This window comes from Lonchura striata, chromosome 2 (genome assembly GCF_050655825.1).
Source record: "Lonchura striata isolate lonStrDom1 chromosome 2, ASM5065582v1, whole genome shotgun sequence".
Lineage (NCBI taxonomy): Eukaryota > Metazoa > Chordata > Aves > Passeriformes > Estrildidae > Lonchura > Lonchura striata.
In genome coordinates, this window is record NC_140704.1 from 14,477,056 (window position 1) to 14,621,234 (window position 144,179).

Below are 144,179 nucleotides of genomic sequence, written 5' to 3' on the forward strand. Positions count from 1 at the left end.
AGGGGTTAAACCACAACACAATATTTGTTGTTAACTTCTATTTCTGTGTGACACTATAAGTTCACTCATGAAAAATCACTTTATCAGGAAAGACAATAATAAATTTCTCTTTGCAAGCATTCTGTGTCTCCAGAATTCCCTAAACACCATTAAAGCCTTTCTTTGCAACCCATGTTAATTAATATTAATTATACATTAATAAGAATACTCTGTGGCAGACAGCAATTCTAGACAGACCATAGACAGATCAAATCATACCTTTAATTGTGTTTTAAAACATGCAAAGTGTAAATTCTATACAATGCTTTTGAAGTTGAGAGGGCTAGGAGGATGTTACAGTGGTCTCTGTCCTCCCTAAGAGAGATGAGAGAACTCACTGACAGGAAACCACCAGACAAATACATACTCAGAGCTCAAGGAAAGTGTCTTTTCAGCTCCATGTTAATTACCCTCCCTCCTCACACACACACTGCTTCTTTATGGACAAAGAGACCAGTGTGGCTGAGCACATTTCAGGTACATACAGGTTTTTTGCCAAGAAGCACCAAAGTCTGGAGACATCAAAGCCTAAGAGAGGCATCTGCACCTGGGACTGCTGCCACCAGAGTGAGAGAAGGCCACCTCTAAAGAGACTTGAGGAATAAACCAGCAAAAAGCCCTTGTTGAGGCTGGCAGGCAGAACTGGCAGCCTGTGATGCTGGAATTCTGAGCTGCAGAGCCTTCTGGTGCCCAGGAGATAAGGGCAGGTGCTGAGCCTGCCAGAAAAGGCAGGATGCAGGGTCTGAGGGTTTGTACGGAGCAATCACGTGCACACAGCTGTAGCTGAACTACACTACCTATGGCCAAGAAATTGCCAGGCACCACCTGAAACTCAGTCTCCTCTGATGAACAAGATATCTTCTTCAGACAGTATTCAGGACAAGGATTCAGGGTGTGGGGAGTTATTTGGAACAGAGGGATGAGCTATGGAAGGGTGCCTGTAGCCACTGGGGCACCTTTGAGGCTCTGCAGAGAAGAATTTTCTCCCCCATCATGAAATGCCATGCAAGCAGCTGAGCACTCGGACCTTGCTGACATTTTTCCCACTGGCTTCTCATGCTAATACATTTTAATTTAGCAGAGTACACTGATTTTGCTATTTTAACCCTCCAGTTTTCTTTGTGTCTTTTTTTTTTTTTTTTTCAAGGAAGATATTAGGTTAATGCAAAATATTGTAGTAAGGAAATCAAGAGCTTTCTTTTCTGTCCACAGTTCTGGCACAACCTCCCTCCATGCCATCAGCATTGTCTCAGGGCTCTCACCCTCACAGTGCCCATAAAAGATTGTAATGCTTCCACAATTGGTGGAACTTTCTGGTTACATTTGACCAGCCCTATATAAATAGCAGGAATTTTAAGAGCAAGAAACCCCTCTATAAGCCATATGGCATTTATATTAATATATTAATAAATTCCCCCCTAATTGCAACAGATGCTCAAGTCAGTAGTTTCACCATACAATGCAATGCACTGTTATGTCCTTTTCTGTTGGCAAGAATAAGCCAGATGCTTTTCCACAACATACTGGCAGAAATATGGTGCTATACAGCCAGAAAAAGCAAACTTTACCTTAGCTACAGATGAACATCTACAGAACAGCTTTTTCAGTCTTGCTTCCTTAAAACTGATTAATTTTGACAGAGGATTTTCCTACCGATGTCTATCCAGATGATCAATATTGTTGGAGCTGAGATGGCTACATCAAGTATATGAAATTTCCCTGATGTTACAGTTATATTTTTCTTATTTCTTCCTGTAATACCATTAGACAAAGGAAAAAATTAGTAATTTTAATTTTTCCTCCATTAACTACTTTTTTTCTTATTTATCTTCTCTATTCACTCTCATTAAGCTTTATTCTCATTTTCTCAGAGAGCAAAGAGTGCTAACCTGCTTTCCTACTTCACTCATTAAATATAATTTTAATTATTTTTACTTCACCCATACCTGTTAGTTCTCTAAAGTTCTCTTCCAGCTGCATAAATTAGCACCTCACTATTCTAATAATTCTCTGTTGCAAATACCACCACCTAATTTTGGCATTTGAGTCTTTGCTCTTTGATCCTCTAATTGGCATCTACTGCTGAATTCCTGTGGGGCTACAGACCTCCCAGTAATTCACATTACCAACTCTTACCTGACCATATTTCACAAATTGAAGACTGAAGACTGCGTGGCCACCAAGTGTTATGCCAGCATCCCAGGATCCCTGGGTGCAGGTTCCCACCCCGCTGCTGGCGCTGGCATTGCCACTTGTGCACCCACACAGTCAGCCAGGCCACAGCTGCTCTTTCAGCTCTTTGTGCCTGTTTTGGGAGCTAAATTTTCTGCCCGATCGTGCCAAGGGAGGCAGCAAGGAGATGAGCAGAGAGGGAGAAAGGCAGGACTGCCTTTCCTGCACACAGGGCACACAGGAGGACTCACAGCAAGTATGAAACTGCCATCTGGGTAAGTGCAAAAACCACACAGTGACGGGAGGAAATGTGCATTTAGATTCTCTCCAGCTACCACTTTTCTGTTTTAATCACAATCACAGTTTCATGTGGGCAGTGCATTGCCCTGGTGGGGAGGGGGGTGCTGTTTGCTTCACGGAACTGCTGAACTTCTCCAGGCCCTCATATCAGCCAAGAGCAGAGCACACGATGAGCAAGGGCAGGTTTTGCAATCCCCAGTCACCAGTTTCATCAGGAGTTTGTCTGGAGTGGAGGAGGGAAAGCCGTTAACGAATGGGCCTAAAAATAAATGCAAGGGTTTCCTGGCATTGTTTTCTGGTCCTCTGTATTCCCCCTATGAAAGAAAAAGAACAGTGGGATTCAAACTGCATTTTAGCTTGTTGTTAGAATTCAGATCCCAAGAAAATATATGATAGGACTCAGAAACAAAAGCAGGTCTTAGATGATGACCTTCACTTCTGTTGTCCCTGGGGTTTGTAAAAGAGAAAGGAAATCACCCATCATTACCAACACCCCTTCAAATTACTAGATACAAGCTTAGGTATCCAAATACCATACACTTAGAGGACTTTCTTTCCTCCAAAAGCTAGACCATTTTTATAGAAGAAACTAGTACATTACATTTAACATCTTAAACTTTTCCATGTCAGAGAATATAATGAAAGCTCTAATTTTTTCTTTCAGTATATTTAGGGAACCTGTCAGAAATTCTCCCACATCTGCAGCAGCCAAATATACAACTTTCCTAGCTATGTATCTATCTATGTCACAGGAGAGGCTTAAAAAAGAAGCAGCAATATTGATCTTTCAGAAATCTATACAAAAACTATTTAGGTTCATCTGTCTTGGATACCATAATTATAGGGCACAGCTTTGTCTGGCTGTTAGGTTCCTCAAAACAAGTTGAAAAGTAGTAGTTTGAGTATTTATTTTCTCTTTTGGAGTACCTCATTGCAATTGTCCTAAAGATAAAAAATCTACAAGTTTTCCTAATGGCTTTCAAAAGCAAAAATGCCCATTTTTAGTGGGAGGGCTGTACAAGATGTATATAACAGGCAAACTCCACTGGAGTCTGGATGTCTGTTGTGCTGATGCAGCAGTGTATGAGTTTTCTCACTTGCCCTTCTGGTGCCCTCGCCCAGCTGCTGTGGGGGAGTGAGCCAGGGCCTGTGTGAAGCTGAGCTACCTACCAAGGTTAAACTAAAACAACTTATTTCACTTTTTTTCTGTCCTAGTGAGTCTTAACTTCATGTTACGGAGCCTAAGAACCCCCAGCTTATTGTTGGTAGACCTCATAAGAACTTCAATACACAGAAAAAAAGTAAAATTTTATTTAACTCACACAGTTATACTCACAAAGATATTTGCTTGACTAAAGTTTTCCAGTGTGGGGAACAAGAGCCAGCTTAACTGGCATGATTTGCTGCAGGGATGGCTCCTCTCCTGGTTTGATGTTTGTCAGATGCTTGTCCTGGTCCTCTGCTCCTGCAACATCAACAGCTGCTTCAGCTGTTTCCCCCAGTGCTTTCAGGCATTTTGCTACCCCTTGCACATCTGCTGGCATCCTGAATCCTTTTGACCTGAGTAAGCAAGTCTCCATCACCACCCTGACTTCTGCGAGACAGGAATTACAGATCCCAGAGCCACCTGCTACTCTTCCATCCCTTATTTCCTACCCATCGAGTCACACTACTCTTGTTTGTTAGGGGCCAGAGTGCTTTGAATACAAGACAAAGATGTTATCAGCATTATTTCTGTGTACATATCCTGTTTCAGTCCTTTTTTCTTCTGGGTCCTGCCCTCCTTGTGACTTCTCCATGACCTTACCACTTGCTCTGTGAGAGTGCCTCTGGTTATTGTGCTTCTAAGCTTAGATGCTTTCCTGTTATTGCTTTACCTTGATCTGCTGCGTGTGTTCCCAGCAGACAAACAAGTGGAAAAAGGCTGAAGCTGTAGTCAAAATGCATTAATTTGGAAGTATAGCATATCTCTCTGAGGGACAGGGGAATGAAAAAGATCTCAAAACCAAGGCAGTGGATTATATAATAGAAAATATGTCCACAGCTTCCCATTTTTCTTCTGATGCAGTTTAACATGACAGTTCAGCTTACAGAGATGGTCTGGATGCTGTTCTTCACCACTCTGACCAATGAGCACTAGCTCAGGAAAGTGGCTAAATATTATATAAACTATTATCAGAGACAGCTTTGTAAAATATTCACATACAGACCCAGGGCTGCCCCTGTTTGTTTGAATTTTACCTCTCCATCTGACAGATGTCTGTCAAAGCCTGTGCTCTGCTGAGGGCAGAGTGTTCCTGGCTGGCTGGTGAAGCTGGAGCATCATCAGTGGAGGCAGAAGACAGTGAGGAGCCAGCCAGGCCAGGAGGCAGCTGCCATCACCTGCACTGATGCAGAGAGCAGCCACCAGCTCAAATCCCTTCTCCAGCTCCTGTTCATCTCCAGATAATACAATTACTTGATCAAGACCCAGATTCATCAAAGACAAACTTGATCTCTGAATCATGACGTGATCTTGGGACAATGAAATTTTTACAGTCGGATGAAACGCACAACAGGAGCTTTTACAGGAGCTGGGAACAGAACATTTTTGGATGCTGAGAAATGACACTCTTCTTCCTGAAAAAAGATAAGCCTCAAGTCTGATTCATAGAATAAAAATAAACATTATACATTAATATAAAATTGACCATTTTCAATAAAGCTATGAATATAATTTAAAATAGGAATGGACTACCATGATAATTTGTTTTGGTCTCCTACAAGGTATTAAATATATGAATTCCCTGAATTCTTGATTTAAAAAAACAGTTTGACAATATTTATTACAAGCCTGTTACTAATTATCCTCCTTAATAATAAACTGTCCTTTTATCAGTGAAAATTAAAATAAAATATTGTCATTCTACAGTGAATGTAGTATGGTATTACATTAGTTCATTTTCTTATAAAATGTTGAATTTACAGGTCAAAATTCATATCAAATTGCAAATATGTAAATAGAGATTTTCACTGTTCTGACAGGCTTTAGAAATAATCAAATACACAAAATGTTGGCATCATTGAAAACCTGTATAGAAACCTGGTTTGTATCCAAAGTAAATTAATCTCTTTCCAAAATGCATTCTAAATAAGAATTGATTTGGTAACATTTTAAAATTGTATTATCAAGAAAGCCAAGTCTAAACATACCATTTTAACTTGATTTGCCATTTCTCATTATCATTTTACTATTTATTTTGTCCCATTTTTCAATTGAATGACTTAAGTATTGCCCTTGAGATGCTCCTATTTATAGCATATCTTAGAATTTATTAGGTTCACAAAAATTCAGTCAATGATGTTGACCTTTACAAGAAAGAATCACTCAGACTTCTTAATTCCATTTCACTGCATTGCAGTGGTAGCTATCTTTCTCCATTTTATCTATATTTTACCTATTTATTTCACTATCCTAAGGTTCCCTCAAGCAGGGGGACATTTTCAAGCTTCAATTTTTCATAGCCTCTTTATTAAATGCAAATTTCCTCTTTTTGTACTTTTCCTTTTCACTGAAAACATAGGACAGCAGACAAAAAATCACTAATATTTAAGAAAAAAATGTTGGTTAGTGAGGTGTTGTAAGGTATGTTCTGCAAAGACAGAGAAGCCCTTCTTTCCACAAAAGCATGGGCAAGTCCAGACCAGATTAAACTGAAGAGTGACCATGGGCATCTTACAGTAATGTGGCTTTTCTGCTTCAAAATTAATAGTAGGACCACTAAGACTAGGAATACTAGCACACAAGGGGGGAAAAAAAGCCAAAACAATCATGCAAAACTGAATTAACTCAGTAGACTACCAAGAGGTTAAATAAAATGTCTGCACAGGGAAGAACATACATCACGGAAAAGCTTCAGCATACCAAGTAGATAATGGGACTGCGGACTCACGGAAAATAAGGTGATGGCAGGTTAATTAACCACATTTCATGTAACCCTAGAAAGATCACAAAAGGGGAAGAGTCTCAGAAATGGTAGTAAAAAAATCTATATTTTAACTTTCAAAGTTGGAATTGGCAGGGATTTTGTTTGCAGTAGCTGTCACTAACTGCTGACTGTTTCATGCTGGGGTTCAGAAGTATGTGCCCAGTGAGAAATGCCTCAGCACATTGGTTCTTTTAGAAACTCAAGAGGAGCTAGAAGGATGACAAACCTAGACAGAATCATGATATTTACTCAACTAGAGCCAAAAACAAAAGCACCAGCTCCAGTGCAATGACACACAGAGGAGGCAGGTATTTATCAGGGCCATAAAGTGATTTTGTCACACCTAAGGGTCAGCAAAGTTCATACTTACAATCTTTCTTCTCGCTTTTTTATGATTATGAAAAAAGTGGCAAAGTATCTTCCTCTTTGCAAATATATTCCTTTTCTACCTCACAAGCCATCTCTGCCACCCAAAGTCACCCCAGGATCCTGGCTGCCAGGAGAGCCAGCAGAGCAGACGAGGACCCCAGCCCCTCTGAAGCATCACAAGGCAAATGAAGTGATGCCCAGATTGAGCCTCTGGAAAACTCTCCTCCTCTTAATCTTGGAAAGTCAAATTTACCAGTTTACAGCATGTACTTGCAGATAAATGGATGTTCCCTAACAGACTCTGCAGGGACTTGTAACCCATACAGTGTGTGGTGCTGAAGAGAAATCCCACAGCTCCAGTGACTGCAGCTACAGTATCCAGTGTCTGCCTGGTAATAGCAGCTCAGTTCTATCCCTACAAGATAGGGATGAAAGATAGAGACCATTTCATTTTGTAAGGCACAGATTAAAACAGAAATCTGCAATAATAAAATTGTGACAGAAAACTACAAGGCAGGGTTTTTCCAGTAAGGCCAGCATGCTCTCAGCTGTTCTGGTGAGACATGTCTGTCCCTGTCTATCACCTTTGCCATGCTTGAAAAACCTCCTTCTTTTCTGTCAGAATTTTCCAGTGACAGTATTCTCTGTGACAAGTCACATGGCAATGTGAAAAACTAGATGATCCTTTCCATTCCTCCTTGATGTTTCCATGAATCGCATATTTATTGGATCCCTCTGCTACTTTTCCCAGGAGGAGTATTTTAGTGTGGGAAGGGTGAAAATAAAAGAAGGGTGAGATTTGTCATCACACAGAAAAAAAACTCTGGAGCGTGCTATTTATGGGACACATCTACCTGCTCACTGACCTTACTTTCTCTGCACATTTATATATCCATTAGAATTTATTAACTATGAATACATTAGGCTCCAGGTGCATAACGTAGTGTCTAGAAAATGTATTTTAATAAAATATCCCAACAGCATGTCCAGATAATGCCTGCAATGTCCCCATATGTCTCACTACACAGATCACACAACTTAGTGTGCCCTGGTAATATATGAGCTGAAATGGTATCATCAGCTACACTCATTACCATTTAAGATAGGACAAAAAGGCAAGGTCCTATTAAGTGGTTTTTTGTTTCTAACTGTTCTATTTGATACTTAAGAGCATAATATTTTAATTAAGGGGGTTGTTTTCCCATTATGTAAATAATTTTGAAGCAACTTTCCTCCTGGTTGCTTAAGCAGGTTCATTACAATGCAATGCAATTTACCCAGCTGGACAGGTCTGCAGGTGGCCAGAAACCCATTAGAGAGGTATCTACCTACTACAGGGGAAACTAATATTCAGGAGACAGGAAATCTCACAGGGACTTGGATTTTGCCAGGCATTAACATAGTTGACTGGGTAGCAGGTGGCTGGAAGCATAAATTTCCCTGTAACTTATTTATTAGGTCTCCCTTGCCTCCCTTCTTCTAGAATTATGATATGCTCTTGGCATTGATAAACCCTAGCAAGGGCACACTTTAAAGAAACAAGTAGCAAAGTCTTGATAAATATTTTTTATCTATTTGACCTGAGCTATTTGAACCAAACTGGAGTCTTTTTCTTTTCTTTTCTGAGGAGAAAATAAAATATTCCTATGATGCAAACCTCCCAATTTAGAAATAATTTATAACTGCCTGTCTTCCTGAATAGAATAAGAGTCAAAGTGGAATTAGATTCTTCTGTCACAGTTCCAAACCTCCTTTCGGCCAACTCTCTGCCTGGAAAGCTTTCCATCAGCTTTTATTCCCCTACACTATAATCTGGTTTTCCTCTCTGTTTTTTCCCCTCTCCATATTTCCATTATGTTTTCTCTACCACTAAAGCTTTAGTCCCTCTGCTCATTCCCGTGGAAATTATTTGAGCTACAAAGTTTGGTTTTCACTTACCATATGCCTGTGTAGTGTTTAGATGTTTCAGTTCCCTGGTGCCCCCAAGGAGCTCATGTGAAGTTCATGCTTCCACGGAGGGCTCATCGTCACACTCCCCAGCTCTAAAGAGGTTTACTTCTGTGTAAACCAGAACACAGAAAAGAACATTTTCCATTCATTCTGGCAGAAAAAGCATAGACAATTCTCTCACGAGTGCTTTGGGAATAGTTATTCAAATTGCCTAGAATATTCTGAAAATTTCAGCATGAATCCACGAGGTCTGTATGACCGCACTGCATGGCTCACAGAGCTGCTTGTGAAGCAGCGCTCACAACACCTTCAGTTTCACAGCACACTCACCTGTTCTGCTACAGCATAGCAGAAACTTGCATTTAGAATTTTTTTCATGGTTCATTCAAGGCAATCTCATATTTCCCCTTCAGCTCCATGACCACATGTGCCACTTGTGGATGGCTGTAGATTTGTACAGATGTAATGAAGCTGCCTCAATCCTCCCTGCTCCATGTGCCACACATGCCCCATGTCACAGTCTGACACACCACCAACTCTTGTACTGCACAAAGAGGCCCTGGAGGGGCACAGGAGTATATGGACAGCTATGGTATCCATCTTTCAAGACCAAAAGTTTTTGGAAAAAGCATTGCCTTATGCATACTGAAGAAATAATTCTCCCTGCTAACACCCACACAGGTTTTCCTGGAACTCACAGTCTCCGAGTAGGCAACAGATCCAGAAAGTTGATATAGTTACTGTAAGTGGTTTGGAGAATGGAAGTAGGTCTTACATCTGCTTCTAAGAAATTTCATTAATAAGTAAACATATCCATAAATATTCTGAATAGAACAGGGGCAAGAAAGACATACATTTCATCCACTTAGCAACAGGAAAGCAAGAAAGGATTTCTTTTCATAGGCTTTTCCTGTAAATTATATGGGAGAGCTGCATAAATCTTCTTTGACCCAGTTTAGCTATACACTATGTTTTCCTGTTAAAATATTCATATAAAATTAAGTATCCACTAGGCAGACAGACAGGAGCAGAGACCATGGAGGTGTAGCAGGCTGTCAGAGAAACAGACTCCTTCTCACAATACAAATTACAAAAATCTCTAAAGTGGTCAATGTAAATTGAATCTCTTCAAAACTGGCTTTAATGTATTGTCATTTCATTTGTCCTTTCTCCCAAATCATTCCAACTTTTCTCTGTTATAGCTGGCACAGAGGAAACTAATCATTACAGTACCACACACCATTACTAGACAAATCCTGCTGGCTTCATTAACACACATCTCATCTTAATGACAGTCTAAGTCCCTTAAAATAAGGCTTTAAATAATAAACTCAACCACAAATATACCACAATTGCAATAAATTCATATAAGACAGTCAGACACTATGGCAGTAAGAGGTTAGATGGCTAGGAAGATACACTCTCAAAGCCACTTGAAACACAATTGCAAAGGAAAACCTTTCAGCGGTATTTTCCCTTTATAGAAAGCAATGCACTGTTCCTTCAACACCTTCAGTTCCTGCCTTCCCTCAAAGTGAAAGAGAAAAGGTCCACTTTGCAATCTCTTGGCCCTAAAGAAAGAATTTGCATCAACCTCAGGAATTCCTGGGTTTGGCCCCAAAACATTTTCTTCATTGGTGTCCTGGACTTTTATGGTACAACCACTAGCCTGGGGGTGTATAAGTTTCTTAGGAATTACCCTTCTACCCACATACCTGCCTATGAGCATTCCTGATCAGCTCCAAGGTAAGCAAATGCCATAACATCCTCCACAGCAAGTGGGCACCTACCCTGAAAAAAACAGATGCAGTTAACTCCAAATCATCAAGACACCAATTCCAAATGGAACCAAGCCTCAGGCACATCAGATACATCCAAAGGAGTGTTTGATGTTGTCTGGTCCCAGAGCACTTTGTTCCACATACAGGAGCCTTACATCAACCTACATAAGAGAGCAAGCTCCCTACTTAAACAAAGGAAAAAGCATTTCATTCATGTTCTCTACACAGGTCTGCAGAGGTACTCAGTCCCTGCAGTGACTGCAGAATCCTGTGCACCTAATTTCAGCAGTGTTAATTCCCCCTGCCAAGCCTAAACACATGGTTTTTCACTGCCTAAATAATGATGGTAGGTGATCAGAGTCTGGCTTAATACCACGTAAAAGTCCTTGGAGGTGAATCATTCCCAAAAATGTATTCAGTTTAATTTCCTGGTAGGAAAAGTGACTGCTCATGATGACCCTTTGTGAAGTGGTTGCAAGCTATACATTTTACTTGTTTCTTCTCTAATGTTTGGTCTTAATTTTTCTACATCTTTCCATGCTTTCTCCTTGCCCCCTCCCCACTTTGTATTTAGGCACAGAATATTGTATTGTATTGTATTTAGGCACAGAAGTATTGTTTACTATCTCATTAAGCTCATCTGAGAACAATCACAAGCTCCATTAGACCACACTGGCAATATATGGCTTTAATTATTTTTTCATAGAAGATTCTCACACTGGAGTAGAGTAATAGAGTGTTTGTGACATCTTGCTACAAATTCTTACATGGGAGTGTATGCAGTGGGAACAGGGCCTGGGGAGGGCTAATGGAGAGGCAGAAGAAGGCAGAACTGTTCTTTGGGGGTTCTCTAAGGAGAAGGATCTTGGTGAAATATTTCCATACGCTACACATTCTAAAAGTACTTCCATCTTTAACATCACATGGTCAGAATTACAGATTCATCGCGCACTAAAATCTAAATCAGGTCACTAGTCACTTGTTAAGATGATAGCCATGCTTTTATTAAAACTTTTAAGCAATTTTGATCTGATAGATTTTCATAATACTTGATCTCTAAACCATATTCCGCTATTCCTGTATTTGCTGTTCAACCTACCTTACAGCACAGTAAAAAGTCCTACCATCTGGCATAAGAATCAAAATCTTGCAATTTAGAACATAATTCTAAGCTTTCTTGGTATGTTTTTTTGGCAAAGCCTTTGTCCCAAAGTATGAATTCTCCTTACAAGCTAGAAAATATTTCCTATGATATTTACAGCCAGAAAAGCTTTGGTACAAAGTGTCTCTTTTCACCAATTCATGCTGCTTCTAAAAGCAGGGGAAAATTGGCCTCAACATCCTAAATACTCTTGGCTTTCACTTCATCAAGACTTTTCTGTTGCAACATTCAATACTGTCAATATGAGAATTTTTGTGCTGGCAAGACAGTTTTCTTCTTTCAAGGGATCATAAAATAGCATTATGCATTTATTCAAATCCTACATAGTAGAGGTTATTCCACTGCCAAGGTTGTCAAGGTCTAAATCTTGGCCTCCCTTTTTCATCTCCAGGATATTTGCCATTACTTCATCTCCAAAGAACTATTTCTTTTCTCCAATCTCCCCTAAACACACCTAAAGAAAAGCCTTGAATCCTCCAATAAGTCAGTGTAAGAGCCTACAAACAGCCTGTGAATACTCCCCAGAGAAGCCAGCAGAGTCCACGTGGAGACTCCAGCTGGGATGAGGACAGCCACAACTGGTTCTCCTGCAGGCAAGAGGCTGCTGCCCATAGAGGGGTAGGGCAGCTTTGCAGGGGTCTGAGAAAAGCTGTATGGAAAAACTCTTTAGTCCTTCAGCTTCCTCGCAGTTTCATGATATTTTTCAAACCACCTGGCTAGGGCCTGTGACTTGGCAGGCACTACTGACCTTCTGGCAATTTAATGAGACCCATTGTTTCAGTTCCAGACTCCACTTCTTTAAAACAAATAGCTGGTGCATAGTGAGTGTATAAATACGCACAGAACTCCAGAAATTTCCAGCCTTGCAATTCCATTGTTCTGCTGTGATCTCTGGCTCTCAGGGGCCTTTAGCCCTTGTCAGTAAAATCCTGATGGTGAGGAACAGATAACTTAATTACCTTGAAATTGAAGTTTCAGCCTTAGTGTTACCTAGCAATGCGTGCATCGAAAGCATTATGCTTTAAAAGCCATCTGAAAGCATGGGAAGGTTGCCAACTATTCAAGTATTGTCATAGTTCTGATTTTCTCCAGCTCCCCTGATAGGCACTCAGAAATGGGACCAGCTTTCCATGGAGGAAAGACAGCTGGAATAAAGACAACTCCATTTAACTCCTGAAAACTTTCAAAGCAAAGAATTGTACTTGGCCTCACTGTTGTCATGTGGGTGCCCTCACTTCTCACTGGGGAAGAAGTGCCTCCCTCCACTCTTGGCTGCCTGGAGCAGGCAGATTCCTATTGAGTCAGCTCAACAGAAGCCCTACAACCACAACTTTTTTAACTGGAAGCTTTGTCAGCATGTCTCTGCCAGGCCCACAAGATTGCCATAGTGAAAATATTTGGTTTATTGTGGATTTCTGCCTCCTGGTCCTCACTGGGAAAGCTTGATTTCAAGGTAAAGAGAAGCCCAGGAAGCCATGGAAGACTTTGGGAGATTCACTCTGATTCATCTTTTCCTCATCACTTCTTAGATTACCTGTCTGTCCAGGCCTGTTACCTCTCTCCAGATGAATTCCTGATGATGGACGAAGGGCTGGCTATCATCTTGTCTGAGGTGCTCTACTCACTGCTTGGCTGTATAGGCCTTTGCTACTTTTGCAGACTTTGGGGCAGGACCTGTCATTTCATGCTGGAGCTGCTCTGACAGGCACTGGTCCAAGATGAAGGCTGCTAAGCTCTACCATGATAAAAATAAATAAATGAGACTCTGGGCAGTCTTTGTCCCCCTTCACATTTACAGACCTCAGAAAATTTTCACCATACAATTTCATCTATGTATATTTGCCCATCAGAGAAACTTGTCACACAAATGTGACTGGTGACTACTAGGGAGCTCATTCTCAGAGATTTTGTGTTCTTCTCCTTGGAAAAGTTCTACATTTTAGCATGGTGCACTGTCTTCCCTGGAAGTATCTTCAGAGCTAGACAGAATAAAAAAGGAAGTGAAGAAACACTGAAATCAAGCAATGTGGAAGGTCAGAGAAGAGTGTAAATAACCATATAAACATTTACCTCTCCCAGCCTATCCCAGGATGGAGCAGTTCCCCTCTTCAAAGTAATGACCAAGCTCCTCTGCACAACCCTTTTGTCATTCTCCCTTCCTTCCAGTGCTGCTAACAGTTCTACAGATGATACCTTAAAGAATCTGCTCATTTGAGCTAAAGCTCTGTGTTTGTACTGAAACACAGAAGTAGCTCATTAACTCCTCTTAGATAAATTGTTTAGACTTACTAATTCTCTCCTTTCCTCCCCTTACGTGTTCAGCCTATTGTTTATAGCTGGCATTCCAGGCTGTGTGTGATGAAAATGCTGATGTGTTTCCTGAGTTACAGACTCAAGCTTTATCTCATCTGTCATTTAGGAAACTGGCTGCATTATCATTTTATACTGCTGTGTGCAATGTTTATTTTCCCCCATTATTAACATTGTATAGGAGGAAGTGCCCAGCCCCATCAGCTGGTAGCTGTATTGTGCATACCATACAGAAATACATGCAAAATAAAAGGGAATACATAGTGTAAAGTTTGGGGAAATTTGTGAGCACACATAGTTTACAAATTCTCTGTGATATTTGGGACAGCCTCTGGGTGACAGTGTCTGTGTGTATTTATATCCTTCACACACTATCTTGATGCAGATTTTGCTGGTATCCTCTGCTGGGTTTAAGTTCCATTTTTCAATCAAAATCGACAGGACGTGATAAAAAAAAAAAAACTCCTGACCTTTGTACAGACCTAAAAATATCACCTATGCATGAGAAGTCCTCCTAGAAATAACTCCTTCCCAGGTTTTCCTCTGTTTGAATTCCAGGGAGACATCACTAAGCAGTGACTCACCCAGGATCATGAAAGCAGCAAAGGCGACCCAGGCTGCATGTGAGTCTCTGACTAGATATTCTGGTCAATAACAAACTAATTGAAAAAGTCAAAGACAAGCCCATGATTTAGAGAAGCTACATTTAAGAGAAAAAGAATCCTGAATTTCTGATGGGATTTTGACTTAAATCCAAAGAATGCACAAGTGGTTAGTAAAAAGAGGCACATGCTTATTAATTTGTCTACAAGAGATATCTCTAGGGCTAGTTCAAGTGAATTGATTTTTCAATCAATTTTTGCAAAGCCTGTTTAACTTTTTGCTTTAACTACTGAAAGCAGTAAGTATTGGGAGAAAAAAAAAGTATTTATTCTAATATTAAAAAGAGGAAGAGCATAGGTTGTAGGGGTCAAAAGCAACTGAATTAAAAGATAACATCACTGTGAAGATGTAAAATTGCCTATTTTGGGCTTTTTACTGCATATGAGGACAGCGTCTAAATCTGCAACATTCTCACATGTGGTCATCACCATAATTATTTTGAGTTACTGTTTTTATCAAGTGGGCTCATTGCATGCACACAGTGGATTGTCCTAGGCTTCTGAAGAATTCCAAAAATAAGATTATCATACCCTCTTAATGTCAGACAGTTCAACTCTTCCTAGGGATTCTATCAAGTGCTCTTCTTGAACCAATTTTCTTTTCAGAAGAATAAGCAGTCTAATAATAAGCATTCTACTAAAAATATATTCCTTCCAAATTTCACCTACAATGATACATTACCCAGAAAATTAGTTAACAGTTCAATCTCTTTCAAAATGGTTTATCTACACTTGCTTATACTGACCTTTGTTTGTAAAGAATAATCTCTCCAAAATAACTTACATTTACCTAAACTGGAACAAAGAGTCCTGACAAAAATACATCCTGTCAAAATCCAGCTTGAACTTAGACTTGCTGCTCAGGTCTTCTTCCTTCCCTCTCCACACCCAGCAGTATTTTTTTCTCTAATTCAAATGGTTTCAATTCCATTTAATATTCTCTTTCTAAACACCTCACTTCCTCATTAATTCCCAGAACAATGTGTGGTTTCAAATGTTTACCTTGTGGTCATCCACAAAGCTCACATAAGCAGTGCCAGAGCTACATAAAAATATCCATGGATTAGCTGTCGGAGACTTGGGCCGAGTGGATTCAATTTTCTGAATTTTCAGACTTTTCATAATAACCTTGGCAAGGTTCAAACCACCTTGGAGCTGCTGACTTTCTACCAAATTTCTCAGCTCTCCAGACATACTTTTCTTACACCACTTAAAATTAGTCACTCACTAGAACACCCATCTCAAGGTATTTGCTGTAGTTATTTTGGGATCAATAAAAACAGGCATACTGGAAGAGCTACAGACTAAACCAAAATAGTTTAGAGATGAAGTGTTTAAACTGCTTTTCTCGTTCTGAGCATGGTGTCTCCTGCAGGGGCCCTGGAGGCGAAGCCTGTGCAGTACCAAAACAGGATCTGAGTCTATATTAGACTCGCACTATATCCAGCTGCAGCACAGGGACATTCAGTCCATTTGCTTTAAGCCAAATCTCTCTTCTTCCCTTTCAGGGACTGTCACAGCATAGATGTGCTGTATTCCTCCAGCTCATTGTGGTTGTGATGTGATCTAGTGGCTGTAATAACCTCGTGCAAGCTGCAGGTGATGTTTAAACTGTGATATCTTTCTGTAAGCTGAAGGAGCTATTTCAGTGCTCTCCCCTCCCTTGGCTCTCCTTCCTCCATCCCTTTTCCAGCCCTGGAGCCAGCAGCACCAGGGTCTGCCTCCCAGGACTGCGGTGTCTTACCGGGGCAGGATGTGGGACATCCCTCCCGTGCAGCACAGGCGAACCGGCTCAGCAATCTGCTCCACATGCGGAACACTAGATGGCACACAACAACCGCTGTACTGCTGCTTTTTTGGTTTGGAAGCCAAAAATTTGTTTCAAAGCATCAGCCTGGAATGTGGCTAAAAGTACCGAGCAAAACATGAGCCTAAGTACACTGTTAAACTCCACTGGGCAGATAACCTTTCCAATAAAATTTCACCCCTCTTGCTCTGTTAGAGTTGTTTTTCTATTTAGAGCTCTGCCTAACTTGGCAGCCTCGGAAAGTAAACAGATACTTTATTTAGTGGCTTGTTGACAGGCAAGGGGATGCTCATTTTGGTTCAGTGTGAAATAACAGACTGGCATGCAAAGTAAAGCCCACTTGGCCCGGCAAGCTCCACAGTTCAAAATATAACTGCTGGGACAAGACTCAAGTGATATAATTACCTATCACAGGGATTTTGTTAAAGGAGCAGTGCTTCACTTTGCAAGTAAAGCAAGTACTCACTTTCACTCTTTACACAGCTATAAGTATTTTTTTCCCTGTCCCAAGGGATCTAGAAGCCCAGAAACAGAAATTCTGCTATTACAACTTTATACACTTTATTGGATCTGTGCTTACTGTGGGTCTGTTTTAATTCTGGGAGGAGTGGAAAACCAAAGGAAAGCATTTACAGGAGGAATCTTCACACTTCATTTCCAAAATACTGAAGCAATCAGTTCCTAATGCTACTTCACAAATTCAACAAGCATAAAGTGATGAAGGGTCTGGAGCAAATCTTATGAGGAGTGGCTGAGGGAACTGGGGATGTTTAACCTGGAGAAAAGGAGGCTCATAGGGGACCTTACCAAACTCTGCAACTGTCTTAAAAGAGGATGTAGCCAGATTTGGGTTGACTCTTCTTCCAAGTAACAAGTAACAGGACAAGAGGAAATGGCCTCAATTTGCACCAATTACCTCAATTTGAATTTGAGGTTCAAATTGGATATTAGGAAAAATACCTTGAAAAGAATAGTCAAGCATTGGAACAGGCTGCTGAGGCGAGTGCTTGAGTCACCATCCCTGGAGGTATTTACAAAATGCATAGATGTGGCACTTAGGGACATGGTTTTGTGGTGGACTTGGCAGTGCTGGGTTAATGGCTGGATTTGTTGATCTTAGAGGTCTTTCCTATCCTAAATGATTCTATGATCCTATGACTCAAACTTCTGTGAATGTGTGACATTACTATTTAACTGAAAAAATGTGAACTTTCAATTTCCTCCCTACTGCTAGTAATTGGCACGGCTTCTTTGGCAAAGAGAACCATGCCCATGATTACACAACTGAGGTTCCATCCTAAACTCACTGAAGCAGGAAGCTTGCCAGTTTACTGGCAGAAGGGTGTAAATCCTTCCTTGCCTGTCTCAATGATCTGACATGGGGGTGGGAAGGGGAGACTTGACTCTGAAGGTGGCTGGGAAGAGACCTAGGGGCCCCCTCGGTGAGGATTTTTCTGAGAAAGCAACCTCAAGCTCTAGAATCAAGACCAGTGTAAAGCACCCACCAGGTTAAGAGATGACTCGTGCAGGGAGAAAGGACATTCAGTGCTAACCAGAGCCTCTGCCAGATATGACTGTTGGGGTTTTTTTTCTACTTTCATTTCTGTTCAAGTATTTCTGCATGTTCTGCATTTCATGGTGTTTTTTCCAACTATATAAATAATTGTTTTATTTGTTTTTAACTTGCTCCTGTTTGTGTCAAGAATAACTTCTGAGTAACTGGTATAACTTTATAGTATCCCAGTCCTCCATGATGGCCATCCTAAAAAAAGAGAGTTCTAGATACTTCTCCCCTGCTTCTCCTCTTTGCCACATATAACAAGGTGTATTTCCACATAGTTTCAGGGACCAGTTTGAGGTGGAAAAAATAGATGCCTTGTGAGAAGAATTTATGCCTGGAAGTATCATTAACCTAGAAAATTCTTCAGCATTAAGTAAAAAAGAGAGGAGGAAGTACAGATAAATTCATGGGCTTTTTAAGGGATATGTAATAGAATTATTAGTATCTTATTTTTCAGTTTCAAGTTAAATTCCTGTCCTACCAAACATTGTTTGAGCTAAGTGATACCTATTTCAAGGATGCCATGGTAAGCAAACTGATGAAAAAACCCTGAACTCTGTGAATTCACATTCTGGCCTACAGGAAATACTCTTCCACAAATACTGTTGCAAAGCTGTGGGCATACTGACAGTTTGCTGTAAGATCTGCATATAACTAATGGAAGCATATAAATAATTCTCTCATTTTTTATAAATACTCATTTTTTTAATGCTACTTGGAACTGTAGTTGCTAATTTTGTATTTGTTGCTTGAAACGCCTTTTTAACATCATCACATCATTAATCACATCAAATTAATGAAGAGTGATTGCAAGCTTCCAAACAGCATGGGAACGCTTGAAGACACCTGTCTCATACACAAGGACAGACAGTGAGAAGGAACTTCAGGGACAAGGATCCTCTGCCTGGGACCAGTTGAATGCTGATCCACTAATCAGAGACACACTAATACCTGCACCTGATGTTGACCTGTTCCAGTTGTACTGGACCGATGGGAAGTGACTGAGACATTACTTCTCAAAGGCATTCCTTGACAAAGGCATTGAGGTCTCTGAGCCAAAATCCTACCAGCCTGTCTGAAAATGCCCTTGGGGTTTTCTTGCATCTGTAGCACATACACACCTAAGTATTTCTCACTAACATTCTATGGTAAATCTTGAAAATTGATAGTAGGAACTTAGTAGAGCATATTTTAATAAAACTAGAGATAAATTGAATGTTCATATTTTAACTAACATTTTTTCTCTAAACATATGGTATTATTCTACTCTACATTTTGTTCTATCTACTGTACAACAAAAAGTAAAAAATGTGAGTTGATCACAGTCCAGAGGAAAAAAGAGCAGATTGGAAACAGAAGCAGTGTGATCTAGGCTGTACACTGGCAACAGACTTCAGGCTGTAAATTGCAAGCAGTAAAAGAACATGCAAAAGCTGGTTGTGGTGGATTCCTCATCAGCTGAGGCTTTCAAGCAAAAAGTGAAAAGCTCTCTGAAAGATATGCTTTATTCAAATAGGCATTTATGCAAGGCTTGTGTTATGTAGGAGATCATCTAGTTTGATCTTAAGGATCCCTTATGGCTTTACAGTCTATGAATAAAGAGCCTCTTTCACTATAAGAGACTCAGCATTTCAGCTACTTTGGACCCAACGTGGTGTAAGCAGGACTGCTACAAAGCACGAATTGTGTCAGATACTTCTAATGCTGTGAAGGCCCCTGCAGAACACAATGGGGGACAAGTGTGTGAAAGAAGTCCTTTCAGTGCCTCATCAGGTCAGTTGTTTGAGCACAAAGCTGGGCTGAGTAAAGAATTACAGTATCTTACTTCTCACATTATGAATCTCTTTTCACTGACATATCCACAGACCCATTAAATTTGATCTTATGGCCACACAAACATGAAGTCTTCAGTGATTGGTGAGAGGTGTACACGTCTTCTGTGTTGCCATTTTATGTGATCATTACTGTTTGGAGAGAAAAAGAGCAATTCAGAACAGAATTAAACATGGTGTATGAGAAAATATTTCACACTCAAACACTCAGAAAACTGACTTCTTTTAAAAAAGATAAAATAGAAATACTGACAGGTTGTCCACTCTGAATTCCAAATTAGAGACAATTTGCTCCACTATTAGAAGCTATCAGTAATAGGGTCTAGACAATGGAAGAACTGGGTTATAAAAAGGGATTACATCTGACAAACAAAGACACACTGTTTCTTACTATAAAAAAGAAAACCATTTCATGGATATAATCAGCAACAACTTGATTTTAGGAAGCCTTTGAAACAGGAACTGAGATATGTTACATGGTATTTGGCTTGAAGAAACCCCAGAAGCTCAACTGTAGCTTCTGCAGTAATTTTGGCTGATGCGCAGAAATGCATAAACAAGCTCTTCCCCAGCTACTTCAGATATTACAAGGAACATAACCATGACACCACAGAGCTCATCTCCAGTTAACCACAGAGCCTTCCCAGCCTTCCTAGATGCCTACTGCAAACCTTTCCATGTTTCATTTGGCCATTGCTAGAGAGCCATCAGTAACTAAGCTAATTTCTACTGGAAGCCAGTTCAGATCATTTTTCATTTAACACCAGTTACAGCAGTAAGCAAAAGACAGGCATACTCATAGTAGCTGGTGAAGGAAACCAAAATAATTCTGAGTAAAATAATTATGAGGTGAAAGAAAGAACAGTACACATCAAACAGGAAAATTGTTATAAGTCTTATTTTAAGTATTTGTTAAAGATATAAAGAGGGATAAACACTACATTTTGAAAGGAAAATTATACTGATTTAGAACGGGTTGCATATCTCCAGTTCATATAAAACACCAGCTATTTCTGGAATGTAAAAAATATTTCAAGCAGAAATATTTACTCCCACAATCCACTCTCAGAACTCAAGTTCTTGTCTTGTTTACTGGAGTAAACTTCAGTTCAAAGGTTACTACTCGATGTCCTTCAAAAGTAAGCATATTATACACATCCTTTTTGGTTTAGGCTAGCTTCATGGGGGTTTGTGTTTCTCCTGCTCATTAACTAGGGATAAAGGCCAAAGTCCTCAGTTCAGCCAGGCAGAAGCTAGGAAGAAGCAGAAGAGGAATGAACCCAGTTCAGGCTGGATTTTAAGCATGTACATTCTTTCTCTCTCCACCACATCTTTTTCCCCTCTTGCCAAGAGTGCCACACCATTTCATGAGTAAGAGCTTCCTTTCTGTTTCTGCATCCTCATTTCCTGCTGCTTCCATCCTGTAAGTCTCCCTCAGGATTTTCTAAATTTTTCCGCTCAGGCTGGGAGAATGCACTGAACTGATGAAGGAGGAACTGATGTGCAAGAAAAATAGAAAAGAAAAAGAGAAAGAGATGTGAAGATATGGAAAAAGGGAAGAAAATATGTCCCTCTGTATGCCAAGGCTCTAAGGTGGGTTTAATGAGTAACTAAGAAGTACAACTGTGAGTGCTGGCCTTGAGAAGCCTTCATTAGATATAATTTCATGTCTTAAAAAGAGATAATTTTATAGTATGGCTGCATTTCCAACACTGTGTGTATTTCTGATCCCTCAGTGAATAAAATGAATGCCTAATGTACTAAAATTCATGTAACACTGCCTCAGAAAGCAATACAGAGATTGCTACTGGTCTCATACCTTCATCTCAGCAGTGCAGACTTCATATAATTTCAAATACATTCCCTAAGTAAGTTATAGGGTTGAGATATTCCAGTTATAATTTTTAAAAATAGAAAGCCAATGTTTTTTGCACATGAGAAAATAAATGTCCAAAACGAAAATAAAGTGTCCCCAAGCAGTTTTCTGTATAGCTTCTGTACATAAGTCCCATAACAAGACAACAAACATAGGTTTGGGGCTTGTTTTGCATGGTCCTGTAATCATCTGGTTTGCAAAAGCTTCTCATTTTCCTAGAAAGGGACTTAGAGGCCAAACCACAAACATATTCAAGAGCCAACCATTTTCAGAGAAGTTACTTGAAAAAATTAAGGGGAAGGGCAGTTTCTTCTCTCCTCAAAGATCAGATTAGTCAGGCAGACAAGTCCATTCTGGTAAGGATGCCTGAACATGCACCAGCAACTTGTGTACCTGATGCTGGGCTGGGGAAGACTCTCTGAAACCACTGAGATTCTCTTTTACCAGCTAAGAGGCACTTCTGCCACTTTTTAGAACAGGACAAAGACATTGAATGGGAAAGATGAAGCAGATGGGTGATTTTCATCAGCAATTAAGTCTCCCAGAGCTCCAGATCAAACCCCTGAACACCCAGGATGGTGCTACCTGCACACTCAGTGGATACAAGGTGAAGCTGGGTCTCTTGGCACAGATCTTACTCTGCAGCCAGGTAAGTGGCTCTGCAGAGCTCTCCAGGCACTGGAATTCCACAGTCCTATGTCTCCAGGGTTCATCTTTACACACCCAATTGCAGATCAGAGCTTCAGTCTACAGATCTCTCAGGGCATGGGTGAACATTTCCCTTCAGTCTTATTTTTCTGTCTGTAGACTTCCATCATACAAATGACACCAATATCAAATTTGTTTCTTCCTAAAGAACTTCAATCATGATTCTTGGGTCACCTTTTCCATTCTTCTAATGCATTCTTCTATCCGCAGAATTCCACAGAACTTTATAAATGATGAGACAAAGGAGTTTTATTTCTGGAGTTTAGTCCACAAAGCATTAAACCTTGGAGGTTTTTTCCTTGTATTTGTCCAAAAATACATTTTTGCTCTGGTTTTAGTTATTCTTGAGTCTAGTAAAAAGTCTTGGATACTTCTGACAAATTCCTCTCCTTCCTTATGTCAGTGTCCTTTGAATACTTTGTCATGGTTTGACGCTGGCACAATGCCAGTGCCCCCATGAAAATGTGATCCCTCCCTTGAATGCTGTGAAGTGGAATCTAGAACAGAGCTAAGCAGGCCCAACTTGTAGAGGTTAATCCTCCTCCTCCATTTGCTAACCAAATTCTGCATATTTAGATTGTTTAATTTTCTTACATAGATTGGAAAAAAAAAAACTTAGCAGAGAGATAGAAATTTCCTCAGAAAATTAAGTGCCTATAAAAATGTGCAGAGGAGAGAAATCTGCTAAATGCCCTCACAGACACAAAGGCTCCAAAATCAGCTGAGGACGTGGTAAGCAGCAGAAAATGTATCCGGAAGCAAGTCTACAGGAAGAGTGAATATTTTATTGCTCAATAGCAGAAGAGGCTTCAGTAAGACCTTGTACACTAAAAAACTAAGAATGATCATAGTACAGCAACCTGATCTGTTTTGTGTGTCCAGCAATGACCAATAACCTTGGGAAGAACCATAGCAGGCAGGCACTGTCACCTCCCTCAAAGTCCTGCTCCAGAGCCATCTGGCCTAGGGTCACAGTTCCTGCTCCTGCTCCTGCCAGGGAAAGGATGCTGGCAAGTTCCAGCAAGCTGATACCTCCACCACAAATTTTATGAAGGGTCAGAAAAGTGAAACTCTGCTTACAAGCCCCATTAAAATTATTATTTAAGCTAAAACCATCCCAAGGTCACACTAAAAGATAGTAAAAGATAGTATCTCCTATCTCCATGCTTGGTGCCATAGCCAAAGATAAGACAGAGCTATTTATAACATCATTTCTGCAACCAAGTTTTGTCAAAAAAAAAATCTGCATTCTTGAATGTGAAATGGTCTGTCTGGAATATCTCTTACTTGGCAGATCTTCAGCAGAGCAGGAGTTTCTGAGGAAGCCCAGCAGATGTTACAGCCCTGAGATCAGGTACAGCTCTGAGCTGGGAGACAGACAGGTCCAGCAACTTCTGGCTCACAAAAATGTTTTCAGACTAAGCTGGAGGGGGGCGGGGGGGGGGGGGGGGGAATGCTTCTTTTTTTTTAATATAGATGCATTGCAAATGGAAAGTCTTCATTTTAATGTGTTGCAGTAAACTCAGTTGATGCTCAGCCCTGAAGTACATTTCTCCATTACTGGACTCAATTTAGTGCAGCAATGAATAAGAATACTAGAGTTTCAGGTCTGTTGGTACTATTTCAATTTTCTTTCATAGTTTTATTAGAAAACTATGGGAGAAACATGATTCCTTTCTTCTTGGTCAAGAAAACAAGAGACAGAAGGACAGACCATGCCAGCTGTGCCTTTTCCCTATTCTCTAGTAGAAGATTAGTGTTTTTGTATACTAAACTCAAGTGCTTTTAATTCTCTTCAAAAAGCTGCTGCCTTTTTTCCCTAATTATTTGTGTGTGACAAAGGACAAAGTCTGACCTGTTTTAATGAAATCCTGTTTTAAAAATATTTTAGCAATATTTTGTGGGAAAAGAAATCATAATGTAACCACTCTTTTAACAGTCTTAAAATGAGACAATCCCACATGAAGCAACGCTGCCCTGCCTTGCAGAATCATTACCCAGAGGAAAAGCACACCACACCTATTGTACAGTTTATATCTTCAGAGGCCTCTGCCAGGACCTTCAGGGTGTTATTTTCTCTCACTGTTCTATAGAACTGAGGAACACAAAAAATAAGAACCTAGTTCTAGGTTATGAAAACAGAAACTCAAAACACAATAAAACACAGAATAATCTATTTAAGGTAGTAGAAGAAAATTGGGTTTGTCATGTGAAATAGAATTGTTCTAAAGCATTCACATTTCTCTTTTTCTTTTCTTTATACAGGAATTATGTCAAATACATACTCTGACTAAGATATCAAATCTCACAAGGGACTCTAGATTTAGGAGTTCAGAATAAAATGAACCCATCATTTGCAAAAAGAGCTGCACAGGATATATTGCAAAAATCAAAACTATCCTTGATTTTGACTAATTTCCCTTTTTAGTATTGCAATTTAGGTGAGTCTATGAGGCCAATGGACTATAGATTAACAGGTTTACCAAACTATTACAACCAAACTGGTAATTACTAATGGTCATCCCTTCTGAAGAAAGTTCATGGACTTGTAAAAGACCTAATGAAAATTGTCCACACAGTAGAAATGTGAAGGAAAAAGCCTGGACGTCTGTCAGGGAGGAAACCACAAGATTTACACTTTAATAGATCCACTGGTTACAATGGAGATGTGGATGAGGACAACAGCTGGAATCAGAGCTGACAACACCACAGTTTCCATGGAGTTTCCACCACATCCTATTATTTATTCAGAAGCTATTTTCCAGGAAAACAGCCAGCCAGCTCGTGAAAGTGTTTTCAATAAAATAATTTTCAAAGGATGGTGGAACAATAGAAGAAGCAGACCAGAGAACAGGTGGCCAGGCTTTTCTTTTGGGTTACCCAATTTGCATGTTTGAATAATAATTTCAAATGGGTGGTACTATATTAGAAAGCGGTATACATGCAGTATCTCAATTTTGCACAGCCAAATTACATTTTTACACTACTGGCTCATTTTTTAGCCCAGTTAACATGGAAACATGAAAGTTTTTTCATCTCATCACTAGAAGCAGGTCTATCTATGTGTGTCCCAGAGTGTTTGGACCCCATTAGTGGATTTCTAGCAAATGCAGAAAGAGATGAGATGTGAATATTTTTGGTTGCCGGATGAATATTTTTAACAGAAGAATGTATTTTCAACTGGAATTGGCCAGCAGCACCAGTAGCCAAAAGTACTGCAGCAGCTGAGCATCTGGAAAAACACTCAAGGACAGGCACAATGTTTAGAGCAGCAGCAAGGCTGACAGCAGCAGCCTGGGATGAGGGTTTGTGGGGTGGCTGACCTGGGGTGGGACTTGGGGCACCAGTAGAAAAAGGGTTGTGAAACAAAAAGCTTTGGCAGCTACCATGGGACATTTCCTCGCTGAGATATCTCAAGCCATGGGGCCTAATATGAAGCAAATGGCATAAGCCCAGGGCTGCTGAGCCATGCCAGCAGCACAGCACCATCCTTCATGCTGTCAGGAACAGGGTGCAGCAGCCATAAGTACTGCAGTCTGCATGCTGCTGCCCAGACACCCCACAGGAGAAGGGAAGGACAGTTTAGCTGGAAAATAATTTTTGATACCAAATTCAAATACTGCCATAGGTCATTTAAAAAGCAAGTAAACCATAAAGATACAAGCACTTAGCAGAAGGGGCTTCACTAGTTTCTCATGAGCCCACGTGTTCACTAAGGCTCATGTTTTCCCCAGAAAAGTCATGAGCAGCAGTGGCATCTCAGGGTCATACAGCAGCATAAGTTAGAGCAATTACCTATCCAAAATCAAGAGTGACAAATCTTACCTATTTCTAGAACAAATAGGTACACCAGTGGGGGTATGAACCATGGGAACTTAAATGCTAATAAGAAACTTGTTCTCTTCTCAGAGAATATAGTATTAACACTGCTAAAGAAATCAAAAGCAGAATTATTTTTGTCCTGAATTTAGCCCATACAATTTAGCCTATAAAGTTTTAAGAAATCAGTAAATATCTACTTCATATAGATGATTTATTTAAATTTACTCAATCAGTATAAATACCAGACAGTATAGAGAATTACCACTCTGATGCAGTTTAAAAAAAAAGATTTTTAGTGCAGGAGATAAAAACCTTTATAAATCACATACATATGTATATGCATCTATGTGTATGCAAATATATGTACCGACATAAATAGATCAAGATTCAGATTCCACTTACACAATAATTAATCCACCTCTTTTCCCTCACTTCAAGAAATGTAATCATATAAATTTTTTTCTTTTATTTACCAGTACTGGAAAAAAAAAGAAACTGACAGCAGTTGACATCTAAAATTTAAGGAGCCAGAGACCAAAATTCACATTCTTTGCTCAGCCAGGAAAGCACTGTATCATTGAGGGGACCCTCTATCACTGGATATAAACCTAAGGATATGAAACCCTAAATATATTCCACAAGAGTGCCATGCGAGTAAACTGTCAATGAACTCCTATATGGAATTAACTGCATATTGTGTAGTTGGTGGATGAGATTTCCTCTGTCATACAGCAAGGGATTTTCTTTTAGACACGACTGGGATTTTCTTCTAGACATTAATTACCCCATAACTCATTATTTCTTTTACTAGGTGATTCAATGACTTATGTGAAAAGAAAAAATTATTTTAAATTACCTAATAAAAATATTTTAAAATTTAAATTAAATTTCCTGTATCCCAGGAAGAAAGTTTATTTCCGTAAATACCAAAATGCTCTTAAGACAGTAAATCCAGTAAGATAAAGAGAGTAAGGTGATACAAGTAGTTCAGTATATGGATTTATCAGTGCTGTGTCATCTGGTTTTACTTCAACAACTGAATAAGAGCAAAGGACAAACCTTCTCCTGCGGTGAAGTGTCACAAGTCTGCACCTTTTCCCACAAGTGACTCAAGTTCCTGTTTGAACTTAGAAGTCATGGCTGAGAGTATGACTAAAGCAAAAATGTCCAGACAACAAGAATGCCAACCTTCATTTTCACTTCAGTCCCATCCTTTCCCAACCAAAAATAAAAATGCCTCCAAACAAAAATTATGCCACTTGTATTCAGTTTACCTCCAGTAAAAGGATGAGGCGCAGCAGATAAAACTGTTACATAAATATCCAAGGTCTGCCTGGTATAATTAAATTTTAAATAAGGAAGAACAATCAAGTCACTTGAAAGCCTTAAGTATGTTGTATAAATAACCTGCAATGCTATCCAGAATCAGCTGAGCTGTAAGAATCATCTGCCCCAACCATGAGTCAGCTTGAGTCAGTTCACTGTACTTTTATGGTACTTTCAAAGGCAGAAAATACATGTCCCAGCAGCATGAAAGAAAGCTCTGAAATGTGAAACAAGTATTTGGTGGGAAGGTGTTCTCTATATAAGATGGTAGTGAAATTAGTGGAATAAATAAAATGCCAGTATACTTAACATTTCTGTCTCTTTATTTTTAGCCCAAACAGAGGACTGAAATCAAAGCATGAAATGAAAAGCAAATCATGTGCTCTTAAAGGCCAAACAATTTTAAACTCTCTGTGAACTACTCCTTCTGCACAGCAATTTTCCAACTGTGCAAAGCATCTCTATGGCAATATGGATTCAGTAAACAGGGAATGCTTCCAGCTGTTTGCATCCCTCCCACTCCCAGAATGCATAACATCCTGGCTGGTAGAAGTTATATTTGTGTTTAAACATGATAAGGCTGATTTACATTAGAGGAATGTTTCTGATCAATCATTTGTGCTGAATAGCCAGTGACTAAGTGGAAATGTTTCACAGAGAAGAACTGAGTAAGAAGTTTATAAAACCTCAGGACGTGGTTGCAGCTTCTAATCTACTTAGCAGAGAGCTCACAACTTCCTGCGGCTGCCTGCACGGGGCACGCACACATTTCTCCCAGTGCTCAGATCCATTATCCGTAACTGGGGAACAGAAAAGGGAGGGAGGGCTCTCCACACCCCACTTTGCCCATGGAAAGTTAAGTGCCAAGTACAAACTGGTTGTTACAGTCAAGGGAGAGAGATGCAAGACTTCTCAGGCACTAATCTTCAGGCAGCATGAACCATTGTGTCCACTGCCTGGAATCTAAGGAGCTGCCTCTGGCTGGGACAGACCTTGGGGAAGGTTTGGTGCTGGCTGCTTGCAGGATGGATCATGGATTGGGTTTCTTTGTCAAGCTCTCAGTAGCAATGGGGCCAGTGGAGCTGTGGAAACCAGCAGAGGTGAAGAGCTGCTTTTACTTTAGCAAGCTGAGAATCCACGGGCCTGAGTACAGCAGATGTGTTCTTGAGGACGCCTTGCAGAATAGTTTTATAGTCCACAAATAGATATTTACATCAGTATAACATGTCTGCTTTGATATGGGAAAAATAATAAAAGAAATTAAATTAAAATACAGTGTTAGTCTTTTATGATGCTTTCATAAAGAAAAAAAATAAAAGGAGGGGATTTTGGACAAAAATGCCACTTTTATTTTTTAAAGACTTATGCTGTCAAAAGATAAACAAAATGGATATGTTTCAAAGCTAATTTAATATATACTATTAATCATGGCTTTTAAACTTAATCTGTCAGATCTGCTTAGACAATGACATTAGATAGCACAGACCAATTTTAATTTGGATTTACATGTCATCTCACAGCTATGTCACCTAAGTTAATTATTTAAATTGAACAGCATCTTCTTTTTATTTTACAGCTTTTTACAAATCTCAGTTCTAAGAAATTTATTAATATGACTTCAGCAACGTCCCCATAAACCTAAAAAAAATAGTATGTAAGTATTACTGCCTTCAGTCAAGGCCAAATTTCTGTTTATAACCTCATTTTGCCTATTATACAGCTTTACTATATTAATGCATCAATCAGGCTGAAGCATCTAAGAAAAAAATTTTCCTGAAGTTCTGTGTTTTCCTTTGGAAAGTAAAAACAGATATGCCATTGTCAATAGTTTAAAACTAAGATACAAAAAAAGAAGTTAAAATAATTTCTGCAACTCCCCATCCTCAGGGCAAAGGTCTTAAAGCCATTAGAGACATCCCTGGCCTTTCTTACGACAGCTTTGTAAATCAGGCTACTTAATGAGACTGGATACATATATCTGATATAAACTAGAATTTGACATTTTCCAAAACTTTGTTCATAGCACGCAGACTCCAATCTGAAAGTAGCTTGGTGGATTTTTCTTGGAACCTGCAGGTTCATTTTCAGAGGACATTGTGTGCCTCAACAGCTCTTGGAATTAATCTTTTCTGAATGGGAATCAGGGACAGATCAGTGCAGCAGGAATGTGTAAGCAGGAGGGTGTATGTGCCACTGGCAAAAGGAACAGCCCAGAGCCCACACTGCAGACCAGAAAAAGAGGACTGTTCAAAGCAGGTGAGGAAATCTGAAGGATCACAGATGAAAACGGGGAGAATAAAAGGGAAGGACAGGGAAAGATGGAGGGTGGATCATATATGGTACAAGATTTTTTGTGATACAGACACCAGACAAGCAAAGAGAATTAAAATTTATGTTTACTAGTCTGAAGACAGTTTAATTTTAGCTAAACCTCAGCTACAGCAGAAAGCAATGCCACATAGTCAAGTATGTGGTTACAGAAAATACCACAGATCCTGGGTAAGCTGTGAGGCAAAAGGCTGAAAGCCAAATGCCTTTCTATCCTCTGAGCAATGGGACATCCAGGATGGCCTACTTGTGCATCAGAATAATTGTAACTTTAAAATACATTTTTAACCTGTACTAGAGTGATCAATTTACCTCCTTGCAACGTTCAACCTTGTTCTTTTTGAGCTTTTCTCAAAATTGTTTGTGAATCTCTCTGTTGTATGTAAGTTCATCAACAATTATCTTCTCATTTTCATTCCTTGTTGGTTCATTACCCCCGTCTAAAATAAGAACTTTGTGTTTTTAAATTCTTTGGCCAGAATTTACTGCCAAGGATACTAGCAAACTACAATATTCCCTACCTGATGATGAATTTCATTTAAGAGCCTGAACCTGTAGACTGAGAAACTCTATTCTTTGTTTGATGAGGCCTGTGAGATACACAGATTATTGCTGCAAAATAACTGCAACTGCTGTCAGAATCATAAAGAAGGCAAGAAAAGCTGGGTGAATAGACAACAGGAAGTCAGAATTGCTTTGTATTAGACTCTGCTTAGATGACAAGGTAGTGGGATAAATCAATATTCAAGCAAAATTGCTATTAAGGTCTAGACTTGATCTCTTAAGAAAAAGAATATTGATGACAGTTGTTCTAGAAAGATGACATCATATGGGGATCATTGAGAGTGCACAAGTGAGATTCTGGCTGTAAATCTCTGGCATCTTCATCCAAACATCATTACTGCCAAAGCATTTTAGATATAAACCATAAAAAAAAAAAAAAAACAACAAAAAAAACCCACAAACAAAAAAAAAACCCTTTTTAAAAAAGTCAATGAAATTATTTGAAGAAACACAGTCATGAAAATAACTTCAGGTGTGTAGTAATGGGGAGGATAAATTGGGAGTTTCAAAACAATCTCAGTATAGGACTCTTCTACTTGACAGAAATGGTATTAGAAAAAAATATTCTGTCTTTTTTGCCATTGTTTTCTACTAGAACAGCCAACCACCTCATACAATAGTCATTCCATTTGTCCAAATCTCTTTTCCCAGTGGTACCATTACTATTTATTTACTTCAGACTATTTTTGTGGTTTTTTCTTGCCTACTAGTCTTGCTTAAAATGTTCTGTTCTCCACATATCTCCTCTTTCCCCTATATATCAATGAACATTAAATCTGTCCTTATTCCTTCTCTCATGACAGACTCTCAGTACTAGCAGACTGCTACCATCTCCAAATATTTCTGCAGCTTAGACCAAAATCCTCCTTTCTCATTTCTATCCTTCTACTCCTCTGTAAAAGTTTAAATTTCAGTAATTTTTATGCACTAACAACTACTGCATTGAGCTTAAAATGTTGCAGGATGTCCCTCTGGGCAAAACTGAAGCTGAAGAATTCTTCAAGGAAAGCTCTTGCAATCGTCCTTGCTCATTTCTTTGGGGACAGTGGAATTCATTTTTCCCCTGAATGAGCATGAGCTGCTTGTCTAAACAGTGGGAATCCCCTGAGAAGGAGGGAACAGAATATGCAGGCACGTGATCTCAGAGTCTCACAGAATAAAAGCAGCACATGGTAAGAATTAATAACTGCTGAATCTCAGAAACTTACTGTGCATTCAGAATTACCATCCTTTGGGGATATTTTTAATCTCCCAAAGGCATTTTTCCTTGGGTAATTAAACACTAAAATATCTTCAAGCCTGAAGTTTTAAGATCTAGTTCTCTAGAAAACACTATTCATTTCAAGCAACAAAAGGAGCTGGTGCAGAAGTTCTCTGCCCTGTGTTATCATGAGTATGAGTGCTTGAACATAAATCTCAAAGACTTTAGTCTCTTCACTTAACTCCTGCTCACTTCTTTACTTTGGAACATAGGAGCAACTTGTAGTTCATGCCCAAGGATGAAAAAGGATTCCTGCCTTGCTTATTGAGGATCAAAATATCTTATAGAATTTCTGCATAAAACAAACCCTCTTCACAATGACATAGGAGTCCCACAAAAGTGCCTTGGAAGATTTAAGTCCATGTGGCAAATGAGAAGGAATGTGTATGCTAATGGCAGCAGGGATTTTAACAGCAACAGCTCAGCCTACCCAAACATACACACAAGAGGGAAGAGCAGCTCTTCAGCTGAAGGAAGTGCAGAAAATGAGTCAGAGGAAGCATCAGAAGGCACAGTGCAGCTGTAACAAAAGCTGTCCCCCAGTCCCTCTGCTCCAGCAGCCTGCTCTGTGCCAGCAAGGGCAGAGTCCCACCAGAAGGGCCATGGTGACCTCCCCTTTCTTCTTTCCTGACAGCCACAAGTTGCTTTTTAAATGCTGGTGAGCTGAAGGAAGGGCTTGGTGGACTCTGACCTTTTCAGGCTCATGTTAAACACAGGACTGTCGATTGAACAAAGCAGAGATCTAAGCACTGATCATAAACCAGGTGTTAATATATCAGCTCTATTGCACCTAAGTGCTGCACATTGCTCCCATGAACAGCAGGCAGACAATCCTTCAAAGCAAACCTTTGCCCACAGGATACAATCTCTGGCAATCTCCTGGCTGAACATTTGTGACTCACTTCACTCCTTGTGTGGAGCAGGAGAACATGGCTCCAGTGTAAACACAGCATTCCATACCATGGGCACACTGTACAGGTCTGACAGGCTGCCTCCAGAGAAGTGCTGCTCATTCCTCATGAGGAGCCAAATAGTGGCTGTTATCTAAAGCAATGACACAACCGTTTAGCACCATCACTTCCTGTACTAAGTGACCCTTCTAATAATACTTTCTCTATGAATCTTGTGTCCAAGCCCTAACATCTCCTCATCCTCCACACTGGAAGCCAGAGCCCAGTGCTGACCAGTTGCCAGTGAGGTCTCAGTGCTCACTGTGCCCCTTGGTGACTGCACAGCTGCTTCTGGAATAAAACAGCGGCTGAAGCTGCTGCTGCTGCTCTGCTCCAAGGTCAGGCCAGGAAAACTGGGTGCTCCCGCAGCCAGCTCAGCCCAGGTGGCTGCAGTCTGATGTGTTCCCAGGAGACCTGCTTTCTTTTGCTGGCTTCATTGCTATCCTTGGGAAAATGACTTTGACTTCCTCTTTTCTCTCCCACCCTTTATCTATCTAGTAGAGTAGAAGCATTTTGAAGAGGCAGGGAAGGAAAAGAAGAGGGGTGGAAAGGGAAAGTACTCTGCTGTCAGTAACAAAGTTTGTTGGGGAAGTGGAGCAGTACAGATAAATTATCGCTCCCTGGGGCAGAGGTGAGCAAGATACCTAGCACACTATAAAGAAGTAAAGGTAGAAGTTTTAGTGGCTGGTGAGATTACAAAGTTGCCTAATGGGTGCCCTGATGGGAGGCATTTGCATTTGGGTATTAATGCGCAAACCATGCACATTAAAACACATCCTGTGTTTCTTATCACTGAGGCCCCAGTTGAAAAATATCTCCCTCTAAACCCTTTGCAAGGTGCAGGAGTGAAGAAGATGCTGGAGAACAGGCTGACAGCTCCCTGGCTGTGTGGGCTTTAGTAAGTCAGAGTTCAGCAGCTTGGCAGCAACATGTGGCAAACGGGAAACTGCAGCCAAGGAAATACCCTGATAACTGGTTAGGAGATGCTGCAGTTTCTCCTACCAACCAGTTCCTGCTTCTCTGGAGGCAGTGGCTCCTGAGGTACCCAAGTGGCCCCCTCACTCCAGAGGTTCCCAGCCAGGCACTGGGAGGGATTGCAATAGAGATGCCTGGCACAGGGATATTCAGCTCCAGCCCTGGAGCTGCAGCTGGGCACCCCCAATTTACACATCTGGCTTCTTTACAAAAGCAGCACTGGACACATCAAAACCTGGTTTGGGATTTGTGTTTGTGTAAAAGTTATAAAATCTGTATCTGCAAGATAAGAATTAACCAAACACTTCCCAGCTTCCCACTCAGTCCATGAAAACCCATCTTTTCTTGAGCCCTCCTGTGCAAAACTGCTCACTCACTCTCCCAGATGTCATGTACACTGCAGTACAGAAACACTACATTAAACATTTTGACATCACCTATAATTGTGTCTACTGGCTCAGATACCTCCAGCTCTTTTTTTTTTTTTTCTTTTTTCTGGCATCTTTAGTACTTCACAAGTGTTGGAAAATAACTCATGATTTTCATACCCATCTGTGCTCTCCAAAGGAGACCAGAAAGCAGCCAAATAATTCAGTGGATTTTTTTTTCAGCCATTTTGTGAGACTTTTTCCTGTTGATTTCCTATTGCACAGCACAGCCAGCCACTGGCTACTTGACACAATAAGATCTGAGCAGAGCATTGGGTAGCATTTGAACCAGTCTGTTGAGCAGTTTTATTTAGTCTTCAGAGCCAAATTGATCTCAGTAGCACATTTTTCCACCACTTCTTTGAAGTACAGTATAGTGGACAGCTGCTCACTATTTGCATATTTTGGCAAAATCACAGAATATTCTGAGTTAGAAGAAACCCACAAGGATCATCGAGTCCATCTTTTAAGTGAATGGCCCATACAAGGATCAAAATCCACAACCTTGTCATAATTAGCACCAGATGTGCTTTTTCTCCCTGCAATAAAGAAGCAGAGAAGAATACCTTGCATAAAACTAATTTTTATCGCCCAGTACTCAAGTTCCCCACATTTTTTTGCAGACCACTATCCCTCCGGCATTTGCTTTTACTTTGCATTAATTTTTACAATTTTTAAAACTTTGGCTTTCTGATGGCTTTCATTTTTCCTGGCACTATTAATATTACATATTAATTTACCTGTTGAAACATATAGTCCCTGCTGTCCTTATCTCTGAGTGTCAAAGTTGTTTAACTACCATTTCATTTATCCAGTGCTTGCTTTTGATGGGGCTGCTTGGAGCAGTAGTCTGTCATTTCAGTCTCATTTTCCAACACCACTAAAACAGTTTTGCAATTACAGCTGTACCAGCACTAAAAGCTTCTGCTAAAACAGCTGTTAGGAGACTGCGCCCTAAACCACTGCACTGCCCAAGTGGAACACGGGGTTGAATCACAGGCCACACTTGAGTAAACTAGAAACATCATTCCTTTCTTATTCCAAAATGCAGCTAGAAAGCAAGCAGGGGAAAAGTGATTAAAATTATAAACAAGTCGCAGCACTGCTGGTTAAGTTAACCATACAAAACCAAGAACTGACTCAAGCTCCAGTAGCCACACATAAAGACAGTGCTTAGAGCTCTGAGCTGTGAGTTGATAGCTTGTTTCCCAACACCTTACCTTCAATAAGGTGTCGAAAGGCACGCTTTTTCATTTTATTTTTTTTAATCGGTAATTTCCCAAGTACTTATTTTAAGGGGCACTTTAAAATACCAAGAGCATGCTCCTAACACCAGCAGGCTCCGGCCGAGGTATTTGGGGAAAGCGACTTTTTAGCTCGGAGCGAGTGTAGCACCGGACAAACGCACTCATCACTCAGTGACTTCCACTGCTCTTGGCAGCAGCTGCCAGCAAGAGGGGCAGGGATCCCCTCGGCCCAGATTCCGCGCTGTGACCGCGCGTGGAACCAGGCAGGGAGCGGAGCAGGGGAAGAGCTCTGGAAAAGGGCTGGGGTCGAACAGCCTTTCCGCACCGCCGGGAGCGAGCGGACCGCGGGGCAGCCCCAGCCCGTCCCCGCCCACCGGCCCAGCCCGGGGCCGGCCGAGCCGCCGGCAAACCCCGCCAAATAAGGCGCTGGCGGGCGGCACGGATGGAAGCGGGAGGGAAGCGGGCACCGAGCCCTGCCTCAGGCACGGCTCTCCCGTCCCTGCCGCCGCGCCGCAGACGCCTCCCCGGCCCGCTTGACGGCAGCGGGGAGGAATGTGTTTCCGGGGCGGGCAGCGCGGAGCGCGGACCTCCCCTCCCCTCCCCCGCGGGCCGGGCTCCCGCAGCAGCTCCGAGCAGGCGGCGGCGGGCAGCCAGCGAGGAGCGAGCCCGGGCGTCCCGCCGCGCCCAGCCCTGCCCAGCCCAGCCCCGGACGCCGCCGCAGCGAGCCGGGCGGGCCGGAGCGCGCCCGCTGCCCGGAGCCATGGCCGAGGTAACGGGAGGACGGGCGGGGCTCGCAGCCGGCCGGGAGCGAGATGAGCGGTGCCTGCGGCCGCCCCGGGGCTCGGCGCTTCGGGCGGGCTCCGGCGGGCGGCGCGGGGCTGCGGGCGCCGCTTCCCGCGCCGGGAGCCGCCGCCGCCCCGTGTGCGGTGCCTCGGCGCCGGCCCGGGCGGAGGAGGGGGCGCCGCCTCCCGCCGTGCCCGCCCGGCGCTGTGGGCGGGAAGGTGCCGGGCCCAGCCTGCGGCTTCCTGTGGCGGCGGGACGGCGGCCGCGGGCTTCCCGTGCCGCCGGGGCCGGCCAGGCCTTTGTCCGCCCGGGGCCGGCCCTGCCCCGGCGGCGGGGCGGCAGCGCTCTACCCCGGGCGGCGCCGGAGCCCCGTGCCTGTGCCGTGCCCCGTGCCGGCCGCCGCCTCCCGCCGGCGGTGCCCGGGACGGGGGCAGCGCTCGGCTGGGAAAGTTTCGGGCGGCTTCCCGGGAGTCGGGCGAGGGCGGGCGTCCGCAGGGGGAAGGTGCCTCCCGCGGGAAGCGGGCGCCGGAGTTACGGGAATGGGAACGAAAGGAGTGAGGCAGTGCGGGAACTCGAGTACCCGGGGGATTGTCCCGCACATACCTGCAGAAAGCGAGCGCTGAGAGCGGCGTGTGCGCGGTTTGAATGACGGGATGGTCGCAGTGCAGCCTTTGGCTGCTCGAGCCGTCCAGCTGGCTCTGAGCCTCTGTAGCCTGCTATAAACTCGTGTCGGGATGGAGTGGGAATGTGAGGCCTCTATGCCATGTCCCACATGGGGATTTCTGAAAACTCTTACAGCAGTAGTGCAATGCTTTGTCTCCTATTATTGCCTTCAGTTACTGGTTGTTGGAAGGAAACATGGAGCAATGAGAAATTCATTCTGACTCACAGGCCCATGTCAGATGTGTTTATGTTATGGAATAAGTATCTGTCTGCCTGTTAAACTCATTAGGTAGCTTTTGTGACTGTTTATGAAAAGAAGTTGATGAGCGTTCATGTTTGCGTCTTCATTTGTCCTTGATAGAATACAACAGTCCATTCATGCCAGCACATGTGCACATAGCTGTTGGGTGAAAATGTTGATTTTTCTGGTAGATTTGCCATCACCGCTACAGTTCTATTCTTGCCAAGATACACAAACCTTTAGGAGTAACGATTGTCTCCATTTAGATTAGTAGAACCACTCACAATCAATGCTCCTTGTGTGCTGAGGTGTTGATATTAAGCAGGACGTTATGTATGTGGAAACAGATTTAAATAACTTGTACTCCTGGCACACAGATCATTTGGTAGGTGATGGTGGCAGTGTGAGAAAAGTTTTGAGAAATGAGGCAGCTTGGTAGCAGTGAGGGGATTTTGTTGTTCTTGGTTGTTTGTATGGGCCTTTTTAAAGTAGTATTATACTACTAAAAAGATGTAAATTAGACTAAATTAAACAAGACTAAGAGTAGCAAAGACATTCATTGTCCACATCCGTCCCAGCGATGAAACCGATGATTCATTCTCCTGTCACAAAAAAATATTACTTGCCTCTGGGTAATGATTAAGTAGCATTTTGCAAGCTCACCTAAGGCTCTATTTATAAGGATTGCAAAAACAGTGAGCCATTGGCAATAGATTGGCAAGACAAGACAAGTTTAAGATGTGAACACCTTCAACTTTTGTCCTTTTCAGAGATGTTTCAGCTGAAAGGTTAAAAGCTGACAGGCATGCATAATCTTACCTTAACCAAAGTTGGAGCTGCTAAGTGCTGTATCTGTTTGCCAGCCACATGATAAATGAACCATATTTATTTAAAAATGAAATGTCAGCAGTTACAACTCCGCTGTTCTCTGTGGGTGCAGCCAGGGAGCTCATTCTGCTCTCTCTGTTCAGTTGTCTGATCTGTACCATGTCCCCAGTAATGCCCACCCTTGTAAAGGACTGATTTGGAGGGATGCTTGTTGCTCTAAGAATGTGCATGAATTTTTGATGGGAGTGCAGAATTTTAGTGTTTTGTCTTGAGTATTTTAAATTACTCAAGCGGTTAGCCTTACACCGCTTCCTTTGGGAAGTGATTCCCAAAGCTGAAAAAAAACTGTCTGAGAACTTTTCCTGCTGTTCTTTCTTCCTGATTCGTGATTTCATTCCTCTCTCTAAACCATCCTCTCTCTACCTCTCATTGGGTAGTTCTGCTGTAGTTCAGATATTAAAAAAGCTTGTTTGCTGTAGCAGCAGCTCAGGAAGTAGATAACTGGGGTAGCAGAAAGGCGAACTTGGGGAGAGCCGTGCACACATGGGGTGGGCACATGCTGTGGTCTCCCTTGCCCTGAATATAATTCCCTTGCTGCTGCTGGTATGAGTGCCCGTCAGTTGTTTGTAAATAGTTGTCATGCCTGCCTTTCCACCCAGTCTCGATTTAGCTGAGTGATGTGATGCACACTTAGCCAGCTTCTCATCAGTCTGCTGCAGGCTTCGTGCTTGGCTGTGGCTCTTGGTACTGAGACAGGGTACTGCAGCTGTGATTGCTCAGCAGGCTGTTAAGTACTTTGTCTTGATGGGACCCTTTTGGTAAGTAAAGGCTCTAGTTCTGCATGAGGCTCCCTTCCCTTCTAGTGGACAGCCTTGCAGGGTCCCTGTTGCTCCTCTCTTGCACATGGTCCGAGGCCTGAGTGTCTTTAGTGTGGACCTGCTCATGGTGCAGGTGCAGCCTTTGCTTGTGTCCCTGTCACTGCTGCACAGGAGGTGGATGTGTGACTGTGCTACTTTCTCTGGTAGTTCTCTTCACGTGGTGTGGAGAGTGGATATGTGGAGGAAGGCTGGATGGAGCTTGCTGGCCATTGGTATACCTGATCTTTCTCTTCCTCCTCATTCCTTTCCGAGTGTGTTTTGTACCCCTTCCATGTAAGACAGACTGTTGTAATCAGTGAGGCATTGCTCAAATGAAGTTAAATCAGTATTAATCACTGGCTTTAAGATTGCTCATGCCACTTCATGTGGCACTTGGAAAAGACATTGACTAGATAGATCCAGAAAAGACAGAATCCATATTTAACAATAGCAAAGCCTATTCTGCCTCCTTTGCTTTTCTAAAATGTCAAGTGATTTATTTTTTCCAACTTTTTTTTTAGGATGGCCAAGCCTTTTGGCATCTGTTTAATTCTTAGGAGCTGCCGTCAGTCCTCTTGAGAGGGAATCCTTGTTGGGAGTGCCTTTTTTCTTCTTATTTTTCTTTGCCTTTTAAGCTGCTTCTATTGGTAGTGCTCATGAAGCAATTAAATAAATTTAATCAATCTTAAAAATATAATTAAGGCAATGTGTAGTTAGATTTATTTTGGAAGTGTCATTAAAAAGTACTTGTCAGTATGTGTACTATTCCCCTATGACTAGATTTTTAAGTCAGCTGCTATATTCTGTGCCTGGTAGAAAATTTCCGGTCTACCAGCAGCAGAAAACTCAAGAGTTCAGTCTGTGTTTTCCTGCCTCTCTTCTCCCATGTATCTTTATATTGCTGATTCTACAAATTGTTTCACTCGCCCCACTTGCCTTGCTTTGAAGTCACCTTCTAATAGCAGTTCTCACTGCCACTTCTGATGTTTCTGGTTCCATACTCAAGGTGTTTCAGGCTTCTGCTCCGGTGTAGGTGTGCAGGGATATTTTTTAGACAAACACATCTCAGAGCTGTACATGACAATAAGTTTTTGTTGTAGGGGAGAGTTAGCAGTTTTTTTCTGAAGAGGATGTTTGTTTGTTTTCCAAAGGGGAGGGAGTATCACAGATTTGAGAACAAATGAATAGATGAAAAAAATTCTGCACCTCTGTCTCCTGGACAGATACTGGCAATATCTATATGTGATTTAATGGTCCTTTTGTGTCAGAAAATTAAAATCTGTTAGATAGTCGTAATGCTGCTGAATATTGTTATTTATGGTGGCAGATATGTTCTCCTTTTTACTGTGTAGTTCCTCATTGCTCTGCCCTGTGGTGTATTGTGTTGACAACTTTCTAAAAAGGATGGTATTTCTTGTCATGTGGTAACCAGAGGGGACCACAGTATTGACCAGTATCTGTCAGTCGTTGTGGTTATGGCATTTCTGGGCTAGCCTACAAAGCCATTTTTGTGTTTACCCACAAATGGGACGACATATTCTATTTCTTCTTTTTTTTTTTAATAATTTGTTCTGAATAGGTGTGGTCCAGTAACCTAAACTCCTAAAACTGTAAGTCAGAATAAATTTATAAGACCTTTTCTCTGAACTTTTTTCTCTCCCACCATGTGGATTATTAGTGTAAGAACCAGTAAAAAGTATATACGGCTTCATTGTAAGAAATTGTCATGTGCTTTAGCTGTGTGACTTTATAGCCCAATTTAAGACACATGTAAGCTTGCTGGACAGCTTCTGTTGGGAATGTTATGCAGAAAATGAAAATTCTAACTTTTCTGAACAAAAAATGAGACACTAGGCAGCTCTTTATACATCACTAAATAATATGATTGCCTTTTTCAGTACTGAAGGTGCTCTCTTTAGTAGAATGTTGTTATTTAACATCATGTATTTTTGTAATAACCACCTTCTATTACTTTTCTATTCATAAACTAATCAGAGTGGTTAGTGGACTTCCTAGGCTATTGTATTTTCTCATTAATGGATTGGATATGTTCAGAAAGATGGTAAAGTCTCAAATCTATAACAAAATTTGCACATAATCAAGCACATGGTAGGGGAATTAGCCTGATGAGACTATAATATTAATGTGTTTTTTTGAAAAAGGTGATAGAATTCCTACTTGTAATCATCTTTAGGGTGTCACTGAGCAGAAGCTCTTTAATATTTTGGTGATTATTTTTTTTGGTGTATCTTTCTCATTCCTCTTTACTGTCGGCTGCAAAATGGCTTATGAAGCATGCTTTCTGTCTTAAAAGTAGTTTCATGTGTTTCATTTTTTCCTTTTTCAACAGCAGCAACAAAATACCATTAGTATTCTTGTGGTTTTATTAGAGGGGAAGGTTTTGAGTAACAAAGCTGAGGCTGGAATCTCAACTTTGTTATTGCTTGTAAGAGCTGAGACGTTTCTGGTCTTTTCTCACCATCCTTTTAATTCCTTTCTATCACAGAAAAATGTTTTGCAAATCTTTTTTAAATTAATGCAGTTCTCACATTTTGTCAGCAAATCATTAGACTATAAGAATCACTTTCTCAAAAATTCTAATCTGTAAGATCATGCTTAAGTGCAGATTCCTCTTTATAATGGTAATAAAATGCAACACATACCTAACACCAGTCCTAGCTTTGACTTACTTAGTTTTAACTTCTGCTCTTGGTACATTCTAGTGCAAAAGCAGGAAGAAGGGCTGTTGTTTGTATGAATTCTTGTTGTTTTAAACTACAAATTTCCCTGTAGTATTTATACTACAAGGAAGTACCTGTATTTAATTTTCTGTTATAGCTATTAACTTTTTTTTTTTTTAATTTTGTATATGTGCAAGTAAAATAACATTTTTTATATGGAAGCTGAACAGAAAAAGAGAAATGTTTCTTTTATCCTTTGTGGCAGACTGAAAAACAGTAATTATATATTGGGCTGAACTGTAACACTGAACTTACCCTCATTCAAACATGACTGATCTGTGGTTATTTAAAAGAGAAGAAAATTAATTGTATCAGATTAATTTAGAAGGAGTCAGTATTTCACTTAGGAAATGATGATGAGTCAAAAGTGGTATCTTGTATATCAGTGCATACTTGGGCTCTGGAAAACAAACCTGAGACTGGGATGTGTAGTTTGACATACACTTGCCCTTGAAATAAATATTGAAATAAGGATGTGCCCATTTGGAAAGGGGGATAAGTTGTCATTCTGGTGTTTCTTAGTTTTCTTTGGTGGAATTGTAGTTTAATGTGTGTTAACATGTGCTTACCTTGGGCAGTGGTACCAAAAGTCACATCTTCTCCTTGTGCAGGAAGATGCTTCTGATCTTTCCTCATGTGCTCTGGGTCCTTGTAGGCTGGCAAGACCTGCTGGGAATGATCTTCCACAAAGCAGAGGAGCAGTGAGCAGTGGGGTAACCAGAGCATCCAGGAGCATCCTGGGGACCATAGGAGGTCATATGAAGGACCTGGCATTCTAGTAGCTTGGCCAGCATGCTCCACAAATTCATCTGCTTAAGTATTAAATTGGCAACACCAGCTCTGCCTAGATCCTCAGCTGTCTGGTGTTCAGATCTTAGGTGAAGAGGTTTTGTATAAAGATGAGTACAACTAAAAGGAAGGCCTGTTTCTGAACTGGAAATAAATATGAAAGAACATAATCTTTTTGATGTTAAATCAAAGCATTCTCCCAGGTGTCAAAAGATGACACATTTTAGTAGTTGGTTATTAATAAATTTGGAATAAATTTTGTATCAGGATGGCTTCTGATATTGCTAACACATCTTTGAGAATGGAGCGGCTGAAGGTTTTGTGCTTGTCCAGTCAGCAAGTGAAATGCTCCCTCTTCTGTTAATGAAAAGGAGAAATGAGGAAATCTGTGCTATCATCATCCGCAAGGTTGGCTAGGGTAAGCGTGGTTGGTGTGCTGCCAGTGAATTCTGGCTGGGCTTTTTTCTTATTACACTGATGTTTTATTTTCTTGTGTATTAGGAAATTAGTTTTAGTGGGTTTAGGATAAAGTCAATAATTACTTTCTCAGAGTTTCCTTCTGTGCTTTTGCAGGGTTGTATTTAGTGTGTGTTATTGTGCTGACTTTGTGGCGCCAGGTGGAGATTGTCCCAAAGCTGCAAGGCATGACATAGCCCATCTGCATAAAATAAAAGGCTTGGCAGTTTTTGAATTATCAATTTGCTGATTTTGTGGCAGAATAGATTAAAAATCTGTCTTTCAGTTACATATGACTATAACTTAGGTGCATTTCCAAAACACCTGAAAGTGTAACATTTTAGAAAGTAACACTTGTTCTTTGTTTTTACTGTGCGGTTAAAAAGTGGGGAGTGATTTTTTTTTGTTGTTGTTTTTGTAACTTCTATGGAAATAAAAATCAGTGTGAGAAATTAATATACAAGAACTTCAGTGTAATTTTTCCTGGGTGTGGACTTCAGCATAAAAAAGGAAACAGCAAATTTCCTTTTTTGGAAGAACATGCTGAACATGCCAGCTATAGGTTGTTAAAAACACATAATCAATAAACAGCAACAAACATTTTTTTCTATGTATGTGTTCTCTCCCTCCACTACATGTGTTGTTTACATAACTTTTCAAAACTAGACTAAAATGTTACACAGCCATGTTACAGATATCTCCTTTCAGTAAAAAACTCAACTTCAGCTTTAAGGGGTAACTATACTGTAAGATTTTTGCCAGCATTTTTACCATTGCCAGTTGTCCAGTTTGGATAGTAATAAAAGAGTTTGCCCAGGTACTGCCTCTTTTTGGTGCGTAATTCACAATGCAGTTTCATTTTCTGAATGAAGAATATCTGTATTAAGTATGATCAACATTTGCTTGTAGCTGGAAGCAATTTTAATGCTGTGTCTTTGCAGAGTTAAAAAAAAAAAAACCTCACTCTTTTGTGATAACTCAAACTTTGCAGCAGACAATTGGTTTTCAAATTTACCTGAATTTCATATTTTGAAAAATGTTCTAGTGGCTTTTGAGCCATGAATTCAACTAAAATTGTGTTTAATTTTCATAGGAATGTGGTTCTGCAGCAATTTATACAAGTGCTAGGTCTCACCTGTCCCTCCTGCCTGTAGCTGCGCAGTTTTGCCATCCTACTTGCATCAGCTGTGGAAGTTATAGGGCTGTACATTGAGTTATTGAAATAACTGTTCTGGCTGAAAAATAGCTTGGTCAAAAATTAATTTTTAGTTAGTTCAGTTGTTGCAGCTGGGAGACCACATGCCTTGTGAAGGGCACGCTTCAGAGCTGGGGAGGAAGGGGAAAACGTGCAACTCATAGTGAGAGCGTGTGGCACTGTGGCAGTCCAGAGATAAGTTGGCATAAACTGCTGTGGAGCCTCACAGCATCTGCTTGTGCCTACTTCAGTGCTCTTCTGACTTGAGTAATCCATCTTAACTTGCTAGATCAGGTGAGAAATCACTCAGCAAGGTGTTACTGCTCAGCTTGTTCCACTGGCTCAGCTAAGAGGCAGAAGTATCGTCCATAGTTGGCACCAGAGAGATGCAGGGTGCAAAGTGGGGAATTTGAGGGTCTGGAGAAATTGAGCTGGCTCCTGGGTTCTGCAGTAGCAGACTGGTAGATGTACTTGGCTACTATGAGAAACTTCATCTTTTATTGTCTTTTGCAGTGCTCTTAGAAACAGCTTGTGGACTCCAGGCTTAAAATTCTGCTCTGGAAAGCAGCAGAAGTGTATGAATAGGCAGATTGTTCAGGCCAGGACTGCTTTTTATGAAGTACTCTGTGATGAGCTTGGGTGGTTTTGGTTTTGATTTTTTTATTAAAAAGTCTTTTAAGGTTGAAGTTATTTTTTTTTCCTAAGATTGATGAGCTTTTTGCAAGTGCTCAGATTTGCATCAAAATCTGGATAAAGTCCACTGTTTGTGTCAGTTTGTGCTTCTGCCTATCCTGTCATCACTGCCGTTGAATTAATAATCATCATTAGTTACATACACAAAAATATATAACATATGTATGAAAAATTAAATATATATAGAATTAAATTATATTCAGAATTACATAGATACAAATTTATAAGGCTGTATGTAGTTCTGTGGGATGACCAGTTTATTTTTTCTACATGATCATTTTTATGGACACTGGCATTAAAAGAATGTTGAGGACGAGAGTTGTTTCAGTACAAGTCTCATTCTAAATTGTGTTTAAATAGTGAATCTTTTTAAAAACTTGATGCTAAATATTTGAATATTATCTGTAAATATTATTTTATGTTATTGCTATTCAAATTCTGAACTAAAATATGAACAAATAACAAACTAAAATCCTTCAGTATTTTGTTCTTTGCTTCTGTTAATTTTTTTGGCCAACTAATTTATTCTGACAACCTGTAAAAATAAAATTAGAATAGTTCCCCAAACTTGCTGGCTGTGTTGCAGAGGATTTTTAAATAATTCATCCAAGATCAGTTTAGGATGGTTGGCCTGTGACAACCTGAATTTGGGCTGGTTTAGCAGCAGAGAGCCCAGTGTAATTTTGAAGGGTAGTCTGTCTGACAGCCACCTGCCCCTTCTTTGAAGCTGTTTCCTCAGCACTCCTCTGTCCATGTGCAGGTCTGGTTTTCACTGAGGCTTACAGAAAGTAGTTTTTGACACAGAGGGGAAAGGGATAGCCCAAGGTCCAAGTGGAGCTGGCTTGGGATGGAGGTGGGGGAGGTCCCCGAGTGGTAGTGCAGGGTCAGAGGTTGCTCTTGTGGCGATGCTGCAGCACTGCTGATTCTTTCAGCTACAGTTTGCTTTCATCTGGGTTTTTTTGGCTGCTGAAACTGTACCCTGAGTGTTAATGATAGCTCCTGGTGGGTGAACTCTGCCATGTAACGACAGAAGAGTTTCCGCTGAGTTTTCTCTTTGTGGTGTGCCAGCTGCTGCCTTCCTGCAGTACCTGCAGCAATCGCCACTGCACAAGTGCAATTGTTTTTTCTTAAAGAAATAGATGAGTGAGACATTGCATTTATTGAAATTATCTAGCTTTTTACTTAAGAACATGCTCTGTTCTGTTCTGCTTTTCCTTTAACAGAGAAGCTTGGATTAAATGAAGTTTAGCCAGATGTTGTGACAGTCATGGAGGCAGTACAGCCTCGGAAGCATCAGTTACAGTCAGCTGTGTAAGAGCTATATTTATATGCTTAACTAAACTTTTCGTTTCCATGTGTGGATAAATGTGAGGTTTAAGTTGCACAAAATTAAATAGTGTCTTTATGGGAGTAGTAAGTGGTGCAGAGTATGCAGGAATTTAATACTACCACATGGAACAGACCCTCATGTTTTCTACTAGAATGGCTTAAATCATTATGTGGCATTCTTGATTGTAACCTGTCTGTGATGGAAATGCTAAACGTAGCCAAGAAGTCTTGTAGGCTGGAAAAAAACTATGTAAACAAGTTAAGTATCCAGCTCACACTTTCTCCCACCAAAAAAAATGGTGTTATATTTAGACTAGAAAAAAAACGAAGTTGTTATGGCAAAAACAACTTGTGGTTCTAAAAGCATTTGAAAAGTACTGAAACAACAGATTTTTAAAATTCAGTTTTAATCACAACTGTCTGAAGATATGCTTGTAATAATGAAAATCCTGAAATATTTGTTACTGAAAAATGCCTACTGATAACAGCAAGATTGAGTACGATGATAATTCGTACCAATTTCTGGGGACAATGTGCTTTGAGTCAGTAAAGTTGTGTTGAACTATTGGAAGCTTATGTTTGAAAGAGTATAGAAAAGGGATATTTTTGACAGTGACAGTTTTAAGGGGGAAAAAAAAAGACCTATAGCTGTTATTGGCACATGTCCACATTGTAGATTTATCCTTAAAGAGGAAACTTTCTAGGTGTGCATGTACAGAGGTGCTATAGGTGTAGCAAACACTTTCAACCACAATATTGATAGCAATGGGCATGGTGTGTTTTTGTGGTTTAGACTTGGCAATGCTGCCTTTGCAGGGTGCTTGCACACCGACATAAGCAGCGCAGGACATTGTTTTGTCCTTTCCTAAAATTCAAAGAGCTTCATTGTATCTTTGTATGAATCCTCGGGTTCTGTGGGCAGGATGCAATTGCATGGAATTTCATAGGCACAACAGTTTGTGAAGTGTAGAGCAAGATCTATTTGCAAACTGGATGGTCAGAGATGTAAATGTTATAGTTTAAACTAGGTTTAAGCCATAGGTAATCAACATATCAAGCACATTGCTGATGTTTTAATGAGATGTAGCTGCAAGTCTGAGTGCTCTGATGGAGAACAGGCAGAGTTGTATTTCTCTCCTAATTAAGTGTTGAACTTTAAGCACAATACACCTGCTTGTTAGTCTAGTTTTCCAAAAAGAGCTCTCACAGTTTATGCTGTAAATTGCAGTTTGTGGATAACTGCCTGGTAAAAACATTTTTTAAAAAAGGAACATTTTCATGAGAAAGAGTATCTGACTTGGCTCTTGAACTGTTTCATATATGTAGTCATCATGCACAGGTTGCTTGTTCCTGTGAGCTGTGTCTAAGTACTACCTGCCTTTCAAGCATTGAGATGCTTTCCAGAATAACATCTGAACTGTTGAATCTTGTCTTCAAATTATGATTCAACAGGTCAAGAAAGTGTTATACAAATAATCTCTTCATGTTCATAAAATCCAAGCCAGGGACAAGGATGGTTAATACAGCAAAGTAGTGTAATGATTTGTGGTATGGTAGTACTGTGAAGATCTAGTAATGAATTACAAGCTATCTGTGCATGGCAGTGTGTACACACACTGTTTGAGAAAAGGTCCTTTCTTCAGAAGTGGTGCTGACTAACCAGTGTTAATCCTGCCTGCACCACAGTGCTCTCCAAAAAGCCTGAGAACAAAGAGAAGAGATCAAGGTTGCACTTGGGGTTTGCTGACTACAAAGATGAAGGCTCTTTGTCAGTAGCTGCATCTTCAGGTTGCCTCTGTGCATCTTTTTTCTGTTCTTTTACCTTCTGTCACCATGAAATTCTGACATGTGTGGGTTCTGAAATAGAGATATTTCATGAAAAGACAAATCATGGTGTGATTCTTGGGACTGTCCTGTGCAGGGCCAGGAGTTGGACCTCAGCGATCCTTGTGTGTCCCTTCCATCTCAGAATATTCTGTGAATAAATTGAGTGGGCTGTAGTAGCAGTAGTCTTCTTTACAATTTGCTATGGCACTTGTTTTTCTTGTGATGAGTGGGCAGCCGATTGCAGGACTTTGTCATTTAGAGAAATTGTCAATACATTTTGCTAGTGAAAACTTAGAAATTCAGGGAAACAGATATATAAATACAATGAAAATCAGCATGGTATGTAATTTACCCTGCCTTTATACATTTGCTATGTTCCATAAAAGTCTACATTCTGTAGGTTTTTATGGCTTTCCAGAAGTTCCCTGGCTGCCTTCGGTTCCTTGTACTCACTTATAGCGTATGTCCCCAGAGTAGTCCATATTGTTTGGATTGGTCAGGTCTGCAAGTAGAGAGGGATTTCAGCTCAGCATGCACTGGTCAGAGTTGTCATCCACAACACAGGAGGTTTGCAGTTGAGGCTGTCTTATGTGTCCGAGTGTGAATATACATCTGTTTCCCTTCAGTTTCCTTCAGGGTAGAGCATTTGGTCAGAAAGAAATAAAGTTCATAATCCAGATTATGAACCCAAGACTCTGTTTTTTCTCATGGACAATATGCTGTAAATATTACAGGGAACAGTAACTGGAACACCAACACCTTTTTATCTAGCTGCTGCTGTATGAGCCCTTCAATAGGTATACTGGAGACAAAACTATCAGTTTGTTTTCTGCCTCTGTGCCTTTTGTTCTGTGGAGCAGCTTTGGTTTAATTAAAGCTCTTACTAGTATATCCTGTAGGATGATAGAGTATTCCCAGGAAATGGGAATGCAAACCCTTTGGGGCTGAGGAGGGACTGAAGCCCATTTACCTTACTTTCTGTGTATGCCACAAAACTGCGAAATATCTGGGCTTGATTACCATCTTCTGTCATGTCTCAACTGGATCTACTGCATTTTATCTTTCTCCTTGTGGAGAGATGTCAGATACCAGAAAACCTTATCATCTGCAGTTGTTCTGAAACCGCTACCTGTATTTTTTCTGATTATAGATGAAATATATGTCTTCCATCAAAAAAATCTTCCCCACCACAATTTCCTGCAGCCGGGCACCTAACTTGGGCAGATTTGTTTCCATTCCATAATTCAAATCAAAACCAGATACTTTGCATAAAAATACCCAGTTGCTTTTCATTCCATTATTTAGAACTGGTAAACAGTTGAGAGCTCCTGTGAAACCCAGAAACAAACACCAGCAAATTCTATGTAAAAGCAATAATATGGCCAAACCATGTGAGTGCTTGTGAAGTTAGTGGTTCAGTCTTGAAGCAGCTGTGTCCTAAATAAACTAACAAACACCCCATACCCTGGGGACACAAGATGCTACCATGAACAGCCTTCCAGCTCTGTTCTCATGAGCTGTGGCCTCAGCTTACTCATACTTGTACATGAACATTTTCATTTATTCTGCTGAAGGGGCCGTGTGTTGTAGGTGCCCATGCTGGGATTTCAGCAAAAGACACAAGGTTATTTTAGAACCTAACACCTACTGGTTTTTCCCACTGCATTCAGTCCTTTTTGGTGAATTTTAAGATACTTGATTCCGTGGGAATTTTTTTAGGGTATGAATAAACTGTGGTAATAATGTAATGTAACTCAGAGTCTTAGCAGTTGTGTTACTCTTCATGTTTGTCTGCCTTACGGGGCACGGGAACAGCACAAGAATTTTGATGTCAAACCTGTAGAATTGTGATCTCTTTTCTCATGGTTGAGCATGCAGAAATGTATATTCTCATCTCTTTTTGGACTCCCAACCCTGCAGGGGAATCTTCTGAACTAACAGTGCCATACACTAGTTGCAGCAGGTGACCTTATAGAACCATACTGGAATGGAGGTGCTGGTCTCCCTAACCTAAGCAGAAAATCAATTTTCTGTAGATTTTAACTCTCTTGTAATTGAAAGTTAAGTCTTTACTAGTTTATTATGTATTATTTAAATATATAATGCCCTGCTAAAACAGTGTTTATAGAAGTGATTCTCATGAGTATTTGGAGACTTATTCCATTAACTTAGAAATAACTGACAGAAGTTACATCCAATGTGGAATACTGTTGATTCTTTTATGCTGTAGCATCACGGTAGCTGAAGTAGTTATGCCTTAAAGTTTTCTCAGGAAACATTTTGAGTAAGCAGTCTTTATATGCTGAACTTTTTGTGTAAAAGTTATTTCACTGCTAAAGAATTTTTTATTTTGCTCTTGAGTCTGTGATAACATCCCATTCTTTCCATATTACTGCAAGAGTTCAAAACCTGCTGCATTCACGTCTGTGAAGTTACCAGGGGCAGAAGGAACATTGTGGTCATGAGCCAATGCTGTTAGGCGTGATAGGCTGTTGAAGGAAGGCTTACTTCCAGCATTCCCATTTGGATTGCTGTGTTGCAAAGCCCTGCTCTGGGGACTGCACTTCTGTTGTCCATCTTGACTTTTCCCATCAAATTCGCTTTCCCGACATGGGGGATGCTCTGCTAGTTCATCCCTCATGACGCAAGGTCAGGAGCTGGGCCTCTGTGAAGGACAACCAGACAATCAGAAGGCTGGTCTGCATCCAGGAAACAAATAGTTTTACAGGCTGAGTTTAGGATTGGGCTCTTTGATTAAAATTGCTGGCAATTCAAGCACCAGTGTTTATTCCAAATCTCTGCTTGTTTAATGAAGAATGCATCATGTAGTTTCTTAATAGTGGTCCTGGAATTTACTGTGTGGTGTATTCTGACTATACTTCAGTATCACAGTAACACTGATTAAGTAAATAAGATAGCTGTGAAGGTCATAAATGAAGAATTACCAAATTAAGATTTGTGTGAAAATCTATACTGCAGGCTTGAAAGTTTAATCAAAAGGAAGTCCTTAGTGTGAAACTTCTTTTTTATTTTGTACTGGTGCCTTAGCAATATGCCTCTCTCAAAACAGAACAGCAAGATACCATTTTACTGCTTTCTTTTATAGTGAATTGCTTCTTTGCAGTGAATAGTTGTACAAGCAGATATGTTTAGAGTTATTTCATGTGCAGGCATCTTGGAGGTTGTAATTAATGGCATCTGTTGAGAGAGTTCTGTTGAGGGAGTTCTGCTGTCAAGAGTATTAGCAGGTCATTGCTTGAGGTTTGTAGTTTCTGTGTAATTGCTGTCCTGTGTCACTGAGGTTGTTTGGTTCTTCAGTCCCTTATTCCCCCCCCCCCCCCATTTTTTTCAGAAATATGAATGGGATTCATTCTGCCAGTCAGTAAAATTCATACTGAAAAGCATGGCCCTCAGCTGATGCTAGGAAACCTTCTGGAGGGAGGGAAGAAGGAACTGTTGTAGGAGAGTAGCCATTAAGTTCTGAAACAGGCATCTCCAGAGACTATTACACTCTGCTTATTTTAGAAATGTGTCTCTTCCTGCTCCTTTTTTAACCAGAGCCTTCATGCCTGGGGGTGGGGGCTTGGCTGTGTGACCAGTGTAGTCCAGCACACAGCCACAGGCTGTGCCTGAGCAGCAGGAGCCTTTGTCTCCCCACCCCCTCCAAGTTCTCTTTTTCTCCATCCTCTTCTCACCACTTCTGCCGCACCAGGAGAAGTGATTTTGTAACCAGGTGGAAGAAACAAGACACTTATTTGTTGGATTAGTTTCAGAAAGATCTTTTCTTGTTCCAGCCCTCCTGGTGGCTGCAGTAATGCTGGCATTGATCAAAAAGGAAAGCAGTAAGAATAATCAGCCAAGAGGTTAACCAACAAGAGGGAATAATCAGCAAGGAGGATGGGGCAGCTCTCTTCAGTGACTTTCCATCCTTGCACTACATGAAAGTGGCTGTAAACGTAACATCAGCTCCAGGAGGAATCGATTCCATGCAGCATTTCTGAACCATGAAAATAAAGCTCATGCTACGAGGTGTCAGGCTGAGGGAAGCACGAATGCAAGCCCAAAAGTGTGAGGTGTGTATTCATTTCTAGGTTTGTAAGTGCAATTAGAGTGGTGTGTGGGGATATGAGTAAGTTGGCTGTCTGGATACTGCTTTTAAAAGGTGCTGTCTGCACAACAGCTCAGCTCTTACTGCACACTGAAATGTTTCCCCCATGGTCCGGTTGCGTGTTTCGGTGGAAAGCTTTGCAGTGAGGCACAGTTCAGATGCAGTAGGGGCAGATGCCATGGAGTGTTTTCCTGTGCTTGCCATCAGCTTGGTGGATTCTGCATTACTGGGTGAGATGAGGAGCAGCTCAGCTGAGGGGACTAACACTACAGGAACCCAATATGTTGTTGTTAATATTGCCTTAATATCTGTATAAACTGTGGCCAGAAAGTGATGAGAGAAGATCAGCATAGCCATCAGTATTTAATTTCAAAGGAATAAATGTGTGTATAACTCTTACCTTTCTTCCTTGATCCCGTTTGCCCAGTTAAGTTTCTGTAGGGATGCTATTGCCTTTCTAATAAATAAACTTTAAAAGGCTTCAGTGGAGTGGTTAATTTCTGAATATCTTGATGATTAGCAGAATGTGAAGGTTCTAAATATGTAATTTACAAATTCAATATTCTGTGGACAAATAATAGTTTCTTCTTTCCGTTGTCACTTAATGACTCTCTCATTTCAAATTAAGAGCTATGGAAATTTCCATCAAAGCTGATTTTATAAATAAAAAAATTTCTTCAAACATTACTGTTTGTCAAGACAGTAAGTAAAAAAAACAACTTGGAAAGTATTGAATCTAAACATTTATGGTTATGTTCATGTTAGTTTTCCTAAAACATTTAACAGAAATAGATTATGGTTCACAAATGTGCAGAAATGATTTTAAAATCAGTTTTTCAACAGTACACCATTTGCAGCCTTTTAGAAAGGATCCAAGTGGTAATACAGTATTAAAGTGATTTCAGTCTCTTGGCTTTAAGTTGCTTTTTCAGGGAGGAAAAAAAACACTTTTTCAAGAATTCCGGAATCTTTTTCAAGGCTTTAGAAAGGGGAGAACAAGTAGAAAATAGTTAAATGTTGCATAAAAATATTCATTTATTTCTTGTAACAATTGGGGTTTTATTCAGTCGCAGTCATTTGTGATTGAATACTGACACGACATTTAGTTGTCGCTCCACCGAGGTTTTCCAAAGCCTTTGGCTATCCGGTGTGCTCTGGAGTTGTTTGCTTGGGTTTATTCCCTCAGTGGAAGAATCTGCAGGAGGGCAGCTCCCACTGCTGACTGGGGACTGGCAGGGGAGCGCATTCGACGCTGCAGCAGGACGAGGGGTGCATGTCTCTGCTTGCATGGGACAGCAGCAGAGCTGGATCCGGAGCAGCAGATCTGTTTGCATTTCCCCAGCTGGAAAAGCTGTTAGCTGAGGAGGTAGAGGAAGCGAGGGGCTGTGTGCGTCGCTCCGGGAGAGGCATTGGCGCAGCCATATATGGACAAGGACGTTTTCCTTGTTAACTTTACCGGGACTCTGTGCCCAGAGCTGCATTCATCATGCAGATGCATTTCCACTGGAACGTTTCTCTTCCAAACCGTCTTACTCATAGCTTTAGCACTGTGTCACCTCTTTGCTGATTTATTTATATAGTCTGGGTGGACTTGCTGTGCATCCACTCTTAGTCTGCCCTAAAAAGGTGAACTGTTAATAATTTTCTTGTCTAGGCTGACAGAAAACATGGTACTTACCTGGTGCCAGCAGCTTGGACTTTTTCTTACTGAAAAGCCCACCCCATTTTGGGCTGTGCTAAAAGCAAAACTGCTTGAGTAACAAAATATCCTTTCATTTGAGGGAAGCAAGGTTTGGTGAACACAACATACCTACCATAAAACCAGGAAGAACTTGAAAGTTGAGCAACCTAGTAAGGACTTGCTGTCCAGACTGCTAGTCTGGTAGGTGGGCTCCTAACATTGTCTTTCCAAACCTTTGTTCAGTCCCTTCATCTGTCTTCCACCTGCTCACGTTCCTTGGGTCACCATTCCCCTCTGATCAAGGTTTGTGGTTGCACAGGTTGAATTTAGGTGATCATTTATAAAGGAGCTTAACAAAAGTGTTCTGGAAGAGAGTTTTTGTGAATGAAGGACTGGTCACTTACAAAGTGTGCAGAGAAAAATTCAAGTTGCATATATGCAGTAAGTAGTGTTCAAAGGTTAAGTAAGAGATAATTCACAGTTCTGTTTTTTCCTCTTTTTTTAACCAGTGATTTCCTTTTTGCTTATGCATAACATCAACCAAAGTAGTTCAACAGCATATTCTCTAAACTCCACTGCTTGTCCTTTCACCACCCCATAGCATCCACTGAAAAGTGAGCCAAAGTGATTTATCAGAAAAATATGAGCCGTTTAATACTGTTGTTGGATACAATTTGTTAGCAAAGGGTTGGCTTCTGTTTGAAACTTACCCCATCAGATTTTGGAGCAGCCGTCCCTTCTCTGATAGGTCTGGCTGGATGTGCAAAGTAACAACTGTACTTTAGTGTGCAAAAACCAAACTCAACTGCTGTACTAATTTGAGCATTGCTTACTTTGTTGCTAATTTGTACAAAAAACAGTACATCATCTAGAAAAATGACATCTTCAGTTTAGGAGATTCTGCCAAATTCACTTTTCCTTGGCTATACTGCAAGAGATTTTTTTAGAACAAAAAGTTATTAAGAATACTTTTGTTTCCAGGATGACTGGAGAGGATTTAATTACCAACATTTTAGAGTGTTCAAGAAAACTGCCCATTATTATCGAAGTTCTCAGAACTCTTAAATAAAAGAGAAATAAAATTTAAAATAGTATCAAAATTTAAAAGGCAACTGACCCTGGCTGACTACCTGCTATTATGGTAGGAAACAATTTAGAAAAATTTAGCCTTTCATTAATACTTATAGCACTAAACAATTTTTTTTTTCTTTGGATGGATGGTATCCAATTCTTTTCTGTTGTCTAAAGAAGTAAAAACAGGGGTAGAGTTTATGTCAGGGATGCTTTATGGTGCGTATTTTGAGATGAAATTTCTAGTTTGTTGTATAAAATGCAAAGTTAATCTGCAAAATGCCCCTTGAAGATTACAGAGAAAATGTTTTGTCAAAGGCCTTGGTGTTTATCTTGAAATGGAGATGTGAGTATAGAAGCTCTGTTTCCGTCCTGTATTATTGTGGTAGCTTTATTTAGAAGTGTCTCTCTGATAACATTCAGAGCATAAATATTTTTTATAAGGTGTTAAAAAACTGGTCTGGGTTCTTCCTCCCAAGTGAACGACATTTCCGAATTTCTCATAGCTTGCTAGTTTACCTAGCAAAAGAACATTTCAAAAGAATTTAAGAAGCTACTCTGATGTCTTCTAAATACAGTGTAGCCCACAAATATGGTTTGTATTAAGGCAAAACTGTGCAGCTGGTACAACTAAGAGAATTAGATTTGTATTTGTTCCATGTTCCTTGTCTCCTCTGAAACTGTTATATGTCCACAGCTTTGTGAATTTTTTTTTTGCACTTCTTCATCCAGTTTGGTTTCTCTTTTGTCTTCCAGACTAATTTCAAATGGCTCACGTGTGCTGGCATCCTCTGTTGCTTAATATGGAATGGATTTGCCCAGCAAGGTAAGGCACTTGATTGCACTGCAGTAGTTAATTGCTGCTTTAAAATGGTATCTGTTCAGCAGTTATTTATGTGGATAAATACATCCTCACTAGACAAATGCTAATGCAGTAGGTCAGTCATATCTCATGTTAATAACCTTTGGTTGGAACTTAGCTTACAAAAGTGAAGTGCTGTTGTTGTAAAACACCTTTCTATAACTGAAATGACGGATTTGCATTCCTCGCTAGGTGGAAGCGACTGCATAAAAGCAAATGCAAAGTCATGTGGGGAATGTATACAAGCAGGACCAAACTGTGGCTGGTGTAAAAAAACAGTAAGTGTTGCAAAAATCTTTTTATGGTTTGTTTTTTTCCCTTGGTTTCAAACTTTAGTAAATACTTTACCTGTATAGAAATATCTGTTTTCATTAACAGTAGTTTCCTCTAGTTCTTCAATATTTATTTGTACTTAATCGAATACTGTGATTTTTCTGATTTGAGTATAAACATTTTTCACAATATGTTTACTTCTCATTTTCTAAATCCTAAGTGTATACAGACACTATAAGCTGTCTCATAGTTATTTAAAATTAGTCCAATGTGGAATCTGAGTATGCTTAATTATAGTCTTCCAGTGACATTAGAGTTAGAGCTAATTTTAGACAGATGTAGGTGGAGCAGGGAAAGAGATTGAAGGGGATTTTTCTTCTAAAAGAAAGATTTTCAAATTTTAGTTTTCTATTGGTAGACCTGAGGAGTAGGACATAGGTTTGTGTGGGTGGGTAGTTTGTTTCATTATGAAACAAAAAGGATATGTTCTTAGGTTAAGAAAAATTAAGTTCAGGAAACTGCAAAATATAAAATATAACCACTGTATGCTGACATATCTTCTTTAGGTTAGAAACAGAGGGAAATATTTTCTATAGCTCTTCTTTGGTTTGTTTTTGAAACTGAGAAATTTTCCTTTTTCTTGCTAGGAGATGATAATTTATATTTATTTCTGTATATTGCCTACTTACTCTTCCCAAAACCAGCTTATAAACTTGCAATATTTAGTTAAACTGACTGCTTTTATAATTTCACCTTGAGCTATCACATTTCCTGTAGGTCTGTGTCACCAAAAATTGACAAGGTTTAGTATACATTTATTTATATGCATATTTTAGGGATGGGGACAGAATCAGAATTGCCAAGTTTCTCAATTAAAAGCCTTATTTATTTATATTTGAAGTTATAGCTTTTTTAAGGTTGGGTGTAATGATAATTTGTTGTTCAGAATAAAGCAAAGGATTGGTTTTGCTTATGGGTGTTATTTTCAGATTTAATGCCCCAAAATAAGAGTTGTCTTTGCCCTGCTCTGTCAGTAGCTATTGCTTTGTTGTGGAGTACCGAGATACACTTGTATAGTCTTAATTAAAAAGAAAAGAATGTTAAAAGCAGACTGTATGAGTAGGTTCACATTATTGGTAACTATGTGAAAAGGAAAGATTTTTCTACTTGTAGTTACTTTTAGAGTAGCCAATTTAAACAGATGTCCCACTTCTGATGGAAGTGGCATTAGGCTTTATTTTTTTTCCCTCCTGCATCTTATACACAGATAAGTATTAGTAGATGCAAACTCCTGGAGTAAATAGTAGTCATTGAATATATGTAGTATCATTTAATATATTTCAAGACTGTGCTTTATTACTGAACTTTGCAAAAAGATAGATGTTATCATTGTAGAAAGAGCAGTTGTGGGTAGAATATAAGAACTTGCACATAGCTCTAAATGTGATTCTCTTTTGCCTGTGTTTTCTAGGACTTTTTGCAAGAAGGAGAGCCAACATCTGCCCGGTGTGATGACTTGGCAGCACTGAAGAGTAAAGGCTGCCCTATGGAAGACATAGAGAATCCCAGGGGCAGCAAGCAGGTGCTCGAAAACAGAGAAGTAACAAATCGTAAGAAAGGTGCCGCAGAGAAGCTGAAACCAGAAGCCATTACACAGATCCAGCCACAGAAATTATCACTGCATCTAAGAGTCGGTAAGGATAGTTTCGTTCCAGTTTTGGGATGATTCTCTGCCACCACCACATCTGCATTTTTTGATTTGCATGTGTAACCATTTTGTTACAGAAATGACTATTTTTCAGATAATATGAATGAAAGCAGAGCCATTCAGTTCAGCTCCAGGTGTTTAGGTACTCCAAATACTGTATGATTTTTGAGAAAGATTAGATATTATCACTTGTTTTATATTTCCCAATAGAACTTAGGAGAAAATTGATACAAGATGAATCAGAAAGGTAAAATTGTTTTGTTTTTAGTATTTTGTAGTTGATTTTTTACAGTGTGCCTATAGGATAAATGTAGAGGAGTCAGCAAAAACTTCAAGTTACTAAAGCATTTCCTTTTGCTTGAAGTACTGCCGTTTCCTGAAGTCTGTGTGTCTGAACAAAGTGGTTTTGTAGTTATGCAGTGCAATTTTTGGATTGCTACATAAAATACCTTCCAGAGGCTAAAGATGTGGGCACAGAACCACAGCAATGAAAAAACAAAGTAGTGTATCATTTCTAGCCCCTAAAGAGAACTTTATCTCATTCAAATGAGGGGGGCAGGGAGGAACAGGGCTAGTGGATCACTTGAGCACAATGGAGATTGTCCTCAAGCAGAGTTCTTAAGTACTGTAGTCACGTTGAACAGCTGCCTTGTATTTTCCTGGAAGAAGGCATTGTACTTGGGGTCAGCTGCTTGGTGGTAGTTGCAGTAATAATTGGAAGGTGATGTGAAGCAGGCTCAGCATGATCTAGAGAGGAAAGTAACGAAAATTATTTTGCAATTTTGGTATGGCTCCTGTTTATTTCTAATGTGGATTTTTTTGCTTCAAACCAAATTATTGTTCCTCTGTTGACACAGATTTTCTTCATCAGAACACAGGGAGCTGAGCAACCAGAATCTAATTACCCAAAAGATGTTTGTAAGCACTTCCATTGGTATTAGTTCTCTGAGGAACTGTGTACTTGCAGAGGGAGATACTTGCTTTCCGTGCAGGCTTTTTGAAATATTAGCGAAGGAAATCTAAACAGATTTTTGTGCTGTTTTGTTTTTTTTTTGTGGTATGACTTCTTTCCCTTTTCGAGGATTGTTGTTCGGGGTTTTTTTGGGGAAAACCATGTTACATAGCTGTGTGATCCATATGCTGTTCAACTTGTCCATTTAATGTTTTTCTCACTTAACTAATTTTGTTGATGTTCAGCAAATGTTTTCTAATTATTAAGCAAACTTAAGTGGCAGCAATACTACCATTTAAGCTCAATGACTGAGGGGAGTGGGACATCCTATTGATTTAACTCTTTATTTTGTATAAAATAGGCAAAAGAATACTGTTGTAGTTTCTGGGAAAGAGGGTGTGGTATGTGTGTGTAATCCTTCTTCACTGTCTTTCAGCATCAGAGTGAGACTACATACTTTTGTAGGTTTTCTGCAGGGTCTGGGGTTACAATCACATCAAATGCTAACTTGCTGTTCTCTCACTGCCATTTCTGTGCTCTGAGCTTGGTAGATGCAAAGTAACTTGCAATATTCCATCCAGAACCAATTTTCTTTTATAAACCTATTAAAACAATGTGGTTTTATAACTTTTCAGAATTATTGAAGTCATCTTGGATGAAATTTGTGCTATTAGGTCTTACAGGAACCTTGTTAGAATGACTGTAAGCATGAAGATTTGAAACTTCACCAACTATAAGAAGCTTGGGTTTTGGCATGCTAATTTTTCTGTGGGGAAATAAAGTACTTCAGAAATATGAAATTGAACATTTGAAAGAAACACTTGTTGACTTTTTTTTTTTTAATCCTAATTTGATGTTAAGCATTTCAGTCAACAGGAGGAAAAATAACTCACCTGTAATTCAAAACCTTCCTAAGGATTTACAAGCCTTTCCTTAGAAAGCCTTTTTCTTGCCAGTACAGTTATGGAATTTTTATGGACTGTTTTTTCTTTGTGGTTTAATCTCTGAAACAGGGGAGCCCCAGACATTTTCATTAAAATTCAAGAGAGCTGAAGACTACCCCATTGACCTTTATTATCTCATGGACCTCTCCTATTCTATGAAAGATGATTTAGAGAATGTGAAAAGTCTCGGAACGGCTCTGATGTTAGAGATGGAAAAAATAACTTCAGACTTTCGGATTGGTAAGAAAGACTTGCCTAGTCTAAAAAAACAATAATTAAGCCCCCCAAGTTTCCTTCATGTCATGTTTCACATGATTGTATATGAAGAGGATTTTTTTTTCCAATTTAGCAGTATTATGGCAGATGTTCTAACACATACATACATGAACAGCATAGAAGTATTTGGCATTGGTGGAGAAAGTGGGACATAAATAAGTATAAGAGCTATTTCTGATGTCAGTTCAGCTATAATGCATTTGAATTCTGTTATGTGATAATAGAAATAAGACTACCATTCTTCAACTTACAGGGATGTTGTTGTTCTTGTCTTAGGCTTTGGCTCTTTTGTGGAGAAAACTGTGATGCCTTACATAAGTACAACACCTGCCAAACTCAGAAATCCTTGTACAGGGGACCAGAACTGTACAAGTCCATTTAGCTATAAAAATGTGCTCAGCCTTACCAGTGAAGGAAACAAGTTCAATGAACTTGTAGGTAAACAGCACATTTCTGGGAACTTAGATTCTCCTGAAGGTGGATTTGATGCAATAATGCAGGTTGCAGTTTGTGGGGTAAGTGTGTATTTTTTTTTTTTTAATGTCCTATTAAATGAAATTGTTTGAATGCAGCCTTAGTGTTTTATGGTGGCTGGAATTTTAATATGTCACCTCCTGCAAGCAAGACAGCGTATGTGAGGAAGAACTCAGTGAGTGAATGAAACTGGGAAATGTGAAGGTGCCAAACAGAGGTTGAGATCACAGTATGTAAAGACAAAGGTTTTAAAGTTTGCTGTAGAGGAAGACTCAGGTTCTGCTTTAAAGTGTGTGAGATTCTGAGTAAGCAGTTATTCTTAGATTATTTTAAAGGTCTATAACCTTCTTGTGGTTGTGGTGGCAGAAATTAGGTGTATTGTGACTTCTACTAGTTTCTCAGAAAGTAGATGGAACACTGGTTTTTTACTTATCTTTGAAGGCCTAAGGATTATTTGTTCTGTCATTTTTTCAGATTATTCTATGCACCTGTGGAAAATGGACTCCCAAAAAAAGCAATACCCAAGTTTATTACTTTGTTTCTGTACTATTTTTGCTATTGATCAATGGATTCAGGACTTCCTGAAATTATCTGGAGTCTTGATTTAAAAGTGCAGTGTTTATCATAAGCCTTTTAGGGTTTGTCTGGTTGTAACTGTTAGTATATGGCCCTTTTACATTGTCTTCTTTAGTTAAATTAGCTAGGGTTTCAGCTCCATGGATAAATTTTAAAAAATAGGAAAGGGTAATCTACATAATTAGGCCCTGCAGTTGTGAGCTAGGATGCTCATGGGCCAGTCCTCTGGCAAGCACTGTGCTGGGTGCAAATCTGCACTAAGTTGGCAAAGCCTTGATGATTCTTCAGAGTCTAATGCTGGGCAGTTCAGTACTGCAGCAGTGCCACACACCAGCATCCTGGGCCTGCCTGCTCATGGCATGGGAGTGGAACTGGCACTGAAGAGCCTGATTCTAAACCCTGTCACTCTTCAGATACTCCAGTGAGAACTGAACAGAGTCTATCTCAAAAAGGATCTTTTTTGCCTTTGTTGAAGAGCCTGCAGCAGATGTTTTGGAACAGACATTTAATGAAGCACAAGTGTTTCCAAGGTTTACATGAATTAATGTTTTCCAAAGTGGCACTTCTGCATTGTGGCTTCTCCTAAGTCTGTTTACCTTTCCATGCACTTCTCTCTCAAGTGTTGATCTCCAATGCTTTAAAATAAATTGGTACAAAATACCAAAAATATGTTTGTGTTTTTCCCAAGGAACAAATCGGCTGGAGGAATGTTACGAGACTATTAGTGTTTTCCACGGATGCTGGATTCCACTTTGCAGGAGATGGAAAACTTGGTGGAATTGTTCTACCAAATGATGGGAAATGTCATCTGGAAAATAATGTGTACACAATGAGCCACTATTACGTAAGTCTTCATATCATCTTCTAGGGAAATGAATATTTTATGATGTTTAAGCTCAAAAGAACTCATTGGGTCGTGTGGTATAGTTTCAGACCACTATGTCTTATAAAATTTATCTGTTTACATCGAGTGACTTTAGTTTGACTAAAGCACATGTGCAAGAATTAATCTAGTCTTAATTGGAAAATTTCAAGAAATGGCAGTTTTCATGCTATGATTAGGTGTTGCTGGATTTCAACCTTTTTGATGACTAATAATCCTGTATGCCACACTGAATCACAGAATATTTTGAGTTGGAAGGGATGCACAAGGGTCATAGAGTCCAACTCCTAAGCTGGACTTGTATGTCCCCTGGAAAACTGTGGTGGTTGTTTCATTATTTCAGTAGTCTTCATTTTCAGAATAGTTTACTAGGGAAAAATACTGTAAAATATCTGCTTGAATAGTTTTTTAAGACCGAAATCTTACAATGCAAAATTTATGGTAAAACTATGGTTAACATTGCCTTTGTGGTTTACTGGAAGGGAGATCTGACAAAAAATGCAAAGAAAAAATTACCAGATGGGGTAACCACAATAAGCTTTACCAAGTTTGTGTGTTCATATATTCCTAACTTTGAGTGAAAATAGTACAATAAAAAACCTAAAATTAATTCCATTTCAATAATTTCTTTGTGAAACAGTGCAAATATTGGTTTTGAGGGACTGCAGATAATTTTCTGAGGACATTAAGTATTTAACCTTTTGTACAGCATGGAATGTAAAAATGTCCATGTGAACAAACACCTATCTTCATGAGGCATAGATGAAACCTTACCAATGCCTGTTTGTTTTCAGAGGATGTTTTGCTTTAGAACTGTGACATGAGCTGGCTAGTTAGGAGTTCTGTGTATGTTTCTAAAGATTATTTGTATTTATGATGTTAGAATTTTTCTGATTATTTTCTAGCAATATGTCTCAAATTTGAATTTAACTTTATGCTTTATGTTTTTAGGATTATCCCTCTATTGCTCATCTGGTACAGAAACTTAGTGAGAACAATATTCAGACAATCTTTGCTGTTACTGAAGAGTTTCAGGCAGTCTATAAGGTAAAGAAATTACTCTGAAGTTATTAAAATTGACTTATTTGAAATTAAAGTAATTGTGGAACTAAGTGATCATGAAAGTAATATTTTGCTACCCACATACTTTATTATTAAGCTTTTTTTATTTCTTCAAATCAAAACTGACTCTCTGTGTAATTTCCAGTGAGAAAATTCCCCATTCTCCTTGCTACTCTTGATAGATATGAGTGAGTGGAGAACACATTTGCAGTTCTAATTTTTGTGAACGTTTTTACATCAAAATAGCTGAGGAGGGTGTGGACACTGAATCAGGGGACACACTTATGAAAGAACATATTTTGTCTCTTTTTTTCTATTTATATACCCGATGTTTAAAATGAACTGAACTGCTGGATGTGATTGTGCAATAGGAAAGGGCATGCATATTTTTCCTTCTTTTAACCTGTTTTTTTGGTTTTGGGGTTCTTTTTTAAACTGTATTCAAGTTTTTGTTGGAAAATTATGCCTGCCTATTTTTAATGCATTCTAAGTGTGGTTGAAGAGAGATTGTGGTCAACTTGTACAAGAGAAGGGCTTAGTATTCTCTTACCAAATGCATAGTTTGTACCAGTAAGGCTGTGTATAACCTCAAAAATTGTGTTCATCACTTGCAACACAGCTTTATTTTTTGAAGTACTTGACTAGTTAATCCACTAATGCATTATATCACCATTTGTACTGCAAATTATACTCTGTTTGCTAGTAAGACTGTACTTTTCCTTTTTTGTCAATATTGAAGGAACTGAAAAATCTGATACCAAAATCAGCAGTGGGAACATTGTCTTCAAATTCCAGCAATGTGATTCAGCTGATCATTGATGCATACAATGTAAGTTCAGATTTTATATGTTCATTTTTCTTGCTCCTAAGGTTTTCAAGCAGAGACTCTAAGGTGGATTAGTTAGTGTTCTACGCTATAAAGACACTCCATTGCTGTAAAAACATACTAAGCATTAAGCCTCTATGACAGTAGGAGGTCAGATGAGTAAAAAGATACACTCTTAATTACTCTTAAAGTAATTTAAAATGGCATTACAAGGAAAATTTACCATTCATGTTTTCTCTTTCAAAAAATAAAATTCACAACCAAGACCCACACTGTTTCTTCAGCTTCTTCACTTTTACCTACTTTCTAAGTGTTAGCAAAAAAGGCCATTTTGCTGGGTTTGGCCCCACAATATTTTCTTCATTGCTACATTGTGTGTAAATGAGCCTCACTTCTCCTTTGGAGTACATGGAGTAAATGAGTGCCTCAACATCCTGTGGAAACCTGTTCTGACCTTGTAACAAGCTCAGACATGGGGCAGAATCGCCACGGTGTGACTTTGGGTAGCCCTGGGCTGGTGTTTCTCAGCATATTGGAACTTAACTTAAATAATTCCATGGGGTTGGTGCTTAGACTGGGCATAGTTGTATAATGTCTGTTCTTCAACAGTACACCTTTGCAACTCAGTTTGAAGTTAGGTAATAACTGTTGCTTCAGTCCCTTTCTTCAGAGGTTATCCTGGAAAATACTAAGCTACCGAAAGGAGTGACAATCAGTTACAAGTCTTTCTGCAAGAATGGAGTGAATGACACACAAGAAGATGGAAGGAAGTGTTCTAACATTTCAATTGGAGATGAGGTAATTCAGAGTATATGTGTTGCTGCTCAAATACAAAATGCACTTAAAATGTCCAACACAGCATTTCTTTCTAATAGTACAGACAAAACTCCTTGTAGTAACATGACACTCCATTTTTTTTTTTGCAGGTTAGATTTGAGATTAATATAACAGCTAATGAATGTCCAAAGAAAGAACAAAATGAAACAATTAAAATTAAACCACTGGGATTCACTGAAGAGGTTGAAATTAATCTCCAGTTCATCTGTGAGTGTCAGTGCCAAAGTGAAGGAGAACCTAATAGTCCAGCCTGCCATGCAGGAAATGGAACATTTGAATGTGGTGCGTGCAGGTAAATAGACATTTTCTTTATCTTTGCAAAAGAGAAATACAAGCAAGATCTTTGTTTCCTTAATTAGGGTCTATTTGAATGTACTGTTTTGGTTTTTTTTTGTGAAAGAACTAGAATTGCTATTACAGGCATGTTTCTTTTAAGATATTCTGAAATACTGCCATATATCTGCAAATAATCCCTGTGCTTAAATGTTGATCATTAGATCAGCATTATTGTATGAGTCAGAATTCAAATTTGGCCTTGAGTCAGTACTTTATACTATAAGGTATATATATACTATACTTTATACTGATCTATAAGGATATATAGATCAGTTTTTGGTGTTCCTTTTTAAATCAAGAGAACAGATATTCCCATCTGTGTGTAGAAAAACATCTTATATTGGTGTCACTGTCACTGGTGTCCACTTGGTTTCACGTGGGTGAGAACAGGCCTGTGGGTAAGCACAGCCTTTTATTTTTGTAAATGCAGCAGTTTCCTAATGATCTGTTGTCTCTGGTGGACACCATGTAACAGTCTGTCAATCACTGATAGGAACAAAGACCAACCTCCATTTGCTCATCTGTATCTTACCCTTGAGAATGAGAAGTGCTGATCCCTGAAGATCTCAGTTTGTCAGCTCTGAAGATCATCTACTCTCCTTAATTGCTATTCACAGGAAACTTTTTCATTGAAATATGACAGCAGTTACAGGGAACAGTTGCTGTCACTTGATAAATAATTATTGTTCTGTCACATGACAGAGGGTTTAATAATGTTTATGTGAGAATTTAGTTAGAGGGGGTGACACATAGTCTCGCACCTGGTATAACAGGTAAGATAATCAACATAAAAGCAATTTAGTCCAGTTTGCTCCAGTGCCTTCAAGAACTACTACGTAGGGGTCAGCTGGAAACCTCATTTGAAGTTTAAGTTGGAGCATCTCCCTGTTGAGAGAGTAGTTACTTTTACTCCTGTTCTTTGTGCTATTCTTGTGGCCTTTTTTTTGTGTGACTTTCAATTAAGGTTACATGTTTTTACCTTGCAGATGTAATGAAGGACGTATTGGAAGACTATGTGAATGTAGCACAGATGAAGTAAATAGTGAGGATATGGATGCTTACTGCAGGAGAGAGAACAGCACAGAAATCTGCAGTAACAACGGAGAATGCATTTGTGGACAATGTGTGTGCAAGAAAAGGGAGAACACAAATGAGGTGTATTCTGGCAAATACTGTGAATGTGACAACTTCAACTGTGATCGATCAAATGGTTTAATCTGTGGAGGTGAGAAATGCTTTAGCTTTCTGCTGGCAAAGCTGATCAGCAGTTCACAAGTCTGTCTTCTCTACCCAGCAGAGTGGGGATATTTAGCTAAAAGATCAAAGCCACTTGATAGTAGAGATGAGGGACACTCACAGATTAGTGATTACAAACACTTGTCTATTATTAAAACAACCCTTTGAACTTTTAGTCTGTTAATGCACATTTCACCTTCCTTGAATCACAGCTCCAAGAAGGGTGTAAAGTGAACTTGACTTCTGCTGTTTATTGCAGAATTACCCTCAGGTATTACAATAAAGAAGGCTGAGGCAACTGTCCTGAGATTGTAATGTTATAGTGGCTCAGTGTAACCACTGTGTCAATAGAAAGAGAGAATGCTCTCAGCTTACTTCTAATTGTGAGTGCTTGACAGGATACCAGGGAGATGCTTAACATGTTCTGAAAGGTAAATGAAGACAAAAATATGCAAGATCCAGAAAAACACCTTAAGCACTTGAAGCAAGATTTTGACGATAGTTAATTCCTGAAATCAAAAGCAATTTAAAAAACCATTCAGCTGCCGGTGTCTAAATTATTTTGCTGCTTTGCATGTGAGAGTATCCAGTAGGAGTATAACTACTACCTCAGTGTTGTCTGTGATGCAAAAATAAAACTGAGAAGCCACTAAGCTCTAACTGAATTATGAAAATACCTCAGTTGTCTGATTTGGTCAGAGTCCACTATTGCTCCACAAAGATGGGTGCAATGGTGGTGATATTCCAGAATACAGTCTGAAAGGAAAGTGTTGACTGAAACATTTCATTCATTGGAGAAAGAGGGTTGTACCCCAAAGATCTTTCCTTGTCATCTAGATCAGTATAAAGGCATCTTGTTTCTTGTGCAGAGAGTGTAAGGAGCATGAAGTTGGGTTGGGTGGTTGAGGTCAGAAGTACAGTAGCCGAACATTGGTGTCCTGTGGAGCCATGGAGCCAAAGCTGTTTCATTTTGCTGTGTTTTGAATACTCAGTGCACTTCTCATCTTTTTAAGTCTTGCTTTGTGCGTTTGTATAGTGATAGATATGATGACAGGAGTGGTCTATTTATCTATAGCTGTCTGTATCTGTATTTTCATATAGTGGTCAGTGCATACAAGATGGTGAACTGAAGCAGTCCTGTCATGCTCTCCACCCAGGGGATATGATCATCAGGTTACACTATTCTTGATCTGATATTCTTGAGTCTTGTTGTTTTGTTCATGAAACAAGGAAAGGAAATCCAAATGTATAGGAGAATGGGAAAAGGGGACAAATACCTGCAAGTAGTCTTCCAAGAATCTAAAATTTATTTTGTACCTCTTAATTCATGAGAGTCTTCATTATGTCTTCACTATGGTTTCTTTCTCTTATCTACCCTGATGTGGTAAACATTTATTTCTCACTGTCACAGATTTTTTCATATTAGGCTTGATTTCATTGCAATACCTCTTTACTGCACAGGAAATGGGATCTGCAAGTGCAGAGTGTGCGAGTGTTTCCCCAACTTCACTGGGAGCGCCTGCGATTGTTCCTTGGATACTACACCATGTATGGCATCTAATGGGCAGATTTGCAATGGAAGAGGAACCTGTGAATGTGGCACCTGCAACTGTACAGATCCCAAATTCCAAGGCCCCACGTGTGAAATGTGTCAGACTTGCCTTGGTGTCTGTGCAGAGCACAAGTATGTACCCAGAAAACCAAGTCCCAGCTTCTATGCATTTTGAGTTTGTGATATCTGGGGATTTTTAAAACAAAGATTTTGATGGTTAAAACTTCAGCTAAGATTTTTGGTTAAAAGAAATACTACCAAAATTACTAAATTGACAGTCAAAAACTAAATCTAGACTTGTGTGGGCCAGTGGAATTTTCATCCTTCCCTTTGGAAATCCAGGTTGTTAGAAACCTACCATTTTCTGCATGAAAACTTTGAAATATGTTTAGGATTAGTAGCTAAGCAGATTCCTGTGCAATTCACTTTGTGATAAGAAAAAAATGTGATCTTTTTAGTATAAAAGTCCTGTTCAATCTGCTTTTTTCAATGAATTATTCAGTGACACCCCACTGTAAAGCCGGTCACTGAGTTTATTCTTTTTAACCTGTGTGTGTTCCACTGTAAGTACCCTGTTCTTATAGTACTTTCTCTGAAAGTACTCATTTCCCACGTAGAGGTGTTGAAAAAGTTTGGTGTTTTTTCTGTCCTTGAAACCTGTGGGTCATTCAGGGAAAGAGGAATTTATGAAAAGGGCTTTTGTTAATCTCAAGGTATTTAAATGTTCTGACTGGTACAAAGCCATGTCTTGCTTTATTTTTTCCTAACCTGTATGGCAAAAGGGTTGGTTTTCTTGGGCTTTTTCCCCGATGTTTTCTCTATAACATTTCTCGAGATTAAATGCTAGAAATCTTCCATGACCACACTGAAAAGCACTGCTTCTGTTTTGTTCTTGCCCAGGGACTGTGTTCAGTGCAGAGCTTTCGATAAGGGGGAGAAGAAGGAGACGTGTTCCCAGGAGTGTATGCACTTCAACATGACGCGCGTGGAGAGCCGGGACAAGCTGCCGCAGCCCGGCCAGCCCGACCCCCTGTCCCACTGCAAAGAGAAGGACGTCGATGACTGCTGGTTCTACTTCACTTACTCTGTCAACTCCAATGGTGAAGCCAATGTCCACGTGGTGGAGACCCCAGGTAGGAACATGATGTTGCCTGTTCCTTCTTTGTTGTTAATTTGTGCAGTTGTTGGGTGCTACAAAGTACCTCTGGTTGATTTGGGTGAGTTAAATGCATTTAGGTGCCTGTTACCCAAGTACAGTTGTGCATGTCTGAGTGGCTTTAGAAAAACACAGGTCTCCCTAGATCTAGATTTTTCAAACCCTTGGGCAGATAGAAACAGATTCTATTTCTTAAAAACAAAAGGTAAATCAGATATATATATTTGTTGAAACATTTCCTGTTTGCACTTGATGTACTCTCTACTTTTTCCTGTAGCAAGTCCTATTTAGATAAATTTTGATAATTTTTTTACTACACTTCTGCTACAGGTTATAAACAATGGTGTCTGTGGGGTTTTGTTCCTTTTTTTATTTTTGTTTTCTTAAAAATTATCAGTCTATATAAAATTTTGTACTATGCTGCAAACTGCTTGAATTTTTTTATGCTGAAAGCCTTTGCTTGTACTTGACTGTGGTACCTTCAATAATAGATCCCAAAATAATTTTGTTAGTTAATCCTTAATACATCAATCTTCTGATAGAAAAAAAAAGTGAGAACAATTCTATAGCTCCATCAGTAATTTACCATTTATTTACCAAGAGTATTGTTAGTTTGAATCACTGGCTATTGCATCTAACAGTGCAGAAATTATGGTTCTGTATATTAGCAGTTTGTGGTCTCCTGATTTTAAAAGCCTGATAGAAAATGCACACCTTAGAGACAGAATTGATCATTTTGATGATCATGACTTTTCACAGTCCAGTGGCTAGTGGCTCTTAGAAATAAATACTGCTTCAATTCAGAATGCTTTAAATGCTCTACAAAAGTAGTCCACAGTATAGAGGAGGAGCTTGATTTCTTTCTCCTATGACAAGCCACACATGCCCCTATGCATCTGGGGGCTGACCTTTTCATGAACAAACTTCTGCTGCTTTAGCTCAGAGGTAAATCAAGCCCATGGTGCATGAGGAGGCACCTTAATTTGTGCCATACAAGTGCTGAAGGAACAAGCTCTGGCCAGCAGAGCCGTGTTCTGTGGAGCAGACACTTGTTCCTTACTGGCTCCCAAGGAATTCTTGTCTTGTCCCTTCCCACTATCCTCACTCTTGCAGAGGCAGCTATGAAGATAGGGAGTCTGCAGTGTGGGGGAAGCTGTGTTCTATCCACAGTTATTCTATTGCACAGGACTTGCATTAATTTGCTTCTGACTCCTTCAGTCTGGGCACTGAGCTCTGCAAAAGCCTTTCTTCAGTTTGTGATTTTTGGGAATTTTATGTTAGTAGTGGAGTTGGATTTTAATTTGGAGGATTATTATTTCTGTGTCAGCCACTTTAAATCACCTTGCATCTCATAACAATCTGCAGCTTCCTGGTGAGGAGAAGAGGAGGGGCACACACTGATCCCTGTGGTGACCAGTGACAGGACCCAAGGGAATGGCCTGAAGTTGTGTCAGGGAAGGTTCAGGCTGGATATTAGAAAAGGTTCTTCACTCAGAGGGTGGCTGGGAACAGGAACAGGCTCTCCAGGGCAGTGGGCACAGCACTGAGCCTGACAGAGTTCAAGAAGTGTTTGGACAATGCTCTCAGAGCATTGTGACTCTTGGGGCTTCCCTGTGCAGGGGCAGGAGTTGGACTCAGGGATCCTTGTGGGTCCCTTCCAACTCAGGATATTCTGTTTCTGTGTGTGGGGCCTGTTCTGGTCAGCATTTGTGCTCCAGCTGCCACAGCTTTGACTTGGAGCTCTTGCATGTTTAAATACAGTTGCCATTTATTTTACTCTTAGTACTGTAAATAATTAGCTAAAGGGGTTAGCAGTGTATAGAGTTTATCTTCAGAACAGGTTGTTCTGTTGCTAAGATCAAACACAAATTAGAAGGATGAAAATAAGCTGGAATGTTCTGGGATGTACATATTGCAAAAATTCTGTTATTTGAAAGAAAATTAGTATTGGCATATCTGATACTCAAAATACTGGCTTCAGCACAAAATCAAACATTAACAGCTTCTGGATATGCATTACCTTTACCATTTTGTAAAATAATGTTTCCCTTGCTTTGTTCCCCAGAGTGCCCCAGCGGTCCTGACATCATTCCCATTGTAGCCGGTGTGGTTGCTGGAATTGTTCTTATTGGACTTGCATTATTATTGATTTGGAAACTACTAATGATCATTCATGACAGAAGAGAATTTGCTAAATTTGAAAAGGAGAAGATGAATGCCAAGTGGGATACGGTGAGTCAAGAAGCTTTTCTATGTATAAAAGCTGCAGTAGCAGAGGAAAAATAGAAGCTTTTTGTTCACGTGCTTTAAAGTGTTTCATATTATAACCAGTCCTCTTGGAGAAGTATTTCTTGAGGCAGAAAAGAGTAGTTAGTCACTCAGGTTTAAGTAACATTTCAGAGAGGAAATTTGGTGACAGAACAGTTCAGCTTTGCAATTATACCATGCTTTACAACATATGATTAAAATGCTTATTACAAAGATAAGTCACTTGTGTACAAAGCAAAGAAAATTTTGCACTCATTTAAGAAATCTTGTAAATACATACACAGGGTTAGTTGGGAGACTTCCATAAAGTTACAAAATCATGGCTGGTGCTGGTTTGTTGAAATTTTCCCAGCTTTTTGTCAACAGAGAAATGTGCAAGAAAAACAAGCCTGTGATCTGTAGGCTTCTATAGACTACAGAATCACTGCCTCTGGGCAATGTCAGCAGTCTGCTAATCAAGAGCCCCTTCACTACAGTTCTGTAGAAGTCAACGCCCCCATGTGCTTGATGAGAAAATATCTTTTTTAAAAATTGTCCTAGGAAACCTTTTGTTTTATTTAAGAAAATTGATTGATTTCATTCTGGGGGAAAATATTACTAACACTTCATATATATAGCATTTTTTTTTTTCAGTGATAGTTGAAAATGTTGCTTTTTTTTCCTGTTGAATTATTCGACATTGACCATTTCTTTTACTTCAGCAAGAAAATCCAATATACAAGAGCCCTATTAACAATTTCAAGAATCCAAACTATGGACGTAAAGCTGGTCTCTAAGTCTCAGTTTGTATCTCCTTTCATTTTCTTTCCTTTTTTTCCCCTTTGCATGTTACTTCAAACTCACTGTGTGTCACAGTCAGTTAATCACAGTTTGAGTCTTGCTCAATGTATCTACTGCTGCTTTGATTGTGGGGTTTTCAAGAATGCAGCTTGAAAATTTTTAACTGGTTTTGAAAGCGAGACTGCTTACTTACTAATACTGCCAGTACTGGCTTTAAACTATTCTACAAGTGATTTTTAATTTTTTTTTCTAGATGTGTGGGTACATAATAGAACAGGTGCTAGGATTGAAGAATATTTTTGGATTGTAGAGAGATACACAGGGGATGCTTTGTCTTCACTTTCTTCAAATCAGCAGTCAGTTTGCTTAAAATCAATATTTTTGCTAAGATAGATTAGGTACTCCTAAAATATCCCAGCCTATAAATATCACTGTTTTTATTAGAATAGCTCTGTGAACATGCAGAGTAGTATTACTTTTTTTTGTAAACTGTTTTGGCTTATCAACCTAGTATAGACCTAGTCTGTAATTAAGGTATGAAATGCATATACTCTACTCATTTTATAATTAAATATGCACCCTATTTTTTTCATCCTTATTTCTATTGAAACTGGCAATATCACAGTCCTTAAAACCTAGCCAGCTTTAGGTTGTCCATAGATATGGAACATTAACAGGACAGAAAGAAATACCCTTGTCCCCTCTAGATGTATTTTTCACTCAGTTTCGTACACCCTCCTAAACTCAACCTGAGCACCTTATTGGCTTTGAGATGCTGAGTTCAGTTCTCTCCACACCCAGCACAACAGAAATGACAGCAGTATCCAGGACAGGAAGTCAGTGAAGCCCAAGTGATGAGTTGATACCTCTGCAGACTCTCAGGTTGCCCTTCCATGAGTGCTCAAGGTGTTCTCCTTCCTTGGGATCCCCAGCTGCTGGGGAAGGGAGGGAAAGGAAGAAAGGAAAGGAAGGCTGAGATGGAGAATAGATGTCAGAAGAGCACTAACAGAAAGTAGTGCAGAGATGAGACTAGAGGGAGAGGAATTAAGAAGTTGCGAAGGTAGCACATCCATTAAACATCCATGGAGTTTTTTTCAGAAGCTAGTGGAAGTATCTGTATCTAAAATTGTGCTGTCTGCTGTCTCCCTTTTTAAGTGTTGCATTCAAAAGATTTTGTAAAGGAAAAATAAGGGGAGAAAGCAGAAAGTGAGAGTATTTAAGCTCTTACTTGCTCTTACTGTGACAACAGTTCCAAATACTCTTTGTAACATTCCAAGCCAAACTTTACTTTCCTCTTCACAATCATTTCACTTTGCAGTGTGTCCAAAACAGATTGTAAACAACATTCCTTTTGCCTGCTACATCAACCACATTCACCTCCTTTTCATTTTTCCTCCCAGAGCCAATTATTCTGGGGAGGAAATTGAGTTTTTGATCCTTTCTAACACTTCACATACTCCATTTGGTTAGGTCCCTGTTACCTGTTCTTCTGCCATTCACTTAATTGTGTACTTTCTGTTGCATGCTGGACAAGCACCTAACAAACCATACAGTGTGTAACTTCCATTCTGTGTTCTTATTCTCTACCCTGTGACTCTTCAGGATGTAATGTTTGGTGCTGCCATTTCCCCTCAAAATTTATTTCCTGCAAAAAGCTTTCCTCTGGTGTAAATGGAGGGATTGACTTCTGCCTTTTTGGTTTGCTCAGATGTGAAGGTTAAAAGTGTAAAAGGGTGTGGTTTGTTTTTTTTTAAGCATGACTTTATTATTTTTGGTATTCATAGAAATATTAGAAGTCTGGGGAGAGAGGGAGGTGGGTCTATTCTTATGGACCATCAAAAATGAGGAGGTCAGAATTGTCAAAGTAGGTGAGCCATGAGATGTAAAACAAGGTCCTGCTTTTCCCTGTAGATAAGATTTTCTGGTGGTTTTGCATTATTGCCATAGCCTCTCATTTAGATGAAGAGTTGCCTTGTAATGCCAAGGCAGGAAAGTCATCTGAAATTCCATTATATGAAAATCACACTGTGGATTCCCTCCAGGTGTGTGCATCCACAAATTAACTTTGTGCAGTTTGTGTGACCCTTCCCCTCTCCCACAGTCTTCATCCACACACGGGCTGGGGCTCTGTGGTGAGGGAACTGCAGCACCATGGAGTTTGTCATGGACCAGATACTCTGGTATTTCCCTGGTGCTGGTCCATGGTGGTGCGGATGATGCCACAGCATCACAGTGGTCAGTGCTCAAGGCAACTGAGTCAAACAGAGTTCTGTTTGCCCAGGGTCAACTCCAATCAGCTATAAAAGCTTTGGTGCAATCACGCTTGTAACAAGTCTAAGGATAAATTTCTTCTGGACTGAAAAGCTCATCACAAATTTAAAATGGAAATCTGCTATCTGTAGTGAATGCCATTACCATTCCTGTGTGGGGATAGCTTGTGCATTGTTAAGCTTCTTCAAACAGAGTCCAGATTCAGTCATCTTGAATTTCTCAAGTGATAAACACATTTATATTAGATACTAAGTCTGTAGTAATTTGGTTAGCCTTATTAGTAGCTACTGGTTAAAATGAAAAAAAAAAAAAAACCACAATTAATTCTAAGCACTCAAAATCACAAGAACTTGTTCTTCTCCTGACTTGGATTTTGTGCTGTAATTTCCTTTGCTGCTGGACGTTGGACGTGCTCTGGGTGTGGGAGATGCCTTTCATGTAAATCCTTTTCCTATAAATTCTGCAGTCAGTGGGCGCTGGTTTTGTGGCCCAAGGATGGAGGGACAGGGTTGGGGTTGGCCCAGGGATGGAAGGACAGGGTTGGGGTTGGCCCAGGGATGGAAGGACAGAGTTGGGGTTGGCCCAAGGATGGAAGGACAGAGTTGGGGTTGGCCCAGGGATAGAAGGACAGGGTTGGGGTTGGCCCAGGGATGGAAGGACAGAGTTGGGGTTGGCCCAAGGATGGAGGGACAGGGTTGGGGTTGGCCCAAGGATGGAGGGACAGGGTTGGAGGTGGCCCAGGGATGGAAGGACGGGGCTGGCAGTGCCCTCTGGCAGCTGCCCGGGCTGGAGCCTGCCCCGCGCTCCGGAGAAACAGCGCTGGGACAGCAGTGGGGCTGCGATGGTCACAGCCAGCTCTTGGACAGCATGGGCATGAGCTTTCACTCAGTTTCTTACAGTGACTTCGGTCTTAAACCCACTGTGGAGGTAATTTCAGTGACTATTGAAACACTGAGCCCCTGGAGCAAAAGGAATAAGAAGGTTAATTGAACATGGAACTATTCTGTGTAATCGTTTCATCTTTATGCGACACTGGACTGAACTGTTGTCCTCTGAACAGCCAGTCTAGTTGAAAGTGAATATTATTGCAAGAACATAGCTCTTTATTCTCAGTTTAAGGTACTTTTTTAAAGTACCTCCATCTTTATTTTGCTTAATATTTCACTGAGTCTTGTTTGTAGTTACTGTTTGTTAATTTTAATTTTGGTTTAAGGTTGTATGGAGTTTTCAGTTGTAGAGGCATGTGACAAATGTGTTTTCCCTAACTTCATGCTTAAACCAGTGTATTCTCTTCAGTGCAATAAGAAAAGGGATCATTTAAAATCATACTATTTGTCTAAGACAGAAAGTTTGGAATCCCGTGTTTTAGTGGCAAATTAAAAAACTGAAATGTTTCTAATGTCTGAAAATGTATACCCTCTGCCAGCTGTGAGAGGCCCTGAGTGAGGGGAGCGTTGTGTTGGATTAGTGGATATTTATTTTAATGCAGAGCTGTCTGCAGGAGACCAAGCCAGGCCCAAGGCAGGGTGGCTGAAATGGGGCTGGAACAGGCAGGGCTTTACCAGAAGAGAGCAGGGAAGGAACCTGCAGACCCATCAGGTGCTGTGTTGCAATTAGAGGCAGTAGAGCCTCAGGAGCCATTTAGCTGATCAAATGTCAGGTTGGGTTTAGCTGAAGAGTTGTGAATATTGACTATATCTCCATTATTTGTAATGGGAACTGAGACACTGGCCTGACGTGGGCAGACAGCTAGTCAAGTGCTTTATCCAGTGACCTAAATCCCACTGCCTGCTTCTGAGAAGTGCAAGTGCAAGGGAAGGCAGGACAGAGTTTCAATATACTTACAGGGCTTATGCTAAATCAAGAGCATAAAAACTTCAATTCTGACTTCTCTTCAAAAAGCAGTATAGTAGAAAACTTGCAATCTTGTTATTCAAATTGTATTTTAAGCCTGATTTCAGATTCAAATTAGTTGTATGAGTAGAGCGTAGCAAATTTTGAAGTTTTAGTCCTTACCTTTAGATCCACTCCTAGGCTACCTGGTAGAAGTTGTCTCTCGTTTACAACTGGAAGATGTCAGTGTGTAGCCCCTGTATGTGCTGGGGGAGTCTGTTCTGTAAAATGTTGGAGGCTATCAGCATAAATATTACATATTGCCTTGCCATGGAGGAGCTGTACAATGACTTATTCTCTGTATATGATGCAGGCTTTTACACTTACAGACCTCCTCTGCATAATAAACTTTATATTTTTAAGAATTCTCCATTAAAACTTGTTGAGGAAATAAGCAATGTACAATGCCAAGAACTTTGAGGCATAAAGGGATATTTGGTATTAGATTAAATCCCTCATCCCTGGATGTTTTACCTGTTTTGTTTGCATGTTACTATTGCAAACCTCTTGCTAAAAATATGGGGGAAGGTCATAATTTTGCAGTGATTAATTAGTCTGTCTGAGATCTAGCCACATCACATGATTTTCCATTATTTAAAATTTTAAAAAAACCAACCACATGTTACTCCTCATCCTTTCCCATACCAGTAGGTGATACACTTTTAATCGAGACAGCATTTGCCTGGGACCTGGTAAGAAGGCGAAGAAGGGACTTTTGCTGTTACACTGTATTTGTAAGTACAGCCAGCACTGAACTCCCGGCTCCTCCTTCACCCCTGTCCAGGTGACATGGACTCAGATCTTGAGAAGACTGAACAGAGAGCTTTAACTTCCATTGTCTGGCAATCCAGGTTCTGGCTGGACTGGTCTCTTGGATCTAGGCAAGATTGGATGTGCCTCCTTGCTCTTTACATGTTAGAGAAGCTGGCTGCCAGGGAAAAACCCTTTTTCTGTGAAAGGAGCCATGAGAGCAGCTGCAGGGTCTCCCTCAGTAGCAGCCACTGTTACACACCAGTTACTCATCCTGTGCTGGGCCTGGCAGACAGAAGGCAGCAAACTTCCCAGGAACCACAATGAAAAAATTCCACACCAAGTGAGGTTCTTGCTTGTCTTTGTCACATTCTGTGGTGATCCTAGCTGTTTTTCCAGGTTTGTGACCCTGAAAAATAGACACCTGATATTTGTGCATCCTTTACTTGAGTGTAGGAAAAATTGGTTTAACCTGAAATACTGTAAATAGAGTTGAATTAATATGGTTGTATAGCCCATCTCAGATTGGGTGGGGGGAGCTCTGAAGGGACAGAGATTCCCTCACTGCTGCTGAAGGCCAGATACAGCCCTGGCCAGAGGAGCACTCGAGCTGACATCTGCACTGAGCTGAATTTTCTCAGGACTCAGTTGTGTATGCACAAAAGAGCTTTATGCTGGTAGAAAACATTCATTTAGGATGGGGTTCAGTCTGTGCTAAGAGCTCAGAGCTGCAGCTCCAGGCTGTTCTAGCAGTGGTCCTTTCTGCTGTGAGGATTTATCTGTTAATTTTGAGTTCAAGCTGTTCATCTGAGTGTGCAAGGATGTCATAAATGGAGTAAGATTTACTGAGATAGAAGGAAACCTGGGGGAAAAAAGGCAGCTTAAAATAAGCTTAATTTAGGGGTTTTTAAATCTTCAGCAAGAGAGATGTAAGCAATTGTTCTGTAGGCTTGTCTCATATCAGTAGAAATTATTTTTTTATTACAGCATCTGCACCAGTAGAGAAGTTTCTTTGTTTTATCTGTAAATTTTGCCCTTATGGGGGTTGGGGAGACCTGCAGGAATCAAATGAGAACGACAAGTACTGAATGTTCACTGTATATATTGACTGTGTATTAGCAAAATACTACAAGTCTTTCCACGTTGTTTCTAGAATTCAATTACAATGTAAAACAAGCTATTTAAATATTTATTATAGCAGAATGTGGTCTGTGGTCAGTCCTGGTGTCAAATAATGTTGTTTATAATTCTGTTATTCTCTATAAGATGCCCTGGGCTGCAGAGCCCTGGGTGATGGTTCAGCTGCCTCCAAGGAATTCTGTGCTGCAAATGGAACAGGATCCTGCTAACCCTTTGCTTTATTTATTAGCTCTGCATGCCTTTGTTCAAGTTGCTAGAAGGAAAACTAGTTTGACTTAAGCTGTTTGTGTGTACAAACAAAGCATTAATGGGTAATTTCTTATGCTAGTTTTTATGCTTCTTGCCAACACCTGTCTTTTTCCATATCTTTAAATGTTAATACAATTTTTTTTTCTTTTTCCAGGGTGAAAATCCTATTTACAAGAGTGCAGTGACAACTGTGGTCAATCCAAAATATGAGGGAAAATGAACACTGCTTGTATAACTTCACAACACTGTACGCAGTATAGCAACTTTTGTAGTCACAATAAGATAGATTTAGGGCAAACTGCAGTGATTTTACTAATTCATTACATATAGTAATTTTCCTATGTGAAAATGTACCATATGTAAATTTTTTTTTTTTTTTTTTTTTTTTGCAAATAAGAGTAATTGGTGCCAGAGGTTGGACAAAAAAAAACTTGAGACTGTGTAGCCTAGTCAGCCCAGGTCACATGGTGCCTTTTTGACCTTTCCCATTCTCATGCTGTGAATCCAGGTCTTGTGCAGGGCGTGATGCTGCATGGCATGACTGGGAGGGAAGGGGTTAAAGCAATCAACATGAGGGCTCTGCCTAGCCATTTAGTATTAAAGTTTTTAGCTTTACAGGGAAATCAGGGCTTGAGTTTGCAGATGTAATTAAACTCATGTAGCATGGAGCAGGTGGTTAATTGGTCTTTGACTTGCTACATGTATGATTAAGTATTTGGTAAGTTGAGTCAGCTGGAGGGGAGCAGTGTAAAAGACTGAAAAGCATGTGCATACTTATCTTTGATTTTCAAGTTGCATATTGCCAGGGTGTGGTTAAAATGAAAAGTTTTGAGAAGAATGTTAAGAAGGAAAAAATAGCTTTAAAACATGTGCCATTACTGAAGAAGTTGCTGACTGGTAACTTAGTTTTTCTTTGTAAATTCAAGCCCTGGGTGGCAGTATCATGAAGTACCTTACCAAGACATCCTCAGATCACCTAAGGGCCTTACGTGATGCTGTGTCTTTATTCTGTCATGTTTCTTTGCTTTCAAGCCTGGTGATTTGTCACCTTCTAATCTTTTTAACGTATTTGGTTGCGATTCTTTTTGTAATATTTTTGTATCAACACAAGCTTTTTTTTTCTTTTTTTTTTTTTTTGAGCAGTCTTAGCTGTAAATTTGCCTTTACCCCGTAGCTAAGATTGCATAGTTTGTCATGTGACAAGTCACTCATCATTCTTGACATGTGCCATGTATATTTGCCTCTGACCATTCAAACTGCATCATAGTCATATTCTTGTTTTAAGTGCCTTTTTATTTTAACAGATGTTCACTTTTTACAGTGCTATTACTGAAGTTATTTATTAAATAAAAGTACCTTAAAATACTTGATCTTGTCTCTTTATCTTGTAGAAGTTGATACTATTCAAAAAACCTGAGAATTGTGTCTCTGCAAGGTAATAATTGTAATAATACCAAACATGCCCTGAACGGAGTTAATGTCACACAGGAAGCTGACCTTTAGGAACACTGTCCCCTGTACAGTATTACCAAATTAGGCCAATATTTAATTACATATGCATTAACCTGGTTGTGTCCACTCATTATGTTACATGTTCTGCAGTTTCCTTAACAAGTCTGGTTTCAAAATGCTTTTGTGGATTGGTAGGCTTTTCCACACAGATGCTGAAGACTTTGAATTTAAGTGGCCCATTAAGAGAGCTTTTCTAAACCCTTGTCTGAACTGGGTTTCCAGTAGACACTTCCAGGCAGATGGAAGCTGCTTAATATCTCCAAGTGAACAGTTGCTAAATGAGAGAGACCAGCTGCCATCCTCCAGGATCAGATTCAATATAAGTGTCACAGATTGTAGGATTTGCTTTAACCAGGACTGGATGATGCAGCTAAGAGAAAAGATGTAGTTCAAATAGGATAAATCTAGATGCTGGGAACTAAAAGCAATTGTGAATCCTCCTTGATTTGTAAATAGTGTCGTCAGGTGCTTACCTGAATTCTGCCAGAGAGAGCAGTGAACTCTTGCAGTCAATAGCAGTGCATCATCCCAGAAGACTGATGCCACACAAGCCACATGTAAGATCCCAGCATTTCTCTGTTTTAAAATAATTACAGTTAATATACCCATAGTCTCACCATCCTTAATCCATCCATCTCCTCAACTCCTCTCTAGCAACTAAAGAGCTCAGCTAGGATTGTTTTATGGCAGTTGTAATAATCAGAGTTTCTTATCCTGGATAGAAGCTAACAACAAAACTACAAGTCAGCTAAATAAAATAATTTTCTGTAATCCTGTGGTTTATTAATTAACTAATTTTGCAATCGTGTGTTCAGCTTCCTATCTTAAAACTACCTCTAAGTCTGCTTGGACAGTAGTCCTAGCACAGTCTTGTGCACCTACACATGAGGAATCTGAACTGATAGAGGGATCATCTGGGGATGCTGATGGATTTTTCCTTTTCTACAAAAGCTACAATGTTTTTTTCTGTAACAAGTAAAAATTCATTCTCAGAGGAACATAGAATGTGAGTAGGATAAAAAGGAGAAGCTTTTAGTTAAGTAAAATACTGATGAAGTATAGATGGTGGATATATTCTAGTTACACACATCTACTATTTAGAGGGTGTTTTTCAAGCACTTCTGATTTTTTTCTTTTTGAAAAATCAGTTGCTGCCAAAGCATTTATCTAGCAGAAAGAAAATATTTGCTAGCAGCTATGAATACAACTATCAGAACACAGATTGCTTCAACATAACTCCAGTGAGTGTTCATTAATGATAATAAATACATTAACCCCATCTCAATAAAATGGATAACTTGCAGATAAAAACCACTGTAGGACATAATTTCAAAGTACTTGAGAATGTTTTTAATGAGGGTGCTGACATAGCATAGTATCAGAATAATAATAATAAAATCAGAATAATATCAGAAACTCTAAAAATATGACAGTTGTTAGTCAAACCATCTACTATAGTAATGCCTAGTTGCAAAATGGGAAAATAAAATTAATTCAAGGAGGTAACTATAAGTATGTTTGAATGGAGCCACCAAATTTTTCTTGGACACCAGAGAACCTGTTCAAGGAAGATTTTAGAAAGATTACACAAAGAGAAGTCTGAATTAAAAAGGCAGTAAAAGCAGCTGATCAAAGATAGCCTTGAAAAAGCTGAAAATATAAAAGAAACTAAAACATTAGAAGTATGCTAAAGAGGATTTAATTCCTCATGAAAGGCACAAGGAATAATAAATGCACAGTAAGAAGTCTGACACTGAGATTAAGAAGGACAGTTGGAATAAAGAAATGACAGAATATGTAAACTCATTCTTTGCTTCTATATTTCTTATGGCTATTTCATGAGATAGCAAACCTAACATTCCCCAGCAGAGGGCAAATACCAGAGAAATTATTGAAAATGCAGTGTCAACAAAATATTCTAGAGAGGAATCAACAGAAGGAATAGCAGCAAACTACCAAAAGCCAATGCTAATAATTTGAGAGGGCTTAAGGAGCTCAAGGATGAGTGCCAGGTGTCATTTCCATATGAATGAGAAATAACATACATAGTCTCAACTTTTAAAAGGCTTTCTGGAACTTAAAATAAAAAAGCTAACCCAGTGTTTCTACCACTGTCTGGTAGGAATTATAAATGGACACAGGGATAAGTGTGACATACGGTGGGAGAATCAGTGTGGGCAGAGGGATGTCATATCTCACAAATGTGAACTTTGAGCAACGTGCAAAGAGATCATTTCATACAGCTGGACTTCCAAAGCCTTCTAACAATGCATCAAGGACCATTGCAGAAACTTCCAGGGGATGTGAAGAAAGTCTTCAAAAGAACAAGCAGCTATTAAGCACAGCACAGGAACTCAGTTACCAGATCTGTAATCTGAGAGTCCTGGCAGTAAGAGACACTTCACTTCAGTCTGATATATCAGGAACAAATATTCAGGCTGTTACGAGCACCTCATTAAGGAGACACCCCCAGCCCACGTTCACATTCAATTTTTTCACATGATGTATGAATTCTACTACCAGAACAGAAAGAGCAGCCATTTTGAGGTAGTTTACAGACTCTGGAGTTACCAAAGCACCTCTGACTTGGAAGCATCCAAATGCATTTTATATTTCTGTAAGAACTGGTGTTTCAGTGAAATTATCCAAGTGTCAGTTCATTTAATCCCCAAACTGAAATACGGTCATTCTCTCCTTCTGTTTGAAATATTGTCTACAGTGAGCAAACAGAAAATATTTTAAATAAAATTTTATGTCTATTTCCTTTCACTGGCACCTTCATCCATAAATGATCCAGAGCCCTGAGCCCTCCCTGGGTGTGGGCAAGTCTGATACAGTTCAGTGGCTGGAGAACACCACAGAGTAAGAGTTTTGTTGGACTCCATTCCCTGTTGAAACTGGATCACTGTGCAGTCAGAAACCTGGAAAATTTTTGGACAGTTAAAACCAGGAAAGCATATCACTCTAGAAATAGGTCATTATTTAACACATTCAGCTTTTGCTGGACTGCTCTCTTTGACTTGGGCGCCTCAGCTTTCTCTGGAACATTCTGCCCTAAGTGCCAAACAGGTAAGGTCTGACCTTTGCACTGAGTTCAGGGTCCTACATAACACTTAACTCCTTTTGAGATAGAAAATTAAAATGAAAATAACCTATTTTAATTGTACATTGGTAAGGAATATACCACAAAGCTGACAAATATTCAGCTGGAATTACTTGGCAGAACAGTTAATTCCATATTTATCTAATTTTGTAGTAAAAATATCTTTCTGTAAAACTCTACTAACTTGCAGATCTCCGCTCTGCCAGCATCAAAACTGCTATTAATAAATAGAGTACCTTCAGTACTGCTCAAAAAAATTTAAGTTGGTTTGCATTTTATCTTCCATAAAACAAGAATGAGTGACATTAGCTATGTTTCTTCCCTTAGTTTTCTATTGATATTGCCCTGGCAAATATTCTATCCAAAATCAAACTGACACCATCCCCTATATTCTTTTAAAACGCTTTTAAAACACTTGCACAACAGTAGCTCCATTAGAGCTTCCTGGAAACTCTGCACAGTTTCAAGAAAGGCAATAAATTATCTGTCCAGTAGCTCCTTGACCAGCCTATTGGTTCAGTACCTTTCCAAGACAATCTTCAGCTCACAAATAAGCACTCTGCTCATGCATATGCAGACTGGGACAGTACCTGTGCCCTTGTACTACAACATTTTGTAGTGTAACAAGTTTAATATTTCTTTCCTGTTGTCTGAAACATCCTATCAATCTCATTAGAGTTTAATAAAATCAGAAAATCAGACAAAAAGTAGAATAAAAGTTGTTTCTGAAACAAGCTTTTCCTGCTCTTGGAAAACCTTTCAAAGATTTATTATTTATTTCAGTAGATCCCAAATAGATATTATCAGAATTTATAGTCTATCAACAGTTTTATACCAAAATGGTTTCTTACAACTACAATATTTTATAATCAAATTTTCATATTAAGTTCATATACTAAAATGTCACTAGCCACATTGGAATTGCAGAGAGTAATTAAGAGTTATATTTAGATATAAAGCATGTCCTGGCCAACACCTAAATCATAGCACAGTTTTCCAGGTACTTGCAGAAGGAAGGCAGCTGCAGCTGAGCAGAGAAGATGAATACAGCTCATAAGGGTTCTGCATCTTCAGTAGAACAAAACAGCAACGACTGCAGTGAACAGAACACAAAGGGAAATTCTACATAAATTAGCTCTGCCTCCTGTGCCTTACAACACTGGTCTTCAAAGATCAAAGTTGGCTGCAACATCACAAAATCGTATTTCAAAACTCATTGCGAACTTTCAGGTAAATTTGATTAATCTTAAAAATACTTCAGTACATATTTGGATTATTAACTTTATTTTTTTCTGTTCTATGAATTAAGTTCTGAATTAGAAAGGAGATTGAGGCATCTATAAAAAAAGGAATTTGGAATCCCTTGACTTGTTTTCCCATCTTAACAGGGCAAAGACTTAAGGCTAATTACCTTTTATAGATAATTATCTGCATAGATCAGTTTAGAATATTCACATTTCATCTGACATATTCCAGATCACACACAAGTGTCAATAATATGTATTTCCAGTTAAAATAAAATGAAAAGAAAAATTAAATATCCATCCTAGGACTGTCTACCAAAGCCATAATTTTCACTGACTGTACATGCAGATGAATGCCCACAGAGGGTCTCACCCTCTGGCCCAGGTGCACTTGGCTCTTCTGCTGCAGAATTCCTCACTTGCTGCAGGTCTTTCAATTTTTCTTTCAGATTTGCAGCTAAAATTTTTTTCAGCTCATATCCTTTCTTCCCTATAGGAAAGGGGAGATATATTACTCAATTTAAAGTTTTACAAGTTTTTGTAATGTAAGATTTTAAGCTAAAGTGCTTACTGTTGAAAAGTTGTCTTTGCATTTTCATAGTAAATACAGTATACTGAAATTAGACACAGAAAATTTTCGTATTAGTATTAAAATATTTAAAGTGAAGGTTAAAAAAGTCTATAAACCGAAATGTATTATGACAAAGATATAATGCAAGTATATAACACTCTCTCTCTAGAAAATAAAAGCACCTAATTCCTACCTGCTGAAATTTATATCTTTGATAACATTTTCCATTTATAGTGACAATCTAGCATTGCAGACATAGATCAGAAGTTTATTTTTATGCGTCTTTGACTAATATGTTCCTATGTTATCAGTCTTTTGTTTTTTTTTTTTTTAATTTAAAAATGCTTAAGTAGCTCTCAGACAATCTAAAATATCATTCCCCCAAGTCAGAAGCTCAATGTCCATCTTCACCTATGTCAAAACAGATATTCCCTTCAACCTGCTTTTCTTCACATCTCAAGGGAAAGAATTCTAAACATTAAAAATTGCTAAAAATAATTTCCATGTTTATATAAAGCCAGTTTGCACTCATAATCCTCAGAGATATGAATGTCTCCATGATTCTACTCCGTGGACACACATGAATAAATGATACAGCATCAGACTGCAGCTGTGTGTTACCATTTGTGCTGCCTGCTTGGCTGCCTGCCAGACCCAGGCTTTCCTGCAGCTCTTTCAGATTTCATTCCAAAACTGCAAGAAGCCTTCACTGGTTTGATAGCTCCTTTAGCTAGAAAACTACGTTCATATTTTTCTTTCCAAATTGAATCCTAACAGATGGATCTTGAGCTTAAATTTTATTCTGTGTTGGAAATAACATCAATAACGTAAATTATTAGCCTATACTGTGAGTGATGTTTTAAAAGAAATTTCTAAGCTGTGAAAAGAAAACTCACATTTAAACAATACCAAAATTAAAAAGTGCACAGGGAATGGAAAACAATAGCATTTATTTTATCTGGTTAACTTGTCCCTCCTGAATGTGTTGTACTTTATATTTAAGCCCTTCAAAACCCAGATTATCTTCTTGTTTTTATCACAATGTAGCTGTGATTCTCATTCCATCCTCTAGATCATAACAAATTATTTTCCCACTTATTATGGTCAGACATAGGCCTGGGGATGAGTTCCTGACTAATTAAACCAATGACAAAATCCCCATGGCGTGTGCCCGAGTCCAGCACAAGCCATTGGGTGCAGTGAATTTCGGGAGGCTCTGCCCAGGGCTGAGCTGCCCGTGGTCAAGGCTGGCTCTGGAATGTGCAGCTGGGCACAAAGCTGAGCAAAGAGCCAGAGCCAGTTCCTTCTGCCCAGGCTGGGACCTGTGAGTCCCCAAATCCCTGCCTGGGCTCGGCTGTGGCTTTGGGTTTGCCTCCCCCCGAGCTGTGCCCTGCCAGGGCTGGGGCTGCCCTGTCGCTGCCCCTCTGCCTGGCTGAACTTGATCCTGACCTTGATTCTGTCTCATCATTTTGCACTTGCTTTGTGATCTGGACTGTTTGGTGACACCAAAAACCAGAATCTCACCAGCTCGGCTTGCCTTGCCCAGCTTCTGTGGGACTGTGCCCCTGTCAGTACCTCTGACCACCTCTGCTGTCATTGTCATCTCCCAGAGGGTTCCCCATGTGGAAAAGCCTCCTGCTGCTCCTTGGCATGCATCACCTCCCTGTCCTTCATCCCCGTACTTCCTTTCTTTTACCTTCTTTCAGTTTTTTATGCCATTGATCATTCTTGCCTTCCCGACATTCTACACCCACTAGACTTGAAGATTAGATTTTTGCTCCGGTTCTTTTCAAGATTGTTCTTGTAGCTGATCTTTTGATAAGTATTTTTGTTCTTTCCTCACTCTCATTATTCCCCAGGGCAGTATCTATAGCCTTTTGCTCATCTTACATTATGCTCTCTCTCCAAGCAATTTCATCAGCTGACACATCCTCAGTTATCATCTCCATGCTGATGACTAACAAATCAAGCTCAGCATCATTACTTGTTCTTCTAGCAATAGTCTCTATCTGTCCTTCTCCCAAATTATGTCATTTCAAGGTTTTATCAGCTTTAACCAAACTTGAGAAAAAGAGCTAGTATCTTTCTTCCATATCAATCTTGCCATACCTTTACTTTCTGCACATTCAGGTATGCGCTCTCAGGATACTTTCAAAGTTTTTTCCTCACATTGCTCTTAAAAAAAGAAAATCCACATGCCATTTTGGGATCTTCATCTACTCAATGTCCTTCCCTCTTTGTCCAAGAAGAAAGCACTTCCTTTAAGTCCTAATAAAATGTAATAAAAAACATTTTAAAAACCCTTTCAATTTGTTCATGCAACACCCTTGCCTCAAGACTTCTGAATTCTTCCACCAGGGCCCAGTTCACTTTGATATCAAACTTACACTTTTCAGTATTGCTTTTAAATGTCCACGTGACATAAATGTGCATGCTAAAAAAGTAAATTGAACACTCTGCAAGATAAACTCTATCCATTGCCAAGAAGAAGAAATATCTGAGCTAGTTTAAAATTAGAACCAGTGAAGTACCCCCAGCAAGAGTGGTGCTGAGCTTCTTGGCAGGATGTATTATTTCATGCACAACTCTATGCATTCATGGTTATTCTTCCTCTGTATAGCTCTACAGTTCCCTCATAACATATTTTCTCGTTAAGCTTGATGCCTATTTATATTTTGTACATTCTGCCAGTACTCCCAGTCTTGTGTAATATGTTTGACAGTCTGTCATCTATGTATCATATAAAGTGTTTCTACACTATTTAAGTTTCTCTTAAAATCATTCTACTTTTCATGGTATCTGCACTAACTTTCACTAGCATCTGTTTCTTCAGCCTGACACTGGCAATGGCCAGAGCAGTAACATTTCTTGAATAAATGCATGTAAGGTGGTAGAGTAAATTAAACAGGGACCTAAATAATAGAATACAGATCCCTGTATCTCTGCTGCATTTAGCACTGCTTCTGTCTATTTAGCTGTCTTCAGAGGCTCCCTTCTTTCAGATCTTCTGTACCTGATGACAGCTTAGCAAGTTTTACTGTGCCAAAGCTCCACTTTTTTCTTGCAAAGATAAAAGCTATTCGGAAAGATGTTCAATAGAGAAAACTTCTAAACAGCGTCTGTTTTCCTCTAGAAAGTGGCACACGGTGTTTTCTGAAGAGTGAAGAAGACTTTCTGTAACTCCTAAGTGGAATTGGCCTTTCTGGCATTTCTTGCTGCCTGTGCAGTCCCTGCATTTTCACTCGGTGGTGGAGGCAGTGTAAGAACCAGTCCAGACACAGGAATTTGGACCCACTTTGGAAAGCACTTGCATAGCACAGAGGTTGGCAATTTCATCATCCCTAGATGAGAATTTTACATTTCACTGTAGCATATCTTTACCTCATCCTTTATCATCCTTACCTCATCCTTTAGAAGCCATTTCAGCACATAGATGAGGAACTGGCACAAACTTAAGATTTTATGCAGCTAATCAGGCTTCAGTAATAGCAGGGGGGAAAAACCAACAAGAAGATAAACAGAACTTCACTGAGGGCAAGCTGTCAGCATCCTCATGACGTGTTTAACATTCTCTAATCAGGACCCTACATGAGCAGCTTTCCATTGAGCAGTTTCCAGGCCAGCTTCTTCTGCCTGTTGGATTTTACTCACTTCATTTACTGATGGCAGTCTTTTGCCATCTAGTATAAGTTGTAGTTCCTTGGGAATGGTGAAAAAAGCAAAGGTTATGTTAGAAAAACACATAAGCTTTAATTTAGGACATAGAGTAACACATTTTATTTTAAAACTAAGTTCTATATTTAATTCTATGATCTTTTTGGACTATAGGATCTTATATGTAAATACATAACACATTACAGCCTTGATTATAATTTATATTAAAGCTACTGAATACTTTCCTGCTATAATAATAATAATGAAGCATTAAAATAGCTGAAGCACCACTTAGTACAAAACAAGATCAAAAAAAGGATTAATATATATAATGTTTCTGTTGTTATGTATTTACCTAAATACCAAGACTTAAGTTTTGCTATTTTACAAACTTATTTGCATGATGAGAATATGTTCCCAAGTAGGTAAAGCTATCCACAGAAGTAAGAAATATTATTTCTTTTTACAGAAAAAAAACCCTCAAGGTACAGGAGATAGGCATGAAAAAGTTTAAGAAATAAATTAATTGCTAATGTGGAAATATCAGTGCAACCTCAAACTACCTTTTTTTGCAGTTTGAAAAGACTGACAACACAGATAAATTCCAGTTTTCTTGGCTACCTGTTGAACAAAATTATTTCACCAATTTTTACAATTTAAAAAGCACTTATGTTGCCATGTTTTTAGCCCATAAACAAGGAGCACATAAGGCTGACAGTCATTTCAGGAATTGGAGCAGAAACTTTAAAAGGGCAGGTGTGTCTGATTTCTCCTGATCACCCTGCAGGTTCAAAGCATTTAGCAATTAAGGAGACAATGTAGTTATTCAAGGAAGACTGCCACAGAAGATAACTCTAATATTTTATGGAGTCACTTTGAAAGGAATCATTGTCATTGTAGGGAATCTACATTATTGTTTGTCTGGACCTAATTTCGTTATGGATATTTTCTGATTCTGGTGCAGGCTCCTCATTTGACAGCTGTTAAAAAATATAAGCTTTACTTGTATAAATATTCTCCAGGCAGCAAAAATATTTTTAATGGCAAAGCACATTAATGCACATAAATTTTCATATAATTGTCATCACATATTATGTTTTACAATTCTTTAACATTCATACTTTCTGTATGTCAGTATGACTAAATATCTTTCATATATAATCAGCTTAGTTTGAAACATGTTCATTGGTATAACAAATTCCCAGTGCATCCAAGAGAAATGGGCCTTAATATTGTTAAAACACTGGGTTTGGGAAGCAAATTCCAAGGTCTCTGGTGATTTCTGACATGATGGCAATACTTACAATCCGGTAATCTTTCTAAAGAAAAGAGAACATTTATTGTTGACATTTACTACTTCCTTTTAAAATAGTCCATGGAAGATTTTGTTCTTCAGGTAAGATGGTTTCCAAAGTTACATTCTATAATGAAAAATTATGACATTATATGATACTCTTTACACTTATTACAATATTAGTCAGCTGATAAATGCTTTTATTTTAACATATCTAGGTCCTAAATAAACTCATTCAAATTACTAATTAATGAGCTACCTTAAAGAACTCAGAAGTAGTTAAATAATTTATTAGAACTAATTTCAAAATTTATAAATTGAATAATGTTTCCCTTTTCCCCCCTCAATTTGATTTATACACATTCACAGAACCATATTCAGAAATTCAGTTCCTTCTTCACTTTTTTCCATCAACTTTTTCAAGACTGAGAAATCTGATATGAAACTGATGAAATGCTGGCAGTTGATAACTTCAAAGAAATTCTTCAATATTTGGAAAACTACAGAATATCTATTATTGTGGAGGTATGGGTGTGTATTTTGAACTGCTGAATATGGGAGCAATATGACAAAGAAGATGGCTGTGTCATCTTCCAATGCTCAAAGGAAAACAGAGATAATAAAGGTTTGCTGTAGGTTACCACTGCTGCTTTAAACCCCTTGAGAATCATATTCATTGTTTCCACATGGCTAGCAACCATTTTGCTCCAAAGTATGTTGTTGATTATATTTTAATGCTTTTAAGGAAAATCCTATAGTTTTCAATTTCTGTGTTAGGTTTTTTCCTCTGTCCATCATGAGACTCTTGTAGATGGCTCTGGAATCAAATCCTGCAGTGTGTCAGGTAACATCCCAGTACATTCCACTACAGTCTCTGGTACAGTCATGTAACTTATGATTATGAGGAATTTATGAAGTCCAAGACAGAAAATATTTTTATTCAAAAGTCCCCAAAAGCCAAACATGCCACGTTCAACAGGTGAAAATTAATTTATGGGAAGGTTATGTGGTTCACTACAGTTTAAGGAAGAAAAACTCATTAATATGGGAGCTAAGAATACCCAAGAGCCAAAAGATTGTTTTGGAAATAGAGGAAATATTTTGTTTCACATTATAATCTAGATTCAGTTCCTTTATGTTTGTATTTTTCTCTCCCAAAACAATGAGAAAAGTTAAAGTGAAACATTTTCAATCCTGGGAATTTCACAAAACTGAAAAAAATAATAGGACAGGTAAGAAAACAAAAGAATTCTTTCTTCTGCAATCAATTTCTCCAAGTTTAAACAGCAGTTCAAGACAAGTTATGAACAAGACAGTTTTCTCACTGAATTAAGCTAAGTGTCAACTGCTAACAGAGAGCACCGACACAGTAATACTGTAGTAATAAAAAAATTATTAAATGCACCTCTCCAGTGTATGAGAACATTTAATGACCTCTGTCCTCATTTGCTTCTGTTTCATCTAGAATATTTTGCTACTATGCTGAGTTCACAAAACACCCTTCAAGATTGGAATAAGCAAAATGTAATGCAAATTTGCAGGTGATGTGATGACCAAAATCTTGGAAAATAAGACTCTACCATCTCCTACCACCTAGATCCTTTAGACTAAAACCACCAGTAAAATACATCTTGCTGTAGCTGTACTGGACTCAGTAATTTGATCAGGTTTTCCTGTATGGAATTTCTGCCTATTTACAGTAAAACAAAGGGAGGCAGTTATGGCTGATTCTTGATACAGTATTAGCCAGAAGGAAGAAAAAAAATTTACTTATTTGGAAAATAACAAGCACAAATATCATATCCTGACCCATCCACCCTCCTTCAGAAGAACCCTTTCTTTTCCCCAAGAATATGAAGGAAACCTGCCTGTAGGCTGGATGAATTTAGAGTTTACATGAGTGAAATACAAGGCTTTCTTTTCAGATGGAGAGGAAAGAAATCAGACAGCCCCTGAACACAGACATAACTCAGCACTGCCATCAGAGGTGCTGTAAATTGTGGTGACATAAGGTACTTTCATGGCAGTAATACTAAAGTATTACCTGTGAGAGCCTGGCAGAATTCTTATCTCTCTGTATCACAGATTTCACCTGCAGCAAGTGGATAAGAATGCTTATCTGTTTTTATAAATAGTTTTAAGAATTTAAAAATATGAATCAGCCCTGGGAATGCCAGACCTGGAATGCAGAGGCAGCAATTTTCTCGTCTGAGATTAATTGGGGTGAATCTAATTCCTTGGGTTTATCCAGCTCACCTTATTTCTGAATATGATCTTTTTTTCTTAACTTGCCTGCTGAACCCACATGATTGCTACACTTCCTTCTCTCTGCTAATCATTATTTTCATAATTTAACATCCTTTTTTGAGGTGGTGCTCCAACTTCTTCAGTTTTTTCCATTCATGCAGGACTTTTCCTTTTTTTTTTATAGCTTTTTTTCCTTAATTCACTACTGCCAATTTCTGTACTAATTAATCCGTTTCAGCAATGACCTTGGAAGGTAACACTGTACTGTTCTCTTCACTTTTAAGTAACTTTTTTGTCTTTTCTCAGATAAACCCTCAGCATTTCTTTTCATTGTAATGTCGGAAACAACAATGTGATCCTCTTCTATATTTCTGTAACTAATTTTCCTGAAAAAAAATTCCTTGAAAAAAAAAATTTCTTGTGTCTTGAATGCGAATAAATTTTGCTAAGTTGTTTGTTAGACTTTGAAGCTTCGTATTAAAGTATATATTATAAACATATTTTCATTGAAATTCTGTTGCTCAGGTTCACTTCAATGCATATAAGCACTTCCTAAATCTCTTTTCAGATCAAAAATTATTTAAATTTTAATATTGTTTAAGCCTCAAGTCAAAGATACACTTAGTATCTGTAGTACAATACAGGAAAGCACATTTAAATATATACGTAAAAATATAAAAAGTGGTTAAAACATTATTTAAAGCTTTTCAAAGAGAAAGAATTGAAAGTAGAAAAGTTGAATTAAGCTTTTATGAGAAATTACTGAAAATCTTCCCTAATTTTAGAGTTTAAATCTTCCCTAATTTTAGAGTTTAAAGTTCTTCCATTTTTAAGTTAAAGCTTGTTTAATTCTTTGAAATAGAACACCTTCCATAAAAAGAATTATACAAGTTACAAAATGGAAGTTTAAAATGAAAGCTCAGAAAGAAAAATGAATATTCCAGTATATATAAAAATTTTCCATACTTTTAAAATTGTACGTTGTTGCATTTACAGACTGATCAGATTTCCATTTCTTGCCCTTTTTTTTAAGCTGATATATTTTAGAATTCCATCAATGCTTTTGGTATATAGGAAATATTTTTCTGTGTTCCAGTTAAAAGTATGGGGAAGCTGTAACCTTGTGTAAGATTACAGAGAATCAGTAATTCATTTCATCCAGTTTACATGACTCCATTTGAATTAGTCTCTAATTAAACTTGTTTGACTTTCTGGCAAGTGGAAAGAAATGGATGTTTCTAGAATGCAATAAATCTTGCCCCAAAATAGATCCTTAAAACAGTTGTGATAAATTGGTCATTAGAAATGCCTGATTATCTCTGTTGACTATGAAAGGAGTTTAGTAGACCAGTTCAAACACAAATGTCTGTGTGACAGAACTCCCGTGTTATGAAAAATTAATCTTGATGCTGCATTTCCCATTTCTTTGAAAGAGGAATAAAAGACTCCACTAAGGTGACTTTACCACCCTGTAGGAATTTATCTGTTGCCTTTTCCAAATTTAAAAACTGTGGTTCCTTTTATGAAAGGTAGCAAAAGAGTAACAACAACAAAAAACAAAATAAGAAAGTCAAAGCAATACGTACATTGATACAAATACTTTTCCAAATTCAGTCCTTGTAATGCTTCTTCAGTTTTCCCTCAAGGATTTTTTTTTCCCTCTAGTGGAAACTGTGCTGCTGTTCCACAAATTATAGCAATGCCTTGACAAAGCAAATTATTTTGAAATGTCTAGATTAAGTTTTACCACAATACGAGCAACAGACAGTTTTCCTGAAGTAGAAACACATTTGAATTTGTCTTGAAATAGTTTTGTAGAGATTAATATCTGAACATACACTGATGCTGATCTATAACTGACCTCATGTAAAAATAACAGCCATGCTGCTGCAGAGATTAAAGGTGATCCTGTATTAAAGGCTGCACTTTCTCAGATCTGCTAAGTGATTTTAGGTCATTCAAATAAGCTCTCCATGCCTCAGTTTCCCCATCTGTCAAAAGAATATGTCTGCTACTTCACAGAGATGTGGCAACATTAATTAATATTTGTAAGGTACTGAAATACTATGTAAGCCATAAATAAAATGCACTGTATTCTAGCTGAACATTGTGATGTTCATAAACTGATGTTGGCAAAGAAAAATTAATTCACAGAAAAAATGGCCAGTAACAGTGAATGATGTCTTTACAAGCTCACTGTGGAAAACCCTCTGTGCTATTATACAAAAAGAACACAAGCACACTGCTGTGCACCTAAGTTATTACTGTAAGCATAAATAACATTAATCAAAAACATATTTAAAGTATAGACAACATTAACAGAATGAGACATGATCCACTACCTGTGTGAAAATGTTTTTCTAATGGAAGGGAAGTGAATATGGAAAGAACAGCAAGTGGAGCATCTTCAAGTTGTCTTGCTTATTCCTACAGTGAAATAGTGAATATCTAAGTAAAAAAAAAAAAATTATACTCAGTCTAACCATAGCAGGATTCAGATTATACCCACTTTTTCCTCCTTCTGTGTGTCATATATGTAATATAACCTGTTTTGAAACACTGCTGGGGCAGGCTGTGGGCATGGAGGATGGGATGGTCACAGGAACAGCCTTCAGCCTTTCAGCAAGTCCCAGTGTCTGTGCAGCACCAAGAACCACAAAGCTTTCCATGGTGAGTGTGCAGGAGTCCAATTATTGTATTATTTGCATAATATCTAATGATTAGTGACTGGCAAGAGGACAAGCTTAGGATACAACTCTATAGTGTAGTAAACTCATTAACTGAAAATTTAAGCAATACTCCTTGATGTGCACGTGTCTTTTCTATTTCGAGTGCTCAGATCCCACAAGAGAGAAATCAACCCTGAATAAAGAGAAACCCCATCCCTCTCATCATATCCACAATAAAAGAGTAACATTTGCACAATAAATTGAGTAAAGCAAGAGCAAGTAATCATAGCTAATGATTTTAAAATGCAAAAATATGTAATCTTTGCAACTGCATGTTATCCATTCACTCTTCATTATAGTGTATCTTTACTAAGATATAAATCATGCAATCAGGCAAAGAGATTCATGTGATGACTCATTTTTAAAAGGTAGTTGCTGAGCAGCTTGTAAAAACACAGGGACTAGGTATTCAAATTTCATATTTAATACAACAAGGAGCATAACTCTGGACAGATTACTAGGCCAGATTATAAGCATTGAATTTGTATTTATGCTGTATTTAAATACTTACTGCTGTGTGATCAGGTACTTGCAGCTTAGGAAATGCCATAACGAAGTTTGCACTCGTAACTCAATTCCTGCTTCTTTGTACTTGATATGTCATAGCATCTCATGGGAAAATTCAGATGTCATCATGTACCTGAAACCTCTTGACTTTACACATAAACCAATTGCTATTGATAATTTCATTCAAATTGTTGGTGTACATTACACAACCTGCAAACAATGCTTTGGAAATGATTATCACTTCCTGATGGCTTTTCCCTCTTTCTTCACAGGACAGGTCACCTCTGTGAGTACTTTAAAAACATTAATTCATGCATTTTCAGAGACACTTTGTATGATGGATGAGGTGATGGTGTAATTCTATACATGAGTGTGAAGAGAGCAAAGTCAGTAATTTCAACCTATTCTGAAAGTCCAAGGTGAGCTTTGACTTTTTCCCAGTGTTAACACTTTGTGTGTTCTGGGTTCCCACTGACTTCACTTTTGACATTTCCAAAGTGGTTAGATATTTGAATTATGAACACAAAAAGCAGACTGACATAAGCACAGTTTCCACCACTTTTCCAGCTTTTACTAGATTAACTGAGCCAGAATCATACAGGAGACAGAATTTCATTCCTACTGGGGGGACTGTGCAGCTGCCTGACCCATTTCTTTTTCTGAGGCACATTTCTGCCTCATTTCCTGCACACTCAGTTTACATATTCTGGAAAGAAATTATCTGGGAGTATCAGAGACAAATTCATTCCATGAGGACCAAGTTTCATGCACTGTAGGAAGTAGGGATCTTGTAGAAAAAGTACAAAGTAACCTCCTATTTGCAGAAGTTCTCTACATGACGGTTGCACACACAACACTTTCTTGAACAAGAAACTTGCAATTTTAATATGTCTCAAAAACTGGGCTTTGAGTGCTGTTTTTTTATTTTGCTTTAATATGAATATAGCTTCTCAAACAACTAAAGGACAAAAAAAAGAGAAGTATAAACATGTACTACTTTGCCCTGCCTCTCCAGAAATTTCATCATGTGTAAATACAATTATACTCACATAGGGTGTGACAATACTGGACCTTTCAGATTGACAACACAAGGAAACTGCCCAGCAGCTTGTTGCTGTCTTCTACACAGATAAATCAAGAGAGGTCACTTACCTTTTCAATTATTTCAAAGCTATTTGATGATAGCAGACACAGGCATTAACTCCAAGAATTATGGATTAATTCTAAGATCCCAGAGGGGTTTGTCCTTCTTCCTTTGCCATCCACCTTTTGGTTTTTCCTGCTAACTACATTCTTTGTCTTCTTCAATATGCAGCTGCCCAGCAGACCTGTGCACCAGTCAGTTGTAGCTGCAAGTTCTCCCCTTGAGAGTGTTTGAACAAGGAAAGCCTGAGGCATTACCCTCACCCCAGTAATTTCCAGTGCCATGGCAGAAATGCTGGGCATTCTGCTGAGCTCTGGAGTCCTCTTTGCTAAGCCAGCAGGGAGGCAGGGATAGAGAAGCAGCTGCAGGGATTCAATGACTCCTCTTCCTACAAGGCACAGCAGAGTTTGAGTCTAATTAATATATAGGAGCATGTAATGGAGAATGTTATATATAGATGCAATATTTCAAAAAATTATATGCCATGCACAATTGCCATAAAGAAGTCAAAACAATTAAATTACATAGCTTATAGTTAAGAAAAAAATTTACTGAACACATAGGGAATTGTTTTCCCAGACTTACTTGGCCAAAATTTGATGGCGGCCCTAAAAACAGCAAATTTGCATCACTAATATCAGAGAGGTTCTGCTGCCAAATTCCAAGTCTCTGCTCCAAAATGTGACAATACTAGACCTGATTGTTCTAAAATCTCAGTACCAGGGAAACTGAATGTGAGAAACATAATCACTTCACAAGGTGTCCCTATATGATCCTGGAAACACTAAGCTCCTAAGTGTGACCTCCATCTTGGGAAAGTTATTAGCAGGAACTATTACAAATGCAATGTAGAAGGTGGATAAATATAGTATACCTGGAAAGAAGTCACCATCATTTCTGTAAGTGCACACTGGTAAAATAAAGTGCAACTGTGTGTATATAAAAATGGGTTCTAAGTTACCATAAAATCTCTTCCCTTTCCTGAAAAAAAAAAAAAAAGATCTTATTGTAGTTAGTTCTACAAAGAGAAATAACTCTTAAGTGAATAATGTTTAAATCCACTGAATTATTTAAATAAAAATCAGCACAGGATAATAAGCAAAGAAAACTAAAATTAAGAAGAAAACATCATTGTCCTGCTATATGCCCACATATTGACTACTGTATTTATCTCTGGCAGTCCTACCTCAGAAAGAATAAAAATGTAGAAAAGGAGCGGAGAAAGGTGACAAAGATAGCAAGAGGCATTGAATTGCTTCACTTGAGTCACAAAATTGATTGTAGTTTTCTCCAAAACACAATAGAATCCTTCTTATCTGACAGATACAGTAAAGCCATGGAATTAGAAGTGATGGCAGAATGTAAATTAAAAATTATCACTATTTCTAAAACCAGGGCAGATTAGAAAATCAATCAGCCATTTACAAATTAAGTCTAACTGGAAATAATTTCTATTATAGAAACTAAAAATGTAAGTGGCTTTTAAATATACTTCACAAATTCATGGAAGGTATGTCTGTTGGCAAGTAATGAGCATTGGGAACCAGATGCAGAAAGAACTTCTCTCCCTCACCACCTGCCAGCAGCTCAGGATGCACCCACCTGCAGGGTGGCTGCTCCCCATGTCACTCCCCAGGTGTCTGCTGTCCTTAGGAGCTGCCTGACACTTCCCTTCCCTCACTTTCTCACCTTTCTGACCAAACACACTCGAGCCCACACCAGACAAACAAGGGAGAGCATTCCCAAATCTGATGGGGATGACATTCCTGTGCTCTTCTCCACGTCTCTGACTGTGTATCAGCTGTGTTTGTATCCCAAAGAAAACATTTCACTGGTACCATGAAAACTCTGTTTTCCCAGCAAGCTAGAACTACTGATTCATGGAGATGTCTTATTCTCCAACTGTTTAAATTCTAATTTATTATGCTATGTTATTTAAAATCACATTTAGTTGAATCTTTGTCAGAAAACACCTTTTACTTCTCAAAGTAATGCAACCAGACTTTTCACTGATTTCTGCAATTCCACAAGTGGAGTAAAGTGCATATGAGAAAGCATTTTATTCAAACCCTTTGATAGCTCAGGATAGGATCCTAACTAGGCAAACAAACTGTGAATGTGGTGATGGAGCTAGAATATATATACACCACAAAACTGGTAACACTTTGTTATAAAACCATTACAAGTAATAAAACCTTAAAATTACAAAAAATAGAAGGGCAGAAGCCAAGTCTCCACTGTAGAACTTCTCTGTGCATTTGTTTTCTGTAAGAATTTTTTCAGAGAGGGTATTAATATGGTATCTCTCTATTTAAATGGAATTAGTAGGAGTTGAATGCATTTACATACATGAATATCACTAGGAGTTCACAAAACTCTGATTGTGGTTAGATATTTGAATTATGAACATACAAAGAAGACTGACATAAACAGTTTCTTCATTTGTCAGATATGATTTAAACTGGCTAGCAGGTTCAAAAATGTATTACAGATGGACTGCAATACATGACAGTAAAAACTGAATTTCCCCATGAAACCTGCTACAAAGCCCTGTTGGACATTTAAGAGGAAATCTGTGGAGAAGGAAAGGAATTCTGGGCCCTACAATAACACAGATGAGCTGAAGTAAGGACAATAAAAAGACAACATTAATTGAGTAAAGAGAAAGGCCACAGAAGTATTTAAAGCAACTATTCACTCTAAGGAACATCTTAGAGTGGCCTTACTCTGAATGGAAATGAGGTTCTGCTAAAATAAGACATTTCTGACATTCAAAAGTATCAAATGTCATTGATCATTTAGCAAACCACATGTAAAATGATGAATTGATGATTTGAAACATTTGTCAGATGCTGTCCAAATATCAATCAACTTTAAGAAGGTCTCTGTAAGCACAGGCATAAAAGAAAGCTTAGAAAAGAATAATCTTGCATTTACCTGTAGCCATCTAGTAATGATACTTCAATACAATTGTACACTGCATTAAACTACTAAATTGACTTTGATCTTCATGACAAGTTTATCTGAAATTTATGAGATCTTTCATGTTGGTACTGGTCTGCATGACTGCAAAGGAGCTGACAAATTGCTCTTTATTTCTGAATTCTATTAAAGAATCTTCCTTTTAAATGGTATCATTAAAGAAAAAAGTATATTTACATCCATGTCTACCAATGAAATCAGTATATCAATAAGAAAATAAGCACCAATAGTGTATTTTAATGTAGGAGTGTGCCAATTTGATCTGCAGGCCCTCGATTTTCCTACTTATTCATTGAACTTGTGCAAAGAGCTTGGGCTGAAAAATGTATTGACTTAATACATGGAAATTGTAAACAATTATCGTGCATTATAAAATTCATTAAGTATTTTTAGTTTAAATATAATTAATCTTTCATGAATCACATAAATATGCAATTTATGTATTTCTAGGAGCTAATCTTTTACTTATGCGAAGTATAGTATTACCTACTACCAAAAATCTTCAAATGTAGCTATACAGAATTAAAGAGTTAATCAACCTCTTCAAGCATTACTAATCTGAAGTGTTAGAAACGTTGAGCAAAATAGTTTATAAGCAAAGTCACAAGTCAAAAAAGCCCCCGTAATAAAATTGAACTAATATGTTCATGTTTCTTATATTTAATCTAATCTGAAATTACCCAAAAGGCTTAGCACTTTTAATATCAGTTGTAAGGCTTATGTAAAAGAATATTCCTAACATTTCCAGCCCTTTGACTAGTAATGCTTCATTACAGAAACAAACTCCTTACTCATGCGCTTAATAAAGAATTAGATTCTCCTTCCATTTTATATTTTACTCCAGGAGAATTCTTGCTATGAAGCTTACATGTGTTCAATCTTTTCCTCCTTCCTTTCTGAGATGTTAAGCTCATTAATACTGTAGTAATAAAGTCCATTTGATTTTATGCTGGCTCAACAGGCTCCCAACTCCATTTGGTGTGTTTGATAAATGAGGAAACTCAATGAAGTGTGAATAGGTTAACTGGTGATTGATCAAACGATATCCAGTACATAAAAAGAAAAATGTGTTAACAGTGGGGAGAACTTTGGGCTCAGAAAAGAAAATGAGAATAAAATCAAGTAAACCCATTGAAGCTGCGTTTTTTTCATAGTGACAGAAGCATTTATAACTATCCTGTCTGACAAATGTCTTAAGTCTACCTGAAGTAAAGGTCTGTGCTAAAGCTTTATAGAAAGCAACTAAGAAGACCATGTGGGAGCTCAGCTCTCTCTTGTGCAAAATAATTGAGTTCAGCTCAGTGGCAAATTCATAGTGCTTGTGAAGTACTTTGTATTAAAGTATTATCAGTCTTACAAAGTACTTCCAAGCAATATGAACTTAGGTCCTAGCTCACTTTAATTCTTTACAAGAATGAAAATATATAAGTGTTGGTGAAACTACCTGACATTTTTGAGCCCAGCTTCATCATCATCATTATTTCTTCATGTCTGAACAAAAACTGCTGCATTTCTCTTTGCATCAATTCATGTAACTTGTTGGCCAATGATGGATGCTGGAGCCTCACAGCTGATTCTCACAGCTCCTCTCTACCCACAGAAGTGACCAGTCTGCATGTGGGTGTTCTGGCATTAGCCCAGATACCCCTTGTGGCAAACACACAGAAGGTACTTCACTGTTTTTAATATTTTATTTTCAAGTCAAGTAATTGTAGTATGCCCCTAATGCCTTCATCTGCTTCCATGTAACTGCACAGCTCTAAATATAAAAGTTTTCTCTGTCATTCACATTTGAATTAGTGCTACTGTGTGCTGCTAAGTACAGGAGGGTGGACATCAGGGCTCACTTTACAATTTGAGAGGTAGAGAAAGCTCCAGTCCAGTTGCAACTCAGAATTCAGTATTTTGGCACAGGGATTGATTAAGGCAACCACTGGAAACAGGGATAAGAAAGGAAGTTTCAAAGCTGTTACCCATGATCAATATATGTGGTTCACACACATTGCACCAGGCAGTATTTGCACAGGACATGGGCTGCAGCAGTCCTGACATCTTCAGTAAATCAGCAGTTATGATGATCTATGTCAAAAGAATACATAAGTTAACTCAGAAGAGAGTATTTCACCAGTCAATCAAGGAATGAAAAGGTGTGGTATATGATTTCATTGCAGGCTGAGTCAGAAATAATTTTTTGGGGACCAAAGGGATGCCAGCTCCTTGACATAAGATCATGCTCTAATGCTCCAGCCATTTTCTCTCACTACGCATCCCAGACATCAAACTGCTCTTCAGCAGCAGTAGTTGGTATTGATGCCAAGCCAGTACTGAAATGTGACAATATATGGGACATAATCCAAAGCCCAATTCTTGTTCTTGAGCCACAAGGACCGTTTGATACATTTGGTTGCCAAAAAAGACTGAAAAATTATGGTATTTTAACAGTTTTATCAAGGGAGTTTTGCCATGTGAAACCTATTAATTACACCAGCATACATTTGGGTCAAAAAATACTGTGTTACAGGTTAGAAAATATTCTCAAGTATGGCAGGTTTCTTTGGTTTTTTGGGTTAAGGCAACACAATATATTCACAGTAAAGTAGATATTATCTTCAAAATGTTTTACCAGAACAGATATTAAAAGTACTTCATACCAGATACTACTTTAATATCTAGAGCCAATCACTGGCAATATGAAACCACACATAGAACAGAATAATGACTTTAACGTTAATAGGCAAAAAAGCAGGCAAAAGTTTATGTAATGCCATATTTATTGTTTCATAAGTATCATTGGGTAGTATCACTGAAAGTATCATTGAAAAGTATCATTCAGTGCAAAGGTTACTGAGACATGTTTTGGCAAAGATTCTCCAAATAAATGTTTGAGATTGTTTTGTACGTTTGTGCGTGTCGAGAGACATGGGATGAATTTTAGTTTCTTTTTCCCAGGGCTGTTGATTCAAATATTCTGAAGCAAAATGAACAAAATTAATGGTATGAATTTTCAGGTCTATTTTTCAATCTCATTTTTTCAATTTTAATTTTTTGTCTTGATATTTTAGAAGCTGCTGTTCTTGGAGCCTTCCTTACCTTGTCAACATTATTTCTCACCTTTTGATTTGAGTTGCACAAAAAGTTTTATAAGGCTTATACTACTGTTTGTTTTCCCTTGCCATAAAACCTAGGAGTCAAAGGGAAAATTTTGTCAAGTTTTCACACAGCTATTAAAAAATGGCACTTAAAGGAGTTATAAGACTTGGCCTTTTTAACAACAGGCCCAGAGGAAACCTAGAGCATATAAAAGAATGGAAGTTTCAAATGAAAGACACTAAAATTAATTTCTAAGCTGCTCTCAGAGCAAAGCTCAAGCTGGTGGGGGGATATGGCTACTAAGGCCCAAGTCAGCCAAAGGAGTGAGTTAAAGCAGCTTCAGGGCTGCTCGAGCTGCTCCCTGCAGGTTGCTATTATGCCGTGTTGCCATCTAGGGATCACCAGAGTGCATACCCAGGGGCATGCTCCAACACATTCAGGGTCTGGGAAAATATGGTTGTATTTTGTATTTCAAGGATTACTTAGACAGCAGTCACATCTGCAACTCTAGTGAGGATCTACACACTGCGATTCTCCCTCCTACTCTTGCATTATATCAAGAAGGAGTTGGGACCAAGGCTGGCCCAAAAATATGTTGTCCATTTAGGGAACATTAGTTACCATTCAGGAGTGGTAATCTCTGTACTTAAGAACAAATGAGAATCCTTCAGAGTTCAACTGAAATAGGACACAAGTATTTATTTCCCTCTCTGTAACTTGAAGCTCTGAACATAACATTATCCCACACTTCAGGACTGCTGATCTGCCAAACATGGTTTTAAAATTCTAGTAGGCCATAAGTTTTATCTTTTTTTTGACAGAAGAGAAAGACAAAAATTACAGGTAGAGTGTTGCAAATGGTAAGAAACAGAAAAGTCTTATGGGGAAAGCACAGAGGAAATGCAGTGCCTGTGGAGCAGGGAGAAAAAGAGCAGCGAAGGTCATGACAGGAGAAGTAAAATAAAGAGTCATGCTAAAGATGAAAAGAAAAGCAAAGCTTCATACAAGAGCACAGGGCACACAGTAGCCCTGAGAGGAACTAAGAACACAAAGAGAGTCTGGCTGGCAACAGAAGGATGTGAGGCACTCTTGGAGAGATAAGGAACATCTCTATCATCTGCAGGAAAAAGTACCACAGAGGTTGGGTATCTCTGGCATGGGAAAAGGTCTGGAAGATCTCTGAGATAAATAAATATGAAACTTGGCTGAGCAAGGACTGGAGAGATGTAATCAGTGCTCTGCATGTGCACTGAGCATACTCAAGCAGGCAAACTTAAAGACACTTTGCTAGGATAGAGTCAGGAACAGGATCACAGTAAAAGTAACCCAGGATTAAAAACCAGTGGATGAACTAGCTTGAAGAGCAAGTGTGGTTTATGGCAAGGAAAAAAAGCCAGGAAGTAAATCAGTCCCTAATATAAAGCACAGCAGTGGAGCATGCCATAAAATCACAGACTAACCCAGGTCAGAAGGGTCACCAAAATATCATCTGCCCCAATCTTTCATGGCAAAGGAAGGCTAGGTCAGATTACCCAGCACCCTGCCCAATCTCATTTTAAAAACCTCCAGTGATGGGGACTCTACCATACCCATGGAGAGGTTGTTCCAGTGAATGCTTATTCTCACTGTAAAAAATTTCTTTCTATCATGGTGAAACTTCTCCTGATGTAGCTTCTTCCTGAAGCCCCTTGTCTTCTCTGTGCAGTTTCTTGTGAATTGAGAACATCCATTCTCCTTGTAGCCACTCTTTAAATACTGGAATACTGTGATGAGGTGTCTTTTTGTGATGAGGTGCTGTGGCAGCAGCTCTCTGGCCACAGAGAGCAGGCACAGAATTTCCCAGGCATTTTCCTGGGAAAGGCTATGAGAAGATCAGGGAAAAGAATGAGAAACAATTCTTACCTCCACTTGTACCTGCTGTTGTGCACATGTGGGATGTGTCATGGAGATTTGTTTACCAGTGATTTCTTAATTGGACACTGGATGGTGTTTGGATGGATTGACCAATTAGGACAAAGCTGTATCAGGCTGGCTGTAGGGGTTGCTGAGTTTTTTAATAAGTATAGTATAATATAGGATAAGATGATATAATAAAGAAATAGATCAGCCTTTTGCAACCATGAAGTCAATGCTAAATATTACCCAGCTCGGGGTCTGCGGCAACAAGGTGCCACTCAGCCTTCTCTTCTCCAGGGAAAAAAATCACACTTCTCTTTCCTTATAGTCAGTCTCTCCAGCTCTCTGATCACCTTTGTGGCCCTCCTTTGAGCCTGCTCCAGCCTGTCCATGTGTTTCTTGAAGGGTGCTGGTCAGAACTGGGCGCTGCACTCCAGGTGTGGCCCAGCAAGCACTGTGTAGAATGGGATGTTCACATGTCTTCTGTCTCTGCCAGTACCATCCCTGCAGGTGCAGCCCAGGATTCAATTTGCTTTTTTTGCTGCAGTGGCACACCGCTGACTCATATCAGGTCAGGTTAGACAATGTGTCAAGGAGCAGAAATAAAACTTTGGGACAGTGTCATAGCCCAGCTGTACACTGAAGAGTGAAGCACAGATATTGCCTCATGCTGGCCTGGGTCAGTGTTGAGTAACTGGACACGTCCTTGTTGCTGGGGCTTGCTCAGCAGCTGCAGCCGCTCTCTGACAGGCTCTGCCTGCCCAAAGCAAAAGTGCTCGGGTGCCTGACACTCTTCATGGTCTAGCCCAGGTCTCATCTGTCAAAGGCTCATTTCCAGTGAGGACCTACACACTGCAAATGACAAAAATAGGAATGTGTTGAATACAAGAAGCTTCAGTTCCTAATGAACTTGTACCAGAATTGGCACCTTTTGCTGACAGTCAGTATCTTGTCATTTGTTTCCCTTAAAATAATCCAATCACCAAGAACTAAATACAGCTGCCAATAACTTTATTAATGACTGAGTCTAATGCAGAAAATTTCAAACTGAACTACTCTTCCAGGTTTCAACTGTCTTCCATCACAACTAATTTGACTGTTTTCAGAAAATGCGCATTCTTAAAAATATGTATTTTGACTCTCAGAAATAAACCAAATATAAGCTAAATAATTTTAGGGAAGCAAAATCAAGAGGAATGTTAATGAGGTAAAAGCTAAAGTTCTATTACCACAGAAGATTCTATTACCATGTTAGCTTTAAAAATTAAGTGGAACCTGAGATGAAATAAGCAGCTATGAGAATAAAGGGAATATTTATAAACTGTTTAATTCTCCTTTTCCTCATTTGTAGACTGATGCACACCTTTTTTAAGTTGGCCTCTGTGGTTAAGGCAAAACAAAAGGCTTTTTTTTTTAATCTTATACCATAGTGTGAAGCACATTTCTATAAGGTTTAATGATCTCTATTGCAAGCATAGCTCACCACTTGCAGATGTGCCATTTACAAACCACTGGGAAACATTAGCATTAAGATTTTTGTGTGGCAGTCTGAGCCTTGGATGCCGTGTGTATTCCCCATCTTTGCTCTGACCAAAAGGGCTCTGGCAATGCTTCATGGAAATTTACTTTGTAAATGAGGTGTTGTGATCCAGCTGGCAGTACATGTACTACATCTAGCTTGTAGGATATTTCTGTTTGGTCCGATATTTTTTCTTTGTGGAAGTTACAGAGGATTATTATAGACAGAAGAGAAAGGCTCTTCCAGCCCCTTGCTAAGAGATCCTGCTGCCATTGGTCCCTGTGAGTGGAAGGAGCAGGGCAAGGAGCACATTCCCTGCTGAACAAGAACAGCACAGGAATGAAGGTTATTGCTGCCTCTGCAGCACATGTAGGCAGGGCAAAATCATGGCCAGTGTAAGATGAGACATGCAAGGTTCTACATGAAAGGCAGCATGGTACCTTCAACTAATGTGTACTTTGTTCTGCTTGATTGCATTTCTAACCAACAAGCAAATTAAGTTTGGTCAGCTTAGTCTTCAGAGCTTTTTCTAACATTAATAAAAAGACTAATCATAAACACATTTTTTAAACTTAAAAATAGGGAAATTGCCAGTAAATACATACTGTAAGTCAGAATCTCTAGAGGACCAACAAGATTCTTAAAAAGCAAAGAATATTTGATCAGCAAAATTAGGATACAAGAAAGAATTTTAAAATAATTAGGTAAAAAATAGGTCACAAGTCTAGTATTTGTCCCTGAGTGGTTTGAAATATTACAGCTGATAATAATAATGCAGAAGAGCAGACCTGTCAAATAGGCAGTTTCATATTTGAGAATATGATGGATGTTGTAATAATACGAGAGAATGTATTTGAACCACTTTGCTTTCCAACAGCAATTAATAATGGCATAAAAAAACAGCCACTGTATTCTAATATCTTAAAATGATTAATGCCTTATCATTTGCATCCTGGAATTTCAGATGAGATGACCAATTACTACCTTGAGCTTGCTGACCAGATTTTATGTTGCCTGATTTTAGGTCCTAAGTAAAATGTGCAAAAACTGAAACAAATCTATATATCAGAAGGCTAAACTTATTTTAAAACTAGGAGGAGAAATTAAAGCTTTTATGACTGCAGTTCATAGTCTTGCTGAACCTGGAATTGTAAAGTACTTTAGTTCAGACATCTCAGACCTAAGTATCCCCAAATCTGTATGCAAATACAGGCTTTTCTTAAATTCCCCTTGATATCCTCCTTCCAATGCTCATCAAGCTTTTGCTGACTAAACTGCCTTCCATTCACTATGTCACCAGCATCAGAACATTTCAGAAAAGAAAACTGAATTGTGACAGCGCTGCCTTTGCCACACAGATGGTGCATTTGTTTGCAGCAGCAGTAAAAGTGAACACCAAGGGTGACTCTGAACAGCTCTGAGATGTTTTCAACAGTGGCCCTTTATTCTAAATGACAAATGTGAATTCAGAAAAGGACAGATAAAATCTGCTGAGCACATAAACTAGTCAACAGGCAAGTCAGCGGAACACAGATGGACTGCAGCCATTATTCACCTAATCTGAATCCATGGTGTTTCAGCTGGAATTTCCTAGGTACAATAAATCATATGGGAAAATGGTCTCCAATAGTAGCTCATCTAATAAAATCCATGAGACTCCCTTAATTATCAGAAGGTGAATGTATGAGAAAACAGCAGAGTGGAGCAGTAAAGTAGAAACACCAATTGCACATTCCCTTGTTTTGGCACAGTACACCTTAAATAACCCAAGAGTAGCAACAGGTCTGTCCTGCAGTCTGGGAACAGTGATCTCACAAGAGCCACAGCAGGCACAGAAAAGGACAGAAAAAAGTGAAAAATATGTTTTTACAGCTAGTTGTGCTTGCAAACATAGCATTGAGTATTTATTCAGCATCAGTTTTAACACATGGATGAGGACCCAATGGTTGGATTAAAAACACATAATGCCTTTCCACATAAAATTTCAGGATCTGGACCAAAGCTTATATGATTCTGTTTCAAACATCAGCACAAAACAGGGACAGTGCACAGAACAATACCAATCAATTAGCTGGCTAAGTTAAAGGAAATCTTTCACATTGGGCTTTTCTTTTTTTCTAAATTTTTTTTTTCTCACTTTATTCTGTAGTCACACCCAGTATTTCCCTATCAGCTTCAACCAACTACACAACTAAAAGAGGATAATTTTTCAAAATGTATCTGTGCCAACATGGGGTGGTTATATTTTTTAAGAATACGTATATAACCATATCAGACTTGTCATATGGATATAGCTTTAATTCTGAAAGGACAACATATTTTAAGTCCTATAGCAATTCAACAGAAGAAGATTGTTAATTCATAAAAATATGTAGATTATGACCTGACTAGTCTGTGCAGGGGGTCTGATTAGGTACTTTCAGGCCATCAACAAATATATAAAACAAAAAACAGGAAGGGGAGAAAAACGATACTCCAAGAGTGTGGCATACCTTGGCAGCCAACAGCAACAGACGTTCTCAAGGTTTATTTCTGGTTTTTATTTTCAGAAGACCTACACGTATTTTTGTAACAAATTGCTTTTCCACTTAAATTTACTTAATTCTTTTTCCACACTTTTTGCCACCAAACATCATCCTAAAACCACGAGAACTGCAACTGGCAGGACTTGTGATGCGAGAAGAGTGAAAGGCATACCAACCTGTGGCAGCACTGTGTTTTAAATCCTCTTGGTCCAGTCATTAAGCATTTGAAGAGAGGGTCCCAGCACAAAGAAATGAAGTCAGCAGTAAAACTTCAGTGTCTGAATCAAATGAAAACACTGCTTAAAGTAAGAGAAACATGGAAAGGAATCCTTACTGATGCTTACAGTGCTGTGGAGTTCGAATGAGACAAAACCAGCAATGAATGGGTTATTGGCAAAAGGTAATTTGGATAGGCTTTTTAAGGTGGGGCCAAGCAGATCAGTCCATGCATCTGTGCAGGGGCAAAAGTTAAATCCTGAGAGCAATGTTAAGTCCTATTGAGAGAAGCAGGGAGATGATACGACTGGAAAGAGGCTACTGCAAAGGATACAGATATTAATGGGAGGCTTTACTGAACCAGGGGTATCTGTAATGGTAGTGCTGCAAGAAAGCAAATAAAATTCTGCGATATGCATAAAAAATAGAAGGAGTTACTTTAGTATTCGCTAGTAGAGTCATTGCTGTTGGCATATTGCGCTTATCTCTGATGTGCGTGAGCATGAAGATTACTGGTAAACTAGAGAAGTACTAAAATCACATAATATCCCTAACAAAGAGTAACATTTTGTGAATCTTATATACTCAAACAAAACCTGTACTTGGATAGAGAAATGGAAAGAGGAGGTATAATATGTAAAAAAGTGTGTGATTTAAAGTTAAATTTCAATTGAGTCAAGTAATCACTGTAGCAATTTAGTGATGATTTTGTGGATTCTTTTACCGCTATTCATTTTTAGTCAAGACTGCATGCTTTTTAAAAAATATCTGACCTGGGTCAAGCAAGAATTAAGCTAGGGGAGCCTGTGTCCTCCTTTATAATACAGTCAGGCATCAATAATCCATTCTTCTGCTGTAATTTGCGAATTTTCCAAATTACAGCAAATGAGCTTTTTTGGTTCTTCAAGAGCAGTTATGCAGCTATGTAAACATTGCATATTGAATAAAAATGCAAACTATTTATGCATTTGGTGATATTTCAACTGAAAAGCATTCAATGCCACTTTTATGAAAGAAAAATTATCATTTACATATGAGTTGCAAAAGCACTTTGATAACCTCCAGCACTTGCTATCTATCTAATGTTTTACTGACTTAACAGGACTGGTAATTCACTTCACAGCAAGAAAATATTGTCAGAAGGAGATCAGTGTAATTTGTTTATTACAAGGGTAGAGATAGAGAGCTTCTTGGAAAATATGGCAATAGAGTTAAATCTTTATAGACAAGATAAAGATTAATGCAAATGAAAGATAAAGAATAATAAAAGTAATTATACTGCAAGCAGAATGTAAAAAGTAGTTTCTCTAATTTCAGTAAGGAGCTGTTATTTGAGTGCTACGAGGTTTTAGACTTTTTTTTTTTGTGTTAGTCTAAATCCTAAAATTTAGCTGGTTTTTTCTTTGCTGCTGTACAGATATTCTATTTCCCAGTTTTTGAGCAAAATCTCAAGGCAAACATTCACACCAGGCAGTGGACAAAGCTGGAAAAAAGAAAAAAAAAGTGCAGAATGGGTGATGGTGCTCTTTTCAGTTACTCTGAGCTGTAAGAAATTTGGGGAAATTTTACACCAAGTCAAGTAGGGGTTATTCTTAAAACCCGAGAACATATGGTTCAACTTTTCTTGGAACACTTATCCAGATTTTAAATAAACAGTCACAATGTGTATTTCAATCCCTATCTCAATTCTTAATATTTAGCACTTGATATACACTGTTTTCAGTTAAAGCTGATGATGAGATCCAACATGAGAGAAAATGACCCTGGCTTAAACAGTTACCACACATCAGCTTATCTACAGACCTAGTCAAATCTGAAGGAAATTTGGGACAGTTATAAGTTCAGTTCAGCCTGCAACAAAAGAATCCAGCCAAATTCTTTCACATTTGCCACACCACAATAATTCCACAGATGTTCACCAAGGCATTGCTTATTTGAGGTTATTTACTGTGCCGTGTTTAACCCCAAGATGTAGCACAACTAGCCAACAGACTTAAAAGCCTCATAGAAAATGCAAAGCTAGTTAAGGTGTTTTGTACAGAAGTGCAAAGAATGTGAAAATATGTACCTGTTACTACTTCAAATGCAGAAAATAAAGCAAAAAGTGTTTAATAACATAGCAACTAACTACAGCAACATACGAAAGGATGTCCTGAGAGGGCTCTGAGCCTATGGACCATATTCCCCTCCAAAGCATGATTTGCTGTCCTGGCTGTAGCTATGCCCTAAACCAGAGTCCCTTATGCCCCTCCACCATGCATCTGAGGGCTCTGTCAGACCTGTGCTGGAGTTAGGCATAGAGTAACTATGGGGCACTTCTGGCAGATGAAGGTTTCTCCAAAAACAAGTGATGGAAGGAGCAACCTTCCCAGTGTGCAAGGTCAGCTTGGTCCCAACCTTCCTATGTGCTTATCCACTCATATTAACAACTTTGAGGGGACCCTTTTAGTAACCAGGTGTCCATACAGGTGGTATTCACATGCCCTCTGAACAGAGAGAGACTTAGATTTCTCCTGAGAGAAGCTGTGAGAGAAGCAGAGAAAAGAGAATCAAAACAACTCTTATCTCATTCCCTGCTCCTGTTTGTGCCCATGTGGAATGTGGTATGGAGATCGTTTACCCAAGGTGATTGCTTGATTGGATTCTGCTGATGGTGTTTGGATTCATTGACCAATTGGATCCATGTGTGTGTCGGGATTCTCGGGCAGAGAGAGTCACGGGTATTCTAATCAGTTAGTTAGTGATCGCTCTTGTTAGTGTAATATAGTATAATATAATTTAATAAAGTAATTAATTAACCTTCTGAAATCATTGGAGCCCTGCACATAATTCTTCCTGTTGGTCAGACACCACATTTTACTATATATACACTAAACACTACCATCAGGAGTAGGACTTAAGAATTCACTAAATACAAATTAGGAGGAAGGTGCAGGCAATCAACACAGAGTCCCCAAACTCATAGTTAAGAACAACACTTTTTTCTCTGAAAAACTATGCTACATCTCTTCAGGCCCACACAATGTGAACTACTGTCTACTTTTTTTTCCTAAGGCTTGTTTATTGCTAACAGGCCTGGTTTATAATTTTTCTGCTATACCTTTTGGATTCTTTCTTTTCTTCTTCTGTCTTAAATATAAACTTTGTGTCTGAATTTTCAATGCTTTCAATAACCTACTTCCTCCTTATCTATCTTCTGTCATTATACAAAGATTAATGCAAATTTGATTAGATTTCTGTAGTTCATCTGCTGGTTTTTCAAACATCTTTGTGCTTTCTTCCATGTTGTCCTTCTTGCTGGGCTTTTCTTTCAACAGCCACAAAACCTGATTAATTTTCCTCAGCAAATCCCACCTTATGTCTTCTTCACCATGAAGAACACAGAAACAAGAGTTTGACTGACGGTGTGTTGCAAACTGTGCCTTCCCCACTGATCAATACAGCCTCATTGTTTCCCTCATCTGCCCAGAGCCATCTGCTGTCTTTTGTCTTATACTTTTGAGTTCTTCAGGGCAGGAATTATCTTTTTGCCCTATATTCCTATACAAAATAACAAGATAATCACAGTTCAGGCAGGATTAAGGCTGCTAGATAACATGATAATACAAACAAATTACAACAACGGAAAATTTGCTCCAAGTTCTCTACAGGTTTTATTTTTTTTTTTTTTAATGAAATCTAAGACAGAAATATTAGGTGGTTCAGGAAAAACATCACAAATTCCACTGTTTTTTCAATGCCTCTGACAAAGGTTTAAAATAGCAGTAGGTGAGAATATTAATTCAAGTCTTCTAATATAGGGCTGGATCAGGCTCGGCAGGTCTGACAGCCTGTCTCCATTGTAATTCCTCCTAAAGGCAGGAAAAGGATTCTCACGGGAAATGAATCAGCCCCTACGGAGCCCACGAGGCAGCGTGCAAGAGGAGTTCTGCTACTGCCTGGCAAGATCGGTGGCTCAGATACAGGACCGCGTAGTGACATCTTTATCATAATCCCTAATAGAAATATGCCATATTTTCGTGTTTATTTTTATTTGAAGGTGAATGTCGCAAAAGTTAAAGGGCTGCAACACTAAAACGGGGTCATAATGAGAAAAAAAATCTAAGATTATTTCCACAGAGATCATGATTCAGGGAGACTGCTGCGAACCACAAATGTAAAATTATAAATATTACAAAGCGTGTATTTATGTGCAAGAGGCCTAAATTTCAGGAGAATCCTCGTTCCAGGGGCCTTTTGGTGCCTACATGCTCGCTTACGAGACTGTGATATGCAAGGGGGATTATTTTATCTTGCACTGAACAGAGAAGGTGTCAGAATCTGCCCGTCTTTTCAGAGCCCAGCTCCAGCAGGCACTACCTGACTCAGCTCACAAACTAGAGCCACAGCATCAAATTTCCCAACCCACTTAATTTGAAAGCCTGCCAAGATAGGTGAAAGACCTTATAAATATGTAAAGCAGGAAGTTCAGATTACACAGTGATGTAAATTCCCAGTGATTGATGCCCTTTTAAAAACAATAAAAATCCTCGAGAAACTACAATGTTGGTGAATGTGCTTCCCTCCCGATGCTGTCTGGCGGTGCCGTGCGGAGTTTGGCTGATGTATTGTACTTTTCGTGCGGATTTTATTTTGGATTTCTACCACTTCCTGGAGGCCAGGGGGAGGCACAGTGGGAGGAACCAAAAAACTCGGTGCCACAGCCATTTTGTTTGTGGGCAGCATGGTAGAATTCTGTCAGTCAGTATAAGGAGGGGTTTTTAAAACAGAATTTATGGGAAAACTATTCCTGCCGTAACGGATGTATCTGTTGAATTTAGTGTTAATTTAGTCCTTTCATAAGGTAGGTATTTATAATTGTAAGTAAATTGAGTATCTGTTGGGATTCAAGCCTCCCCACTTTCCAGGAATCATGGATTTTGTTTCAGGCATGACTGGCTCTTTCGGATGCTGCGAGGCTCCGGAGCCCGGCGGGGCGGGGGTGCCGCGGGGGGAGGCCGAGGGATGCGCCGGGCGGCACAAACTTGCTGCGGGGTTCGGAGTGGGGGCGGGGGCGGGGGGAGGGACGGAGGGAAAACGGCGAAGTCTTGGAATTATTTTGTCCAACAGTCTTTCTTTATTAATTCTCAAGAGGCAGCTGCTCTCTCCGAGGGGAGGATGAGGCGTGGGGTTGCGCGGGGCGAGCCGTAGTTTTGCAGTGTCACCGAAAACCAGCGCTAGACTTTGGTCCTGTGTGCTCCAGAGGCGGGTGTAAAATGGCACACTGCATTTTTCCAGGCGGCGGCGGGGGGAGCGGCGGGGCGGGCGGGGGCGCCGCTGCCCGCGGAGCCCATCGAGCCAACGCCAGCCCCGGCAAAGTTGTGACCCCGGCGGCACCGGGTCCCCCGCCCCGGCTGCGGCCGCCCGCCGGCAGCGCCCGCCGACCCTCGGGAAGCCGCCTCCTTCCTCGCCCGGCGATCCTGGCGGGGTGACGGGCAGGGGGAGGAAAGAAGAGAGGGAGGAGAGGAGGAAAAAAAAAAAAAAAAGGAAAGAAAAGTCTCACTTTCTGCATTTGCGAAATATTTTAAGGATGTTCGGGAAGCCCTTTGCAGCATGGAGGTGGCTGGTTGTAGGAGAGCGAGTATGCAGTCCATATTGTTACAGCCCTTTTGCAAGGGCTGCCTTCTTCGAAGGTAAGTTTGTGGTTTTAACCAAAAATATTCTTTTCTGCGGGTTTTTGGTGTGTGATAGGGCTGGGGAGGATTTTCGTTGTGTTGATGAACAAAACGTAGTCTTGTATTTTTCATAGCTTTGATCTCATGTGAATCCCACCCAACGGTGTCTCCTTAATAACGACAATTACTGAAGTCAGTTTTGTTTCCTCTTTAAAATTTTATACACGAGAAGATTAAAAACAATTTAACTTCAGTTTAGGAGTATAAGAACTCAAATATTTTCCAGATGGACTTGGTTTTGGGGGTTTTTTATTTATTTTTGTTTTTTTTGGTTCTGGCTTTTTGTTGGGGCGGGGGGGCAGGGGGGAATTCTTTACCGAGTAATAAACGGATCCAGGACCAAATATGTGACTGTCTATATAAATATAATGCAGCTCTCGTGTATAAAGAAGCATGTTATGTTGCTACAGTATGGTCTGATGGTAGCTAAAAGAGTTTACAATGCCATTTGTGATGGCTCTTGATGGATTACTTTGGTCTAAAGTAAGGGGGAAAACTGCCCTTGATATGGTGAAGGTGGAGATGGACATAAGAGGGTTTATATTAAGTTATGTCTCTTACTAAACAGTGACCTTTTTATTTACAAATTCCAGCTCTTGTGATAATTAGCTTAAAGCATTAGTTATATAAAGGTTCTTATTTCCCCACACTTCACTTAGATGTCTTGGTGTTGGGTTGTTTGTTTGTTTTCTATTTTTTTTTTTTTTGGGGGGGGGGAGGGGTCGAGTGGTTTGTTTGGTCTTTTTCTTCTAAGAAGGTACATTTGGGAGACATTTTGTAAATTTTGGCATTTTTCTAGTCGCTTTCCTTTTTTTTTTTTTTTTTCTCACCCGGTGGGAGATCTTTTTTGTTTTGCATTGCTCTGTGCTGGTGGCGCTGTGGGGCTCCGAAACAATTCGTGTCCCTGGCTCTAAAGGCGGAGGGGGCCGGAGGGAGAAAGGTGGGGCACGGGTTGATCTATTGTATCTTTTCCTTTTCTCTGTATCAAAAGTAACCGCAAATTAGTTAGAATTACGATGAAATTGTATCTGTAGAAAATTGTAGTGTCGCATGAACTATGGCCCGGCAGAGGCATGACCTCACCCTTTCGCTGGTTTGTGTAATGAAGCGTATCCTTAATTTTTTTTTCAATCCTGTACCTAGGATCCAGTTTTCCTCAGTGATGAGATCTTCGGTCCCACCCCCAAAATGATTTTGCAGTGGCTGCAGATGAAAGATTTTAAAATGATTTTTTGCAGCCAATATGGAAGGCTTTGGCACACACTTATTGTGCAACTAGTCCATTGTTTGCTTGTTGTGAAGTTAAAGGGTCCATCCACGGCTGCTTATGAAGCCCTAAGGTCCCCCTCGCTCTCGTGCTTGCATATGCAAATCTCCTGATGAGGTCTGTAGGAGTTTGGGTTGTGTATGAAGGTGGGGTTGAAAAGGGAAAACCTAATGTAGTCCTTCAGATTGTAAGAGGATTCACCTGAGGTGGGTGGGTTATTTCTTTCCTGTTGCTAAGTGGAGCATGCATTTTACATGTCTTTATACAAAGATACATGTTAATGTGTGTTTTCTTTTGTTGCAACCTACAGATCACCTCGGTTCTAAGTGCAAAAGGATTAGAAGGCTTTCTGCTAACATCCATATTAGGTGTAAGAAAAAAGAAGTGATTAATGTTCTAAGATGGGTGGGAAGGCATAGCCCATGATCAGAGCATATATTAGAAACTCAACAGGTTCAGGAACAAATTTGACATTAAATTTAACACATTTTTAAGAAATCAATGTGCCTGTTATTTTGGAGTGATAAAAACTGATAATTTTAGAGGCCTTTGCATCTATTTTACATTTCAATGTCTTCAGTATTTTCAAAGAATAAATTTGACAAATACTAGGCCGTTTGAAAGTCTCTAAACTTCTTGTGAATGTTTAAATCTTCAATAATGAATTTATATATCAGATCAAAGAGTTTGCTCATTAAGTTAATTAGTCTTATGGAAAGTGATATACAACTTCAGTAGATCTCTGTAATGGTCTCTTATTCACTATTCCTTTTTAAAAGAAGGTAAATTTTGCTTCTGTCTTATGTAAAATACATCTTGCAACCCCCTAACAGTAACAAACATATATCCAAGAGAGCAGCCAGTTTTATCATCTCTCCTCTGTCAGACAAAATCTGCTTTTATAAATTCTTGGCTGGAGCAGAGACCTGGTGGCCTATGACAGTGCAGTATGACCTTTACTTCTTTGGTGTCATGGTACAACTCAGACTTGAGGACAAACATCAAGGCATAAACCCTCTTAAGAAAGCATGGATTTGGGCCATCCTCCATTTCCATTTCTGAGACCTGATCGCTAGGATATAAGGTTGGCATTTTGGGCACAGTTTATGCCAATAGAAGTAGTGTCAGCTGTTGAATTTATTACAATAATTATCAGTCTTAGAGAATCACTGGACTGTTTAATTCTGATGCAACTTTTCTTTTTTCACATCATTTAGACCAAGGCTCAGTGTGCTCATCCATGGACAACAGTATTGAACTAATGATAAACTGAGGTGCTTACTGAAAGTATTTTAATGCTTTTATCATCTTGCACCATGAAAGTGATGATTTCTTGTGGCTGCACCCTGTACATGCAGGCCATGCACAACTGAGTGTTGTGATCTTGCTGCTCAGAGTCAGTTCGAGCTCAGTGAAGTCAGCAAAAAAATGAAATCTGAATGGAAACTTGCTTCACACTTTCTCCTCTCTCTCCCCTTCAACTGAGGCTATACTTTAATTTTGGTTGTGGTTTTGCAACTTTGAAGCTGCAACTGATGAAAGTGTCTGGTTTTACTCCCATCAAATCATAGGGTGAGAAGAGTGAAGTGCTGATCTTCCACAACTCAGTGGTTCACTTATCTCCTTCCTTTTTGAGCCATTGTGTTGCCAATAAGAAGTAAGAAGTGTTTAAGATTCTGCATCTTCTCAAAGCTAGCAACTATTTTACCTCCTGCATCTTCTGCAGACATGCCTGGAAGAGTAATTTCTGTGGGGTAGCTCAATCTTTATTGTGTTTTCCCTTGCTTCTTCTGAAATACCAGTATGTTGAATTCCAGGACCTAAAGCACAAGAACTTTTTTTTTTTGTTGGGTTTCTTAATCTTCTCCCTTACATATACCTCCATTTCTAAGTTGCCAAAACTAATATATTTTTCTCCTAATACAGTTTCTCTTTTACCTAGAAAGTCTATATAGTCCAGGCACCTTTGTAAGATATTTGGGTCTCTTGGCTTAAAACTGTTTGAAGTATGGAATCGTGCTATAAACCAATCTTTTTCAAGAGCTTAATTCAACCTGACTGTCCAAAATGTTCTTTGTGCCTTGGTGAGATTCCTTTTACATTCCTTTGCATATGCAAAATTACTAGTATTATGTACTCAAGTAAGAGTCATGGTAAAAATGGCTGTCTAAAATGGTCAATAGCAGTTAGTGCAAGATGTGTAGATCCCAGGCAGATAGAATAAGCTTCCAAAGTTAACCGAAATGTCATGCAAGCAGTTCCTCAGAAGTGGGTTAGTCGTGTAGAAGAATGTTGCTTTTGAGGGCTCTAAAGTATTCTTTGTGTCCTTGATCCAACAAGGTTTCAAAGGTGGGGGGCCATCTCTATGTTGGACACCTTGTGACATAATCTTGTTTCTCCTCGCCTTTCTTATTTCATAACTTTGCTAGCTGTACTTCTCCACAGCCTACTTGTCAGCATCAACTTATAGCAATGAATAATTAGTTTAAAACTTCAAGGAACACCTGTTTCTCAGTGGTGAACAAAGGACAATATACTACATGCCTCCTTCAGACTCATCTTCTACTACGTTAGGTCTCTCCATATCTCTTCCAGACTGATTTGCTTGACCTTTTGGTGTTATGAAATTATCTGCTCTAAATCCTACATGCCAGAGGAACTGCTGTAGCTAGCACATCCTTTCACCTGTTAGCATTCTTCATATTTTTCCTCTCTTAGAAAATAGCACAAGAACTTAATTCATGTTGCAGTTAAGAGACAATCCTAGATTTTAAATTCTTTAGTAAATATACAGGGTGGGGGAATGTCAGTGCTTCAAAATATAACTCCTGTATTGCTGTTGTGAGAAACAAAATATGCCTTGCACAGATGTGACCACACACCAGTGGCTTCAGGTCCCGTGGGCTTCTTTAAACCCCTTACTAAGTCACATTTCCAGTTTATTGTGTTACCACTGGACTATCCAGATGCAAGATAATACCAATACTATAAACTTCCTTAATAGGAAGGTTTGTTCGCCGATTCTCTAGGAATAGTAGCTATAACCTGAAATTGGTGGTCAGAAGGTATTGCAGTCTTTAAAAAGTCAGTACATTTGCTAAAAATTATTCTCTCTGCTTATCTCCCAATATAAACAACAGAGAGATGGGAACTGCCAAATAACACGTGAGTCCTAGTCTTCACTACTTGTGCAGCGAGTTGGGATGCTGTTGTGGAGCTCCTGGATGGTAAATGGAAAATTGCTCAGAGTCAACCAACACCATACAACAGAAAAGTAGTTACAGGTGCAATGTCTATTGCTTTGAGCAGCAGTAAAAATAGCAAGAGCTCTAAATGTAGTCCATGTGAATTCCAGCTTGGAGCAAATGACTGAAAATGGGGGATGCTGATGTGCCATTTTATGTTGCTGAGCAGAACCTGGATCACTATTGCTAGGGAATGGGAAAAGGATGAGTTAGATTTTACAATGCATTGAGCACTGGGATTTCCAAAGGAAGAGAGAAAAAGTGGGGTTCAATCTCATCCCCGTTCCCAGGACTGTCTCATGGATTTTACTCAATAATGTTTAAATGTAAAATGTAGGAATTTCAGGGAACAGTGAGCAGATTTGTTCTTCCCAGAGAAGTCTTCCTTTTATCAGGTTCCACTTTGGTTTTTCCTTGGGTTAGAGACCTGGGAAATGGGCCTGTAAGGTGGTGTTAACTCGCATTTCCCTGGGTTTACAGTAAATTTGGCTTCTGAGTGAATTAGAATCCCTGTATTGTATATATTCATGTAGAACTTCTTTCATTTACCTTTAGACGGATATTGTTAAATCTGTAATCTGCAGTGGAAAGAAAGAGATCAAGTAAATGATAGCCTTAAAAAATGACATCCAGGAGAAAAACATAGCCTTTAAAAATGACAAAAGGACTCCAACAACAGCAAAAACAACAAGAAAACAAACACAACCAAATTTTTGATGTCTGCTGTGATAAGAACTGTATCTTAAATTTAACTAAGTATCCTGATCAGGTCTCCATCTGCCTCCCGTGACTAACTGAGATATGAATGCCCTCACTTAATCAGAGATACCCCATGCCTGTGAGTTTGCTAATAATGACCTGTGCATGATTTAGGTAACAAGAAGTTGGCTCTTAATCCTCACTTTCCTTCAGAGCCTTGAGAAAATTACTAAATGGAAGGAAGACCCTTGGCCTCACAGGGATGTGCATCTGGAATATTAATTAACACAAATAAGAGCGAGCTTTCCATGTTCAAACAGGCTTAAAAATCAAGTGACTTGGATCTGGGGATTTCACAGCATCCCCTTCTATTTACTAAAGAATCTTGGTGCTGCCATAACCTGATCACTAAAAGGATAACTTCTTGAAAGGGTCCTTTCACCTGACAGTTTTTCATCTGTAACAGACGGGGCATGTTTTCTGACTGGATTTATTAATAAGATTTTTTTTTCTTAAGAAAATTTAAAATTTAATTTTAAAGGTTATAATTCAGAGCAGCTGTGCTATTTCTGATGGTCTCAAAGGTATCCACCCAAGGCAAAACATCTTGATGTCTTTAGAAAAAGTACTTGTGTATTCACAACTCAAGAAAAGTGCTGCAATCAGCATCTTTTAAGGAGAAACCATGCTGGATAATAGAGGGGAGAAAACACATTAACCCCAGTGTTAATGACAGGGGTCTGTCGTGCTCTCTTGGTCAGGAGCAGAATGTCAGAACAGCCATAAAACTGACACACTGCACAATAAGAGAATGGGAACTGAGTGTCTTTCTCAGAGATGGGTGGGGGGGTTCAAGTCTTACCTGCTTGTAACCTGAATGATTTGAGAAAACCACTTTCCATTTGGCTCTGCTTCTCAGGTTGCCCTAACAGCAGATTTGGGGATTTCACAGGGGAGGTAAGAAGAAAATGCCAGTGATATCACAGCACTTCTGGGTTCCATTATCCCACCTATATAGTGACAGAGAAAATAATATAATGTGATTTCTCTATTTTTCTTCTCACGGCAACTTCATGTTTGCATCTAGACCAAAACACTTCCCTTTCAACATCTGCCCATCTCCCACAAGTTGTTTGCATTCTCTAAATGTTGAAAATCCTCAGAAATTACATTTTCTTCAGATTAACCTTATCAGAATTTTACACTTTTAAGCACTTGCTATAATTTAAAGATATTTAGATAAGGATCTCGCCAAACAGTCTCATCTGATCAATTTTATATTCAGAACTAGCCTCCTCTGCTGGATATTTACAGTCAAACTTAATTCATTAGGCCTTTTTTTCCCACTAATGCATCATTATTAATTTATGCTTTCGTAACTTTATATATAAACATTGGGTTATAAATATGATCACGATAATTTGTATCCCAGAAGACAAGCAATATTTTTATAACATTTACTCATGCTTAATTTAGTATAAATCAAATACAGTGTGTAAAAAATCCACTTCTAAAATGGAAAGAATATTTGTGTTCTTGCAAGCTAATAACAAGCTTTGGAAATCCAAAAGCTAAGTTATCTGTATTTTTTTCATTTCTTTGAAATGGAGAAATGTATTTATGTTAAGTAAAGATGGTATAGCCTGTATAAGGTACTTAATAACACATTTGTATTAATTTGATGTGGAATTCATAGTTCACTTACATTGTAGGTATGTAGGTACATCCCACTAACATTAAAATAAAAACAATCTAAACATATATGTTAGGAAATGCCTCTTCATTCCAAGATGCAAATGTACTTTCCTGCACCAAAAGGTTTCTGAAGCTAAGCTAATTCCTATCTAGATATAAGCCACTGTTTTCCCCAATTGTGTCAGGAAAGCAGATAACCTACTTGCATTCTGATTGAGGAACTGCAAATTAAAGCATTTGCCTTTGTTATAGTTATATATTAAGTTATATAGTTATAGATAAAGTTCTATAGTAATTCCACATTAATTTAACTCCACATTACTTAACATCAGCAATGTAATTTTGAAGTTTGAAAATACTTGATCATACTAACCAGAAGCCCTGAAGCACTTGAAATGATTTTTCATAAATTGACTTTCAAGACAGGATTTCTATCTCGGAAGTGTAAGGTAAAAATCAAAAAAGTTAGAGCACGTAATAGTAAGACATTCTTACTATTGAACTGAATTTGCTATATTATTTGCATTTACATAGAGCCAGGCACCTAGCAGGGTAGAAGTAAAGTTTCTGAAGTCATGCAAAGGCCCAGAGCCTGTCATCAGTTTACCCCTTTATCCCATGTTGGGATGTGAGGACTGGCAGTTGATGTTTATGTAGTGATGCCATGTGTGTGTTTGTGGTGGGGTTTTTTTGTTTGTTTTTAGCTTAATGGTCAATTGAAGGATTTGGGACAGTGTGCAGACCTGTGTACAGCTATAATTTCTCTACTTCTGTTTTCCTTTTTTAGCCTTCCACCTTATACTATGCAGAATATCAAAGTTAGACATCCTTAGCTCTTTGATTGATGAACTAGCAATTGTGTTGGCGAAGGCAGGGCTTTTATATTTGGTTGGTTGTTGTTTGTTTTGGTTTTTTTTAAATTTGGTTGTGGTTTTTCTTGGTTTTTTGTTTGTTTACTTGGGTTTTTGTTGTTTGTGTTAGGGTTTGGTTGTTTTTTTTTTGCAAGAAAAGCATAAGGGCTTTGCCCTTCTGCTGGCTTTTCTACTAGAAATAATACAGGATTTAATAATGTGATTAAATTTATTTGACTCAGAGATTATTCATGTGTTGTAATCTGATGTTTGCAGAAGTCCATACCTAAATCAGAGATGTTAACCAGCGCACCCTGCTCAAATTGTGTTTATGCAACAAATTGAGATTTTAGTATTATTATTGTTTTGTATGTCAGAATACAAAACATTTTGGATAAAGATTGAAAAAAACCAAAAACCCAGAGCATAAAATCAAATATTTTTGGATTATGTTTTGTTCCCTTTTTTCTTACTACTTAATCCTAAATGATTAATTTGTGAAATTACTTGCTAGTAAAGATGACTAAATCAAGAATTCAAGGTGCATCTAGCATAGAGGGGATATGTGTTTAAAAATGAAAACATGAAGGTGAAAGTCATAAGTCACCTTTAACCCTTACAATTCCTAGGACACCTGAATCCATTAAAACTTAAACAGGAAAAATGTATTTCAAGACAGAAGAGTCTCAGCATAATTTGTGTCTTTTTATCACCACTGTATCTAAGAGAATAACTGCTTCTACTATAACGTGTTTTTTCCTAGACATATAAAAAGTCTCCAAAACAAGATGTATAAAGGAAACTGATTCTCTTCCGACAGTACTAAAAAAAATCCATCAAATTCTTTGTGTTTTTAAACAGAGCCCATTTTACCATTTTCTTGCATATCTGTCCAGATGATGTTGGGACAATGATGAGTCTGTAAAATAATAATCCTAAATCATTAATTAAATCATTAATCCTTAGTCATAAATTTCTTTTGAAGTCTTAGTCCTCCTATGGACAACTGCCTCTACCACCTCTAAGAGATTAGCTGTCACTGGAAACTAGAAATCTGGCAATAGCTTTTGCTGCTCCTCTCTTAGCTTTGTTTCTTCTCAGTAAGAGAATTGCTGGCTATTGGCTTTTCCTTCTCTTTTGGATATGGCTCCATGGAATATCTGTTTGAGGATCAGCTTAGTTTTTGTGAGGATGCTGGACTTAACTTTTGAGTTAAAAAAAAAAAAGCATTAAAAAAAAAACCCAGGTCAACAAAATTGTTTTATAAATAAATGAAAAGTTATTAGAAGCAGGGTGTAAGGTAGTCACAGAGTGAAAAAAAATTAAATTGCAAATATTTATGGATACAAAAGCCAGTGTATAGTTTAGTATAATACAAAATACGAACAAATCCTAATTAAAAAAAACCCCAAAAAATATTTAAGAGAGCCTTTTTTTTTTCTTTAAGTTGAACAACTATCTCCTAGAATTTATATCCTTAAAATTCAAAAAAAGTGACGTGGTTTAACCTATATGCACGTCATGTGTAGCACTTTTGGGATGATTACTGCTAGAATGGGATGCAATATTAAACCCATGTGCCAAAGGCTACAATTCATGTTTAAGTAAGTGACTAGAAGTCTTTCTTGAACTCAGAGAGGTTTTAAGCCATAAAACTAACTAAATACCAGAATTTCTAACAACATGTCAAACAGTACACAGGACTTGCAAACCAAAATAGAAGTTATGTTTTTGGGCTTCAGAAACCTGAGTTAGATGAGAGCACAAGAGAACCCTACCCCTGTCTGTAGGTACATGTATCAAGTTGTATCTTTGCCCATAATGCTCAGTCTGAATTTAGTACTTTTGAATGTATTTTGAAATGGTTATATTTACCAGCTACATAGCTGATACACAAAGTGCTTTCATTTTAGTTAAGCTTGTCCTTTTAATTGTGATCATAAAAAGTTAAAGCCTGAAAGAAATGTCCCAAATTATTTCAGCAGTTTAAAAAACAATAATGATAGCCATTCTAAATGTCTTTTCATTATATTTCAGTTACTTTACCTTACAGTTCAGCTTTTAAAATAGACACATAGCACCTAGGTTCAACAAATTAATTTATACTTACTGATCTTTTACTGAGAGCTTGCAAAACATACTAATTCTGTATAAGTTACTGTCATAGTGCAGCACTGATGTCTACAGATGTAAAGTGTGCATTTTGGTAAAAGCTAGAAAATAGAAAAAAAACCCTAAAATATACCTGCATTTTCTAACCAAAAGGAAGATAAAATATCAGTCTGGTTATGTTCCATACCTTTTCCTGCCACCATCTTTTACAGAACAGACATCAGGGCTGATGTCACATTGTTTTCAATTATCACACTTTCCATCTTACTAGCAAATTAATTTTGAGGACTAATCTTCTTCTGCTACAAAATATTTAAACACAATCTCTTTTATTGGGAAAACATTAAAAGCTGATGAGTTGAAGAGTTTCAGGCCAAAACTTTTCCTTAATGCACTGTCCTGTCTGTATCCAAATGTTATTGTTCATTCTGCTTGCTCTGCACTTTTTTCAAGCCTGTGGCAGGGTTAGAAATGCAAAGGTCAATTAAGGATAAGTGTGAACTTGATTATTCTTCATTTATAGTTAAGGATATTTTCAGTATTTTGGTTTTCATTATGTATTGTTTTCCTTTCATCAGTATAAGTGGAGAGTTATACTTAATGGCCTTTTTTTTTTTTCTTGCTTAGCTGCCAGGTGTTTAATTTTAATTTAATTTTTAAAGTCAACACTAATCTATGATGGCATATTGTGATTTTTTGTTCTTTTTTTTCAGCACCTTATCTTTCTGCTAATCGGGTAAACTAAATTATTTAGTATTTGTGGAAAAGGGTGTAGATGTTTTACGGGCAATTTATTTTAAGATTAGATTTCTAACTAGTGTGTGTTTTAAGCTTTATAATTAGAGTAAAAAGTACTATGCATGTTTAAACATTTGATTCTGATGTAACTACTGAAATGCAAATGAATACAATGATACTTCTTAGTTCATGCCACTCTCCTAAAAAGAATAAAAAACAACAGTCAAGCCTCCCTTAAAAAAAACAATCGCATTCTCCCTAGCAGCTGTCTTCCACTGCATTACCCATTTGCAGTACAGGTAGAATTTAGCATCCCAGAGAAGTTATAAAGCCAAATGAGTTGCAGTTTAAGCAGTTTGGGAAACCTAGCGGGTTTTGGTTTCCCAAACAGTCATGCAAATAGTTGGCTTGAATCGTCTGTTATCAACTGCATCTAGAGTAATATTTCATCTAGTGTCCAACAGTGGCTTAAGATTGAGGAGAGTGGTGGTATTATTATTATTAAAGAGGTGGTGCGATTTTAAAAATAGATTTTTCTTCTATTATAGAGATTTCTAAAATTGTTAAGCAAAATAAGGTTGTGGTTTTTTTTTTTGTTATATGTATGCCGTATTTCTGAAAGTTCTGTTCCCCAGGAGTAATATGTGATAAAGCACAAAGTTCTGTCTACCGATTCTCACGTGACAGTAAAAACTACAGTATTTTGCATTGAAAGTGGAGGGACACTTAAATTCAGTCAACACACAACTGTCTCGCATTTTAAATAAAACTAAGCATAACTTGGATAAGATGGGTTTTACCACAGAGCTAGAATTCCGTTCAAGCTGGCGCAGGAGCACAGAGGAGCACGTAGAGCTCCTTAGCTCGGCGGCCGCAGCCTGGCCGGGCCGGAGCGGCGTTGGGCGTTCCTGCGGCCGCGCTGGGATGCCGCGCTGGGATGCCGCGCTGGGATGCCGCGCTGGGATGCCGCGCTGGGATGCCGCGCTGGGATGCCGCGCTGGGATGCCGCGCTGGGATGCCGCGCTGGGATGCCGCGCTGGGATGCCGCGCTGGGATGCCGCGCTGGGATGCCGCGCTGGGATGCCGCGCTGGGATGCCGCGCTGGGATGCCGCGCTGGGATGCCGCGCTGGGATGCCGCGCTGGGATGCCGCGCTGGGATGCCGCGCTGGGATGCCGCGGGGCGGCTTGTGCGGCGAGCACCGCGAGCAGGCTAACGCGGCATTTCCGACCCCTCGCTTGGAGCCGAACGGTGCATCCGTTTAATCGACTCATTGAGGTGTAAACGAGCTTCCCTAATCAGACACGCTCAAGTGGGTTCTACCCATTGCCCGGGGTGAGCTCGTTTGAGCGGGTCACTGATAATAACTTAAGTCCACGCAAGGCTTAAACCAGTTCACGTGTCTGCACTCTGCTGCCGGACTAAGTTTCTGAAAACCTCAGAGAAACGGGGTGGCAATGCCGATGTGGCGGTGCCCGGTTCTTCACCGTTTTCGGGCAGATGCCCGTGTTCCCCCTCTTATTTAGCACCGACGCGAACTGGGTTCGGCGACGCGGAGAGGGACCGCGCCCGGCGGCGGGGCCGAGGCGAGGGGCGCTCCCGGCCGGGCTCCCCCACTCGCGGGGCGCCGCGCCGGGGACACCGCAGCCCGGCGGGGCCGGGGTGAATTCAGAGCCCGGCGCCGCTGTCCCGCGGTCCGGCCCCCGCGAGGCCGGAAAGGTCGGGACCGGCGCCTCCCCGCCCGTCTCGCCCAGGTTTCCCAGGGCTGTCGCGGCCAGGCGCGGCTGCAGGGGAGGTTCCCCCCCGGGTGAGGGGCTGGGGGCTGCCCCAACTTCCTCACCCCGGCAGAAGCGGAGCGCGGCTCCGCGGCACCGCGCGGCGACCGGAGGGCGGAGCGGCGCCGCACACGCCGATTAAAACTCCCTTTGCTCCCGACTGCGCCCCTGATCCCGGTGCCGCGATCCGGCTCCGGCGGCTCCGAGCCTTCCCGCGCTGCCGAGCCCGCTCGGGCCGCTCGCGGCGTCCCGCGCTCCCGAGCCCGCGCCGCCGTGCCCGCGCCGCGCGCACTCCCCCCGGGCGGCGCCGTGCCCGCGCCCTGCGCGATGCAGTGTGGGAATGGCTGTGGCGCTGGGGTTGGCTGAAAGAGGCGGCCAGTCGAGGTTTAATGTCCGCCATGTTGGCCGTGGCGTATTGAGCGGAACCGGAGCGGCGGAGGAGCGGAGCCAGCGCCCAGCCCAGCCGCGCCAGCGGGCGCCGCCGGGCCCCGTGTCGGAGTGCGCCCCGCCCCGCCGGGGGAGCCCCGGTCCCTCCATGAGATCGCTCGGCGGGGTCCGGCTCTCAGCTCGGAGCGCGCTTGCTGTCGCCCCCCCCTTCCCAGCCGGAGCCGCCATCGCCGCCTAACATGAGCAAACTGTCGTTCCGGGCCCGGGCGCTGGACGCGTCCAAGCCGCTGCCCGTCTTCCGCTGCGAGGACCTGCCTGACTTGGCCGAATATGCCTCCATTAATCGGGCCGTGCCGCAGATGCCCACGGGCATGGAGAAGGAAGAGGAGTCGGTACGTGAGACCCCCCCCCCCCCACCCTCGGCCGGGTCCCACCATCCCCCCCGCACCCGGGCCCCCACCTTCGCCTCTGCGCAAGCACAAAATGGCCGCCATCTTCTCCCCACTCTCCCCGCCCGCCGGGAGGGGGGGACACCCGGGGCGGGAAGGCGCCGAGCCCGGCCGTCCCTCACCGCTCCCGCCCCCGGAGCTCCCTCGCGGCCCCCTCGCCCCCCGCTCGCGCCCCGCGGGGCCCCGAAAGGCACAAAGGGGGTCACGTGACACCGCGGGGCGGCCGCCATTTTGTGTCTCGGTCCTCGGGTTCTGAAGCACTACTCTGAGTGAGGAAATCCGTGTTGGAGGCTAAAAGGCTTTCACTTCCTGCTCGGTTTTGCTGTCTCAGTGGAGGATGAAACTTTAAACCACTTTGAACTTCAGGGTCATTTAATCATTCACTCAGCATGTTCCAAGATAGGTAAAACAATCAGTAGCTGTTTTTACTGAAGGTAAAACACTTGGTAACTGTTATTGTTATTGTTGAAGATTCTGCTCTGAAGTGCGTTATTTGCAGTGTTGTAAATCTTTAATTATTTCCGTAGTATAATCAGTTCTTCCCATCTGTGCATTAGGCACAGCAAATAGGGAAGTACTGTAGAAATACAGTTATGTAAGCAGGTTTTGAAATTTAGTGCTAAGAACAAAGGTGACACTAGCTCGGTTGGAGCTGCATGCTGATAGTGCCAGGGTTGTGGAATCCATCCCCATATGGACCATTCACTTAAGAGTTGGACTTGATGATCCTTGTGGGTCCCTTCCAACTCAGAATATTCAGTGATTCGGTTAGAGTTTCATAGTCCTGAATTTTTCTAGTTGTCGGACTTCATTGTTCTTTGAAGGTGACAGGCTGTGAAGTTTCTAGTTCCTAGTTCTAGATGTAGCAAATAAGTTACATTTGTTTTAAGAGAGGTATCATCTTTTAAATTGAGTTACCTCTTTGTGGCACTATTGCTCTTAGGTAATGGACTCAGTGTATTTTTATGAAATGTCTTCGGGCAGAAGGGTTTCTAGAGAATAATGCACTTTGCATGTTGTTGTCCATAGAGTGACTGCTCTCTGAGGCTTTTTTAAACATAACTCCTTACCATTTTAACATAATTCGGTATTTCCAAGTCTTCTGCAAGTCATAAGTTGCTTTACACATCTGATAGCATATATATTGTGAAGTGTGGTGGGATTTTTTCTTTACTTTTCTAATTAATAGGTTGGTTTTTATCGGGTTGTTTTGGTGATGTTTATTTTTGTGAAGATGCTTAAAACTTTAGCATGGTATTGATTGAGGAGTATTTAAGTGGTAGGTAGCAGTGCTTAGGATGCTTGTGTTTCTTTTGGGCACAGTAGGTATATTCTGAATTGATACCTGTAGGTTCTGAATCTACACCTTTAATTTCCTCTTGTACCAGAATATTAAATTTTGTTGTTTGTTATGACACTTGTCGAGTTTATCTCTCGGTTCAAGAGAGTGAGACTGCATGCATTTATTTGTAGAAATGCCAGGTTGCTGCCTTTCTCTTTCGCTGTTTGCCTGGCAGTTACAAGTTCTCAGGCTAGAAAAATTACATGGGCTCTGTGTATAGTCTCCCTTAACCCAGACATATATGTCCTACCTAAGTAGTGGTGGGCAAGAAAAAAGTTTAGACATTAATTATAAGATCTGCTTTTTTGGTTAATGCGATGCTTTTGTTTCCTAAATTTTGCTTTGAGGGTTAGCCCTAGGAGTAAGTAAATGCTTCCCACAGCTGAAGTCTGCTCCTGCATTTGTTTTCAATATGTGTGTACACGCACGAACACGCACCCCCAAAAGAAATTGCCATCAGTAAGCACAGGTGTCCTTCTGAATCTTTTTTGGACCTTTTCACATAAAATAGTTGCTATTAAACTCTTGTTCCTTATTGTTTCCGCAAACTTGCTAAATTTCCTTCCTTCCCTCTTGTTGCCCTAAAAAGCTTTCTCTTCAGTTTATATTAGCTTTGGCAACAGAGAGTCCAATTCTAGATTTAACTTGTGGCAGACTTCATAGGTTTAATACCCTACTGTGTTCTGTTTCCCAAACTTCAGGCCATGCAGGATTTTGGAAAGTTGTAGTTTGTGTTAGGTAGCTGAAGACTTGAATTGGAGGATTTTTTTCCCTAATGCTTACAAAAATAATAGATGCTTTATTATAAACAGATGGCAGAGTGTCCATAAAATTTTGGAGGAGAGGGTGTCTACAACTAGTGTGAGTTAGCATTTATAACTTTTTATAAATAGAATTCTAACATTGGTTTGAGCTTTGCATAAATGTAATTTTAAATGAACAGATATTTGGAGCTAAGAGTTCTCCTCTTGAGTAAATAACTTTCCCTAGGGAAAAATGCAATCAAAGAGATTTAATATTCAGGCAGCGAGTCACAAGATATTTAAATGACTAATTACTGTTTTGATGCACAAAAAGGAATCTTATTTTGCTTCCCTTTCATCTTATCCTTCTCCCATCATGTTCCTACAAAGAAGTAAATAGCAAAAATAATGCATCTTCCTTGTTACAACTAGAAACTTCAGAAGTGATATTCTTTGAGTCTTCTGAAGGAGAAACAACCTTGCTGAGTCTATGGGAGTTGTGAAATAGGCAGTTGATCCAAGGATATAATAACCCTTCTAAAGGAAGTGACAGCTAAGGGCCTTAAGTGGTGTTAATTCTGTTGCAAGTAGACTGCTTTGCTTGGCCATGGCTTCAGTCAGTAGTTTTGTTAGGAGGTAAAGGACCAGTAAAAAACCTCTTTGACATGCAGGCAGTGGTACTGGAGGTTACCAGCTCATTCTGTCTTCTGGCAGTTGGTTTAGCTGCCAGCTTTCTGAGGTAAACACATTGTGGCTGTTGCAAAGTTAGTTGCTGCATCTAAAAAACTAAAAAGTATCATATACATCTGGGAAAAAAACCCTTCAAAATGTAATTAATCTTCTTATGTAACACTAAATATGCTATATTATTTCAAAATGCTGTTTTTGAGCAAAAGAGATCCTCAGTGCTGTAATTTTGAGAACCAGACAACAAATCACTGTTAATAATATAGTAAAGCAGATTTGGCTGTCAGGTCCATTGATAACTGTGAATAAAGAAGTAGGTGGAGTAGATTTGTTTATAATTTAAAAAGGACTTAAAAAGCTGTTGCTTTGTGTATCCTGTGGCTTACGGTTTCTGAGTAGGATGTTGCTTTTTTTTTAACTAGAAATTCAGATTCTAGACTGAAAGGAGACAGCTGGGAAAGCAGAACAGAGGTAACTTTAGTTATGCAAAATAAGTGAAAAGTATGATAGACTGAAATTGTTTGAACATGGTCACTGACATTTCAGAAAGAAAGCGTGCATAGCTCTGCAGGCAACCTAGATTTAATGGCCTCCAACCAAACCAAGGGAAACTACACTTCTTTTCATTGCTTTTTTTGAAAGGAAAGTAGAAAGAACACATTCTACATCCCTAGCCTCTAAATTCTCTTAAAAATAGAAATTTGGGGGATGGGGTGTTGAGACTTTGTGGATAATTAAAAAATGTATCTTCATGGAAAATGACTGAGTATAGTTGGGTTTTCGGTTTTTTCAAGGAAGTTTTAAAAAGGACCAAGGCCATGTGTTTGAAGGACATCATGTCAGCATTATAAGGCATTTTAAAATGTTGGGAAGCTAAAATTTCTTAGCTGAAGCAGTGCCCTAGCAAAGATTAGCATGAGCAGAGATCCTTTTAAGTCCCTTAGATCTGGGAAATTAATTACCTAATAGAAAAATTTGTCTGTGTTGGTAACATTTCCAGAGTTAATAATAGCCCTAAGGTTGTGAGAATTGTCATGGGTTTATGGAGGGGGGGTTGTTTCACTTTTTCTTTGAACGAGTTTGTTATCCTCATATAAATTCTGATAGTACTATAGTCTGCTAAGGTTTTGGATATTAGTTTTGATTTTTGTCTTCTGTGTGTTCAAGTTTGTATAGGTTAAATGCACTTTCTCCCTCGGGTAAAGTTTTTTTTTTCAATGCCAATATCTCTGGCATTTGGTGTTGAGGCAGGAGAGAGAGAGAGTGTTGGTGCTTTATTGAATTATTCCTAACTCCCTCTTCTGACTGGGATCCTGGTCTGGTGATGAATCCTTATCCCCACCTTAGCTCTGGAGTAGCTGCTTGCTTGTCCTACTAGATTTCTGACAGTGATGCACTACGTGGAGTTGTTCTCTTGTGGATCATGCTTTAAATTTAAAGCTTGATTTCTAATTTTAGTTAGTGTTGCTAGTTAGAGATGGAAGAATTTAGCACCCAGAGTCCAAAATTACAATCTGTACAGCTGTTCATTCAGTTCTTACTGTTTTCCTTTGTATATGTGTCATGGTGTAACTGACAGCTTGCACACCGGGTGGAATTCAGTCTGTATGTGTAATTATCATTTCTGGATACTGTCATACTCTGTTACCTGGTGTTTCAGCAAACTGTTGAAATAGTTTAAACTGTGTTTTTGATCTCTTTAAATCCACAGTCATATTATCTTTCCTGCCCTGGTTTTGGGGATGTTTAAGAAAAGTATATTTGTTAAAATTTCATTATTAGATGTAATTTTCCCCCGTCTTCCCCCTTCAGCATGACCTGTCAGTATTTGCTAAATCCTATAGAAGACCCAGTGAAGATAAGCTAATGTTCATTCAAATGCTTCAGAGCACTTCAAACATACTCTCTAGTAGGATGTGTCTTATTTTAACAAAGCACTACATGGTAAATTTTCATTTACCCAGTTTGGATAGGCTCAAGGATCACATCCTTTCCATGGAACTGTCTTGGGCACTGCTAGCACAGATCTCTGCCAAGCCATATCTGCACAGAAAAATGTCTTTCTTTTCCCAAATCCATACTGCAGGCATTGGGAGGCTACCATATCCAGGGTCCCTTGCTGCTGAAAGAGCTGTTTTTAGCTTACCAAGGGGAAAAGTTGGTAAAGAGTGTACATGAAGGTACCCATATATTACCACCTAAGCTCTACAGAATTCAAAATATGTGAAGTAAGCATGTGGCTGAGGTCTAGTGAGTCAGTGTATGAACAGTGTTAACTTATATATTGAGATTTCACTAAAAGTTCTCCAGTCTTTTTTGTTTATTACATTCTTGTCAGCTTAAGAAACTGCATTCTGTGGGTGCATGCATAGAAGTGTGTATTTCTAATTGTGTGTGTGGTGCCTTAAGTGTTCTTAAAATAACCACAGCCTTACTGACACAGGATTCATGGATATTGAGTATTTTATTCTAAATAATAGTTGGGGTCATCAGAATTAGGCGATTGTAAAATCATAGCAGTTACTCTAACTGAATAATTCGTTTCTAGTCTGGGCTTGGTTGTTTGGGTTTTTTTCCCTTTGATGCAGTGTCAGAAAACTCTATAGATATTTTGCTTGCTAACAGAAGATAATCTGTGCCTGCCTGTCTAGCTCTGTAGAAGTCCTGAAATCTCAAGCAGAACAATTGAACTCCTTTAGTGGTCTCTTTTTTAGAGAAGGACATCTGAAACATTAAAGGATTTTGAAGTAAACCTCTTTTTTATAGTCTTGGATTCATGAGTCCCATACACTGGAAGAGTATTGTTTTATGTTTACATTGTGTTCCCCTTTGGGCATCTTTGCTGCTCACTCATAGCAAAGGCATTAATTTTGTATGCTAGTCTAACCTTTTTTTAGTGCATAATTTTAAATACACTGAACTTGTAGATTAGGTTTCCAAGAATTTACACATTTGATAGGAGGGGAACACAAACAAGGGCTTTTTGCAGTTTTGTATTAAGTAAGTCTACAGACAACTCTACAGACACCTTTGTAGCTGGAAGAGATTTTTCTGTGAGCTCATGCCATGACCTTGACTCTACCAATTAGTTTGGTACTAGTTTAGTCATTTTCTTCAGATACACCTGTGTGAAAAAGATTTTAAATGCTTAGAGAATTTTGAGAGAAAAAATGTGGCAGCTCATGACTGGTGAGACCAAATTTCAAGTGTAAGAGTAATAGTGATGATTTTCAGTGTATTCCATTTTCAGTTACACCAAAGTTTTCTGTTCTGTTTGATGTTGTTTAAGTTATATTTATGTTATTCTGAGCATTCATGCAAGTTAGGAGATCTGGCAGATCATGAGGAGTAGCTTCTATAGTGAGCAATTAATGCACTGCCTTCAGCTACCTGAAGAATGTTGTTATTCCTGTGATGTGAAACCCACCTGTAGCAGCAGTGTTCCCTTTAAAGTCAGAGGGATGGTGGTGGCATAGACTTCTATTACAGGTTGGTGCAATTTATTTGAGTCTGGAATGAGATTGAGTAAATTTTGCTTCTGGTTGCTCACTGGCCTTCATCCATGAAGACGACATATAGATTATACCTTTGGGATTTGACAGCTTCCTGGAAGCTGACAGTTCTGTGTAAAACTTGAGAAATCATGATACATGTCCTGTTGTTACACCATAGGAAGTCAGGCACTAACTTGAAGTTGTGAGGAAGGGTCTGCCATGGGAGTGCTTGATAAGGCAATATTCTGTATATGCTGTTAGTTCAGCGTGTGATAACAGTAAAGGTGTTTATGTTCTGTGCTGAAGTAATGCTGGAAATGCTTAAGCTCTCAGAAAATAGTAGGAGTTGGTTATGCATGTCAGAGGCTTCTCCAGGAGGTCCATATTCTGTATTGAAATTAAGAACGATATGAACTGGCAGACTTCAGTTTGATTATTGTCTATAATATTAATATTGAAAGATATTTTTCCTTTTGAAAGCAGGATAATTAAGATGTTTTTAATAATCTTAATGGCCTGAAGCTCTGTCAAATAATGTTTAGGGTGGATATTAGCAAAAGCTGCTTCATTCAGAGCACAGGGACTGGAACAGGTTCTCCATGGAGAGTTCAAGAAGCATCTGGACAGTGTTCTCAGGCGCATGGTGTAACTCTTGGGATTGTTCTGGGCAGAGCCAGGAGTAGGACACGATGATCCCTTTGGGTCTTTTCCAATTCTGGATATTCTGTGACTCTAACCTATGAATTACATATGTATATGAAAGCAGTATGGTTCTTCTTAAGAAAGCTGTTCCAGAAAAGCTGTTTGTAGACTGTTCTTACTTAATCTGTTTGATATGTGCATTCTCAGCTTATTTTTACCCTGTTGTAGACATCCCAATAATTGAACATAGAGAAGCCATGTAACAGCAGTGGCTTTCTGCACAGCAGAGTTAACTACAATGAGACTAATTGTCTATGTTCACACTAGAGGTTAAAAAGGTTAGGTGTACCTAGTACTCACTTGCAATGAGCATGTTTAACAGTTGGAAGAGTTTAAAAATGTGTCTCAAATTGTTTATATTAAGCCAGGGAAAGGAGGATGCCCAGAAATACAACTTTTTTAGCAGCATTCATGAGGGCACAAGAAATAATACAACTGGCAGGGATTTGGAGGAGAGGAGTTTGTCAGGGTCAGCTGTAGATCATTTTCAAGTCAGACTTGTATGGAAAGGCTTTACCTTCTGAGAATTTTCACAGCTGGCCTTAAAGAGGAGCCCCAAAATGTTATCTTCCTGACTCCTTCTTAGCTTTGATCCATTATATAAAGTATTTCAGCTAATGATTGGGTATTAATTGTATGCAGAAGATGAATAATGGTAGGGACAGTAGTTCGGTAACCTTAATGTTTGAGAAGCATGGTGATGTGTGCTTAGTTTTCTTTTCATTTTAATAGCTAACATTCTGTATTTATTCCAGTAAAGTTTTAGTTATTCATAGGAACCTGCGTAGTATTAATTTGCTTCAGGTAGGAAGAATATGCAATATAGCAAGCCCTTAAATCTACTATACTTTTTACTTAGTAGACCACTTTGTTTGTAGCCATCACAATAATTGTGCCCTGATTATATTATTATATTCCTCAGAAATGTATGTGCAATTATTTACCAATTTCTTATGGGTATTTAGTCTGAGTTTTGAGTACCTCTAAGTCAATGCATTATTTTTTCAAGTTTTTGTTTTATAGGACCAAGTAAGTGTTTGTGTGGGCATCTGCTCTGCTAGAACAAAATATTGTAATTGGCAGACCATAGGTGTATATAATAAGTTCTTTTTCTACTACTTTTCCACATGGTACTTGTAAGAGGAAACACTAGCTTTAGTATCAAGGAACACATTAAATGACTGATGCACTGGGCAGAAGATGCTGGCTGCTGCTTTTGTGTCTGTAGATGTGCTCTTCCTGATCAGCAAGTATGCTCTGCTCTCCCATCCACTTGTGTGTATTTCTGTGTATTCTGCTTTGCGTGCTTTCAAGGACTAACCCTGTTCTAAGTAAGCAGATAGGTGAAGGTGAATTGCATCAATTGAGGCTGGAATAAAAGTTTGAAAACTTTCTGCTCTGTAATTTTCTTCAAGCACAGATAGTTTGAGTGAGAGAGGAAATGATCCTCTTAAGGTTTAAGTACCATACTTAAAAGATTGGCTTCCTTTATATTTAATCAGGAATTAAGAAATTTTTATGCTTTTTTGAATTGGAAACTTTCAAGAGGATATATTTGGAGAGGATTGCTTTCCAACATCTGTTTGAGTTTGTACTTTATATCAATTTCAAAACTTCAAGGTTCCTTCCAAGTTGTAAACAGAAATCACATATCTTGTAGCCTGCCTGGAAGACTTACAAAGCTTACATTAGGGGAGAGGGATTGGTAATAAAGGCTGCCCTATACACACATCTAGAGCTGCTGCTTGTTTTCTGTTACCATTTTAAGAGCTGTTGTCTTTAGGTTTTTTGTTGGTCTGATGTTCAATTCAGAACATGGCTACTAGGAAGGTGTTCGATTGCAAAGATGAGTTCTGCACAGGCTTCTTTTTTCAGATTTTCCTTCTCAGAATATAAGGATTTTGTCAGATGTGTTGTGCAAGTGGAATAATTGTGAATTAAAGATGGTTTGGAAGAGGAAGAAAGGGTACCTGTTGCTTTTCCAAGCTATTGATCTGTAATTAGTCTCACTGAAAATGCCTTTCTCGGTGGAAGCACTTAACATGACTTGGTGTTTTCCTTTTTTCATTTACTCTTTGTGCCATTATCGTTCCCCATGTTTCTCTGTCTACATAGTATGTAACATCTTCAAGGCATTTCCCAGGATTTAATTATTTGAAATGCCTCGTTTTCTTTTATTTCTAAATTCTCTAGTTTTCTTCTCCTCTTATGTGTCTTTAAACACTGATAGTAAATTTGAATTTCTGATTTCCCCTGTGCCCTCATTTTTGCTTAAGAAATGAAGCTTTTCACTGTGAGGTGAGGCTAATCCCCCCAGCCCCAACCCTGTATTAGTATTTCAGCAGAACATATCCTGTGTGCCTTTTTGGTACTTGATTTTTCTCAGTACTTAAATACAAGAAAGAATTCTGAAAAGAGCAGCAGAAAATAGGAACTGGCCTCAGAGTAAGATTTTGCAATATTGTAATGTGACTTACAGTACTTATAATTCAGTAACCAAGATCTGATACATCTTGTTAAAAAGCTGAACTCAAGACAGCAGGGTGGTTTTATTGGAAAGCTAATGAGTAAGGCTACAGGTAAGAGTCAATGAATCTGAGTCCTGCAGAATGTTCTGTATTATGTACAGAATCCTTTAAGCAGGTTAGTTATACAGAAGTGCTGGATCTTTCAGGTACTTACAGATGCACTTATGTACTCTTTCCTGATTCTTAAGGATTTTTTTTTGCTTTCATGCCAAAGATTATGACCTTGCTTGCCCTTCTCTTGCTGTTTATCTTGTTCCGTTAAAAGGAAGTTATTAATAATACCAATGTACTTGCTTTGTTTTCTGATGGTCTTGAAGTAGGCCAAGTACAAAATGAGACTGTTCAAGTATTAGGATTAAAGGTAGTTTAATACTGTCCCTCTTGGGGAACTGATGTTTTTCACAGTACTTCAAGTCAACTGGCAAAAATTTATGCTCTTGTTGAATGCATGAGGTGAAGGAACTTGAGCTACTAAAACTGGAGTAAAACAGCTTCCCTTTTCTGGTCAATAATGTAAGGTTTATTCTGTGAGAGGGAAGTATGTGTAGGAAATCAGTGAAACATGCATGTTTAGAAAGCACCTCTGTCCAATCAATCTTTACCAGAGCTGTAGGATAAGGTTGATTAAGAGAAATTTCTGTTGCACGTTCATGCTCTCAACCTTCCTCTGAAGGAGAATAATTTCCTTTGAGGTGTCTTGTTTTGCGAGGAAGTTAAGAATATTGAAAAAAAAATTGGCACATCTTGGACTAGAACAAAAAATACAAGGTTTATTGCAGTTAATGCTTAAGGCCTTATATCTGGCCTGGTTTTCCACAGCATCTTGTACATCATTGCAAAAGGACCTTGTGCTGGTAGTTGTGAAATGTTTTGTTTGAGGGTTTTAGCTGTCTTTAAGTGATAGGGATATAGGCTGCAGAATGTCTTGGAAATAAAGACAAAACCTTGCTGGGGAAGCTGGTGAGGAAAGAGAAGCCCCAGAGTGGTCCTAATAAGTTTCTGTTACTGAGGAAAATAACAAACATCTACTAGCTTTAGCTTTAAGAATTGCCGTCATGGGTAGGTTGTAGAACAAGTCTCATCAGAAGGTAACAGTTTTGATATTATGTGGCAGGATAGTATGAAATTCTGAAGCCATCCTGAAGCAATAAGAAAAATATTCATAAATAGTTTCATTGATAACTTGGTTTCACAAGTTTGTTTTTTGATAGGCTCTCATTTACCAAGCTATTCATTATTCATTCATTTCATCAGATAAAAAAGGTCCCTGTGTGATTTAGTAACCTGATTATTTTTAAATATTGTATCCAGAAGTTGACTTAACTTGGTAATTTTAAAAATTAAAGTAGGGAGGTATCTGATATTTTATTTTGGCTTGTATTAAATTGTGATTTCACTGGTGTGATTTTCTGGAAAATAATAATTTGAATGTTTTCCAGTGTTGATTTTTCTCAGGAAAATCTTTGTCCTGTCTCTCAGCAAAATAAGTTTGCCTTCTTACTTGACCTGTACTCAAGAGGAACACTATGAGAAGCATTTGTGTTAGTTAGTGGAGGGAAGGGGAAGATTCGGCATTGGTTTGCTGGAGAGTGTCTTAACCTCGATTGTTTTGCATTGTGGTCAGGTGTGTATGTAGAGTTCACAACTGTGTTTATACTGGCTGGATGTTTGTTTTTATGGTTTATTCTCACCATTACCAAGGAGAATGAGTGTGAGCGATTTAGGCTGTGGTGTAATTTCCCTTCAGAAGTTCATAGGGTTAAATACTGGCTGATAAGTTAACTTTGACTTGTTTCAACACTGCTCTTGCATGTTTGTTAAATATGAATTACATATCCACATTACCTAAGGATGTTAGATGGGATTTTTTTGCTGAGAGTTTGAAGGAAGTAAGCCCACCACTTAAGCAGATGGCAATGTCTGTGCAGGTGGGACTGGAACTTGATGTCCTGACTCGGCTTTTGGCAAGAGTGGCATTTCCAGGGATTGAGAGAACCTCAGCTTACTTTGGCTTTCAGCGACTGTAATGTGGGAAGCTGAAGATGCAGTTGATAATTCAAAAGCATAAAGTTAGGCAACTCTGAATTTTATTCTTTGGGAATGTATGCAGCGTCAAGTTGGTATTTTTCAAAACACAATGTGCTAATGTAGCTAAAATAGTCCTTACACAGAAGGGATATAATTAATTAATGGCAAGTACAAATGCCTCACAGCCTTTGGTAGTTTGCACGGCACCACATAGTGAAAGAGACAGGTAGCATGTCTAGCATAACAATATTTTCTGGAGTCCTCTTAACTTTGCTTCTCTGCTAATACCTGAGCTCTATTCTCAGACTCAGTGTTTGAGGAGGGCACAAAGCAGTCTCTAAAGTGTTTGTTGTGCTTAATACATTTATATATTTTGTAGACACATTTGTGTATCTTGTATAGACACATCACATCATGGATATTCATACCACTGTAACTTGATTCCCCTGCAGCCAGGACTGGCCCATTGAGCAGCTGCACGTGTGGTGGAAAAGCAGGCACCTCTGTTGGGACTGGAACAGTGGGATTTGGCTGACTCTCCTTGTACATGACATTGGGCAGAGACACGTAACTCTCACTGGGTGCACGGAGAGAATAACAATGTCTCTTGAAATACACTAAGCTCATACAAGTATTAAGGAAATCCTTTCCTCCCCTCCAGTGTATGACTTTGCTTTGTTGCTGAGTGTTTATACCTTGAAAACAGGTTTGATCATAATTGCAGGTAGAAGGTCATGAATATGAAATGCTAGCCTGTCCTGCATTTTTAAAGGCAGTCTAAATAAACTTAGGGATTACGAAGCACAGTGAATAACTGGTGTCTGACTCATAGGAGTTTATAATTCAAAATTATCAGGAAACCTTTAAGATGGTATTTTGTCTAAGCTTTTCAGCCCCATACAGGCCTCTGCTCTAGGTAGCATCTTTGCATTGATATGTAACGAAGTGTCTAAACATGCAGATTTACTAACTGAAGACTGGCATCTATAGCAGGAAATAGATTCAGTGGAAAATCTGTTTTAAGTTACTCATTATTGCACCTGTCACTGTTGGAGAAGCACTTTCCCATCTTTGTGGCGTCAAACCTGAAACTCTGATCTGTTGGTGTTGCAAATATGGAAGCTCAGTGTGTTTAGTTGAAAAGTATGGGTAGGCTTTACTTGCATTTTCATGAATGTACTTTGACAAAATGTAATTGGCTAGAGCAATTCTGAGTAATTGCTAAGCAAATTTCTTTTTTACTAGATGCCATATGTAGTAAAACTTAATGTCTCTGCTGGTGTTTGTACTTGTTGGGGTCTTATTTCAATTTTCTCAAATGTCTTTATCAGCTCTCTTGATATCTTGCTCTCTTGGTACATTAAAAAGCTCCTTTTACTAAGTTACAATCTGCAATGCTTTTTTCTTGTAACAAGAATTGTAATTTGTAGAAGTGTGAGGTAGGAACTTTTGATACCATTGGCGCGGACAGTTATTCAAAGACAAGGTTAGGTGTGCTCTGCCATCCTGTGTGTGCTGATGCAGCTCACATTTCTGCTCAGCACTGTATAGCAATTTATTTCCATTTTGTGATATACACAGGAGTAAAGTACTTAAGGATATTGTGAAGTCTGCAAAAGGGCTTGTTTAATAGATTACTTTTAGTCATGGCTGTGGTGCACTGTATGCTTTTTCTGCAGACTTTTTCTTCCCCATAGGACTGAAGTGGTTAATGTTTAAAAGATTTGTTTGTTTATTTTTTAAATCATAAACAAGCTTGATAGTTTAAGACAATGCTCTGGAAGCTTGTTTACTTTGAATTTTTTTAATGCAGCTGTTATATATTAACTTTTTTATGTGGAATGCACATGTGACTTCCTAAAAGGTGCTTAGATTGTTTAGATTTTAAGGCAAATTTCTTTTTTCTTATCTGACATGAGGTGCTGAGCTTCAACTCATGAATGAATGAACTTAAAATGCTGATATTTGGTTATCTTATTAATGGTTTTAATGTTTTTCTGTCCCCATATTATTGTATAGTATTCAGTAAAAATACCAATTAAATTCTATTACTTCTTAATATGAGTGACTGCTTGAGGTAATTAAAGTCTATAGAAGAGGTAGTTAAACCTGACAGGGGTGTTGTAAATGAAGAGGTCTTAGGGGAGGTACAGCTGGTTTGGTTTTGTGTGCTAGAGATCCTGTGTAAACCCTATTCACTCACTGGTTTGTTTGTTTAATTGCTGTTTTTGGTTGAAAGGGAAGGTAGATGAACAAAATATAAAGATGCAGATGTTTTGAGTTTCTTTCAAGCCTCTTTAACATTAAAGTTGAATAGAGCATACTGGCCTAAGGGGTTCATAGAGGAAAGAAATTATTGGACTGCTAGACACAAAGACTAAAATGAGACTCCCAGGTTCTGATACCTTATGGCTCAGAGAGAATAGCTGTGGAAGTATGGCTGTGGGTTTTGTGCTTTTTTACTCTCCTTGGTAATGATTCTCATGGGCTCCTTTTTGAGATGGTGCTAGGCCAAGTAGTACTCCATAAAATGCACACTTGCCTTGCAAGCGTCCAAAAATGTTTCTGCATTGCGTGAAGAGTTTCATTACTAATGATGCCTGGCATTTAGGCTCTCCCAGTCAACCAGACTGGACATTTGTTTATGTGAAGTCCTTGGGTAGTTGTGCAATTTGCTCTTCAGAGGTATGATAGTCAACCTGTAGGTAATGTTGAGTTTTAAAATCTTACTGCAAATTCTGAGGGGAAAATAGCAAGTAGGTAAAATTTTCAAGATCTATTTTTAATACTTCTAAGAAAAACCTCAAATGAACTAGATCCTGTTTTTAGACTTTTTTTCTTCAAACTCTTTGATGATATTTAGATCTGGGAAACTCTTGGTTATTGCAGTTTGTGATGCATGGCCTGTGAAAAGGAATGTTTCTAAGCCCTTGGTAAACAAAATGCTGGCAAGATAAGGATGCTGCTCAGACTCTTATGGATTTGTTCATTTGTCTTCCCTGTCTCGATTGTACTGTGTACTGCTGCCGGGTCGATTGGTGGATCCAGATTGAGAAGTGTCTGAACTGCAAAGGGAGAAGAAGAGGGTTGATTTAATGAGGGTCATTTGAAAACCTGATCTGAAGAACAAAGCCTGTGGAAGCAGTGATAGGCATACTGTTTTTCATAGTTTATGTAAAAAACTGAGAGAAATGCAAAAAATTTCACTTGGCTGAGTTGACTCTTTCTAATTCTGCTGGCTGTTAAAATGTAGACTTTTAGCTTAGCCTTTGGTTTCTCCCAGTACTATGTATACTATTGAATGGTGATTTAAAACTGGAATAGTTGAGGCTCATGTCTGTGGCGGAATGCACAACCCTGTGTGTATCTGCATGTGGAAGAATAGTGAAACAGAAGAGAAAATTGTTTGTGGCAAAGTTGGGTTACAATGTTGCTTGTTATTCAGATAACCCTTAACAATAGTATCAAGTCTGTAACTAATGAAAATGCTGGAATCCAGGTGTTTGCTTTTGCCATGCAAAATTATCTGAGTTACAAAGTACTGCTAATACACAGAAATGTTTTTGGCAAGTAGCAAGGTAGATGCAGTGGTATCCTTTAACTTAGGAACTTGATACAACTATTTGTATTGTATGGTTAAATGATCTTGAAGTTCCACTTCAATAGTCCATATGAAGGGAGAATAATTCTGCTATAAAACTTTATTCAGGCTGTTCTAAATGGCATTATAGCTGAAAACTCTGAAAAGGAAAGGTTAAATTACAAGAGCTGTTCTCATTCAGTTGTACACTGCATCTTGAAAGCTATATTCTTGTGTACTCTATAAAATCTCAGTTCACTTTGTGTTGCAGTCTGATTTCAGTGTGGAGGCCCTGGACATGTATTTACATAATACGTGAAAAGCATCTTAATGTGTTCTTTAGAATCCTTATTTAAGGGAAAATTACTTTGTTTACTATATATGACTGTGAAAGAGTTTTCATTCATTGCAGTCTCAAATGAGCATACAGCTGGAACAGCAGCCTGAAGTAAGGAAGGGGCTTTTGGACAAGTTTGCAGTTAAATCTGGTGTGGCAAAGTTGTGTGAGACAAGTTGAGCTGGTTTAAATGTTTGTAGTGAGAAGAGGCAGTTCCAGTGTTTTCCTAGACTTTGTCCTGGTCTTTGCATTACCTGTGGACTGATTAAGCTCAAGAGGAGGAGACTCACCTAAGAGTAAGTTCCCTTCTCTCTGTGGTCTGTGGGTTACAAGGCTGCTGAGGCTGAGGAGTTAATGAGAGCCAAAGTGATTACAGAAGAATGGTAATGGCCATGCCCATCCAACACTGAGGAGATGGTTTAGTGCCTTCTGCCAGTTTTGATCTTTTGTAATTCCTAAGTGAAATACTTCAAATTGATACCAAGACCTGTGCTCCTGAATGTACGTTGTGCTGTGGCAATTTGGCAGGCAGACAAGTCTTTTAAGGTGGTCTGGATGAGACCTGTGCCTGGAAAGATAGAAGTGCATTATGTTTATAAACTATACTGCCTAATTAATGTATGTGTTAAATACTTGAATTTTCCTAATTCCTAGGGTTCCTAGGTTGTGTATCTGATCCTCTCTGGCATGTTTTGAGCCAGTCTCATTTATTTCTTCATTTCTGCCTGTCTGTTTTGCACAGTAATTTAAAATGTGAAACCAACTTCAGTCTTCTGGTAACAGGTTAACAAATCACTTTTCGTTCCTTCTAGTGTTGTCATGAGCTCTAGTAGTAATGTTAGATTTCTGGGTCAAATGTCCTGTATGCCCTCCACCAGCATTCACTGAAAAGGAATAGCAAGTGAAAATTTCCTCTAATTTATAGGTTATTTGCTTCTGTGAGTCCACAAATAGATGCAAGATTTCATCCAATGGAAGGACAGACTCCTTCCATGCTCTTAGAAATGTCTGATTTGAACACGGGAAAAGTGGTCTACTACAATGCTCAGGGTGGTATGGCTGATCTCATTTCTGATGTGTGTTCTAGAGAAAAGTCTAATAATTTCCAAGGGTTTTTTGATACTTTGTTAATTACAAACCCACGAATTTTTAGAAGTAAATTGGATCCCACTTTCATTAAGTAATTGCTGTGTAAACCTAGGCAACTCTTTTAAGTTGGCATTTTTAGCAGAGATCTAATTATTACAGTGATTACAGTATAATCCTTCTTAACTGACTACTCAAGAGACTGACATCATTTGATAAACAGAAGTGACCTCCATAGTTTTCTTCCGTGAAAGGACAGTTCTAGGCTCTTCTGTAACAACAAGAAGACATTTTCTCTACCGCATAGAATGTTCAGGCCATTGACAGATCTTGACAGAAGTGTGTCAGAAGGGAAGATATAAAGCTGCGTGGTCTGGGTGAATCTGCAGGCAGCTTCAGTTGATAGGAGAAGGTGTTCACTGTGTGTCCATATATACTGAGAGTCATAATAAGAGGAGGGCTGCAATTGCTTGTGGGCCAGATGAGAGACTGAAGGGATCTGCTGTTTTCCTTAGGACCCATCA

At 39.2% G+C, this 144,179-nt stretch overlaps 2 protein-coding genes and 3 long non-coding RNA genes across 13 annotated transcripts in view; 2 read left to right on the forward strand and 3 right to left on the reverse strand.

Annotated features, from left to right (window-relative positions):
- Nucleotides 1–1,182: 1,182 nt before the first annotated feature.
- LOC146768119 (uncharacterized) lies at nucleotides 1,183–36,903 on the reverse strand. Its single transcript, XR_014953210.1, has 7 exons — nucleotides 36,785–36,903; nucleotides 10,514–10,589; nucleotides 8,787–8,906; nucleotides 6,416–6,489; nucleotides 4,753–5,130; nucleotides 3,848–3,976; nucleotides 1,183–2,825 (listed from the first exon to the last, which is right to left on the reverse strand). It is a non-coding gene; the product is annotated as an uncharacterized LOC146768119 (long non-coding RNA).
- ITGB1 (integrin subunit beta 1) lies at nucleotides 36,010–79,332 on the forward strand. Of its 4 annotated transcripts, none has more exons than XM_085572970.1 (17): nucleotides 36,010–36,167; nucleotides 55,417–55,486; nucleotides 55,715–55,800; nucleotides 57,267–57,489; nucleotides 59,469–59,639; nucleotides 59,952–60,190; nucleotides 61,414–61,569; nucleotides 62,560–62,655; nucleotides 63,410–63,499; nucleotides 64,154–64,294; nucleotides 64,423–64,625; nucleotides 65,656–65,894; nucleotides 67,367–67,589; nucleotides 68,358–68,590; nucleotides 70,679–70,845; nucleotides 71,583–71,663; nucleotides 78,119–78,251. In XM_085572970.1, the coding sequence occupies exons 1-16, from the start codon at nucleotides 36,159–36,161 to the stop codon at nucleotides 71,655–71,657; spliced, it is 2,421 nt and encodes an 806-aa protein (XP_085429096.1). In that variant the 5' UTR covers nucleotides 36,010–36,158; the 3' UTR covers nucleotides 71,658–71,663; nucleotides 78,119–78,251. The 4 variants fall into 4 exon arrangements, with proteins under 4 accessions (XP_085429096.1, XP_021398639.1, XP_085429097.1 ...); XM_085572971.1 differs by lacking the exon at nucleotides 36,010–36,167 and adding an exon at nucleotides 51,091–51,873; XM_085572972.1 differs by lacking the exon at nucleotides 36,010–36,167 and adding an exon at nucleotides 55,233–55,255.
- A 4,844-nt stretch (nucleotides 79,333–84,176) lies between these two features.
- Nucleotides 84,177–86,640, reverse strand: LOC146768120 (uncharacterized). Its single transcript, XR_014953211.1, has 3 exons — nucleotides 86,504–86,640; nucleotides 84,395–84,437; nucleotides 84,177–84,313 (listed from the first exon to the last, which is right to left on the reverse strand). It is a non-coding gene; the product is annotated as an uncharacterized LOC146768120 (long non-coding RNA).
- A 26,221-nt stretch (nucleotides 86,641–112,861) lies between these two features.
- The window catches only part of EPC1 (enhancer of polycomb 1), a 62,654-nt gene continuing 31,336 nt past the window's right edge, over nucleotides 112,862–144,179 (forward strand). For 3 of the 6 annotated variants that reach the window (XM_077788848.2, XM_021542965.3, XM_021542971.3), the window contains exon 1: nucleotides 126,619–127,071. In XM_077788848.2, the coding sequence (XP_077644974.1) occupies nucleotides 126,919–127,071 (153 nt within the window). In that variant the 5' untranslated portion in view covers nucleotides 126,619–126,918. Of the gene's footprint in view, nucleotides 113,041–113,751; nucleotides 113,870–126,591; nucleotides 127,072–144,179 lie in introns of those variants that run through there. The other 3 variants (XM_085572973.1, XM_085572974.1, XM_021542966.3) reach the window with 3 other exon arrangements.
- On the reverse strand, nucleotides 117,945–126,066 carry LOC110477314 (uncharacterized). The gene is made up of 3 exons (XR_014953209.1): nucleotides 125,319–126,066; nucleotides 119,985–120,132; nucleotides 117,945–119,001 (listed from the first exon to the last, which is right to left on the reverse strand). It is a non-coding gene; the product is annotated as an uncharacterized LOC110477314 (long non-coding RNA).

What these genes read in the sequence shown, in the direction of transcription:
- ITGB1 (XM_085572971.1), top strand. Translation starts at nt 51,805, where the DNA reads ATGAAAATAAAGCTCATGCTACGAGGTGTCAGGCTGAGGGAAGCACGA. An exon ending in TTTGAATGTGGTGCGTGCAG is followed by an intron (nt 64,626 to 65,655) that starts GTAAATAGACAT and finishes TTTACCTTGCAG; the next exon opens with ATGTAATGAAGGACGTATTG. An exon ending in GGTGTCTGTGCAGAGCACAA is followed by an intron (nt 67,590 to 68,357) that starts GTATGTACCCAG and finishes GTTCTTGCCCAG; the next exon opens with GGACTGTGTTCAGTGCAGAG.